The sequence below is a fragment of the Indicator indicator genome, chromosome 2 (genome assembly GCF_027791375.1).
Source record: "Indicator indicator isolate 239-I01 chromosome 2, UM_Iind_1.1, whole genome shotgun sequence".
In the NCBI taxonomy this organism is placed as follows: domain Eukaryota; kingdom Metazoa; phylum Chordata; class Aves; order Piciformes; family Indicatoridae; genus Indicator; species Indicator indicator.
Window position 1 is genome coordinate 51,620,234 of NC_072011.1, and position 103,806 is coordinate 51,724,039.

Consider the following 103,806-nt stretch of genomic DNA (forward strand, 5'->3'; position numbering starts at 1 on the left):
AATGTGTGGAATGAAAATGCAACATCAAGACTCCCAGATAACCTTCTGGTTTATGGCAGTAAAATGCCATATTTTAAAGATAATTTCCCTGTGTTTTCATGTCTTGAATAAGCATTTAAAAATCTTATAACTCAATATATTCATTCTAGATTTAAAAACTTTGGGTTTTGGGATAATCCAACATTCCTGTAACATATTTTATTGCTAATTGCTAATATGAAGGTGCGGATGGAGAACATAATTTTGTCTATAAATTTCATCATGAAAAATATAATTTATGGATAAATTACATGTCTAATGCCTTGAAAACATAAAGATTTGAGCTGTCCTTTGTTAAAATTGAATCTAGCTTTCTAGTCTCAAGATCGGTATTTCATTAAGCCATAGGCTGACACTAAAAAAACAGTGTGGGCAGAAGTCCAAGAAGGTGTCTGGTCTTTGGCCTGGCTAACTGCAGACAGTCCCAATAGTCATTTTAATCTTGAGGAGAATTATATTCTAGAGCATTTGTGCTTACAATGTTGGCATCAACAGGAAGGTCATAGGTAAATTAATTTTTTTTTTCTGAGTATGCTTTTATCTAAGCTAAGAGGGAGACCCAGCAAGGCCTTCAGCTGTATGTAGGCCAAAAGGGAGTAGTGTTACTGTGAAAGTGCCATAGCAATAGAAATGTTTGTTACCTCAACTAACGTCAGTCAAACAGATATTGTTTATGGAGATTAAGTGACAGGTTAGTGTGTCCGGTTGAATGTGACCAATGACTCATCTCAAAAACAAAGGATGAAAAATACAATTTAAATCAAAGCATCAGACAATGGCAGAACTTGGAAGGGACCTCTGGGGATCATCTAGTCCAACTTTCCTGCTAAAGCAGGCTTGCCTAGTTCAGGTTATGCAGAAACACATCCAGGCGGGTTTTGCTTCTCCGGTGGAGACTCTACAACCTCTCTGGGTAGCCTGTTCCAGCCTGCTAATGGACATTAGATTTTTATTGTGAACTTTTGGAGGTACAAACTACTATAATTTCTTATTCCTTTTACTTTAATATGTCTATTAGAAACTGTGTTTCCATCATTTCCTTCCATTCAGCTTAGACACACCCTGCAGCAGTCTTCCTGGAAGCTCCTGGAAGCTTCATGCTTGCTTTGCTGCTATACACTGTGTCAAAGAATCTTTGTATTCTTAGCTTTCTATAGGCTGTTGAAACTACATGGATATGACTCTTTAGAGCAGGGTAGATTTAGGTCAGACATTAGGAGGAAGTTCTTCACAAGGAGGGTAGTGAAATACTACAACAGATTGTCCAGATTTGTGGTGAAGAGATCATCCCTACATCTGTTCAAGGTCAAACTTGATGGGCCCCTGAACCACCTGATCTAGTTAAAGATGTCCCTTGTTCCCTGCAAGGGAGTGGACAAGATAACCTTCAAGAGTCCCCTCCAGCCCAATGCACTCTATGATTTTACGATTCTATGACTCAGGCCAGATTGCAGCAAGAGACAGTACCTTTTATTATTCAACCTAGTAATATACATTTATTGTCCCAATAGGCCTTTCCTAATGTCTCAATGGAAAACCATAACATATAGTTATTATGTGACTCCAAATTCTCTTGTGTAAGCTGTGCTGGCCTCCACTGCTTTAAACTGGCAGCTTTAACTCAGTAACTTCAGTAACACTGTGACCATTTACCCTGTGCTTCTCAGTGGTACAGATCAGTGAATTCTTCACAGTCCCAGTGAAATCAATCAGTTCTGTCACCTGTTGGCTCATGCAGACAGCTTAGTCAGCTCCATGAAGAGTTTCATTTCTTAAATGAGAAATTCAGATGAAGATTGCTGCTTTAGCTGTCTGTGACTCAGCTTCTTGTAAAAAATAGCAATGTACTCTAATATTAATTGATTGTGTAGTACTGTGATAATAAAAGTATGATAACTTATCATTTTGAATGAAAATACAGTTATCAGTATCAGAATATCTGAGACCACAGTTTGTGGCTGAATAGGACATGCAACAAGGAAAAAAGTGAGCCTAGATGACCTACCACAAGGTGCAGGAACATAGTTTAAATCTCACTTAAAATGGAGCTGTTAGTCCTGTGTTTTCCGAGTTGAAAGTCATACTGATCACATCCAGTACCAAACACTGACCTATTACCTGGTCTCTGTAGTTTCACTTTAGACAAAATCACAGGATATGGTGTTTGTATGATCCCTCCACAAGCTAATTCAGCATATTATTCTGGTAGAAAATAGCTAGTTTTGGTTTGGGTGGGCATAATGTTTTCATCAGTGATATTCAAGTGCAGAACACTGAAACATAGGGAGAGAGTCACTTTGGTAGGCCAGAGGGGCACGGCTTCCAAGTCTCTTCCAATGCCAGTCCAGTGGACTGACCACAAGGCTTCATGTGTTGTTTAAGATATTGAAATGGCCTCCAGCATTTCAGTGTCAAAATTAATAGTACTCTGATTAATTTGCCCCTTCATTTTCTTCTCCCTCCTCCATTTCCACATTTTTTATCTCTTTCTCTTCGCTGGTATACTAAATACGTTTTGAGGTTTCAGACAAATTTGGAACATTTTCATTTTTAATTTTAATTAGTAGACATCAGAGGACCTGACCCCTTTTATAATAACCAGAGAGGTTGTATAATTGAGATCTAAGTAGTCAAGGTCAAAATATTGTTTCATGTGCATCTTACAGTTATCTAATACTGACTTTATAACACCACAGATGTTAAACTACAAAATCTTGAGAACCCAAAGATCTAATTTTTCTCTACAAACAAATGAAAGAATGTATGTTTTTTTCAGTTGGAAATTATTAATGGAATAGTGGCATAACATTGGATGTAGCAGCAGTGCATCTGCTCACTGATCCGTTCACATCAGTAATAATACTCTGGATAAAGCTGCTTCTGTCTTTAATACAGGGTCTGTTATGTCATGGGAGGTTCAATGTCTGCAACACAAGCACAATTACGTAACAATGCTTCACAGTATCTATTAGTGTGCATTAGTCAACAAGGATGAGAGACATGCTTACAGAGATCAATGTTCCTGCTAACACATTGCAGCAGAGATATCAACAGACTCTCATAAAAATGGCTCCAAGGAGCAGGTGACTTGGCTTTCTTAAAACATAGAATCATAGAATTGTTAGGGTTGGAAGGGACCTCAAGGATCATCTAGTTCCAAACCCCCTGCCATGGGCAGGAACCTCTCACTCAAGATCAGGTTGCTCAGAGCCTCAACCAGCCTGGCCTTAAAAACCTGCAGGGATGGAGCTTCCACCACCTCCCTGGGCAACCTGTTCCAGTGTCTCACCACCCTCATGGTGAAGAACTTCTTGCTAACATCCAATCTGAATCTACCCATTTCTACTTTTGTTCCATTCTCCCTAGTCCTATCATTACCTGACACACTAAAAAGTCACTCACCAGCTTTCTCGTAGGCCCCCTTGTTTTATAAAGCTGAAGAAAAGTCTTTCCAGTACAGTGCAAAAATGTAATGCAGCTCTCACATTTATGTATCACTTTAAGCAGCTGTAAATGCAGCTCTTTAATTTTGACACACTGACTTTTCTTTCTGCATTCATGCAAGTTTTAAAGCAAATTGCACTCTCTAAATGCCCCTCTTTCTTGCAGGTATTTGACATGGCTGAATAGAAGTACCTTCTCACCTCTTTACTTTCTGAGTTTTATGGTGCAGTTCAGAGATAACTCATGTGAAACTTAAGAGCCATTACTTACGTAAAAGTCCAAAGAGAATGTAATCAGCAGAGTTCTTCCCCAGTTCTGGGATGGCATGTGGGCAGAGAGAAAGTTGGGCTAACAGGAGAGCAGCTTCTTGTTGGCTATTTAGCTGAGACCTTTGTTGTAAAATCTCTGTCACTGCTTTTTGAGCACGAGATCAAGATCTCACTGCTATGGGTATGAGAAATTCCTATTTGCTGTGCTGTGTGGGTCAGCACAGCAAGCAGTATAGGTGCTAAGGCAATGCCACAGGTACCCAGACCTTCCTGGTAAATCTGGCTGATGATCAGTTTAGCAAATACTGATACCTACACATGAATGTAACATAATCAGTAACCTGCTGCATCCCCAGAGAAAATAATGACAGCTGCTCATTTGAAAGATCTTTTTAAAAACAAACATGTCCAATCTAGAAGACTCAGCACAGATGTAATAATCTTCCTATTCATACACCTCCTTTGGGAGAGGATGAAAGACTGACATTTCAGCACTGGAAACTTCAACTGCTGATACAAGTTGGAGGAAAGATACTCAGAGTCCTGAAGGAATGAGGTAGCAGAACCTTTGCAGAACCACAGCAGGTGAGGCAATACTGCCATTCTGCGGGATTCAGATAGCAAGGGATTGAGCAATCCAGGTGCAGCTGGTGGCTACAAGCTCCTCTTTTAGAAATGTTCTCCAACCTTCAAATGAAAATTAGATAGATATAGCACAGGTCTCTTTAGCTGCAGCATATAATTTCTGGGAGGACTTTACATTTGGGAAGCACTTAGCAAAGACTTACCATCTTAAAGGTACACTGGACTTCACCAGAAGTCAAGACTCCCCTACAGGCAGGCCAGAAAGCAGCCCACAGCCTTGTGCACAACTGAAACCATCATTTTATCCTTCATGCTAAACTTGAGTTTCTCCATGTGCTCTTAAGCTTCTTGTTTTCAACCTAAGCCAGGATCCTGGGCATGAAATAGCAATTCAAATATTAAATGGCCCAGGTTTTGATACTATGGGGATTTGCTTCATTAAGGAAAGAGCAGCACAATTCAAATCAGGCATAGTTTAACTTTTGCTGACATTAATGCCACATTCTGATATAGGAAAAATCCTGTTCTATGTCTTATCTGAAAAAGTATTATCTAAGGGAGACTGAATTATCAACTATTAGGACAAATCCCTATAGGATACCAAGATTCACCCTCCTTTCCCAAAATTAATCACCAGAAAATATTTTGTCCATGCCAGTGCTTACATTGATGCTATGATTCTTACAATTCCATGATTCATTTGCAAATGATTCAACCAGCTCATGTAGCATAGTGGAGGTTCACTTCCTCATCTTTTCAACTCCCTGGAAAAATGTACCAGAACACAGGGACCTACCAGAGCAGATAATTTTTTTAAATCAAATATCCAAGGAGATGGTGCCCTTATAAGATCCAGTCATCCTAAAAACACACGTAATTTTGGTCAGGTAGGGATAAAAGCAAATTGAGATTGAAAAGTTTTATAAAGGTTTGTAAGGACAGAAGAAAGAGTCACAGTTTACTTTTCTGAACCTAATCCTGAAGACATTCAAGGGCAAGTATTAAGATGACAAGCTGTAGATGCTGGACCTACTGATTTAACCTACCATGTATTTTCCAGGCTGTGTTTGCAGAGAGACTCCAGGTGATAGAAGCAAACTAGCTGTCTCCATCCTTTTCTGAATGAGATTTAATAACCCTGTAAAAGCTACAAGTCTCCTTTCCTGACTCTCAAGATGCAGAAAGTTGTTTTGACTTTCCCACTGATTCAGTTTTGCCTCCAGCTTTTCAGAAATGCAAAAAGGAGATAGTACCTTTGATGTTTAATTGCTAGCAGTCAGTGCACAAGGCAGGAAAGGGGTAAGCAAATCTCAGTGCAGACTCTTTTCATACAGGGAAAATATATTTTGCACAAGCATGTAAGTCAACTCCTGCTGTTTATGAAAACACACAAGACTCTTGCATGCACCTTATTGCTTCCTCATTATTTTAGACTGAAGTAACAGGAAACAGTAATAGGTCTGGAGCAAGTAACACCCAAATTTATCTTTGAGGCGTATATTGGCAGCAATGACCTGAGAACACAGGCTTCCATGTCAAAGAAATGTAGGGTGAGTGAGGTCTTGTTTGTTTTCCTTGTGTAAAAAATGAAATACCATGGTATTTCTAGGAAGAAAGTCTGTGTACTCTCTTGCATTCTGGCAGAGATGGGTATAAAGCATTTTGGATTAATAACATCGAGTCCTTTCAGAAAGGCACAATACTTTAAAATTATAGAATAATTAAATTATTTGTGTTTAAATTAAATTAATTGTTTTAATAAGAATTGTAACTAAAAACTCGATGCAACCCCAAGCCCAGTAGGACACATTACAAAGAGCCAGAACTGGATTCTAGGTTGTAGGTGACTCAGGTTTAGGCATGGAAGTCTTATGGGTTGAGTTTGATCTGTTTTACTTTCAGCCTGTAGCCAGTGACACTGCTGTGTGGTGCTGCCTTGGGGCATTCTGTACTTGAGGACCACACAGAGCAATGGCAGCGTAATTACCCAGTGTACAGATTGGGTACCTCTTATTCCTTACAACCATCAGCTGTCTTTTAAAGAATCCCTGATGAAGTTAAAACATGAAGCTTATACTGCTTTTGTCACATTACAACAAAGACAGACTGATAGCTGAAAAGCTGCAGTTTTCTACAACTTTTTGTTGTTGCCTTTTTTTTTTTTTTACTTTTTAACATTTTTAGCCTTAACCTTCAATAGCAGATGAAGCAGCAATTAAAATAAATAAGTATAATTAACTGTTAGCAAAATATACTTTCTTTTCCTCCTAACTTGCGTATATGGGAAAAAAACCCCAACAAACTCTTGTCATACTGAATTTCCTAGGTGGGTGCCACACTTGTACATTGTCACTGTAACACATACTTTCAATATCAAATAAGGGTTATGGTCACAACCTGCAGACTTCCATGCAATGCTGTGAAGTGAGAAACTTTTTGTTCCAGAGGTTTTTGTTCATTTAACTATGGCTCTGTCCTGTCTTACTATGCAGCTTATTCCTGACTCATCTTCTGAGCTTACAAAGTACGAGATAAAAATAGATTATTGTTCTACCTAAATTCCCATAATCCTTGTGCTCATTAAAAATAAAGTCATGTAACTGCTCTTAGCCAGGATTGTACTAATTAGTGCAACTGGCACTTCTGACCTTGTGATATCTACCCTTAATACACTCAGGTTTGCTGTGCTGCTTGCATTACCATACACATCATATGTAATACCTCCATACACAAAAAAGTGCTGAAGAGATGAATGCAAACCGGAAAATAAAGGTCAGAAGCTTTTTCTGTGGTGGCACGTAGTTTTTCCACATCCCTGCCCTTCAGCTTAATGGAATATTTTGGATTTATTTTCATATAACATAAGTTAAAGGGCCACAAATGAAAATCAAGAGGCTGATTTTTTTTTTTTAATAGATCCTTCAGGGAGACGAGCTGTGCCCCAAAGAGCTGTCGACCAGTGGCTCTGGTGCAGGGTAGCAGCATGTTTATTTCTGTAAACACCTGCGTGGGTCTCAACAATTTCAGGAAGATACCAGCAGAAGCTTATTAAACTTAACCTCATTTGAGTGTTGTCTGTTTTGTTCTTTTTTAAAGAAAGATACATGAGGATGAAGAAAGTAGACTCCCTGCTTGTTCACTTTATATTATGAAATAACTTCCCATTTTCAGTCTTCTTCACTAGGCAATAAAAATAAATGTGTCTTCTCAAGCAGGAAACCAAAACTATTGACAATAGATTTTTTTTTTCTGTAGGTGCTAACCTATTTACTATTTGATTTATATATGCTTCACTGGAGTCAGGAAATCACTTATTGTGAATCCATCCATAAATCTAATCCTCTCACCATCAAGCTGCATTTTAATAAATCATAATCCAAGGACAATCAATTATCTGAATGTTGTAATAAAAAGCAGAAGGAACTTTCCTATGCATGTGATGGATCTACCACAGTGAGAATACAAATGTAAATAGTTCACAGAAGTCCTCAGTCATGGTAGTCTGACACAGGTGTATAAAACCAGGAAAGGCAGAGGAAAAAAAGCTACATCAGGGACTTTTTTGTTTAAGTCTCTCATAACATGGCACAGAAGGAACCACCAGTGGAAAATCAGAACGTCTGTAATGAATAAAGGTTCTTATGAAAGTGGACTTTTGAAACATCTTGTAAGTGGCCTGCAGGGCACATAAAACTCCAGCTAAGCTTAAAAACATAACAGGACAACAAAATTAATTTGACACTGAGAAGGCAAACTCAAGAGAAAACAGAATAGGGATATAAATTTCAGGAGGCCAGGACATTAGCCAGCTTCTAATGGAAGGCTTAGGAAAAAAATTTTTATGTATATAGGAAGGTTATTGGATGCTTGTCAACTCCAGGGATCCTTACAATTTTCCCTGAGGCATTTGTCCTGACTTTTTCTGGTTGTGAGGATAAAGGCTCAGACATATCCAGGACCTGATTCTCTATGCAGTTCCTATCATCTGTGTTTACATAATAAAGAAAGGTATTTTAATAGTTACTCCAAATATGAGAATTAGTGAGCAATCTAAAAAACAGTATTGTATTTGAGCTATTTCTTGCAGAATCAGGGTCTTTGTAAGCCCAGAACAGAAAACACAAACATTGTGTCGAGAAGTTAAAAGTTAAAAAAAAAAAGAACTGGCCATCTAGATTCTAATAAAATTTTAAGTTTCATAGCCTTTTGGGCCAAAACCCAGCATGAAAATGATCTAATCTATTTATCTGGATAACACAGGTCGCAGCCTCCCACGGTAAGTAGGCTAAACAGTACCTGCTTCTATTTCAGATAATAATTCATATAATAAGATATTGACAACAGTTTTGATTTCAAGACCTGAGGGATGGAGAACTGAACACACACGCATGTAGGAGCTTTCCCCCACTTCCTCCTTCTGAACCTGGCTATATTGTGCACTGAACCGCTGCATCTTACATCTTTTCTTCCAGAATGAGTCCATGACTGACAGCACCTGCCAAGTACTTATACATAACAGTGTTTGACTTACCCTTGGATTAACTAAGCAGCCTAGACTTCATTCTTTCCCTTAAGCGAGTTTTTACAGATTGCCTTTGTAGTTTAATTGGCTCTCTCGAGAGTCTATTAGGGGTTGGTATAGCTTCGGTTTGTGTGTGTAGGAGCAGGGAAGGTTTATTCATTGACTGATGCTAAAAATTGATCTTGATCTAGATCCTTCTCTCAGCACAAGTGGGAGACTTGTGTAAAGTACCACAGTAGTAGGCATCACAGGCAACCTTTGGAGGCTGTGACATTCTTCTGTCTGGTTAGTAGCTACTTCTCTGCAGAATGTTCTGAACCTCAGGTAACAGCTATGGTGCACACATAAACACACAGCACAACTTACTAGCATTACTATAGGGCAATGGCTGGAGTAACAAAACTCCTAAGTGACAATAGAATCAATACTCAATATTGGAATAAGTAGAAGTGGGAAAAAATTTATTTACCAGAAATTAATCCAGCACTGGTTAACCAACATTGTTTCAGTAAATGTAACTGTAAACTTGTGGCCAATTAACAGAGCTTAGTTTTAAGACTCTACTGGCCTATTAAAAGAATATTTATATTTATTTTTGTCATCAGTTTTGGCAAAGAGACTTCCTGGAAAAACAACCCCACCCTATTTATAGCCCATGAGGTTCAGTTCTGAAGGCTCTTAAAATGGTGCTTGTCAAGTGTAGGCCCCAGAAGTCATCGGCTGTGGGATAACAGAGCAGAGCACTGCACATCAAATGTCTCACTAATACTAGCTGCAAAGGAGGAACTAAAGCTAAGGCAGTGGCAACCCCACCCCCAAGCCATCAGTTCTGTTCCACTGATTTTGCCATTCTCAGCGCAGAAAAATTACAATCTTGTCCAGCCGAAGGAGTTTTCTTTTTTTGGAAAGATGCATAAAGTGCATCTTGTGCACTTCGAGACACAGGTGCAGGACAGCCTCTATCTACCATGACTAGGTTTCATCCCTTCAAATACTTGCTGATGAGGAAGACCCACTGTGTCAGCAGATGAGACATGCAGAAATAAGAAAACACAAGAGTAACAACAAAACCACTTTCAGCATTTTCAGAAGTGTGGAGGGAGAATAAAACCCAACAGCTTCATCTTGGGAAAAGCCCTGGCAGGCTGGGCATTTCATAGTGCTGCTGTACTTACCACCCACCTCTTTGTCAGGCAAAGATGTGTGCAAGAAAAAGGAAACTGGCTTGTTGAATGGACTGCTGCTGGCAGATGAGGATGTGACCAAAGTAAATCAGCAAAGTGTTGATTATGTCATTGTGTATGAATCTGAAGTTTCAGCTTCCAACCTCGTGTGATAGAGTCTACTCCTTCTGAGGGGAGAGCCCGTGGATGAAGGGCAATCATTCTTCCCTAAAAACCAACTAAGATTGTGGGGCAAGGGAGAAAAAAGTCCAGGATGGAGCAAGCTCCTCATGAGCTAAAAGATCAGAGCTGGGAGTATGCATTTCCACCAAAGACAAGACAGCTGGAAGGAGCAGCCAGACACCCCTCAGAGGTGAAGAAAACATAAGGAACTAACTAACATTTATTTCAACTCAAAGTCAGCTAGCCAGCCATGCCTGGTCTAGAAACAAGACACTGGGGAGGGAAAGACTGCTTTAAAAGCTCTGCCATCTCCCCTAGCCATTTTGAGTTCAATATATGGTTTCACTAATGCTGCAGACAGGAATCCAATTGCTCTCTGCTACCACCTGGCAAATCTGTTCAAATCCCATGTAATAAACACAGGTGCAGCCATCAGCTGCCAAAATCTAACTTTTTTCAGGGTCACTTTTTTCTGGGACAGACATCTATTCCTTGTGGCTAGATGACTTTCCTTTTGCTTACTGCCAAACATACCCTTTCACAAAGTGATTTAGACTATTCAGTGATTTCCCCTCATAAATAGCAAATAGGTAGAACGAAAAAAAGGATTTTATTTCATATAATTTATGAAAATAGTACATAGTTGAACAGAGCTGCAGAATTATACTAGTTAACTGCAAATGGAAAATTATCTCTTCAAATGCAATGTAGCATAAATTAACCTTTTACAGTTCTTCTCCTTCAGATTCTCAAGTGAGGTTACAACCCCGTTATATTCTGTCATAATCAGCCACAGTTGCTATCTCATCAGGTTTACTCTTGCAGTTCTGTTTAGCAAAGCTATTGTTACTTTCTCCCAAAGCCATGCTGTCAGGCCCTTCTGAGGCTAGCCTGTTACTTACTCATTGCATAGATCTGGAACTTGATCTTATTGATCACTATCACAGCATCTGCTTTTTGGAATCTTCCCAAGACTACAAGGTAAACTTACAAATCTGAACATCACAACCCAGTAAGCTCCTTGCCATCTTTAATGCTCATAGACCAATTATCCATTCTTGTCAGCCTTTAAGACTTGATACTAAAATTTACAGCAAACAAATTCTAAGATTTTTTATTTAAAGTAAAAAAACAGACTGCCTTGATTCAGCTGCACTAGATGTTAGCACCAGCTGTTCCAATTTCCTGATGTATCACTTCTCTTCAGCCTTAAACCAACTGGTACAAAACCAGACTGATGTTAGAAAGGACAATGGAGAAGACCTTTTCCTTACTCCACAGAGAACCTAAAGGCACATGGGATATTTCAGTACTAACAGATTCTAGCTAAGCAAAGATACTAAAAAAGAAAGCCTGTTTTTTTTTTCAGGAGGAGGGGGTACTGTAATCTCCCAAGTAACTAACATACCATGCCTGATCATCTCAGGTGCCTGTTTTGCCCACATTTCAGATACCTTGTCCATTGTGAGCCCATTACAGCCCATTACTCTGAGACTTCTTTATAAGAAGCCATCCATTTGCAACCACCTGGAAAGTGACTGTACTCTTTCTGCTTGCCCCGTGGGCTAAGTGTGCTGTTTTATAATGCATTTGAAGCTCACAGCAGCTCTCAGAAAGGCAGGGAGAGGCGGAGAGAGAGAAACAGGTAGAAATGGAACCTACTTGCAGCAATTGTCCTGTGTCTGAGCTAACCTACAGCAAGCCTTGCAGTAGAGTTTATAGGACTAATTTATTTTTAAAATGAATAAGAGATATTTCTTTGCACCCCAGAGTGAGCACACACAATATTCACATATCTTTTTTAATCTGCTGCAATTGGTGATATTTAAAAATGCAGAACATCCCTTCAGAAAACCCGTGCCAGTCACTAGATGGTAAAAACACAAGGTAAGAGTCCTGAGAAATAAAAATTTATTTGTATCTGATCAGCATGTCATGATATGGTCACAATTCATACAGCTGACATTCTTGTAGCCAAAAGAGGGATGGTTTTTGTTTTTAAAAATACATTTTTTCTTTCCAGCAGGAAGGATTTTTAAAAACATTTCATAGTAGGCAGGAATTAAAAACAATGGCTTTTTCAATATGACAACACAGCTGGTAAGCACTGGATCTTCCACCAGTGTCTCAATATTCAGATTTCAAGTTTTCCCACCCACTTTCTCCCTCCCTACCCCCCATCACAGAAAAATACCACACAGGAAAACAAGACAAAACCCAGAAGGGAAGCAAAGAGGTAGACATAACTACAACCATGGCGCTGTTTTGGAAATTGTGCAAGATGTGTTACTATGCCCCAAGGAGCTCCTTTTTCCTCTATGACATGTTGCTGTGTTGCACATCAGCAATAAACGCAAAAGGTGACAGGGAGCTAAGAGCTATTGTTGGTGAGAGGTGCCAGGACCACAGAATGAACTGTTCCACTTGCTGTTGCTTTGCCTTGCACAGTTTGGTGAGCTGATTACAGCCTTGCTTGCAAAATGGTTGAATTCGTATCTTTCTAGGATGATGGCAATCCAGGCTCAGTGGGGTCCCAGGATCGGCTCCTGGTGTGCCCTCAAACTTTAAGAGGACTCATTGCTGTACAGTGACCTGTGGAGAAACTCTATGGGCTAAGTGCTGGCAGTTTCCAGCAGATGCTGGAGTGAGTAAGGGCTGCAGAAGCTGCTTTCCCACCTCCTCGCTACAGCTCCACTTCTCCCCTTACCACTTCTGGCATAGAAACACTTATCTTGGTGTCCTTTCTGATGAGAGCTGCAATAAGCAACACTATCTATCACAGATTAACACTGCTGCTGTATAGTGAACCAAAGTGTTATTTTGCTATTTGTTGTGTTTATGGCAAGCAAAACAGAGATTCTGTTCTCTACTAGATATAAACACAATAAATACAATCAAAGTATCTCATCTACTAAGGATCTGAAGCACACAAAATAATCTTGAAAAAAACCCAAACAAACAAAACCAACTTTATTTTTGACTCACATACACACACAAAAAAAGGAAAAAGATACCTAGAAATCTCTGTAGAGAAATGCTTCTTCTGGTATCTGTCTACATTTCTGAAAGACATCTTGGCTGCTGGAAAGATTTCATTAAAAATCCCATTAAATAAATTCAGTAAAATAATTCCAAACAGGACCAGCTCATTGCAAAATCCTTGAATCTCTACAGGCTTCTGCATCCGTTTCATCACACAAAACAAAAATGCTGGTAACACAGGAGGGAAGGAGAAAACTGGAGGTGAAAATAACTATCAAGAAAACTAATTTTCATCATATAAACTGGACACCGTTTTTGTAGGGTAATTTTAATAGGACAGTGGTTCAGTGACTAATTACTTCATTATCCAATGATACAATATGAAAAGTCTAACTTTAAATGCATAGAATCCTTTTAAAGACTTCTTTTGTATCACAGCCAAGTAGTCTACAGTTTTTGCAGAGGAAAAATAAAGCTGCCTGAAGTGTTCATAATGTATGCAGACTTTTTTATCTTGAGTACACTTCAATCTTGCTCTTCCAATCGTTGTCTTTAAAAAAACATGTAAAAACTAGCAAATATGCAATTTTGCAAAATAACCTTTTATTTTGTATGGCTCCATTATTTCCAAGCAATACAGTATTCCAGATGTGTAATTATTTTGTGTGACTGTATCAGTCTCCAGCTGACTATGAAGAGAAATGCACCCAATCCCAGCCTCAGGATCTAGAAATCCCAGTTTTAAGTACCTTTGGTCCCAAAAATTCTATGTCAAGGCAAGTGGAGCAGCTGAATCCTGTCACACAGAGTGATTGGTATCTGTATTAACTTGTACAAACAGGTGAAAAAAGTTAACAGCATTTTATGGCAGTGTCAGACAAAAAAAAAAGTTACATCATTTGTGAAACAAGTGAATAATGAATAGTATCACAGTGATCCTTGTATTTTTACTACAATTGGATACATACTGGTTTTGATGTATAGGGTGAAAAAGAGAGAAGGAAACAGGTCAGTTGAAATGTTGCTGTTCAAAATTTGGTGAGAGCAACTTAAGAAAAGTCCCTCCTGCAAGACACATTGCTGTTGTAACACCTGACAGAACCTGTGGGGAAGGTGGCTCACCACAGGGCGCTGAAGAAAACACCCGGTTGTGAATGGGCAGACACTCTTCACGTCATGGAATTCAGTAATGCTAAACTATTAGGACTTCAACTATTAACAACTTGTTTCTGAACAATTACACACAGGAAGGTACAGATGTTTTGTGTGCAACCCTGGCAGAGAACCATCTTGATTTGCAGTACACTTCAATTGCCACGTTCTCACTTCTGTCTGCACAAGCTTTCCATTACTGTGTTTTTTTCTGTGAATTTTTCACTCTATCACTTTTATAAATTCTTCTATTACATTTCCCCTAATACAAATTGGAAGTTATGTTAACTAACCATTTTGTGATCCACTGCACAGCTCGTTAACATAACTTTCTATCAAATGCATTTTCAAGTCTTCAGAGGAGGAAGCCCAGGGATGGGGCAGCAAAACGCCCACTATGTCTGTAGCACCGGCCAACTGCCAGAAGGTAAAACCAAACTGCAGCTGACATGCTAAGCTACAACCAGGCTTCACCAGCATGTTATTTTTAGCACAGGATTTCCTGCATATTGTATCCATTTTATGTTTGTGGTTTTTTTCTTTTCCTTACTAGAAAACCTTGTATCCACTTTATTCTCTTTCATGAAGCAGCATTGAAGTTCATGCTGGGAGGGTACTTTGGAGCTTCTCAACCACAGTTTCATTCCACTGTCATCTACTGCACCTCAGCCATAAGGAGACACAACATCAGGTGCTCTTCACATTTTTCCAGTGCAGGCAGGAAAGAAGCCCAAGACTAACACTATGTATTCACCTTACCAAAACAACAGTCAGTGCTTGAAAACAAATGTCTGTCGACAGTAAGGACTACTGAACAAACTGAAAATGACCAGGACCAGATAAATGATTATCTGAAACATTATTGTGCAGTACTAATTTCTTTAGGCAGTATGTGCACCCTCAGTATTGACTGCAATCCACTGGGAAAAAAGCAAAGAGAAAGAAAAAAGAAGAAAACAACAAACAAAACTGCGTTTGAAAAAGCAATATGCTCTTATGTGGAGTTCACAGGATCTGTAAAGAACAGTCTCCTGATGTGAGTTACTGCTGTGCAATCTGCTTATATAAACTTCCCTTTTTATATCATTCCAGTCTGTCCTAGATCAAAATAAAACCAGCTGTACTGTTGGCATCTCTGTTAATTGTGATCAAACCACCTGGTGGAGGACAGAAATAAGAAGCTTGCCATCTGCCTTTTGCAGTTTTGAGAGTCCATTTACACCCATGTGCAGCAGACAAAACCACTTACACGGTACTGGTTGCTGGGCTGACACAACCCTCTCCTGTAAAATGGCAGATTAAATACATTCATTCCATCAGCTGTACTGTAGCAAGAGCAACAGAAGGAAAAGAAAACAACTTTGAAGCCTGCCTCCTCATCAGGGCATACCTCTGTTAAAATGCATTTTATGTTGCACCAGAATTCAAGTGTGTGACTGTGGGTAAAGACATGGGATTTAGAAACAGTATCTTACCTAAACCATGAAGCTGTGGGCAAATACTGTCCCTTGCCTTCCAGCTGCAGTGTCTCTTCTAAGTCCATGAGGGAACTCAGTTCAGGGTGTGTTATTTTACAACCACCCCCACTGAGCTACCTTGAGAAAAATTCACTGCTTTTGGGGAGCCAAGGACGGCATATTTGCCTAGGTATTTTTCCATTAAGTCAGGGAAATTGGCATTGCCTCATATTTTGATATAATGCTTTTCACTACACCCCCCTAAAGGGAACACTGCCTAGGTTTTGTATTCCTCATGCTACCCACTGTGATTCATGTAGCAGGAGAGGGAGAGAGAAGGGAGATCAATATTGCTAACTCAGAGCCAAAACTACTGAGGGCTTACTTTGTTCTCAGTGAAATCACTCTGTAAAAGGCAGTATGCCAACATCTGAAGTTCTGGCTATCCTGCTTGTATTTAGAGAGATTAGTTGTATTTTAGGAACAGCTCTCTCAAATCTGTGTATAATCACATTGTGTTCAACGCCAGCTAGATCTGCCAGAAGTAAAACTACATCATCAACGGCCTTTCAAAAGTATCCTATGTCCACATTTGAAAGTGTCTTCTGTTCCAGTCTGCCTTTAAATTCAACTCATCCTTCCTCCAGTAAGATTTTAGCATGGTGGTGAGCTAATTAATGCTGCCCTCCAAGTAGTTATTGAGTATTTATCAGAGCTTGTTTGTTTGTTTGTTATAGTTATCTTGTCTTTGTAAGAAACTAGTTTTTCTTCTATTATTCCTTAGGAAAACATTAAGATGGTTGGCATTGAATTCTCCCACAAGTATATTTAGCACTGCTGCAACTAGCAGGGGAGATAAAGGCCTCTATAAACCACCCAAAGGTCACCTTGGTTGAATTGCAGTGTACAAAAGACGAAGGTGGCTAAAAATCACCAGCAGCACCAGCAGACCTTCAGAAACAGCTAGAATTGCTCTGACTTCCAATATGTGACAAATAAAGCTTTCCCCTATTCCCTAAGGTTTATGTCTTTCCTTCACTGTATTTTCACCTATAAAAGTGCATTTTGAAAACTGATAATGATCACTGAGATGCATTCTGAACAAAAAGGGGTAATAAACCAAGTGACTTCATATTTTCCAAGTTTCCTCATAATACGAGATACTGGTAGCACACAGAATTCAGAGAGCTGATGGTAAGACCACAGCAGGGATGGGCAGATTCATCAAATGTGGACAGCTTTTAATCACACTATGATGCTGCAAAGTTTTTTTGAGGACTGATTCCTCACAACATACACCCGATGCTGGATCTTATTTGGGTCTTGGTTTTAGAGCAATGTGTCTAACACAACAACTGCTGACTGTGTAGCCACAAAGATAACGCCACCAGCTCTGTCAAGTATCATTGACTCCAGCACAATGAGTTGCAGCAAAGTACAAGTTGTGCAAATGAGGAATCTCTACCACACCAATGCTTTACAGACTACTGGAGAGACAAGTAGCTGAATTTTCTGAGCTCTAACTACAATGCCAAGAAATACTTGTGGTGGCAGAATTTTCTTGTCACAGACATTCTTCTATGGTGGTTATACAATTGCACCTTTTGTCCAAATGCTGAATTTGCTTAAGTGTGGGTGACAGCATACATTTTTAAAAATACAGACAATTCTTAAAATAATACACCATCAGGTCACTATGTTACTGATCTTCACTTTCATTGGAGTTTTCCCAAAGAGAAGTAAGAGTCTGTCCAGTATTTTCCTTTACTCTTGAATATTCACATTTGCACATACAACATGATACTTGTTTGCAAGAGCCTGGATTCCCATTGTGTCCTCAGGTCCCAGTCCACTTTTAAAAGAGGCAATGATAAAAATACTGCAAGATGCAGTACCACATACCGCCTGACAAAAACGCAAGGGATTGGATGACGACAAGCCACAGGTTACTGAGGGTCATCTCCCGAGAAATGGCTTTTGTTTGACCCTGCAGCGGAGGAAAAGCTCCTGAAAGAGAAAACAAACCATATTTAATCCTTCTGCAGCAGTAACAATAGCCTTAATGCACAACTCTTGACCATCGATGATTGTCCCACAAACAATTAATAGGTTACTCTTGTATGATTCTGTTAAACTTTCAGAAGCTTCTCTAGCATTATCAGTTATCTTCAGGAAAACAAAAAACCCCAAACCCTGAAGAAACAATTTTCATTTCATTTGGATAAGCATAAGCTTCAAAGCATTCCTTAAAAGCAGCTATCCCTATTGTATTCAGCGTTTGCAGGGAGATCCAACAGTCAACTGTCTCCTGGGTCATTTTTCAAAGTTTTATTAACATCTGCACAATCAAATTTAATGGATTCCATATTAAACTTTGCAGTACGTTGGAAATGATTTTATATTCTGTGAAGAAGCAACACACACACATTCTGAAGGTTCCTCTTGAAAATATAAACGTGCACACTTTTATTTAAACAACAGTTGCACATGTTTGAACATTTACTGGCCAGGCACTCAGTCAAACAGACTAAGGGAGCACTGTAATTTGCCACTCAGTTCTCCAGAAAGATTTTACTGAAATGTCTCTTTGGAAAGACTGGCAAGAGATTCAGCTAGCACAACTTAAAAAAAAAAAATTAAAGAACACTAAATTATATGTGTCTGAATACATTAGAGCTTGATGATTGCAAGCAAATTATTTGCATATATTTCCATCAGCCTATTAAATAATATGAATTATATTTTCCTAGGATGCAAAAAGCCTAGATGGCATGAACCACTTTTGTTGTTGTTAATCCTTGAACAGTGAATAGAAAACCTCTAAATATACCAGAGAAGATGATGTACTTGCTGCAGCATTATGGAGTCAAAACTACTCGTAGAAGAAAAAGAAATGAATGATTCAAAGAATAAAGATACAGCAGCGTCAATTTTTAATCTTCAAAACCACACAATTTGGGCAATTAGATACCATCAGTGAATTCTCTCTCAGCTTCCCATTTGCAGTCACTGGAGGATCTGCAATCAAGCATTTAAAACAAAGCTTTTCTTCATGTATGAATGCTCTTAAATTTAAAAAAAAAAAGCCAAAAGTACAAAACACTAAAAACCACTCCCCCACAAAAACCCCTTGATGAGTCCATCCTCTCACTGATAGGTACTTCCACACATGGGCAGATTTGCCACACCATTTATTTCTTGGTAATTCTCACTGCTAAGCTTCCATTTATCCACTCTACCCTAAGCTTTGTTCTTCCTTAGTCCATTTGTTACACTGTACCAAGTCTGACCTTTGGTTTCAATCCTTCCTTTTTCCTTGGTACAGAAAGCCACTGTCTCCTCCCCCTCTCCCAAGCCAGCTTGTATCTTAGAAAACTAATCTTCACTTTCCTAGCTAAGTCAACCATTTTTAGTTGTCCTTCACAAACAACTCCACAGACACAACTCCTTCCTCTCCTCATACATCTCAGCACACATTATCTGTCCCTCTTCCAAGTTCAAATCATATTTCTTCAACAGGGATGATGGACCTATGCACGGAATTTCCAGATGAGGTTTCGGGTTTGAGATGATGAAAAGTGTATCCACAGCACCAATGAAACCTCTCTCCAGTGGGCCTGTTGGATGATACTGCTTGCTTTGTTATTTACACCATACCAGCTGGCTTATGATCAGAGGGAATGAAGAGCATGATTACTTCAGTATACAATTTCTCATTTCCAACTGATAAGCTCTTAATTTATAGGTTCTTAAAAATTAAGTCTCCAAGTGCTTTTGTCCTGCTAAATGTAACTTCATTTGTGTGCTCAAGGTTATTTTGCTGAAAACTTCAGAGGAATCACAGAACAGTTTCATATTCAGATTTTAAACAGATACTACTTTTGTTTAATTTTAAGATGTCTAATGTTTCAAGCTTTCCCAAGATCAATTTAAATTCTTAGGAATACAGCAGAAAGGAAAAAGGTGGTTTAGGCTTTGTTCCTTCCTGGAAGAAGGCTAAGGTCACCCCTATCTATAAAACAGGTTCCAAGGAGTACTCAGGTAATTACAGACCCATTAGCCTAACATAAATCCCTGGGAAAGTTACAGAGCAAATCCTCCTGGGGATTAATACAGATAAACTGAAGAAGGTAACAGGGAAAAGACAACATGGATTCATCAACGGTAGGTCGTGCTTGACAAACCTGATTGCCTTCTATGACAAGGTGACAGGCTCAGCTGATGCAGGACAAGTGGTGGACAGCATCTGCCTGGATCTCCTCAAGGCTTTTGACATGGTCTCCCACAGCTTCCTTGAGAAACTGTCATGCTATGACCTAGGCAAGTGGTCTGTGTGGTGGGTGGGGAACTGGCTGACAGGCAGTATGCAGAAGGTGGTAATAGCTCTTTCTCAGATTGGCAACCTGTCACTAGTGGGGTCCCCCAGGGATCAATGCTGAGCCCAACACTCTCTAATATTTTTATTAATTATTTAGATACTGGAATTAAGAGCACCCTGATTAAGTTTGCTGACAACACATAAATAAGTGGGGAAGCTGACACCTCAGAAGGGAGAGCCGCCCTCCAGAAAGATCTTGACAGGCTGGTTGAGTGGACAAGAAGGAACTGTATGAAGTTTAAAGAGGCCAAATGCAGGGTCTTGAACTTGGGAACACATAACCCAGGAATGCAGCTCAGACTGGGAGCCACCTGGCTTGAGAGCAGCACTGTGGAGAGGGACCTGGGGGTCTTGGTGGACAACAGGTTCAGCATGAGTGAACAGTGTGCTGTGGTGGCAAAGAAAGCCAACAGGATGCTGAGTTGCATTAATGAGGGCGTTACAAGCAAGGATAAAGATGTCATACTCCCAACTCTGGGCTGGTCAGGCCACACCTTGAGTACTGTGTACAGCTTTGGCCCCTACTATACAAGAAGGATGTGGACAGGCTGGAAAGCGTCCAGAGAAGGGCCACAAGTATGATCAGAGGACTGGAAGACCTGTCATATGAAGGAAGGCTGAGAGAACTGGGTTTGTTCAGCCTTGAGAAGAGAAGGCTTAGGGGAGACCTCATAACCATGTACAAGTACATAAAGGGTGGCTATCATGAGGAGAGAGACTCCCTTTTTACAAGGAATCACATGGTAAAGACTGGGGAGATTCACACTCAGTGCCAGAAAAAAAATTTTCACCATTTGAACTATTAGACATTGGAATAAACTCCCAAGGGAGGTGGTGGATTCCCCTACATTAGACAGTTTAAAAGCCCAAATTGACAGGGTGCTGGGCCATCTCTCCTTTAAACTATACTCTCACCCTGAAAGGCTGGACTAGATAACCCTTGAGGACCCTTCCAACCTAGTAATCTATGGATCATGAACCTCTTTTCAAATGAAAATATGCCAGAACAATGTATTCCTACCAATGATATTTTCAGTGCAAACTTTTAAGGTTTCACAGAGCATTAAATTTTACTACAGCTTTCTGAAGCAAGCTTTATGAACTCAGACAAATTCCTAAACAGTATGTATTAAAAACAAAACAAAACACTGAAACAGCCCCAAGTCTTAAAAACACACCAACTTGAGAATGTAATAAGTCAATGCAGAGCTGTCTCTTGAGCAGCTTCAGGGATTCCCCTCACAATAAGCCTCAGGACTTTTCCAGAGGGTTTCCAAAAACTCTTAACAGCACTTCTGCAGTAAGTATACAAAAGCAATGCAAGTAAATTCTCAACTAGCATAAATGGTAGTAACTTTAAATTATGTTAATTTATGCCTAATAAGGTCCTACACCATAGTATTTGCATTTAAAATATGTCTTATTAATTCATACTGATTACACTGGCAAATTATAACCAATTATCCCATTTTGGAAGTGAATTTCAGTGAATAAAACTGATTATATTCATTATACTCCCTGAAAATCTGGTCTAGTAAGGTTTTTTTAGGGTATGACATTTTAATAGCAATTTGAAATAATGTCTTGATAACAAGAACTCTTTACCTTCTACTGACTACACGTGTAGCTTAAAACAGATTCACAAAATCATGTGTCTAATGAAGTCCAGTACGTGCATTTGGATGTGTCGGTCTTTAACACAGCCACTCTGGAATATTAAACTCTGTTGATTTGAGAGACCAAATAGTTCCCCCCCTGCCCCCCAAGATTTGTGATACTTGCTAATGAAGAAATTAATTTTCTTCAGAGAAAAGCTGCATTATTTCACCTGGAGTCTTCCTACTCAGTCTATGTTTGACAAAAACTCCCTTTCAAACTGAAACTAGTTGTTTTCCTCACTGGATTTTCTTTTTCACTTTGGCAGATGACATACTTAAGTATCAACTAGATGCAAAAAAAACGTTGAGGAAACACTTCTCCAGCTATAATTTCAAAGTATTTACCTGGTATTTTAAGTCACATGTGCCAATATTCATTCAGCACTCTTATTAATGCTCTAAGTTTATTAACACTGAAAGTGTATTATGATAGAGGCGATCATCAGTACCTTGCAACAAGGAGGCCAGTACTGACAGTACAGGACTGCAGATTAAGACTCCAGACACTTTATGCCATGTAATTCTTACAGACCCTTCCAATCATATCACCTTTCTGTTTAGCTTAGGCAAAAACAGAAGATGGGTTTGGATTAGTCCTGCAGACTACAAGCGCCAAAGGAACAGACTAAATAGTCGCACTAAGCAGACAGAATAACCTGCCTCAGGTTAAGAGTCTTATTTAATCCTTTTCAGTCAAGACTTGTTCATTTCAAACCCCTAAGGTTTTACGTCCCCTGCAAACAACAAAGTCTGAATAGCATCTTTCTAAATTAATCCACTCAATGAAATCCCATGGGCAGCAAGTTTCACAGCTGAACTCTACGATATTGAAGAGCACATCCTTAGATCAGTTTTCACAGAATCACAGAATTTTCAGGGTTGGAAGGGACCTCAAGGATCATCTAGTTCCAATCCCACTGCCATGGGCAGGGACACCTTCACCCTCACCAGCTTTCTTGTAGGTCCCCTTCAGATATTGGAAGGCCAAAATAAGGTCTCCTCGGAGCCTTCTCTTCTCCAGACTGAACAGCCCCAACTCTCTCACAGCCTGTGCTCATAGGAGAGGTGCTCCAGCCCTCTGATCATCCTCATGGCCCTGCTCTGGACACATTCCAGCATGCCCATATCTTTCTTACAATAGGGATTTCAGAACTGGACACAGTACCCCAGGTGGGGTCTCATGAGAGCAGCGTAAGAGGGGGAGAATCACCTCCCTCAACCTGCTGGCTATGCTTCTGTCGATGTAGCCCAGGATCTGGTTGGCTTTCTGGGCTGCAAGTGCACACTGCTGGCTCATGTTGAGCTTCTCATCCACCAGCACCCACAAGTCCTTTTCTTCAGGGCTGCTCTCAAGCCAGTCCCTGCCCAGCCTATATCTGTGCTTGGGATTGCCCTGACCCAGATGCAGGACCTTGCACTTGGTCTTGTTGAACCTCATGAGGTTGGCTTGTGCCCACCTCTCCAGCCTGTCAAGGTCCCTCTGGATGGATCCCTTCCCTCCAGCGTGTCTGCTGCACCACACAGCTTGGTGTCATCAGCAAACTTGCTGAAGGTGCACTCAATGCCACTGTCCATGTCACCAACAAAGATATTGAACAAGACTGGTCCCAGGACTGATCCCTGAGGGACTCCACTTGTCACTGGCCTCCACTGGGACATGGAGCCATTGACAGCCACTCTTTGGGTGTGGCCATCAAGCCACACCTGAATGCTCCATCCAACCCATCTTTTACCAGTTTGGAGATCAGGATGTTGTGTGAGACAGCATCAAAGGCTTTGCTCAGGTCCAGATAAATGATGTTGGCTGCTCTCCCCTTGTCTATTGATGTTGTGACCTTGTCATATAAGGCCACCAGGTTTGTCAGGCAGGATTTGCCCTTGGTGAAGCCACGTTGGTTGTACCCAATCACCTCTTCATTATTCTTCTGACTCAGCAGTGCCTCCAGGAGGATCTGCTCCATGATCTTACTGAGCACAGAGGTGAGATTGACTGGCCTATAGTTCCCTGGATCATCCTTCTTTCCCTTATTGAAAACTGGGGTTATGTTTCCCCTTTTCCAGTCAGTGGGGACTTCCCCAGACTGCCATGACTTTTGGAATACAATAGACAGCAGTCTAGTGACCTCATCTGCCAGTTCCCTCAGCACCCGTGGGTGTATCTCATCAGGTCCCACGGACTTGAACACTTTCAGGTTCTTCAGAAGGTCACAAACCTGAGCTTCACTCACAATGGGCAGTTCCTTCTTCCAGTCCCTGCCATTATCCTCTGTGATTTCGAGGGTGTGGCTGAAGCCCTTGCCAATGAAAACTGAGGTAAAGAAGTCATTGAGAACCTCAGCCTTCTCCGCATCAGCTGCCACCAGTTCTCCCATTTTCTTTCTGAGGGGGCCCACACCTTCCCTAGTCTTCCTTTTACCATTAATTACTATAGAAACTTTTGCTATTCCTCTTGATCTCCCTGGCTAGATTTAATTATAACTGAGCTTCACCTTTCCTAACCAGGTCTCTTGCTGCTCAGAGAGCTTCCTTATATGCCCCCATTCTAGATCTCTTTTCTTCCACTCCTTGTACAGTTTTGAATGTGCCAGCTTCCAAACACTACCCTATGCCAGCTTTTTCTGGGTAATGTAACTTTCCTAGATATTTTTTTAATCATACTTTTCTGCCACACAGAATTAGTCTAAATAATTATATCTACTGTATTCATGTTAAGAACATGTATGCATTCTTACACCAATTTGAGATCCTTATGTTAAGAACATGTATGCATTCTTACACCAGTTTGAGATCCTTATGGTAAGAACATGTATGCATTCTTACACCAGTTTGAGATCCTTATGGTAAGAACATGTATGCATTCTTACACCAGTTTGAGATCCTTATGGTAAGAACATGTATGCATTCTTACACCAGTTTGAGATCCTTATGGTAAGAACATGTATGCATTCTTACACCAGTTTGAGATCCTTATGGTAAGAACATGTATGCATTCTTACACCAGTTTGAGATCCTTATGGTAAGAACATGTATGCATTCTTACACCAGTTTGAGATCCTTATGGTAAGAACATGTATGCATTCTTACACCAGTTTGAGATCCTTATGGTAAGAACATGTATGCATTCTTACACCAGTTTGAGATCCTTATGGTAAGAACATGTATGCATTCTTACACCAGTTTGAGATCCTTATGGTAAGAACATGTATGCATTCTTACACCAGTTTGAGATCCTTATGGTAAGAACATGTATGCATTCTTACACCAGTTTGAGATCCTTATGGTAAGAACATGTATGCATTCTTACACCAGTTTGAGATCCTTATGGTAAGAACATGTATGCATTCTTACACCAGTTTGAGATCCTTATGGTAAGAACATGTATGCATTCTTACACCAGTTTGAGATCCTTATGGTAAGAACATGTATGCATTCTTACACCAGTTTGAGATCCTTATGGTAAGAACATGTATGCATTCTTACACCAGTTTGAGATCCTTATGGTAAGAACATGTATGCATTCTTACACCAGTTTGAGATCCTTATGGTAAGAACATGTATGCATTCTTACACCAGTTTGAGATCCTTATGGTAAGAACATGTATGCATTCTTACACCAGTTTGAGATCCTTATGGTAAGAACATGTATGCATTCTTACACCAGTTTGAGATCCTTATGGTAAGAACATATCTGCATTCTTACACCAGTTTGAGATCCTTATGGTAAGAACATATCTGCATTCTTACACCAGTTTGAGATCCTTATGGTAAGAACATATCTGCATTCTTACACCAATTTGAGATCCTTATGGTAAGAACATATCTGCATTCTTACACCAATTTGAGATCCTTATGGTAAGAACATATCTGCATTCTTACACCAATTTGAGATCCTTATGGTAAGAACATATCTGCATTCTTACACCAATTTGAGATCCTTATGGTAAGAACATATCTGCATTCTTACACCAATTTGAGATCCTTATGGTAAGAACATATCTGCATTCTTACACCAATTTGAGATCCTTATGGTAAGAACATATCTGCATTCTTACACCAATTTGAGATCCTTATGGTAAGAACATATCTGCATTCTTACACCAATTTGAGATCCTTATGGTAAGAACATATCTGCATTCTTACACCAATTTGAGATCCTTATGGTAAGAACATATCTGCATTCTTACACCAATTTGAGATCCTTATGGTAAGAACATATCTGCATTCTTACACCAATTTGAGATCCTTATGGTAAGAACATATCTGCATTCTTACACCAATTTGAGATCCTTATGGTAAGAACATATCTGCATTCTTACACCAATTTGAGATCCTTATGTTAAGAACATATCTGCATTCTTACACCAAATTGAGATCCTTATATTAAGAACATGTATGCATTCTTACACCAATTTGAGATCCTTGTAAGAAAAGACATTAGCAAAGCACAGTACTCTCTGCTAGATACCATCCTACCTGTTTCATAGAAATGTGTCAAAAGATCCTCCTTCTCAATGAATCGTTGATATAGCCAGTGTGTAAGAGCTTCTGGCTCTGCAGGTACATCTTTAACAGGAAAAATCCTACCAAAGAAACAAATATCAATTAAACTTAGAAAACACATTCTGTATGTGAAGAATAAAGCTCTTGTTCTCTGTGTTTTGGGACAGAAGGGAAGAGTTCAGCATAAACCTAGTGCATTGTTGATTCTCTCTGATACATAGATGACAAATATTAAGGATACAGAAGGGGAATACTGCATGTTACCAGTGATGCACAGAGAAGACATTGGCTTCTATCCAATGTTGCACTGCAGCATCTGATAAAAACTACAAAGTTGCTGGGTTGGGATTTTTTTGTTTTGTGGGGGGTGTTTTGTGTGATTTTTTTGTTTTGTTTTAAGATAGAATCCCACCACACTATATTACTATCCTTTAAAAACTCACAAACCAAGAAGCAACAAAGTTCATGCACTGAAACAGAAAGAAATAAAAAGACTGGAAAGGTTCAGCCACAATTTTGAAGACACTGTTTTTCAACAGGCAGAAGCCACTTAATGACATCACTAAGTACCAATAGCTCTTCTGTATCCCAGAAAATGGGTCCTTTGTGCCCTTCAGAGGATACGAGCATCTTTGTCTGAAATTTTTCTAGGGCAGGTTTTACACTGAAAACTGACTGTGTAAGTAAGTGCACTCAAATAGTGCTGCCCTGTTTTTAAAACCCCAGTGGAAGAATGACCAACGCTTCGGTATTTCTACACAGAATGTCAGGCCTAGTTAGAAAATCAGGTGTCTGGGGTAGAATTCACAGAAACCCCCAAATAACTGATTGTATCTCACTGTTTGTTTGTTGTTGTTTGTTTTTTTTTTCAAAATCGAATTTCAAGTCTTACAGTAATTGTGAAATCTCCTTGGTAGATGCCAAGTGCCTTTGGATATATACAAAAACTTACATACCCACTATGTTTCACTGGGAGGCCACTGCAAAAGAGACTTTTGCATCAAGCTAGCCTGAAAAATTCATCCTCTGAGATGTACAACCTTTACTGTAGGGTTCTCTTTTCATGCTACCTCCCATTTACCCTGTCATTTACACCATGCTTCTATTTTCATTATTGGGCTTTTCAGTTCGTTTCCAACAGAGCCTTTATCGATTACACTGAAAACAATTTGAAATAATACCACAATCAAGTGGGCAATGTCTGAACAGATATGGGAATGTCAGACTACAGAAATAAGACACTTCTGAAGAATGCTTTTGTTGCTGTTAACTGCTTTCAACATCTTTGCTTTCTTTGTTGCCATTTGTGCCTCCCGTCCTTTCAGACTGATACACGAAAAAATAAACTGTGAGTGGAAGAAAAAAGCAGCAACGAATCGCTCACTGTAATGATCAAATTAAAAATAACATTTTTTCAGTATACAGAGATAACTTCAATATCACAGAACCATAGATCTTGAGTTGTAAGGCACCCACAAGCATCACTGAGTCCAGCTTCCAACTTACACTCTTGTATGAGCATCAGTATGGTCAACTTGAACACAACACATCCCCAGTCACTAGATACATCTGCCCAAAATCAGGACCAAGAGGTATGTGAAGATGATAAACAAGGAGATGGAACAACTTTATTTACCAACTATGGCATCAACATGAACTCAAGCTATTTCTGTAACCTTTGTAGCAATTCTACCTACATCACTCACACTGCAGAGCTCTCTGTGCTCCAGTAAAGGTAGTCTCAATAATCAGAAATTAGTAACTCTTAGGTCAAACACAATCTGAAGAAAAGTCTTTGGCCAAAGACAAATATCATGAAACAGTTGATGGTCCAGTCAAGTCCCCAGCATGTATATTAAGAGCAATGATGAAGACAATAAAGAAATATTTTATCTTGAAGCCCAGACGTTTTACGGCAGATTAAAATTAAACTATGTAGAAGCAACTTGTTATGAGCCTTGCTCTCTGTCCCCAAACACAACTGAGACACCAAGCACTATTTTTACTCTCTTCTGTCTATCTGCTGTGAATAGATAAAAAAGACTCAGCAACTGAATATTGTGTTTCAGAGTACATTTTTGAAGGACAGATGCTTGCTTACGCAAGTTGAAGATGGTTCAGAACTAACAGAACGTGTGTGTGGGCTCAGACCAGAAGTCTAAGATCACCTGGCTTCACATTCAGTTTACATTGTAAGGGCCAGAAATTCTTCAGCTCCACCTTCATGTCTCAGTTACCTAATGGTAACAACTCTACAGCTCAATAACCTAGTTAAGCCTGGTATGTTTCCAAGAACATGCCTTCTATTCTGAAAACACCATTGCAAGATCTTACAAGATATTCATTAAAAACAATTCATGAGTTCAATGGAGTAGTGTGATGGTTTTGAAGACTGTCTTTTTAATTTTTCTTCACAAAGTTCAAGCAGAGAAAAGCAAAAGAACGTAAATAAATCACTACTGGGTGTAAGAAAGCAAAATAATGATTATTCTAAACACTTCCATTGGAGAGCTAGAAATGTTTAAGAATCTCTACTCAAAACAGAGTTGGGGCAGTCTGAGCCTGAGTCTGACTCGGCTTGCTTGCTGGGCTTCTGGCTGGCTGGCTGCTGCTGCTGCTTCTTTTCTGGCTGAAGATAACACACTGACCTTGACAAGCTAAGTCTAACAGCCTCTCTGCTTCTTGACTCTCTGCCTTCTGCCAGGGGCGTCTGGGCGGATTCCTTCTGGCTGGCGGGGAGGCAACTTGGGGGAAGCAAAGGGAGCTTGGTTGTACTTTTCTCTTGATTGTACATATTTGTAAATGTTGTAAATAGTGTATATTTGTACATATTCATTGCATTTCATCATAGATTGTAGCTTTGCTTGTAAATACAGCTTTCATTTGCTTCCAGACTGAGCTAGCCTGGTTATCATCGGTGTGGGAGGGGGATTTCAGCTCTCACACTGTTACAAGTAGCAAGTAGCATAAGTGATAGCAATATTGTGAGAGACTAATGGAACACAGAACACCACTTTCCTGCCTGAATCCATCCAGGCTCTTGTATGAATCAATACAGCACCAGAACATCTGAATCTCTGGCTCTCAACTCTGCTTCTTGGAACTTGAAGCAGCAATCAGCGTTACACTAGGCTTGAATGAATGTATTAATGCAGAGTGGAAATCAACTGATTTTCCAATAATGCTATGCTAGCTGTCACAACTTAGCAATAGTAAGTACTAGTTTATTTAGAAGCATAGACTACCCAGAAAAACCTTTACAAGGAGAACATTCTTATTAATTAATGACTGAGCTAAATCAGATATGAAAAGTTTAAAAGAAACCCTTTGAACTCTGGAAACAAGCCCTTCCTATACTAGATAAGATGAAGATAATCCCCCCTGTATTTATACTAAACATACTGCCAACATCATTGTTCCCTGCCTAGCAAATGGCTCAGCTGGCATCTCTGTTTTAAAAGAACACCCTCACTGAAGAGACTGGGTTCAGGAAAGGTAACTGAGGAAGTCTACTGTTGTACTCTCTAGAGATAATCCAAAACAATGGCATATAGCCATTGCTCTGCCTGGAGCAGGATCACCCCCAACCATCAGCTGCAAGGTCTACCAGGTCTAGTGTTGAAGGATGCAGGAAGTAGTTTCTTCTTTCCAATGAGATATGTAAACAGGTGTCAGTGTGGTCACAGAACAAGCATCACCCTGGCTCTGCCCCACCTTTGGGTATCCAGCATCAGGAAAGCCACTAAAAGCAAAGTCTGCTGGCCTCCTCAGGAAAATAGAGTGTTATCACCACAGAGAACTGTCCTGACAAGGAACAAAGTCAACACGTAATATTTCAAGTTTCTGTATTATCCTGAGCACTAGCTTTTGGACAAAACTAACCCCACACTGCACGAAAATAAGTGTCTTTGCTCCTGGTATGGCAAACAAGGAACTTAGTAACGCTGGATACGATAACTTGACCAGAAAATTCAAGTGGAATGGAAATATTTCCTTTCATTTCTCATCAAGTAAACGAGGGGAAGTAGGGAAAGGGCTAAACTTCAGTAAAAGCAGTCCTGCCAGAGGCTGTACCCTGAGAAGTTAAAAGTGCTAGTGGAAGTAACAATGCACTCTGCTGGATGTCTGCAAAGCTGTCTGCTGTAACCTCTGCTTCTAGCTAGAGGTTATCTACCTGCAGCTAGGAGGTGACAGTGGCTGCAGGACGCTCCTTGTAGCTGACTCAGGGATGGCAACTCTCTTAAACTGCTACATAAATGTGTATCTGTGTCCCAAACTAGAACATATTAGCATAAATGACAGCCCAGAAAAGAGAAAAGGATTTTTGAAAAGACATTTAATTGCCAAAGATATGTTGGCATACATAAGAAATCATGGAGACTTGCCTACTGATGGCCATTTCTTAAAAGATACCCAATAATATTCAGAAATACAGCATTTTCAGAAACATTTAACGTTTTAATGGTCTTTTTTGAGAAATGATCTCCGATTCTGCAGTGAAGTTTTAAAGTCCATAAATACCACCTTTAAGTACAAATTGCGCTTCACCATCTGTCCTACTCTGAATTAAAGTCCTTTATAGACCTCTACTCTTTCTGAATCAAAATATTATTTACTGTTTTAATGGCCTTTTAAATAGATTCCATGTGATGGAGGTTGTTGGTACTTCTCAGGCACGGCCAGAAATAAGTTGCTTGTGTTAAAAGATAGCATACTAAAATACATGTGATTGTGCCCCTGTACTCGGCCCTGGTGAGGCTGGCACCTCAAATACTGTGTTCAGTTTGAGGCAAGAAGGACACTGACTAGATGGAGCATGCCAGAGAAGAGCAATGAAGCAGGTGAAGAGTCTGGTCTTATGAAGAACAATTAGGAGAACTGGGATTAAGTTTGGAGAAAAGGAGGGTGAGGGGAGACTTTCTTGCTCTCTACAGCTACCTGAAAGAGAACTACATGTTGGTCTCTTCTCACTCTTAACAAGTGATAGAACAAGATAAAATGGCCTCAAATTGTGTTAGGGGAGGTTTAGATTGGATATTAGGGACAATTTCTTTATTGAAAAAGTGGTCAGATATTGGAATAGGCTGCCCAGGGAGTTCAGGGAGGTATTCAAAAATGTGTAGACATGGCACTTTGGGACATGGTTTAATGACCATGGTCATGTTAGGTCAATGGGTGGACTTGATGATCTTAGAGGTGATTTCCAACCAAAATAATTCTATGGTTCTATATTGCCAAACTGGATTCCCTTCATAGATATTTCCACAAAACTGGTTCAGCAACCAGCATCTTATTTACAGCCAGGGGTCTAGTTTATTTCAATAAATCTGTATCAACGTAGACACACAAAAAAGGAATTTCCTCAGTAGCTTGAAAGCTTTTTTCACCGGCAGCACACTACAAATACTGTTGTGAGAAAGAAAGGTGACATCAAATTCATCTGCATTATGGCACCAAGACAGCTGAGTTAGCTGGAAATAGTGTGGCACTGTCACGCAGCACAAAGGCAACCAAGCTCTGCCAAGGGGGTGACTACGGCTGGCTCCGACATCAGGGCCTCTGCACAATCACTATCACATAGTTCAGATGCGTGGGCCAGAGGGCATGGTCACACAAGGGCATGGCCCAGTGGGAACTTAATGTGAAAAAGAAACCAAACACCCAAGCTCACGTCATTCTTGATTAAGGGGAAGCTAAGCATTGAATAAACTGCATTCCCAGGGCTCAAGTTTTAGCTCTTGAGTTTTGACAGCGGAACAGCAGCACGTGGGAACTCTTACTTCTAGAGAAACTTGAAGACCAGCTGAGAAACACCAAGTCGTTTAGACTAAAGAAGTAACTGGTGTAAGAAGAAAATAAATAATCCTAAAACTCAGCTTGCTGTGGGAGAATGGTGGAAGCTGAGGTTAGCAGCCAGTATGCAGTTTTACTACATAGACACTGAACCACTCAATTTATTTCTCTTGAGCACAACTGCTGTGAGTTTGGATTTATGGTCAATACACATCACAAATTAATCCAAGCATAAACCTAAACCATTCTGAGAAGAAAAAACAAACCTTTCCAATGGATTCATTATAAGCCAGGCCTCATAGTGATGCCTCTAGTTAGAGGTGCCTTGCACCTTCCAGTCCTGGTTTTTAGGTGCTTACTGCTTTAACAGGGAGGCTGACTGTTGAAATTGCCCCCCAAAATCCCAGTGCTATTTGACCTAGAAGTAGTTTCCTTAAGTGTTTTCTGAAACACAGTTTTCACAGCACTTTCAAGTAAGTTTTGAAACAAGTTGTCAGGGTCAAAAACCTATTTGACTGCTAGAAGGGTAAGTCCTCACATTTCTGTGTCTCGAAAAATCGGAAACTTGACATTTGTCCTTTTTTTCCTAGGGAAGTTTCTTTTGACACCCTGAGGAAAATCAGGCCACAGCTTAGCCTAATCGTGAACTTCTGAAAAGCATGTCATCTGTAATGAAAATTGTTGTTTGTAAAGCAAGATTAAAATCATCGTCAAAATTGAGAAGCTCAACATGAGCTGTCAATGTGCACTTGCAGCCCAGAAAGCCAACCAGAGCCTGGGCTGCAGCAAGAGAAGTGTGGCCAGCAGGTCAAGGGAGGTGATTCTCCCCCTCTGCTCCGCTCTGGTGAGACCCCACCTGGAGTACTGCGTCCAGTTCTGGAGCCACTATTACAAGAGGGATATGGACATGCTGGAAGGTGTCCAGAGAAGGGCCACCAGGATGATCAGAGGGATGGAGCACCTCTCCTATGAGGACAGACTGAAAGAGTTGGGGCTGTTCAGTCTGGAGAAGAGAAGGCTCCGAGGTGACCTTCTTGTGGCCTTCCAGTATCTGAAGGGGGCCTACAAGAAAGCTGGGGAGGGACTTTTTAGGCTATCAGGTAGTGATAGGACTAGGGGGAATGGAATAAAGCTGGAAGTGGGGAGATTCAGGCTGGACGTGAGGAAGAAGTTCTTCACCATGAGAGTGGTGAGACCCTGCAATGAGTTGTCCAGGGAGGTGGTTGAGGCCCCGTCCCTGGAGGTGTTTAAGGCCAGGCTGGATGAGGCTCTGGCCAGCCTGATCTAGTGTGAGGTGTCCCTGCCCATGGCAGGGGGGTTGGAACTAGATGATCCTTGTGGTCCCTTCCTACCCTGACTGATTCTATGATTCTATGATTCTAAGTTTCCACTGACCTTACCCATAATTTAAAAAGTAAGCTCTAAGAATTTGATTTCAGCTGACTGGGAGTCTATTATTTGGATTCCCAATCTTGGAAAGGGTTCCACAAAGTTAGAGTAGGGCCATAAACTTTTCTTTTAACAACAGAAATTCTCTGGGAGAGAATGGTTGCTCCCTCCTCTTCCCTGTCTGCCACCCTTACTTTCCCAAGCATACATTCAACCTTCACAGGTTTTCAGTGGTACCAAAAGCTCTGTTCAAGTCATCAATACATGACTTAAACTTATCCAAACCTAGAAGGTGCCCATCACAGCACAGCATTTTGGCTAAAAAAAAAAACAAACAAACCACCTAATGAGCAGAGTTAGGTGATCTGGGGGGAAAAAAAAAAAAAAAAAAATCAGGTGCTGTAAAGCCCTGAAGAGAATCCAACAGGAAAATTTCTGTATAAGCAATAGAAAAGGATGATGCAACACGGGCAAATTCATGTATACACATTGCTCAGTCGCTCTCTGACTATCCTGCCACGGATAGATACTTCATGGAAAATCGGAAAGTATTTTTAAAGCTACACAGAAGTATCTAAAAATAAATTTTCTCAAAAACACTGAAGGTGAAAACTACCAAACTACAACTCTAATTCCAGATACATTAAAAGGTTTTAGCATACTGTATCCGGATGATATGCTAAATCTGGAAATATGATACAAAAGCAGTATGACTACTTCTGTATGGAATTATTCCCGGTAGTCACAGAGAAGATCACAGAAGGACCTGACAACAGTTGGAGATGAAATCAAATACCAGTATATGCAAGGCAGTGAACACTGGGAAAGGAAAAAGGACCAGCAGCTACATGTACACTAGCACAGCCTCCAAGGTTAGCTATTATTACGCCGGTAAGCGATCCTGAAATCTCTGTGGGGAATCCAGAATGTCAGTCAACTCATACCCTAGTTAGAGCAGAGCCAGAAAAGGCACAGACAGAAGTAACAAGATACCAGGGTAAGGCTTTTGAGTAAGGAGACACCAAGTAGATGAAGACTCATCAGGCTGGAAGGGCAACAGGAGCAGCTAAGGCAGGATATGAGAAAGCTGTCTGTAAAAATCACAGGTCACGGAGAGCGTCACTGAGGAATGATTCATCCACTGCTGGCAGGACATGGGAAACAGGGTGAAGGCATAAGGTGGAGAACTTAATGCAAGCAAAAAAGGAAATGATCCTGGCCGACACCCTCAAGAAGTCACACACTGTGTCATCATGGCAAACAGTGAAACTAAGTATCAGCAGGTTAAAAATGGTATTTAACAAGTTCATGAAGGCCAGGTCCATCAGCATCAAAAGAGCTATCCAGATGCAACACCTGCTCGGAACCTGCTACAGGATGGCGTGCAGGCTGCCTCCCTGTGCCTGCTGTCAGAGTCAAGGCACTTTGTTAAACACATCTTTAAGAGCTGCTACTCTGCATTCAATTCAAGCCCTCAAATCGGAAGGTAAATGCCAATTTAAGAACTACCAGGACTGGAACGTTAGCCAAAGCTCCAGTTAAAATCTAAACACTCAGTTCTCATTTCAGAGGTGTTACACCCAGCTCTCTGCCTTCAGAGACATGCCACTGCATTAGTTTCCATTGGGGGTGTACTTCAAATGTTTTTACAAGGTCAGTCATAACCACTGGAGGTTATTTAAAAAAAAAAACACCCCAAAATGAAAAAAAAAACCAACAAAACATTTTATGATTTAGACCCTCCATAAGAACACACATCTACACTCAACAATAAACAATTACTGTTTTTTTTTCTTAGAATTTTAGTATTTCAGGAACTAACATTAAGTTAAATGCAAGGAAGGTGACATCACCTTTATGTTTGTGCTTAAAAATAGGTTTTGAATATACACATATAGAAGGAGGAAGTTAATTCAACTCACACTAACTTTCCCTCTTTTTTAAAAGGATGTATTTCTGGAAATACTCGAGTCAAATTCTAAATACATCCAACTTGCAACTATCCCAGAGATCTGAGAGTGCTAAGGTGACCTGAATAAAGCACAATAAATACTACACTATCTTACATAATTGAGAGTGTGAGTATGTTCACCTTCAGAAAAACTTGAAGTAGATTTCTATAAAAAGCAGGGAGAGATTTAAACACAGCTGTGGAATGCAGCTCCAGTGAGCAGCCTGTACTCTGCATCACACAACACCGACACAGCAAGGATGATGGAGAAGGTCATTCCCAATTAAACTGACACCCAGGGAATTCACACAAAGGTATTTGAAATCTTACTGTAAAAGCCTTAAAAGGTCTCTACATCAGCAAAAGGCAATTAAGACAAAATAACGCAACTTGGGGATGAAATGTGATCAACTTATTTGGTACAGGAAGAGTGTTAAAATATTTCTGGAGATTTCAGACTTGTAATTAACTGAAATCAAAAAGCAACATGAAACTTCTCTCTCCATTAGTTTAGGTCCTGAGACCTAAGAAAGACCTAAAGAACTGCTGAGGAGAAAAGCTTAAATAATATCCCACCCTAGGTGCTGTAGCAGGTTAAGGCACTGTAACGGGTTAACCTGACTGCTTCCCCACAACACAGAGTTGAGGGAAAGTAAAACACAAGAAAACCTCTGGGTTGAGATACAGAGTTGAGACAAAAAGAGTTTAATATAAGATAACATAATGCACAATTACCTTAGTCAATAATACAATGCACCTTAGCTTAGCCTATTTACAGACACAGTACAGCAAAATGCAGAACCAAAACCTGGAACCCAAAAGCAACAACCAGGACAGGAAGCCTCCCATGTCATAACCTGAGCTTCAAGCCCCATAATACTTTGTTCCAGCCAGCACTTTCATTTTGAAGCTGGCATGAGGCAGGATGATTCTGAGTAACAGTAGCAAATATTCAATTAAACCCATGACAGGTGCTAATGACATTTGCTACTATTTCTAGAGTGTTGCTCTACTCAGCTATTAACAGTATGCCCTGAGCAAAAAAAGAGATATTTCAGAGAATTAAATACAATATATAATAATCTCCTAGAAAACCTGTTACTTAAAGACACTGATTTTTCATTTGATGCCATTATTTAAAAAAACAAAGCAGAACTAAAAAAGCAAAACAAACACCAACACCCAAACCAACCAACCAACAAAACCCACACAAGCTGGTTTTACCATCACCTTAATATTAAAGTGGAAAAGATAACCTGGCCATCAAATCTATTCCCTATAAATAGATTCAGTCACAGGACATCAGTCAAAAACATCAATATACCAAGATATGGAACGGTCACTGAACTTTTGAAAAGAAAACTGTTGTGTTTGGATAATATGAGCTACGCAACTGTGTGAGAAAAAAAACCAAACAACTTAGTGACTCATTTCTCGTATCCTGAGACATGATATCACTAATTTCTGAAGACTTGGGTTTTAATATTTTAGTTCAATGTAAGAGTAGAAGGTTTGTTTCCTACCTGTAGTGTACATGAGTAACTGTTGGTTGTCGGTAGCCGAGAATCCAAGTTTGGATGTCTATGGGTTCACCTTTGGGATAAGCAATGGTGGTATCTATCACCCACTGAAGGCCTTTTGATTTATTCTCTAGGAACAAAAAGAGATTTGCTTTTAAAAATAATCAGAAAGCGCATGTCACTCGACAGCTTTTCCACTTTTATATTACTTCATGGAGCATAAGACACAGATAAGGTAAGACAGACAAAAATCAAACCCAGATTTCACTATAGAGCACAGAAATACCTTCACAAACTTCAGGTAGATCAAGATTTTACTTTCACAGTTATTTCTGCTGTTCTTATATATTGTAATACACAGAACAGAACAAGTTCATTCATGGGGTATGAGTAGAGTCACATAACATGTTGGCCAAGCGTTAGGTGCTCCTCCCCAATCAAAAGGGAAATTTCAAAATTAAAAATCCACATTTTCTTGATCTGTGCTCAAGGCACATTTATAACTGGGCCTTCGTAAGAGCTTGCAGTTGCAGAGCACTGATAAAGCAAGAGATCCCTTTGGACAGCTAGCCTGACTACTGAGTTGGGACAAGCGGATAAAGGTGATTTAATTCATGTAACTTAGTTAAAAACTCAAAGAAGGTTTTTTTAAAAAAGAAAAATCTCTCAAAGGTTCTTAAAAATCTGAGTTATGGAATAAAGAAGTTATATACCACTTTGTGTATTAAACACAAGAAAGCAATTAAAAGAAGTTTTCACAATGGAGATTGCTTCCACAAGGTCCCAGAATAATTATCAGTGTATCTTTATATGCTTCTAAAGATACTTCATATGCAGAAACTGAAAAAAAAAAAAAAAAAGGATCAAAGGAGTTGAAAATATTTGCTGTGAAGATTAAGGAGAGTTAAATTTAAATATGAACATAGGTAACTGCCAGCAATATTCAAGGTCAGATATCAGCCTAGCCATGACCTCTCTCTGGCATGTCTTCAATTCACAGGTTTGCAAAGAGGAAGAGCAGCAAACATGGAAAGCAAAGCAGGAAGGAGGGGCACATTACCAATATAGCACTTTGAGTTTAGCTTGTCCATTTTATGTCTGTTCTGTGGAAACTGGAGCTGCCTTATATCTGAGGTCATATTATGTTTGGGCTTGTATAGTAACATGCTTACTTAATGCTTAATACAGTAGTATAGTAATATGCTTACATCACATCCAGCAATATCTTAAAGTTGGCTATCAAAAACCTGTTGGCAGAAGCATGTAAGTCTTAGTATAAAGTACAAGACTCTTCAAGCCTGAAGCTGAGGTAACTATGAAAGTAATGTGGTAGAAGCTGACAAGAACACTGTCAGCATGAAGAACGTGCTCAGGGACAGATTGTCCATCATCTTTCTCAATACAAGAATAGACACATTCAAAATGAAGCCAAGAGGCAAAGCTTTCAAAAGCTAACAGAGAGAAATCATTCTTTGTGCAGAGAGAAAGAAACTGCCTGGAACCCCTTGCTGAAGAATGTCAGGGATCTTGAGAGTTACATTCAAGAGGGAACTGGACAAGTATCCAGAATAAATTCATTGAAGGTTAACTGAACAAGGAGAAACTCCTATCTGACTTGGGAAACCTACCACACTGGAAACAGAAGCCACGAGAATATGCGGGAGAAGTACAATCCATGTTTGATGTGTTCATGCTTGTGCTCTCATATCCACTTGAAGCCGTGGACAAGATGTTGGGCTAGACAGATGTTTGGTCTTGCCCAAAATCGCCACTCAAATTTTACAGAAGAGCTACCACACACATGAAGAAATCTGCAAAACAATCTGAGGCTCACTCTACCAGTCACACTTATTAATGCCAACTAGTACATACGTGCAAGGACTGACTCATGAGTTTCTACCTGCATTTCATTTATGTTGCATTTCATTTAATGTGCATCCAATTTAATAAAGTGTGAGAAGGTGAGTAGAGCCACACTATCACAAATACCTATCAATTATTTTAAGAAGCAGCTAATGTTTTCATCACGTCTACTCAACAATGGACTTGCACTGCTTCATTACAAATGCACATACGCTGCCTGAATTAGGCCAGACAGCATTTCCTAATAGTAGTAGCAGTGTTCTTCCAATTTGACCAAGGGCAAACTACATAGGTCAAGCTGAAACATTGTGTCACCTTCTGGAAGTAGTCTTTAAAAACCCTGAGGAACAGGTGAAATGAAAACACAAGGTCCCATTAGATGCTCCAGGGTTGCCAGCATGATGACAGAATAATTGTCAAGTCTTTCCTAAGAAAAGCAGTAACTACAGAGATCTTAATGTCAGAGGTAGCAATGTATTAGAGAACAACCAATAGGAAATTAATAGTAAATCCACAGAAGTATTCATTTAGAAATGGATTTCAAAACAAGCCCATTCAATTATTTTTTTCCCCTAAATGTAAAGTAAAAATGGATAAAGACAAGTAAATTGTGTAAGCAATTGCAATTAAAAAAATGCCAGATGAATGTGGGCACATTATCCTATTATTTATTGTAAAATGCTTCAAAATATTTTATTAAATATTTAGCTAATATTTCCAACTGTTCTTTCAGCAGATAATGGTTCAAACTTCATCACAGTAAGACTCCTGCAGTCCTCTTCTATGCTAATTTTCTACCTTCTGCTTTTGTGGAGTAGAGCTGCTGCATGGACTCGTCACCCAGCCCTAAAATCACCTCCATCCCCCTCTAGGGCAGGGTGAAAAGAAAAACCTGCATGTGACAGCCTACCAGGAACCCCAGGTTAGAAAAAATAGAAGAATTCTTAAAATAGCATCCTCCATAGACCCTTCTTTAGAGAAAGCAGATCTTAGCACAGCTACCTCCATGTGCAATTACCAAGACATGCTATCAAATCAGTCACAGGCATATTTCTGCATGCTCTGCTTTAAAATAAGCCTTACATAATTATCCAAGATCTCACACTGCCAAAAAAAGCCTAAGTCACCAAGAATTTAAGAAAATAAAATTTGAAATAAATCTTGTTGTTAAGTTTTTGGGGGCTGGAGGGGGTGGGGGGGTTTACTCTGTTGTCCCCTGCTCATGAGCATATTTAAAGTCAATTAAAAAAGAAAGAGACAACTGCACACAAGCCAAGAAGGCAGGACCTCAATATGCCCAAGGACATCGCTTTCAAGCTTCAGTAAACTTTTGAGCAAAAATAAACCTTGCTATTTTTCAAATGGAGCACACTAACAGGAACTCAGAAGAGAAAGACTTTCCCATGAATTTATAATCAGGTGTGAATCTCAAATATAGCATTTGTAGCTGAAAGAAAGGGAATTGTGTATACCTGTTCAAGAACTCCTCTTGCCAAATTTGTCTTGGCCAAGACAGCCATAGGTGTTTCTGACAGCCAAACTCTTTTGAGCTTTCTACCTATCATTAAAAAACACTCTCATCCTTCATTTCTAGCACCTGCTGAGAAATGGAGCAGCGTGGCTGCCAGAGACATCATCAGAAGACAGCGCTGCAGAGGCCAAATTTAAGCTGATCTCTCCAGGAACTAGTTTTACTTCTGTGGTGTCAGTGTGCTTGCCACTGAGATCTTTCAAATTACCTCAAAATGTTAGCAGTCTGATTCTTTTTAAATAGTATATAAATGTTCAAAACAGGCCTGCAGGTATTTGTTCTACACAGTTGTACACAAATCACATAGCAATAGTGTACCTTAGTATGAATGGCACACTCTTGCCTAGATTAAAAAAAAAAAAAAATAATTAAGCAGTCTCCTAAATCTGTTGGGTTTGCTTTTTAAATCACCAGCAGAGGTATTTTTTCCTTCTTTATGTTTTATCTGTGGATTCAGTGATAGTAAGTTGCTTCACATTTAGTTATGAAGCAAGTTACCATCAGGGTCCTCAAGACACTGAGTACACCATCATCCTCTATGGTCCTCTCAGAGCAGATACTTAACTGCCTACAACCACAAATTCAGTGGGTTTAGAGCTTCTCTTGTCCTCTGTCCCTGAGATTATTCTCAACCAGTGCTAAAAGCTGCATTTGACCATGCAAACTCATGGTCAAACTCACTAGCAGATCATCAGTGTTTACCACTAAGAAAGAGTAGGTTGTAAAGACAGGTTTCAGCAGGAAATCTCATCTCCAACTGAGCTCTGGAAGGTGTGATACTGCTGGATTGCATCTGGAGTTCTAAAAAAATGCACCAGCCAGGTGTGAACCTGAGGACTGTAGCTTCCACTTGAACATACTGTAGCTTCCACTTGAACATAGCACTCCCTCGTGTTCAGGTATGGTTTCCTGAACACTTACATCACTCTAAATGCAGCCAAAAGAGGCTGTTGTCTCCCCAACATACAGCAATGTGCTCTTCCAACTTGCTGCTTGTTCTCTACCTTCCTCATGTGATGGACAGCTGACCTTCAAATTGACTCTTTTCCCAAAGATTAGTTCTCAGACATACTCATTATCCGAAGATCTCTCCGTAACAAATTATCTGGAATAAAACAAAAAGCCTCTTTTCTCAGGATAAAAAAGAAAACCTCCCCACGTTATTCAAGTCACATTCCTTACAGAACAGTGAATCAAAAAATTTGATTAAAAAGAGGGGGGGCAGGGGGAAAGGGGAGGGGGGGGGGGGAATCAATTATGAAGTCCAGTGCCCAGCTCTGCAAAGGGAAAATTTAATTTCTCAGAGAAAAAGCATCAGAACTAAATGTACTGTGCTGCATTTAAAAACAGCAAGGTAAGATTTCAATATGGCTCTGAACAAGCTCATAGCATCCTCTTATCAGACAAAAAAAATTGCTGCATGGTAAAATCCAGCAGTATTAAAAAAAAAAACCCAATATACTAGAGAAAAGTTGATCCAAAATAAGCTCTGGAACACATATCTTCAGTGAACAATTGCTCCCAACTCCTTTGAATTGCAGCCGTTTAACACTTAGAACACTTTGCAAGTTTTAAAACTCACAAGAAGATTGATTCTTAGCTGAAAAAAACATTGCACTTCCAGCTATGTCAGAGACTAAGCATTCTGTTAAAAAATCAAACAAATGAACAAAACCAAACCATAAAATAACCCCCTCCACACACATTAGTACCTGCAGGGTTAAGGTGATGATGGTTATGCATCAAGTATTTTTATGCTGCCCATATTTCTATTCTGCTCTAAAACCTTTTCCTGGAACACAGGTGCTGGTAGCAGTGCTCTATTTGGGGTGCACAGCACATCTGCCTAGAGGGACACTTTCATCAGACACCAGAATCAACTTACACCAGGCACAGACACCACTTAACTACACTGTCCATACTTTCTGGCTTCACAGTCACTTGAGCCATCAATTGATAGTACTGTCTCTCCTATATGTTTCTCTATCCTCGTATATTTAGGAATATTTGTTCTATTTCATTAAAGCTAAACAAATGTTTAACAACCCAGGAAGAGCAACAACTGTTTTAATAATTTAATTCAGTATTTGCCAGCAAGAAATTAAATTTCACCCTGATGAAAGCTTTTATTTGGGTCTTCAAATATGAAAGGCGGCCTGGAAAACTGTTAGGAGGAAATTAAGAAAATAGAAGCTTCTTGTCTTGGGAAAGCAACTGATAAAAGTCAAAGTGAACCTTGACCTTAGCAAGGCCTTTGACACCATCACCCATCACATCCCAGTGAGCAAGCTCAGGAAGTGTGGGATGGAAGAGCAGATGGTGAGGTGGATTAGGAACTGGTTACAAGATAGAGTTCAAAGAGTGGTGATCAATGGTGCCAGGTGCAGCTGGAGAGCTATAACTAGTAGAGTCCCCCAGGGATCAGTGCTGGGTCCAGTGCTGTTCAACATCTTCATCAATGACACTGATGAGGGGACAAGTTTGCTAATGACACCAAGCTGGGAGGCTTGGCTGATACAGCTGAAGGCTGTGTGGCCATCCAGAGAGACTCAGACAGACTGGAGAGCTGGGCACAGAGGAACCTAATGAGGTTCAACAAGGACAAGTGCAGAGTCCTGTATATGGGGAGGAATAATAAACTGCACCAGTACAGGTTGGGAGGTGATCTGCTGGAGAGCAGCCCTGTGGAGAAGGACCTGGGAGTCCTAGTGGATAACAAGTTATCCATGGGACAGCAATGTGCCTTTGTAGCCAAGAAGGCCAATGGGATTCTGGGGTGTATTAGGAAGAGTGTGTCCAGCAGATCAAGGGAGGTTCTCCTCCCCCTCTACTCGGCCCTGGTAAGACCTCATCTTGAGTACTGCGTTCAGTTTTGGGCTCCCCAGTTTAGGAGGGACAGGGATCTGCTGGAGAAGGTCCAGCAGAGGGCTATGAGGATGATTAGGGGACTGGAGCACTGCCTTATGAGGAGAGGCTGAGGGACCTGGGGCTTTTTAGTCTGGAAAAGAGAAGACTTAGAGGGGATTTAATAAATGTTTATAAATATCTGAGGGCTGGGTGTCAGGAGGGAGGGGACAGGCTCTTCTCACTTGCTCCCTGCAAGAGGACAAGGAGCAATGGATGTATGCTGCAGCACAGGAGGTTCCATCTCAACACAAGGCGGAGTTTCTTTACTGTAAGGACCACAGACCACTGGAACAGGCTCCCCAGAGAGGTTGTGGAGTCTCCTTCCCTGGAAACTTTTCAAGGCCCATCTGGATGTGTTCCTCTATGAGCTGAGCTAGATTGTTTGGTCCTGCTCTGGCAGGGGGGTTGGACTCGATGATCTCTTTGGGTCCCTTCCAACCCCTGACATGCTGTGATCCTGTGTGATCCATTTGACTACAAGAATAATCAATTAATACTTATTATCTAGCTCAGGGACATTTGTTCTTCCCATCACTTTACAGAGGAAGAATCAGGTAATAAAATGTGAGAAATTCCTAATTAAAAGAAAAATTAAATGAGAAAGGGATTGGACATTAAGAATAGTAATATCATAATTAAGACATTTTTGGGAGGCCTCTGAACTTCGCACTTCACTGCATAAGCAGATCTCTACCAAAGCAATGACAGAAATCGAATTAGAGACCTTATCAAGGCAGGACAGGTGATGTAGCATCTAAACACTTGCACAATTCTTGAACTATTGTTTGAAGGCTGTAACTTCAGTGACATTCAACATACAAAAGCAAGCTGGGGAGAGGGATGGGTAACATGGTGAAACCACTTTATGCAACCTGGTTCGTCCAAAAACATCTTTTGTTTTTGTCATTTTTTCTTCTTTCACCCAGTACCACACCAGCTGAGAAGGTAGAACAGTATAAAAACTGCAAGGGTAATATGAACTTATCCCATACTAATGAACAACAGTACTGAAGAACATTGCAACTGTGCATCATGACCCAGCTACCCAGGAAACTCAACAAGAAAAGGACATAATTTTTGATGAGGAGTTAATACATAAATCAATTAAACTAAAACTGGATTAAGGAGGGAAGTGAACTCCCATCATTACCAGTAAAGCTTGTCAATAACAAAAACATTGGAAGAATGACAAGTTATGGAGAAGAAAGCTTATTATAGTAAGACCAACTACTTGGCAACCCAAGTCACCAGGAACTTTGTTAAATAAGAGAACACAGAGTACAAGAAGTGGTGCACAGGAAAATTGTTTTCAGTGAATCGTGAAGTTCAAGTGTGATGCTAATGAAAAATAAGCCACTTCTCAAACAAAAGAGTACAGTAATAATGTGCAAAGAGTTTGCACACAATCTCTATGCAAGACAGTGGCAAAACCCTGTATGTACTACATCTAGTTCTTGCACCAACAAGCCAGCAATGGCAACCCAAAGACACAACAAAGCTTGATTTCACTGAGCCACTTTTTTCATGTTAAAAAAAGGAAAAGATAAAAGAGATAAAAAAATAAAGATGATCACTAACTTGTTCAGTTGCTAACTTTATAATATAACCGAGAGTACAGCAGAATCATTTGGAAGGCAGACAATTAAATGAAGAGTCTTTTATACAAGACATAGATCAAGAATTAACCTTTTGTATTTCCCTGAAAGGGAAGTTTTACCATGCTAGAAACATTTTAGTGAGCTTAAGAGTATCTCAGCTTGAAGTACCTCATCTTCCTATCTACAAAATATTAGTCTCTCCTGGCATAGAAAAAATTTACTTTTACTTCTCTCTTTCATCCCTTTTATTACATTTTCCTGTCCATTAACATGAAAGAACGATAGCTAAACCCAAACATTTCTTTCCCATTTTTGCCTACTTATGTTTCCTTCTATACTTCGAGTACAATGGACAGGGTGTGGTTCCACTGCACTCCAAGACAATTCCTGTATTTCAGTGCCCAGTTAGGTCAACTACAATCGAATGCTCATTTCCCCAGAGTCTGAATCAAGCCACTAAAAACCAACCAACCAACCCTCACCCCTCAAAACCCAAAAAAAAAAAACACCCAAAGCCCCCCAAAACAACCCCAAATCAACAAAAGCAAAAAAAAAAAACAAAAACCCAATCCCAAACCCCCCACCAAGCTAAGCTGATAGCATTCCATGTATGAAAACATGAAATCAGTATTTAACAAGTGCTTTTGGTCCCCTTCCAGAAGTACAAGGCCTGCAATTCACATTTGGGGAACTTCTTACTTTTCATACCTTTTTCCCATTAAGACAAGAATAAATAGAACAGGAACAGGGCAAACTTTTCTCCTTAAAAAAAATAACAAGGACTACAGTATTCTGTTTCTCTTTTAAACCTAAAATACTCTAAGACAACAAGGGCTCTTCTCAGCCTTTCTTTTCTGAATGTAGTGTGAAAGGAAACATTCTTGTGCATTCAACAGCTTGATTTTCATTTCATTTAAAATCTTCCCTCCACTCCTGAAAGAATATAATTTCCATTAATTTCTTATGATGACAAGATTAACTTCAAAACTAAAAATCTGGAAGCAATTTCTATGTGAGTTATCCTGCTAACCCTGGAATTTCAACTTTGGCACTGAACAAACCCAAAGTCATCTGCACATGTTGCTTCATAAGGATTGATTTTTGGCTCAAACTGCTAAATGATTATAATACTTTGGCTATGAAAATATCAGCACCACCCATCAATATGAAACCACCACTAACCCCTATCCCATTGCAGAAATCTACAAGTAGGTTAAATAAGATCTAACCCAACTCTCTTAGCATACAAAGTGGTTAATTTTAAAAACTGAGAAACTAAAAGCATCAAGTCCCATAACTACAGGTATGATTTATATCTCTACTATACTCTCTCTTACAGCCCAGACATCCAAGAACAATGCTGCAGGAATATTCTTATTCCCTCATAACTCTTCTAACATAAGGCAGCCAAAATGACCCTTCAAATTTAGTTATCAGTGACAGTTAACTCCACCAACAAAGGGGAGAATCATCACAAGGAGAAAAGGAGAAATTGAACTTAGTAGAAAATAGTTCAAGAGAAGGAACGAAGTGTACAATGCTGGATACAAAGAAACTAAATTTTTAAACTAGGAATAAAAATATGAGCAGTTTGCATATCCCAGAAATACTTTTACTGTATTTCCATGCTATTGTAAGCCAGTGCAAAACAATTGTGCTGAAACATGCAGCCCACTTTCTTGCCCACTCAGGCTGCTCATCTCAACATAAAAAATAAACTTAGTGGAACTAAAAGCAAGTAAGAAAATGTTTATACAAATATGATGACGCATTATGGATGCATTTAAGATTTAAAGACATCAATCCAACATGTAATGTTTTGCTTAATTCAAACCTGAGACATTCAGCTTGCTTTTTATCCAAGAGAGTGAAGTGGTCTTTACCTTTTATCACAGTGTCTCTACCTGCTGGAGTTCCATTTTCTTGAGGCACTACAAGCGTTTTCATAATTACTTGTGTTGCCCCAGTTCTCGGCAGGGTGACGTGTTTAAGAAATGGCAAATTGTTTTTCTTGGCAAATTCCTGGCTTGTTTCTCTCCTTTTCCTAAGAAAACCACCCTCTGGAAATAAAACAATCCATTTCCGGTTACGGCTCCTGTAATATTTTTCTAGATGCTCCTTCAGTAATACAAGCTGCTGTTCACGGTGTGCTTTTCCCTACAAGGATAAAACATGGCCTAAATAAATGCTCAAAAGAGATAACATTAAGACAATTATTACATTTTTATGATTGTTTTTCTCTCTTTTCAAACATACAAATAATATTCTGTGACAACAAACACAATGTTCCCAAACTACCTGAATTAATGTCACTTTGTAGAAAGGCTGAAAAAAAAAAAAAAAGCAGCCCTTGAATTTGAGGATGAAGCTCCCAATTTCATGATTTGTCTACAAGAGCAGAATTGTGGTGCTTAGTGACATGATTTAGTGGAAATGGCTTAGCAGTAGTGCTGAGATTGTGAGCTCTAGGCAAGTCATTGGACATGATGATCGCTCTTCCAACCTCAACAGTTCTATGATCCAGAGTTTCATCAGAAATCCATGTAGCAGGAGGATGGATTAACAGAATTCCCTCTAGTTGTTACTGTGTCCCAGGCTGAATTTGCTAAGCCAAATTCACAAAGACAGTCTAGAGGTGAAGCTATGATTTGGATGTGTATGTATCATCAGTAATCTCTCCGAGCCAAACAGTATCTTTGCTTGCCTATCTTCTGCACACCTCTCCCCACATCCTGTATTAGAGCAGCAGAAGTACCAGAAGACACAGCTGCACCTCAAGATGAGGCCTGCGTTCGGTAACCACAGCAGAACTACACATTTCTTCCAAACCTGTGTGGCATGAATGCTTAGTCTCAATTGAAATCAGCACACTAATGGAAACACTTAGTGTTTGAGAGGGGGGAAAAAAACCACACACGCATGCACAAAAAAACAACCCCCCCAAAAAACCCAACCCCACAACAAAACCAAACAAAAACCCATCCAAAAAAACCCACAAAGTGCTGAGCTGTGGTGTTTGCAGATTTTTTTCCTTTAGGAGAAATTGTTGAGTAGGAAGTGATTCTGCTTGTGTGAACTTACAGAAATGTTGTGTGAACAACAAAAATGTGACGCCCTGGCCAACAAGATTCCAGGTTAATAATTACCTGCATATAGGATATAGACAAGTGATAATTAAACCTGAAGGACCAATGTGAAGAGAAAAAAACAAACAAACAAACAAAACCCAAGCCAATCTGCGTTCATTTCATTAGCACAACTTTTTCACTTAAGACAGTACAATTTGTCCTTAATTACTGTCAAAGTATCTTCAATATCTTCAACAACCTTTTCTCTTTCCACTTCCACAAACAGCAAGAGCAAGCTACACAAATTTTCACAGGAATTTCCATCAATTATAATTTTTGAGTGCTCCAAAGTAACTTGACTTTGCCGAACCACTCAAAAGACAGCAGAGTCCAAAATGTAAGCTTCCTGCAGCAGAGGTAATTTTAGTTCTTTGAAATGTCAACAAAACTGTCACAAACCTTCCACCCTTTGGTGGTTTTTGTTTCGTCTTCATTTTTTTTTGGTGTGGAAGATGAAGAAGTGGCATAGAGTGAAAGAAAGCAAAAAAAGCAATAGTCTTCTGAAAACAAGTTCTGTGAAAGTGTTAACCCTAAAATCTTGCAATCTGATGATTATAATTACTTCCAATTTACCTCATTAAAGAAAAAAAGTCTGCTGTTGTATCAGCACCTTTTAAAGAGCAGTATAAAAGCTCCTCAGTTATAACAGTCCTTTCCCACCAGACCACGGAACTCCAGGATAGGACAGTGGTTAAAAAAGAACCCAGCAGTGCACAGTAAAGTTTTCCCACATTAGACATTAAAACGCTCTAAAACCTAACAAACACAACTGGTGTATCAACTGATGTTTAGCAAACACTGTGATAGCAAACATCAGCTGCTGTCATACAGAAAGATCTACTGGACTAAGGGGAAAGAGAGGAGTGTTTACAGGTAACACCGACCAGCAGCGGATTGAGGAGTGCTGGAATGTAAGATGCAATTAACACACAGTCCAGACAGAAGAGAAAGCAAGACATACAGTAGCAGAAGCAGCTCCTTAATGTAACCAATTCTTAAGACCATGGCTAGTTGCCACTCTCACAGAGAATGGGGTCAGCCTTCTTTTCTTTAGAGGAAAGAAAGCAAGCAGCAGCAGACTGCTGACAAAAATATCACTGATAAGGCAAGTTACTGACAGTCTTGATTTCCAGGAAGTTTTTCAATGGAGAAAACACTGATCAACTTCTAGTAAGTCTCTGAAGCATTCTTAAAATTGCCATTGGTGCCGCTCATGAAAATGAGTCTAATGTAAACTTTAATAAATAAGATGCATTGTACCACAATCAAATTACATTATTTTACAGGGGGGGGAAAAAGAACTATTTGGTCATCCAAATATTACTAGGTCCTTACTGTAGATCACCACAGTATCATTACTCACTCACACCTTAAGTATTTTTGCTACATCTAAGAGCTCATTAACAGTCATGAAACATTTTATTTTCAGTTAGTTTGTACTTTGACTCAGGATAACATAATTTTATTTATGATGTTTGGTATCTCAGCCACTTTACAAAAATGAGGAAAAGCTTTAGGTTTGCTTTTGTAATTGAAATGGCAAAGCCACATTCGGAAATCACAATTAACAAGCTGAAAGTAAAGTATACCTCAAAATGTCTATCTTGTGAATTTTAACTACTGAAGCAGAAATTTATTTTACGAAGTGTCAAACTCTGTTCCTTTCCATAGTCTCACAGTACACAGTTGTATATTTCTAAAGATGCTTATTATTTCATTCTGCCTGAAGGTTTCTAACCCTGCCTCTAGTCGTAGTGAGAAATCTCACTTATGGCTGTGTACTGTACAGCTGTGATTAAGTATTTCTTTATTTCGTTCTGAGTAATTAGTTACTCCTCCTCTGCCCATTCATTGTAAGTCCAGACAAACAAAAACAAGGAAAGAAACCTATATGCTGGATGCTGCAGTTCATTTAACTGGCTGCAGGTTCATACATATCAATTTACTTCTAAGTTTCTGCTTTAGAGTGCAGTTTGATCAAGAGCTAACAAACAAAAACAAACACAAAAAATGAAACGGAAGAAAATTGTAAGAAATAATCTAAGGTTTTCACTCCTTAACATTTGCAATGCTGAGCTCCACACCTTCAAGAATCAATTAATTACTATGTATGCAGGTCCACCACCACCCTAAACTAGTCTGCTACCACACCACCATCAAAAGGGATGGTCCTGCCTTTCCTTATCTGAAACTTTAATAGTCAAAGACCTAGCCAGACTCCTTGATCAGCTTCAAGGTCAGTAACGAAAGAAGAGAGGCCTTAACAATGAGCAGTCAGAAGCAGAGAGAGGAAAAGAACTGCCTGTGTCCTTTGCTTGCACACCTTGCTCATAAAAGGCTCCTATCTTAATTGAATCCCATGAACATTTTTATCTAGACAAACAATAAAATAAGCTTGGGGAAAAAAAGCTCTATCCAAATATACACATTACAGCACAGTTATTTCATCCTGCAAAGCACCTAGGAGGCAATGAGTAAGTCCCACAACACCGCAATGTTCCAGATATAAGGATAAATCAAAGCACTGTTTCCATTTACCTGTCTTATAAAGAAGTCTCCATGGATTAGAGACACGATGCCAAAGTTTGTATACTTAAAAATATGATCCATCAGCCACATCATCTGACGGACAACCTGAAAAGTTAAAAAAATAAATAAAAAGTTTACTGAATATCAAGTGCAAAGAATTATGTATATGCTGGTCACATTCTCATCACCCCCAGAACAGCAACAGAACTAGAAAATATATGGAACAAAGTATTTTATGCCCCAAAGTATAAAGCAGCAGAGGTGCTGCTCTTCTCCTTTAACTCTTAGCCATATGCTAGACTAATTTCTGCTTCATCTTTTCACAGAAATAGTGTAAGGCTTCTTATTGACATACCTCCGTAACTTCAAGCCAGTCACAAACTAAAACCATTTTCAGTGTATTAAAGTACACAAAACAACATAGATCTGTATTTCAAATCTCTAACTGTTTTATGCCTACCACAAAAACATGTTTCCTTATTTTTTTTTGTATTTGGTGATTTTGGGGATGAGATCATGTTCTTGTGCTTCTGATGTGCACATGCTTCATATGTGCTCACTTGTTCTTTGAAGAGCAGTATTCACCGAGACCTATCCGCAGCCCACATGCCATTCCTGCTTTCTCACATGGCAGAGCAGCCACCTGCATTCGTAAGAATTTCATCAAGTGGTGATAAGCAAAACCAGAGGCTGAGCCATTAGAGTCACTCTGACCATCACTGCTTAAACAGTGAAGGCGGATGTTGCACTTGTTCAGTCCTTTGAGATTTAAAATAGAATTACTGCCAAAGAGGTGAATAACTGAAAGGAAAACCATCTTATTTTAAAACATCTCTATAGCTCCTACATGTAGGTTTTTGAGAAGGGTAAGAAAGTCCAGTGTCTCTTACATGCTCTCAGTTATACACGAGACTAGCTTTTACTCCATCCTATGTTACAAGGCCACACCAAGACTGATCGAAGTTTAGTGAAACTTAATCATATAACATAGCACTCTTCCACTTATTAATCACTATCAAACATACAGAGGAACTGTGACATTTCTCTGGTTGTCAGAAGTTCAAAAGGCACCTTCCGCTTGGCATCTTTCAGTTATCCAAGATACATAATTGGAGGCAAAGACAGAAAGAGAACAGCCTAAGAAATAAAGATTTCCTCTAGAAAACACAATGTATTGTTCATGTATTAGGTTTATTACATCTACTGCTAAAGTGTACTCCATGCTACTCTCCAAACACCAGAAGCTTGCATAGTAACTGAAATACTCAGACTCCACATCCATGTTTCAATGATACTTCTAACAAAGTAGTTTGATGCAGTGAAAGATGGTGGCTTTTACCTCTTTTCTCATCTTCATGTCTATGTGGAATTTGTAGAAAGAAGCAGATCATATTTCCTGCAGGAACTGTGTTTTGCAAAAGCAGGTCAGTAATTTCCAACTGGCATCTCAAATTGCATGTACCAGTAAGTCTTTCTTCCAAAGAAATCTAATTATTTCTCAAAGTGCTTTGATTACCTCTATTATCCCTTTTGACCACAGAAGCTATGAATGGATCCTAGGTTCTATATCGATATCCTCAAACTGTGGCCTGTGGCCAAATGCTCAAAGTGAAGTTTTTACACTCTTACAAGAACATGTCTGCCAAAGAACATTTAAAATACTTAACTGCTGATCTCCCAGCAAAGTCTGAACGTCATGTTTCAAAGCTATCTATCTTTGCATATGAGCACATTAAGAACACCTCAACTTTTTTTTTTTTTTTTAATACTAGCAAACCTATTTTAATATCTCAGATAATGCAAAAACACCCAATTCTGGACCCTCTAGCATGACTGGAAGTGGAAAAGAAAACCACGTCTAAGGGAAACGAACAGCTCTCAAAGATATGAAAGGTTTTGCTTTGAAAACAAACATCCATTTATTCTCTGTAACATGCTAGAATTCTGTTGTGTCTGCCAGTGGTACTTACTAGATGCTACACATCCAAGAGAACAAAGATATACACTATTTATCTACAAGTCATAAAAGAAAAAATTAGTTCTTAGATATAGCTCCTCACTTAAGACTAATATCGGTGACATGTTTTCTCATACAGCTATCCCCAGGCCTATGTTAAATAAAATATCTTAAAACAAAAATTATTCTCTGCAGAGATTCACATTCTTTCTGTTCAAGTGAGTTAAAAAGACTTAGGGAGGAAAAAAAACAAAAAAAGAAAAAAACTGAAAGGTGCACCCTAAGGACAAGAGTTTAAAAAAAACATCATTGAGAGGTCTTATTGTCTTCAGGGCACTACGATATCACAAGTTCATGCCTGCACACCAGCCCAAAGGTGATAGGCTGGTGCAGGGAACCATATCCTTTGATAAAATCAACACCAAAATTCCACTGAAAACAATTTAGCCTGCAGCAGGACTAGTATGACTGTTAGTGTTCATCTGCTACTTGGCATTTTGACAATTATTGTTCTATTCTATCAAGCAGAAGTTAACCCAACATAATTGATTTTAATGGAGGAGACAAGAAAACATAATCATCTGCTTCCCTGAAAAGGTCTTTGGAGGAGTCATCATTGGTCACCGGATGTTCTGTGGCAATCCTGAAGGAGTAACTCATTCCCAGCAATGCTAATGGTTCTCTCCTTCTATATAACTTTTTATTGTCCTTTTATTTAGCTGTTGTTAGGTTTATCCTGAAAGGTTATCATTGCTTTTCAGAATCTAAAGTCTGTCTGACCAGGTTTTAGGTGACACAGGGCTTCTAACTAACACCCCTGGACTTCCTCCCTCTCTTTGAGGAGTGAGGTGATCGTATCAAAGCTCCCTGTGACACACACATACAGCCTGTTTGCCTCAAGCAGGCTACAAAGAGGCAGACTCCAGAGCTCAGCAATTACAAACCTGCCTGTAACCCTAGGCAATGGTAAGAAACACCAGGAGGAAGTATTTTTGTGTATGAATTAATGATTATATATACACACTCAAATCCATACAGTAAAAAAGGAGTTAAAAGAATAGGACACAATTATCTTGTTTGCAATTAAAAACAACTAGATTAATGGATATTCATTCTGTTCTTCTACCAAGGGCAGAATAGAAGACACTGCTAGACATTGATGATGGCTTTTCCATTTAATATCCTCAGGAACCAAAGAATGCTTATCAGATGAATCTCTTATCACGTGCATTTCAAGAAGACTGAGCAAAGACGTTCAGAAATGTTTTGAGCACACATTCATAGTTGTTTGTGGATTTAAAGAATTTTTGGATGCTGTTTCAGGTCTTTTTTGCGTCATCGTTCCGTAAGTTCAGAATGCAGAAAAAGCTTCTACCAATTGTACAAAATATCTAGGTGCCTCCTATCGATGAGCTCACTTTCATTTCACTGTACATAGATTTTGTAAGAAAGTAACCTGAATAAACTGACTTTCATCTTTCAAGCACCTCTAACTTAACAATGAAACCTGGGAATACACATCTTGAAACTTTGCAAACAGCTACAAGTTCTACTTTTTTTTTCTGCTTTAAACCAGAAAAAAAAATAGTCACATTTATAACTTGCAATCTAGTCAGAAGGCACTGATAACAGCATTTTAAACTGTTTCTCTGACCTTAATATTTAGGAGGCCTCAATTAATTTACTAAGCTCGTTTTAACACCCACTTTCACAAAAAAAATTGAACTATATAAAAAGTGTAATTAGGTCACTTCTGATTCAGCTGAAATCTTACTTTATATGGCTTGTCCTATAGTAACATCTATTAGACAAACAATGTTAGTGCAGCCCTACCACTAAAATTTTAACTTTTATGTAAATTTCACACCTCTATTGAGAGAGCATGTTTTCCTTAGTCACGGAAGTGAACGTGAAAGGGAAGAAACATCTTAACACATGTATTTTAGCTTACTGCTTAGTGAGATGAAATTTGCTTAGTATAGATAAGATAGACTAACACTTTATTTATTTACACCTTATTTATTTAATTTATAAAAGACTAGAATAAACATACCTTCATAGTTCCTGACACGGCCCTTAGGAAATAGTGTCAAGTTGCATGAATGTTTCAGTGTTCTACCTCACTACACAGAAAACCATGGAACTTAAAAATCATAAAATTCTGATGTCTCTATATTTTTTTTTAAAGCAGCATTAAACAGTAACTGCTTGCAGATTACATCTGGTTTCAGTCAGTATTGGTTGGCAAAAGCAAGCAAAAGAAATTTCGGACTGGCACTGCAGTAAGGTCTTCCTAGTTCTGCCACTGCACCATCAATGGTGAGAGAACACCTTTGGTAAGCTGATTACTTCTTGTTATGCCCTTCTGTATTAAATGGAAGTGAATCTTTCATCCTCACAAAACACTGAGAGGTTTTGAGCGGTAAAGTGCTTAGGAATTACTGGAGCTTAAATATCCTAAATAAAATAAAAACCATCCTGGGAAATGACTATCTTGTTACTAACAATGAGTATCAAGGTTGTGAAGGATTCCATGTTTAAGTTTAAACTGCATTTAAAGGGAAATGCCTAATTTAAATAATTGCCTGTTGTATCAGGATTTCTTTTCAACAGGTACAATTGGGTTTCTTTTATTCCTCCAGTGGTTTCATAGTAACTCAAAGTAAAGACAATTCTCTTCAGAAATATGAGGAATACTATTTAAAAATACCTGATTCAGCAAGTTCTGTCAAGGATAAACTGTCATGATCTCATTATTTTTAGCCACTTGCACTACTCATGCTATATTTTCAGCATATGTTGAAGATTATGCTTTATAATTTCTTTATTAGATAAAAATATTATAGCCATACTAGACTCTGGGCATGTATATTCCAAGAACAAGGACAGCAATTATTTCAGTGAAAAAAATAATGATTTTAAGGATGTTTTGCCTTTCTGAAAAGCTGCAAGCCTAACAGTTTCCATGGTGAAGATTATTTGACATCCTAGCACCTTCCTCCATTTTTAAGATCTACATTAACTGAAATTTCCTATTTTCTTAACTGAAGCTTTTTAGCTATGGAGTCAAACAGGATAATTACGGCTTAGACATATAAGTATACATACATGAGTCAGTGAAGCTCTATGATACTTAAAACACCTGGGATATCAATGTCAAGATTATATGCAATACATAACCACAGGACTATACTCTCACAGACTATCTTTATCACAAAATTGTCCTATACATAATTTTGAGGGAGGGAATTAAAGAGTATTTATTCTGTCCTTCTGCTCCTTGCGGTACAGTACAGAATACCATATATACCTAATTTCTTCAATTTCAGGACAAATTAAAGCAATTAAAAGTACTTTTAAAACACTCTTCTCTAGGCTACAGTAGAAAGAAATAAATTAGTGTATGCTCAGTCTTGAGCAGCATTTTATTCTTTGATTTTGGTTTGAGTTTGGTTTTTTTTGGGGGGGGGAGGGGAGAGCGTGTTTCTTTTTTTTTTTTATCAGCTCTGTTGTCATAGGTAAGATCTGGGAAAACATCTAAAAAAATGTGACATCACTGGTAGAGAGACAGAGTGGATAAGCAATCTCTGTTAATATGCACAAAGAAAAACAGTGTCAGTTCCGAGCTGCACAGATGCAACAAAAAGCTGTTGTGGTTTTCCTTGTTTATTCACAAGAAACTCACAAGAAAGATGGCAACATTAAGACACAGGTGATCCACACCTTCACCTTGCCAGGTATGTCTTCCACCCTTTGTAGCCTAATCATACATATCCCCTTTCCTTATGATTTGCATACAAATTTCCCGTTTAGTCGTCATACTCTTGTTATCAGCACTACACTCCCTAGACCTCAATTTTCTGAATAGCAATGAATGAAACAATTGATATCAGTTGCACTTCTCACCAAGAAATGCTTAGCAGTTTGTGAAATTAGAGTTCAAGCAATACTGACCTTGGCTAGCTAATTTAACTTGGACATGCCCTCATAGGGAAGTCATGTTCAGTTTTTGAACTCTTGCTAAAATCCCACACACAACTTTCTTCTAACTTTGAGAAAAATTCCATGCTTTGTCAAAGCCATAACCAAGAAACTAGACCTGTGTTGGTTTGAACAAAGCTGGCATGGGTTGCACAAGGGCAGAAGGTGAGAGGAAAAAGTCAAGTACATGATTACCTGCAAGACTTGTTTCCATCTGTGTTGGCCTAGAGTAGATGCTCTCTGACTCAGATTTAATTTGACCTTCTTCAAAGGCAATGTTTCTGGTGTAAAACCTGCTCCAGGCTACTGGCTGTCACATTAAACCAAATCTAAACAAAAAGCTTCCTATTCAGGGCCTTGAGATTATTTGGTGGATTAATACATAAAGTCAGTCATCAGTGTTGCATACAGAAGCAAGCATACCCAAGTTAACAAGTCACATATACAGAAACTATTCCACTCCCCAGTTGTTGCCTACCGTGCCTTTATCTTGAAGGCACATCATCAGAGTGCAGACATCACCCGTTGCTTGATGGTTCACCAGCACCATGGCTTCATCTTCTGATACTGCTTTAACATCATCACCCCATTCCACTACTATAAAAGAAAAATACATAGGTAAATTTTACAGTGACCACATGGAAATTTTATTATCAACAAAACCTCAAAGCTTCCACATCTTGATAATTTTAACAAAGAAACCTACATGTCAATTTAAACTGGCACATAGCATAAGATAGGAATATCAGCCAGACCATTTTTCCAAGCACAGGGTATCCAGCTTAGTGTTAAATTGCATGCGCAGAATAAGAACAAAACAAAAATACTCTGCCAGAACATATGCACAGAGATTGATCTTTCTGTGTCATTATACCATTCTATATTTAGGGTCTAAAAATTGCATAAGCTTTTGACCCAGCTTTCAAATTCAACTGTCTCACCTCATTAGATTTAAAAAAAAATAATAATGTTGTCAAAAAAGGGTATTTTGTAGTTGGGTTGTTTGTTGTTGTTTTTTTTTTTTTTTAACTTAGCACAGTTTGTGTCATTTATACACCTACTATTATTAAACTCCAGTGAAAGTGAAACAAACAAAAAGTAGTAGAAGCATGAGGTTTAAGAATGCTACATTAAACAAACTCAGTGATTCAATTCTAAACAAGTTAGCTATAGTCAAGAAAATGGGTTCAGAAAATGCTGCTCAGATGACAGAAACAGTCAGTCGCTATTTTGCGGACCAGAGAACAGATACTCCACTGGCAAGAACAATGTTTGGAGGAAGCTACAGCTGTTGATCACCCATCATTTACACTGACTAGCAAAAATACGCTGAGGTAAGGAAAAGGGGTTAAAATTGCTAGCTCAATCATCACAAAGTAACTAGAGAAAGAAGGCTGCCTCCCAAAGAAGACTGCAGGATGGAAAACTAGAAAAAAGTCTGTTGTAAATTACAGATCAGAATATGTCTAATGCTCTTATTGGGGCAAAGAGACAAGTGAGTAGAGTCTGACCGTCTTCAGTAAAAGAGACAGTTACTGCAGCACAAGTTAAAGGATGGGCAGATAGAGCTGCTGTATGAAGTTCAACAGGACAAGTAAGATGCATTACCTATGCATGTAGGACATGACTATTTCATTGTGTTCACTCAGTATCTTAAGTGGTTCTTCCTGACTGTTTTCATTTCTGATGAAGGAAACATTTTGCCTCCACTATATTAGCCATGTTTACTGCCAGAAGACCTGTTAATAACAAGTCTCATCACAGGACAATTGATCATTTTACTATTATCTGTCTTTTAAGCAGTGGTTTAACTGATGCAAAAGCAATAGACTACATGCTGAAGACAAGACGAAATAATCCATGCATAGATTCTCTGTCCTTCCAGAAACTCAAGTTTTAAAATTTCCACTTCTACTACTTTCTAGCAGCTCCTAAATTAGTATTGAATTGACACTTGAAACAAAAACAATAAAATGCTGTATTTGATCACAACAGATAGAAAAAGACTGGAGATATGAAGGTAGGGAGTACTATTCCTCTCCCTGGGCAAGCTAAGCATAGATCCTTTCTTACTTTTGTCAGCATGAACTTTGAATATCTCCTTTATTCCTCTCCTCCTCCAATACATGCAAATTCCCTCCGATGTTCCCCCTAACTCCAGGGAAATTGGAAAATACCTGGACATAGCAGTCAGTTAACCATGCACCTTTCTTAAGTACTTCACACATCTACCTATGGCAATACTCCACACGGCAAGAAATGAAGATGAAATGAGAGTGGTTTTAAAGGAGCACAACTGACAACCAAAGAGAACTTATGAAGATTAATTTGGTAGAAAAAAAGTAAATTTTTAACATACTAGGTGAAGCCCAGTGTCTAACTTTGCAACTTTTAGATAGGCCTCAGCCAAAGAAAAGCAGGACAAATAAGCTTCTGCTGTTACTTAAGAGTATTTTATCTACTCTTGCTAAATACCATAGAAGGTAAAAACAAATAGCATGCGCTAACAAGTTTCAGATGGCAAGTAATAAAAAAGTGGGCTCTGTTATCTCACTCCAAATGCAAGGTTAAAAAAAAAGAGTTTGATTTAATTCTTTAATTGATTTACTCAATTCATTCTATCAAATGGCCAGACTAATAGCTCAGCTTCTGCAGCTCAGCTATTAAATCACAGTGATTCAACTGGACATCCCTTAGATTCTTTACCCTCTCTAATTTCTCCTGAGGCACTCCAGCTGTCTCTTATATGTAGTAACAGTTATGGTCAAGGAGACAAGAATCAGTTTGTGCAAGTCCTTCACAGAGCATTTCTGGATTGGAAGCAGAATAATAAACACAAAAGCGTGCAGAGAAACCACTGCCATTGCTACAATTTTTAAAAGAGGGGAAGATCCCCTGAAATATCTAGAGTTCTAAGCTCATAGTGTCCCTTTTAAACTCAGTGGGGGGGAAAATGCTCATCTTTAGTTTTCTCATATTGAAATTTTCCAAAAGAGCAACTTTTGCTTCAAGAAACTCTTGTGCTATTACATTCCTCCACTGCAGTTAGAAAAATTCAAGTCAAAGCCTCAACTGCATGGCAGATCCACTGCCACATCTTGCTCCACTGCAGCAAGACAAAAAACAGCTAAAAGGGAGGGGATTAGTCTGAAATCATGGTAAAATCAATGCCAAGAAAATCTGGTAATCCTGACTAGTAATAGCATCTTTTACCCACAAGACTGAGACAAAAGGATTTAGCTGTAATAGATGTTTATTTGTGACTTAATGTTGTAAGCAAGAGACTTCTCCTGGAAAGGATGAAGAGAAATTTACTTGCAATTGCATGAGCCATAAAACAAAGATTTTTCTTTTTCTGATATCAAAAAGTTCTCAGAACAATTCACTGCTTTGTAATCACATCCTTAGCATAAATGTGAGCATATAAGCAACGCTATGAATATTCAAGCACTGTAATTGTTGTACATCATTAGGCTGAGCTAACTGAAAATTCAGTAAATTTATTTTCTGCTTTAGAATATACCGGGCAAGAATGGTAGTCTAGTATTCTGCACAATTGCCTAGCAGTTAATATGAACTAATTTATTTTGCATACTGCATTATAAAACTTAAAAAATGTTCTGAAACTTTTTACCATCTCTTCTTCCTTATAGTAGTAGTTGCACTGCAGTGTGGGCTGTAAGAACCAGCACAAATTTTGTTGGCATCTTAACAACTTAACTTATAACAAATACCTGAGTTTATTATTTCAAAATGTATTGAGTGTTAAAAAAAAAAAAAAAGCCTCCTGATAGAAATTTCAACAGCTGTCAGGAAATGAGCAGTGAATGAACCAGATGCAATTCTCATACTAGCATCATCAAAATCTAAAAGCTACCATATTAATCCAGTAAATAAAAAACATTGAAAGACCGATGCTTTATGGCAAGGTCATGGGAACTCTAAGTATTCTAATCACAATTATTTAAAACCTCAAACCCATAAAACAGCTAGATAAGTCATCTGAAAGTTATGTGTAAATGAACAATTGATTTAGATACCCATTTGCTTTTTTGATTAGAGTCTACACAAAATATTCATAACTCTATCTAGAAAGTAGAAAAGGCAACAACTTGTACCCCAGAAGTAAAAGTTCCCTTAGACCCCTTAGCTGTTCTGATCACTTGTAATCACTTCCACCCATGAGGAAAGACTTCGAGAAAGCTATCACAAGAAGTTATATCTGAACAACACTGTCAGCACATCACTTTATGCCAGTTACTTGGTAACCTTCAGTAACAAACAAATGGCTGTATTAAGGGACATCCTCCTTTGCTTCCTCAAAAGCCACTCTGCTTTCTAAAAGGAGGAAGGTTATTGTTAGGCATTCAGCAGTGACTAACTTGTGAAAAGCAGGTTTCTATGTTTTAAACTTTCTTCCTTGCTCAGGCACTTGTGTCTGGCAAATTGCAACCTTGCTTTACTGTTATTCACAATGGCTCACCAAAGCATGTTACAGCTAGAGTACAATTGTTAAACTCATTTGTCTCTCCTTTATAGATGGGATTCTTTGATAACTGGCATTAAGAAATCCCCTCAAGAATCAAACCCAGAAGGATAAATATGTACTTGAAGTGTTTTTTCCCCATTAAGAAATAGGTTAAAGCTATTTGCACACTGCTTGCCTGCAGTGAAAAAAACAAAACAAAACAAACAATGCAGTATGCAAAGCAGCATAGAGGTAGATTTCCGCATTTATTAAGCACGTAATTTTAAGCTTAGAAGGTATTTAAAAATACCTATATAAAAATTAGACACAATATCATGAAGAGAAAAATACATCTTTCTATCCTGCCCATTCCTTCCAGAATCTGTATTGCAAACAAAACTTTCATTTATTGTCTCAAGTACACACAAGTCATAGAAGTGATCAATGAAATTACAAACCAGAAAAGGAGGGAAAGAACATGCATACAACACCACATCTTGTTAAACATGGCTTGCTTCACTTAACATGTTATCTTTTCCTATTAAAAAATGTAAACTTACTAACCGAAGTATTGTCAGGTTCAATGTTATTACAACGTACACAACTTAAGGTTGTAACAAGATTTTGCTACTACAAAATAAGCATCTTTTAGAGATAACTTGATATAGACTTTTATGATGATAATAAACCAACCTGCACTGACATTTTTTTCCTTTTCTTTCCATCAAGAAAAATGCTTATCATAGAGAAGTCAGAGAAGCAGCAGCAACTAGGGAAGAGAAGCCTGCAAATAAAGGGTGATTGTTCCCACAGTACATGTTAATAAACCAAGGCTAGGTTTAAAGCCACTGGTCACCCTCTTCCTTTTTCTTTGGCAAACCATTTTGCACACCTCTATACCTCATTGTGGGAAACAAAGCACGTTTTCTTTTGCTTTCAGTTCTATTCTTTTTGGCTTCCACTCTCTCATTCTGCCGTTTACAGACAGATCTTTGCAAAGAAGAGGACTTTAGCAGGTACAACACTTATGCCTTAAGTCAACCCCCGCTCTTCTTTCAGTTGATTGACAGCAAGAGGTGTTAAAAAGAGGAGACCATTACAACAGAGACACCCTGGCTCTTTCACCTTCCTAACCAACCCAATAACCACATTTTTCTTAAAGCACAGCCATTCCTCTTGGAAGCAGGCCCTAGCAATGACTACTTCTGAAGATCGACTTAATTTTCCTGGAGCGCATATTCAAGACCTCAGGGATACAGTTTGCTTGAGCTCCATAATTCACTGGCACAAGAAATGATGCTTGTGGCTGAAGAGAGGGCTCCTTTCACCCATATGTGACTGAGAATCAATAAACACAAAACCTTAGCTCACCTTCAGTGAAGCAAACTTCTTCCACTGCCTTCAGTATAGAAAATATCATTTCAAGAGCTTCACTTCCTTGCAATGATGCTAGACAAGGAAATCTTTAAAGTTCACAAATTCTGTCAGGGTACACAAGCTATGCTCACTACAGATATTTCAGGAATAGTTTTAATGTATCTTACGTCTTACAAGAACGCATTTTTCACCAGACATACCCTCTACATTTTGCTGGACATCTCCAAGAGCTGTCATATGCCACTCCCATGACACCGCTTGAATTGTAAAGGCACCAAAGTCTCCCAGCTCATAGTTATGATCATCCAAAGTGGAACCCCAGTTGTATGCAGTGATTATTGATTCCAAGGAACAGTACAAGAGACGTAGTGTTTGTAGCCACACAGGTAAATGTTAACTGTGAACGTGAAGACTGTGCCTGATTTTAGCTTTCATGACCATACTGGTAATAAACGGTAGCAGTTGAGAAGTAATTCCACTGTCTGACTTGCTGATACTATTATTAGAAAAGCAACTTCAAGACTGAAGAATGGGATGGAGTGCTGAAATCCTTTTGAAATACCTTGTGCTCATGAGTCAGACCACTTAGAGAAGGAGTAAGCTGTACAGTACATTCCTCCCCAGTGACAGATAAAATACATTAAGTATTAACTACCCAGAGGAACACCAATGTGTTCATAACCCAATATCCTAATGCTCTAATACCTTACATACTGCAGATGTTATAATGGCCAGAACAAAAATAAATCCATTCTTGAAGCCTAGAAGAAGCAAAACAATGCAGCCGCCTCACAATTTTTTCTCACCATGGAAGAATAGCTCTGTACATTTTAAACACATACAGAAAATGAAACATCAAAACAAGTAAAAGCTACCATAGGATAATGAAAATCAAATAGTCAGACTTGAAAGTTAAAAATAATTCTAAGAAGTTTCAAACTACACACAAAAAATTATCTAGTTAGAATGGCACTGTAACCAAAGTCCTAAAAAGAGAGTAGAATTTGAACTAACAGTAAATACACTTCAGACTAACTGCTATCACTTCAGTTCACATTTAAAGGTGATACTCGGTAACATTTTGGCCATTCTGGATACATTGTGGGAAGAAAAACTGTGGTTTATGGTCAACAATATTTATTTCCAACAGGAAATAAAGATGAAATTTGCAGGACTGTCTTCAGGATGATCATAAACCAAAAAGAGGTATATATATTGAAGATGATCTTTTTGCATTTTGCTGGTTAAAAGCTTCCAAACACTCTGGAGATGACCAAAAATCTGTTAACATCACAAGTGAGAGAAGCAAAGAAACACATGTCCATTAAAAAAGCACTGAAGAGACTGAATAGAAGAGTATCAGCTAAGTCATTACACACAGCAAAGGCAAGACTGGCAGCTTACAAAACCTGCAGTTTTATACGGGGAGAAACCTCCTTCGATGATCCCACGGCCAAAAGACCGCTTATATTAAAAAGATCCCGAGAAAATTTGGTCCACAGATGTTATATTTCTCAGACACTATAGATTCGAAAATTTTAAGGAGAAGAACCAACACATATAAGCTTTTTAACCAGTTTGCACTTCGTTGTTCAACCCCAAGGTCAACAATGGAAATGCCAGTCAATCTGTCAACATAAAGATGTCCAGCACTTGTCCTTTTTGTCAGACAAGGCTGTGGGTCCTATATTTCAGACTCTCCATCTACAAGCTGATACCACAGTCTTAAAAGTTCTATTGAGTGTGCTACATATTGAAACTACAATATTCTATGGTTACAGTCCAAAATACATCTATGAAAAACATACTAGCTTTTCTAGAATTAAAAAGAAAAGTTCCTTTGAAAACGGAAATTTCAGAATACAACACTACTGCAACACTTCAGAAACATTTCTCTTTGTAAAAGGTTAAGAATGGCAAAAGAGCCATGACAACAGGAATGAGTGTTTCTTTTCTCTGATCAAAACACATACCAGGGCATCTGGGTAGCTAACAAAATGCTACAAATACTGAGCTTGCTATTATTGTTACTCTTATCAGCCTTGCAAGCAAAGAACAGATGGCAGCAGCTCTGTATTTTTAATAAGCTGAACCCAGCAGGTTAGTACAGGACTTCATCCACAGTCCCATCACCACTGCTGCGCAGGAACTGAGCTGACAAGCAGGGTCTGACACATGAAACACTGACAGACAGGAATCATTCAATACAGGTGCTACAGTGTTTTTAATTCTCCCTTTAAAAATTACAGGTATCTTAAAAAAAAAAAAATCCCATTTGCTGCATGAGCTAAAGAACTTACTGCCTCCTGGATTCAAGTCAGAAAAAGTCAGAAGCAGACCTTCCCTCTAGACAGACCTGAAAAGAATGAGAAAGATAACAAAAGGGAAATATTCATTTAAAGAAAGAGAAAAAAGGGGGTGTGTAAGTCAGAAATTCAGTATGCCAACCCTGGGACTTCAGCTTTAAGAGGAAAGGTGTATGACAGAAAATCATCACTCCCAGCTGCAGGCCAGCTGCAGGCCAGTCACTAGGGTTGTACCCTGGGGTTGATACTGGAACCAGCACAGTCTAACATCCTCATTTGCAGCTTGAATAATAGGACAGAGAGCATCCTCTAACAGTTTGTAACAATCTTACAGAAGCAGGAGTGGAGGCTGACGTGCCAGATGGTCGTGCTGCCATACAGATGGGTAGGGACAGGCTGGAAAAATGAGCCAACAGGAAATTCAGGGAGTTCAACAAGATGTGCAGAGTCTCACATGTGGGGAGAGGCTTTGCAGAAAAAGCCTGGTGGACAAGCTATGAGCCAGAAATGCATCCTCATAGCAAGGCAAACATTAGGAAAAGCATTGCCAAGATGTGGAGGGAAGTACTCCTTTTCTTCTGCTCAGCACTGTGGAGACCACATCTGGAGCACCGGGTCCAGTTCTGGGGTCCCCAGTACAATACAAGAATTCAAACCTACTGGAGTAAGTCCCACAAAGGACTGCTAAGATGATTAAGGGGCCAGAGCATCTTCCATGTGAGGAAAGGCTGAGGGAGCTGGAGCTGTTCAGCCTGGAGAAGAAAGGACCTCAGAGGTGAACCTTACCCATACGTAAGTAACTAATGAGAGTGCAGAAGAGAACTAAAGAAAACTTTGCCAGACTTTTCTGCAGTATCCAGTGACAGGCTGAGAGGCAACTGACACAAACTGAAATACAGAAGATCGCACTTCAACGCAAGTGAAAAAAACAAAACAAAAACAACAAAGCTGCCAAATAATAAAAATCATTTTTGCTATAACAGTGGTCAAACACTGGCACAGGTTGCACAGTGAAGTTATCAAGTGTCCATCCCAACTGGATGAGGACCAGAGGAACCTGCTCTAACTGACTCTGCTTTGAGCAGTGGGTTCAACTATATGATCCTTAGGTCTCTTTCAGCCTAAGCAACTCTGTGATTTACAGCCTGACACCAGGAGGAAAAACATTGCTAAAAGAATTCTTTCTTACTGAATACCTTCAACAACATCAAAATGTACAATTTCATCCTCTGGCATGAAAAGGAGCAGCCTTTACAGTCAAAAAGCATGTACTGCAAATACAAACTGGCAAATTTTTTCCATTTTACTGTCACAGAACTGCAGCAAAGACAACACTGAAGGACAGTTCAAATCTTAGTACAAAAGAGGCAGAATATGACTCACCTAGGACTAGACAACTCAGGCAAAAATGTGGAACCAGTAGCCAACACCACAAACTTGAGGTAACAATACATTTTAAAGATATTCAGACACTTATCTGTATCTTTAGCTTTATTATGAAATATTATGGTAAACTAACCTATTGAGACTGCCTTTGTCTGCGTTTCAAACACAAAGCACGCAAGGAGCTACATTTAAATGGAGCTACTTTTAATTACTCAAACATCAAATGCCTACTTAACACTGATATAGCAGCTGACACCTACTTAAACATGACTTGAAGATTAGAGTAGTAACAAGTAAACAAAAAATCCCCAACATGTGAAGTGGAAAGGCCTCAATTACTTATACTACTATCTTTATCTAAGATATTTCTTATTTTTCCTATTTTAAGCAAGCTGTTCTAATATTTGAGAAGCCACTGGAGCATCACATGAGCATCTGCACTGGTAAAAAAAACCAAAAAAAACCCCAAACAAACAAACAAAAACCCACCAAAAAAAACAAAAACAAAAACAAAAAAACAAACACACAAAACAGCCCAACAACACAACGAAGAAGGAGGAAGCACAATCAGAGCCATCAGAAGATGGGATGATGGGGCAGCAAGCACCAGTTGAACCAGAATGAATCCTTACAGAACTTCGGTCTGCTATCCTGGAAGACCTGCTGGGCTAGTCTGATTGGCCCAACGTGCAAAGCATAAGCAGCACAAGCCACCTAAGTCACCTTTAAAATTGCTAAGACTTTGTTTTTAAAACAAACTTTTTAGGCATGTTGTGGTTGTTAGAGCATAGTAAGCAGAATTTTGCTCTTTTAAAGAACGTTAGAACACATTAAAAATGTCTGAATATGTTAAAAACATGTGACCCCCCCACTGTTCTCCTTTTCCTTGTAAGCTGAAGTACAAAAGAGAAAGATGCACATTCTTGTTACGAAGTTTGTAGCCAAGTGCCACATGCATTACAGAACAGGGACAAAGTGATAGCTGTTTGAATTTTAGTGAGCTTTGGATCTGTTTAGGGAAAACAAATTTAAGAAAATATTTTCTCTAGGAGAGCACTCTAAGAGCACAGCCTCTGTCACAGTGAAAGTACTGCACTGCAACAACAACCTGAGCTGTCTTCGCCGTCATCTAGGCAGCAGAATCTACCCATGGGCAGTATCACAAACTACGACACTACTACTACGATTTCCTTCTGAGTCACTGGCACTGGTATGCATTACTAACTCAGTCCTGTTGCTTGTCTTTCCAGATATGATATTCTTGTGATGCCAAAGAGTCATTCAGCAGGTACTTCACTTCCCTCAACTGTTAAGGCAGCTCAAGAAGTACAGCTATCATATCACACAGTCTTAAAAAGGTAACAGTTAAAGGACAAAACCAGATCTTCCTAGTCAAGTTCCAGAGGAGACAATGCCCAAGAATACACTCAGGTTTACAGCCCTAAGTAAAGGGGAACTTTTCAGACTGTGCAATCAACACCAAAACCCAGTATATCCACACCAACAGTGTGAAAAATCCCATTAGGCTAACGGCCTATGCAAAGCAAATGACTTATGAAATAGCAGTCTACTTTCCTCCAAAGGACTACATCTCTTGAAGCACAGGAACAGCTGGAACCTGCTTTGCAGATGTTAACTGAGGATCTTGATCAAAAGACAGACAGAAGAAATGCAAGATGCCAACTAGCTGCTCTAGTGCAAGCTGGCTAAAACAAACAATCAACAAGCCACCACAGAGGACCACAGCACTCCCAGAGTTTCCATTCAACTGTGTGGCTGCTTGCTCAGAGCTGTGCACTGCAACACCTTTCTTCTCTATGTGACAGAAATAAAAGTCTACACAGCATAATCCAGAATAACATGAACACTGAGAAAACTGGACAAAGACTCCACTGGAAAAAAATTAATCCACAAGACAGAAGCAACCCTTCAAATAAATAATTGGGGGGAAACTGTAATTATGTTTCAAGAAGAAAAGAAGACACTAGCAGACTCTGATGGCAATAAATAAATACAAGATAATCTGTTAGCATAAATAGGTAGATGTAACCCACAATAGATTTTTGGCTTTTGCTTTCAAAGGGTACAGATTTTGAGTCCTTACTGCTTCCGGACAGTGATACTTAACACTTGAAGGAACTTGTTACAGAAAGTTGAAGTATATTCTGTGGTAACTGCCCAAAATGAACTCCTGATGAAGACTGCGCAAATTTTCACTGTTGTTTGAGAAGCAGAAAGCTCCATAACAAAGCTCTGAAAAAACTGCTGTTTAGCTCTTTTAAAAATAAAAGTGAGGTATTTGGAAAGTCACAGTTCTAGCCATATGGAAGATTCTGCTCCTATTTAGTCTACGCTTCCAAGTCGGTTAGGTTGAAAATACAGCTTTAGAGAGCAAGTAACTAGTGACATACAGCAATGAACCAACCCAGGAAGTGATGGCTGTTTCCTCTCCTTTTAAGATTCAAAGATTGCAAGTTTCCTTGAAGCACCGAGAAGCTTTTTAAATGTTCTTCCCCCCCAAAAAAACAGCCGCAGAAATAACATGACAATTTTGGCAATCTTACAACAAATATCCCAAGGCCACGGCATATCAAGTTTTTCTAGGGACAGCAGAAGAACTCAACAGAATTTAGTTATTACCTACTGCATAATGTACTGGAGAGGCTAGCTAGCAATAAAAAAACATTAGTTGGAAGTCTCACTTCCATTTTTAACTTCAAGTTTTAAGTTATTTTATATTTTGAGACCATAAATTTTTCAACGACATGCAAAATGCAGAGAACTGGTACTGGACTGCAGAAAGCAGGAGAGCAATTTCTCACAGTAAGCTGAAAAAGTACATTATTTCAGTGCACTTATAGTTACATCACTAACTGTAATAATCAAGGGTTTTCTGGTACCCACAAAATCCTCTGAAGTGCCTTAAGGTTTATCAAATACAGAAACCAGCAAACCGTAATGGGACTGGAAGTGAGCAAACATTACTTTTCTTTAAACAAGATGTGGATCTTGCCTAAAACTACAAGTGAGAGTTTGCAGTCATCTCTCCCTACACACAAAGCCTTATTAGATAATACAGTGGAAAGGTATGATCAGTCCTTAAGCACTCAACTAGCTCTAAACTATACCACCAGGACTAGGCACAGGCAGGGGTTACAACCAAAAGGGTATGTACTAAGAAAAGCTGCCAGAGTGAGAAATAAGGCTATGCTTTTCAGAAGATGGGCTATGTTAAAAAATATCATAATTACACTAGAGAGCAAGGAAACTGTTTTCCCAGCGTTCAAATCTGACTGAGATTAGAACAACAGAATTTTCTACATATCCCTTAAATAAGTCAAATTGATTAAAAATAAAATATAATTTTAAAATCAGATCACCATTTCCCCCACCTAAAGAAATGAAACTGCATTACTTTAATCACTGATTGAAGGTTCAAGTCAAGAGAACCACCAATACTATTACTGGAAACCAAGATTCTGAATGTGCCAAGACGACTCTTTATCCCAGCTCTGGTCACTCACTACCTTCTGCCATCTCCCTACAGCAACCACCGAACTGAGAAGCTTGTCCACCTGAAGGACTCTGGCCATTTAAATCTCTTAACTGGTTCAAACTGGACAGAAAAACAAACAGAGCTACTGAGCACCTGAATGATCCTAAGAACAGAAACAGATGTTCAAACAGTGTATTTTGAGATTGCACTAATAGCGTAAGCTAAAAATCAATATCCTCAAGCAATAAAACTGGCTGCTAATCAAACAGCTAGGGCATTATTCTTACCTCCAGTCACAGACTTCTGTGCCATCCTCCAGTTAGAGTGGGTTAACAGAATCAAGTCAGCAGACATTTCCACCTTGCCTCCCTCATTAGATGATTCTAGCTGATATACCTCAAAGCAGCAGCAAAAAGTTTACTGTTCCTAAATAAAAAAAGTTTAGCTCTCTAGTGTCTGTTACTATTATAAAACAAATAATCCTCTTACACCTGCTGACAACTGCAAAAAATACCTTGGATTTGTGGCTGTCAGTCTTGCTGAGAGTAAGACATAAAATGGTCAGACTTGATACAAACATTTTCAAACATACTGAAGGGCTGATTCCAACACCTACCCTTCACCCTCAGTGCACATACTAATATTCAATGCATTTTTCAATGAGATACACAGGTCCCAATTTTGAAATATGTTGCTGCAATGACAGTAATTGAAGCTTTTTCTCGTTTTCCCCTTCCTCAAATTGAAAAAAAAAAAAAAAAGAAAAGAAAATCCACATCTCAGATCAAAAAGTTTTTCCACATTTTGGGAACAAATGGCAAAAATGGCAGCAAATAAATGTTGGGGCAACAAACCAAACAAAATGAACAAAAAAAAAGAACAGACTTCAGAATACTTCAATTAAAACCAGCACTTCAGTGCAGAGCAGTTCCTCTGGATAACACCCATAAGGGGGCTGAACAACAGAGTTGTGAAAGTCTGTGGAAATAGCCTTCTATATTTTATGTACAGAAACTGCCACAAATGCAAGAAGATATTACAGATCTCAAAATTTCACTTTACAATAAAACTACTGTGAACACTCCTCGGTCTGTGGGCACCAATACACACTGTAAGCACTTCACATGCAACTTGTCATGATCTGTGGCTACAAGTGCCTTGGCTTACTCATGAAGCACTTACCAGAGCTTACAAATTACTCTTTAGTCATACAAAAGAAAACTAGAAAAAAATAAATTTATTCAGGCCACCAAAGTCTAGCACTCTCAGAGTTAAGAGCTTTGGTCAACATACTTCAAACATGCAATTTTCCCTATCTAGTGAAACCCTCCATACTTTGCTCCAAGAAATCCTGCATCAAAACAAACCCAATGAGTGACAAGATACTCAGATTTAATGCCCTGGTTTTGCAAAGTATTGGGCAAGGGTGGTAATGGATCTGGAAAAGTACAGAGCAGGCTACATGCTATAGGTCTTTCTTCACCACAGCAGCCACCCAATTAACCCTTAGCTTTCCTACAACGACAATACATGGTGACACCCCTTGTGCTTATATGAACTCAGCTCTGCATTTTAGCTTTCAAGGTTTAGTCAGCTGTTAAAACATTCATAGGGAATGTAAGCAACAAAAGGGGAGGAAAAACATTTCAGTATTTTCTCCCACTGAAACAGATGAAGCACAAAAGTGCTTGTCCAGCCTGCAAAAATCTTGTCAAACTCCAGAAGCCCAAGATAGGCATCAAACAATCTTTAAATATATCCAAAACAATAGAATTACCTGAGCAAAGGCCTTGCTGTTGTCATATTCCTCACCTACATCACTATGTTAAAAGACCAAAGTATAAGGTTTGATGACACAAGACTATCAAATAAAAAAGAGTCATCTGTTTTCATATAATCCACTGCATGTAAGAAATTTAACAGATATTTTTTATTAATTCTACCTCCATCTGAAAGTATTTTTTAAAATCCAAACTGAACTTAACAGCTCCTTCATCTCACGTTAGTATATACAGTGTCCAACTAGATTTATTTCCCAGTAAAGCTGTTGCTAGGAGGAACAAAAGTTGAATTTTATTACAGAGACAAGAACCAGAAAACAAAATGAATATGAAAGAATAATGCATTTGGAAAGGAATCTGGCAATTACCAGAGTTGGCAGTTTGCCAGACCATCTATATTTATGGATACCAAGAGACCAGGTGCAGAAACAAAACTCAAGAGGTCACCTTTCTAATGCAATGCCTTCATGCGTGCTTCTTGACCCTCCTCATGCTGCTCACACCCACATTGTTGCTCTCTCTTAGGTCTCACCAAATACATGCAAATACAACTCAAGCGTCGTATTTCTACATATCCCTGGGTCAGATCCATAACTGACTTTCTATTTGGTTATGCACTGCCTACAGTAATCTGAGCATCACCATTCTTGAAAGCTTCAGTCAGGTTGATGCCCTTTCAGTCCTACTTTTAGGAGCCTACACCAAATTCTGTTTTATATACAGAATATAAAGTCTTAAAAACACAATACTTTAAAGTTCTTTTACCACCTTATATTTTTTATTAATATTAAGACTATCTGATTATCTTTTGATCCAAAAGGCTATGATAAGCAAGGTGGATTAAACACCACTTGAAGGAAAGAAACATGCTTCATACACTATCTGCCACTGCCAGATTAACACATTGCTTCAGAAGCAGCAAAAGTAACAACGCCTGCTTTCCCAATAACTTGTTTAACCTCCTCTTCCTCAATGGGCTGGACAAAATATACTGGTGCTGTGGCAAACCCAAAGCTACTGACACAGCAACTGTCAAACAACATAAAATGGTCAAATCTGCCTGTGCTACCCCCAGCTAAGGCACTAATTTCTGTCTCTCTCTCCCCTCTGCTCAGCCAATTTTCACAAAACTCATGAGAACACCATTATGTCTGAAATCTGAACCATCTGGTCAATCACAGAGAGATTTGCAAGGAAGCAAATAAGAAATGTGGGAGAAGAGAGAGAAAGAATAACTGTAAACCAAGTACCTTAATCCACATCAGGAAACTATGCTTAAAACAGTCACATTTATCTACATAGATAATAAAACACCCAAGACACTAAATTACATTAAAAGGGTGTTGAATGGTCCACTCTAGGCACCACACTGATAAGCTTTCATCAAAATGAACATTTGTCTTTTTATTCCTTTATCAGTTTTCAGGCTTTGATAAACCCACTGTTCCCAGCCTATGCTTAGATTTCTTCTCTAAAAGAAACTTTGCAGAAGGCCCTTCTCCAGTCTAAAGAACACTAACCACTTAGCAAAATAGTCAAAAAAGGTGAAGAAGTCTACTTCAGTGACATTCACACACCAGAGAATCAATAGGACTGCTCTTTGGAACTGAGGTCATAAGCAGTATTTCAACAAATACGTTAAAGCTGGCATCATCTCCAAAAGATACATTTCCTTTCTGTTTCCCTTTGCTACTTGTACCCACCTTCTTCTTTCACTACACCCACAAAATAAACTGTTTTGTAAGACACCCAGCAAAAAAAAAAAAGAGGGTGGGTAGTTTTAGTGTAGATCAGGGCCATGATCCAAACCACCACACAATCTTCAAAATATTTGGGCAGTAAGACTAAAGCAGCAGTGATAGGAAGAGTCTGAAAGGCTGGAACCAGCTTTCTTCAGTAGTACTCCCTGTTTGAAATGCTTGTGGGGAAGAAAGGGGGAAAAATATCCTACCTCCAAACACCATGTCTACCCCTAAAAACCACACCCACCCACCCCAAACCTCATATGCACAATCTCTCACTGGTGTCACAGACCTTTTTTAGGAATGCAAACATATTAGCCTTATTTATTTTAGTAACTCCATACACAAATGACTGGACTACCATCTCAACTGGTGGCTACAACAGCAGCACAGTTACATGCCTACAGCATCCCACATTTGACATCTCATTTTAAGCATTAAAGTTCCTATTCCACTATAATAAACATAAGCAGATTACATATCTTGGAGCTGTATTTTGGCTCAGTTCACACTAGAAAGTTACACCACTTAGCTTATATTCCATAAAGGATTTACTAACTACCCTGCCTAATTAAGGTTGTACAACTCTTCCATTTTTAAGATCCTGTCTTCAGTGCTTAAAACCTTGCCAAACTAACCTTTGGCAAGATTTCTCTGTCCCTCACACACACCCAAAGTGATACACTCTGTTCATCTGTTGCAGTGTCAGTCTAAAAACCTAATTTCCCAGGAAAAAAAAAAGAGCAAATAGGTTTTATCCACATTAAACACACAATTTTTTTGTCTCCAGTTTTCTTGAAAAGCTCTAAAATTTCTATGCTTTAGAATAGTTACATTGAATGAGAAACTGACAAAGACATCATCTCTGGCATATTCCAATACAGATGTGATCATGCTGCTGAAGTGGAAAAAATTCCTCCCTCATACACTCTGCAAAGAATTATGGGCAAAGAATTTAACCCTTATATTTTGCTTCTGCAAATCAGAGTTGGCAAAAGTTGTCCTGTAAGTATTTCATATGGCTTCTAGAAGCCTACCATCAAGAAAAAGAAGAAAGGATATAGAGAACAGAGACACATCTCTCAGGTATTCTTAGTCACATCCTTTCAGGCACTCAACTAGCAACAAAGGGAGAAGTAAGATGACTAGTCTGAATTTATACACTAAAAAAAAAAAAAAAAAGACCCAGAAGAACAGAAGAACTAGGAGGGATGTAAACCTTTCTGCATAGGTATTCCTCAATAATTTCATCCTTAGGCAAACATGACAGATTTGATATGCTTGAAATAGTTTTTGTATTATCCAGAGCACGTGAAACAAGAGCAGAGACTAATCCACTCTAAAAACAAACAAAACACCAAAAAAAACCTTAAATAGTGACAAGCAACAAAAATATTACTAGCACATAAATCAAGCAAAACCAACCAACCAAACTGAAACAAAAAAACTCCAAACAAAAAACCCCAAACTCAAAACACCAAAACCTGTGTGGCTTTACTCTTATGTTTTGTGCCAGAAGGCAGCAGATTTCTAAAAACAAAATTCAGAGAGCACTTCAATACCTAATTTTTTGAAATGATCCTTTAAAGTTAAATATTGCAATATGAAAATTAAATGTAAGCTTTACTGCTTCTGACATACTGCTGACACTAGATGAACTACGAAGAAGTATGGTAAAGGCTGCAACTTGTGTTCCAAAAAGGAGAGGAATTTCCTGGTGTGATTTTACGTATCATTAAAATAGGAAAAGCACTGTACAGCACTCTTTACAGGCACATCACTTGCACAAAGAAGCTGACACTAACTTCACAGTACTGCTTACCTCCTCTTACACAAAGGCACAATGAGCCTTTGCTCGGAGACTATGGCAACAAAACAGTTCCAATGTCCCCAACTCATTGGACACTGACCTTTTCTTATCAAGACAGCTCACAAATTATGCTCAAACTTTCTCTTACAAACAGCAAAATAAATTCCAAGATCCCTGCTTGATCTCAGTTTAACCTACACATAAATCTATACATCAGAGATCTCAATACACAGCCCTAGCACAAACTAGAAGTTCATGTGGTATGTTGCTATCCAAATCTACTAAGTCACATCAGGTAGTTTTGTACCTTAAAAAAAAAAAAACAAACAAAACACAAAACAAGGGAAATTTTGTTGCTCCATTTCACACACTACCTGGTCACGTTTCCCCCATGTCCCTCCCTGTCTGGTCCTCAGAGTAGTGACCAGTTCAAACCCAAAATACTGTTAGTTTAAAAAAAAAAAAAAAAAGTCACACTGTAAGAATAGAGGAAGTTAAAAAACAATAGTAGGGTTACAGGCATAGATATGTATCCTGAAAAAACATCTCCTCCCTTATCAGGGACAAAAAAAATTTACTTTATCTCATCTGTGGATCTCCAGCTTCTGCGGCACCTCCTGCCTGAGGAGAATGACCAACTTGTCATAAGGAGCACAGAGCATGCTGTTCTCACACGCTGTCACAGCAACTCCACCTGTACCTTCTGCAGTTCTAGAAGATAAAAATGCTGACATTCTTAGAAGACTTGAGGCTGTTGACTGAGGAAATGGAAACAAAGAAAATTTTGAGTTAAGGAAATGAGATGAAGAAAGGGAAATTTTCCTCACCTGACAAAACCAGAACATTCTTACATGCACTACTTAAATGTCACCTTCCTAGTGCACGGAGAACAGTAACAGACAATACCATAGGATTGGTTCACTTTTTACTAAAGACTGCATTGTTCTAACAGTAAGACTTTTGTGTGTGTGGTAACAGAGGTGTACTACTCTTCCTTTCACCATCCCACATTCCACCAACCTGTTCAACATTATTGCAAGACTCTGTGTGTTGGCTAGAGGCTGAAAACAGAAGGTTTGGTCGAGCTGCCCTCTTCAGTGCTGGAGTATGAAATACTTCCCAAGCACAACTCTCAATGAAACCCCTTCCCAAGAGGCACACAATCCTGCTGACCACATGCAACACCCCTCCCCTCAGGTGGTCTGACAAGCAGAAGGGACCCAAATGAGGTTCAACAAGGACAAGTGCAGAGTCCTGTATATGGGGAGGAATAATAAACTGCACCAGTACAGATTAGGAGATGATCTGCTGGAGAGCAGCCCCACGGAGAGGGACCTGGGATTCCTGGGGGATAACAAGTTATCCATGGGACAGCAATGTGCCCTTGTAGCTAAGAAGGCCAATGGGATCCTGGGGTGTATTAGGAAGAGTGTGTCCAGCAGATCAAGGGAGGTTCTCCTTCCTCTCTACTCGGCCCTGGTAAGACCTCATCTTGAGTACTGCGTTCAGTTTTGGGCTCCCCAGTTTAAGAAGGACAGGGATCTGCTGGAGAAGATCCAGCAGAGGGCTATGAGGATGATTAGGGGACTGGAGCACTGCCTTATGAGGAGAGGCTGAGGGACCTGGGGCTTTTTAATCTGGAAAAGAGAAGACTTAGAGGGGATTTAATAAATGTTTATAAATATCTGAGGGCTGGGTGTCAGGAGGGAGGGGACAGGCTCTTCTCACTTGCTCCCTGCAAGAGGACAAGGAGCAATGGATGTATGCTGCAGCACAGGAGGTTCCATCTCAACACAAGGGGGAATTTCTTTACTGTAAGGGTCACAGACCACTGGAATAGGCTTCCCAGAGAGGTTGTGGAGTCTCCTTCTCTAGAGACTTTCAAGGCCTGTCTGGATGCATTCCTCTGTGAGCTGAGCTAGATTGTTTGGTCCTGCTCTGGCAGGGGGGTTGGACTCGATGATCTCTTTGGGTCCCTTCCAACCCCTGACATCCTGTGATCCTGTGAAGAGCACTGACTGTTGCTGTGGACTGAGGGACTCATTCTCCACCAGCTCCTCCTTGTCCCCAGCCAGAGGTAGAGGCTGGGCACACATCACCACTCTCTACAGTTAGACCAAGCTGTGTGGAATAGAGTGAAACACAAGATGAGCATCAGGAGTGTTGAGATTGCATTGCTAACCAACTACTCTACTGTCCAATAGACTTGTGATTGCAATATTGCAACAGCACTACCATAGGCTAATGTCAACTTCTGCACTTAGACAGCAGGAAAAGACAGCAGAACAGTTTGCCTAAGTGCATTTAAGCAAAGCAAGTTTTTCTCTAGCAGCCCTATTTTTAGCTATTTGATTAGATACAGGGATATAAAACTTCAGTCTGCAATAGTTACTTGCTCAAAGAAGTCTGAATATAGAAGACTGTTGCTTTAAAGCTAGCTTTGTAGGTGAGCAGATCAGAAACTGACCATCACAGACAAGCTCTGTCTCTTTCCCATTATATTTACTGGATTACTTATATTAAATGACAAATTAGAGTGTAGGGAGGAAAAGGTACTTGCCAACAAAGTATCAAGCACTCTTGCCTTCGGTTTTTTTAGAACACATCTTCCAACAAATGCAGGAAAATATTCAGAAGTGCTGTTCAAAGGTGCCTTTCAGATCACACTAACATGCAGATTCTGAGTGTCCTAACTGAACAGCTCCTACGACAAGAGCAATACATTTACACAAAAAGCCTTAGAAAAGCAAAAAGGCTTAGAAGTTATAAAAAGGCATTTCAGAAAGTATATAGAAATAAAATAATATTGCCAGCCTATATGCATGTTCTTCACAAAAAGACACTCAGTTTTCCTTTTCATAAGAAACACCACAGAGTTCAAGAGAACAACACAGATACTTATCATACTCTGCCCTTTAAAAATCAAAGGCAGCCAATTATACCCACACTCTCTCTCATACTTACATCTTAAGAAGAAAAAGATTAGAGAAAAGAAGAGTAACCTTTAGAATTTCTTTTCCTGTTCCTGCCTTTATTTTCCTTGTCCAGTTATATGCTATCTCTTTGGGTAACATCAAGTGCATCTGCAAACAGAACGCCTACGTTTATCAAACAGCACAGATCAGAACTGCTGACAGAGGCACAAATCATGTAATTTTTGTGACAAATCCTCTAGGATTCTAGCATGAAAACACAGGTTTATGTGGGGGTGTGGAGGAGAAGGGCAGACCTAGTTCCGTTTTCCTCTGTTCTTCCAGCTTTATTCAATAAAATACACCAACAATTATGCAACAGCAGCCAAGCCCAGAAGGAAAATCTAGCACTCACTGTATTTCCTTCATTTGATGTTGAGCTCTCTCCTACATAGTACATACAAACTTACAGGGCAAAAAAAAGCCTGCCCTGAATCTACTTTGCAGGCTGAGTTTAAGTCCCTAATTACAAATGGCTTATGTTACTTCTCAACCAATGAGTGACCCAAGTTCGGAAGGGGAAAAGACAGTATGTTAAAAAAACCAAAATACATCATCAACAGACCCGAAGCAGAACACCACCTCCAATTAAGAGACAAGTAGACTTATTTACCTGCTTACTTTCTCAATCAAGGAAAAAACAACAACAACAAAACAAAACCAACTTCACCAGCTACTCTGCTATTCAAAAGAAAAGGAAAAATGCTTCATCTTCTCAATGAGCCCATACCTACGCATTATCTTGCATTTACTTTTGCAAAGTCTCTATTTGACTTAGTTTTTGGAACTGAAAACAGAAGAATTCAAGAGCAATGTCTCTTTCAGATGCACCACTGCAAGTCTTAGACCCCAACTCTAATAAAGTAGTATTGCTGATCTGATTTAGTTACCTTGTACTCTATAAAGAAAGGGGACCTAGCAACGGTATTTTATGAATTTATCCATCTGGAAACACACATAAATTACTCTATGCACACTGAAGCTAGACAAATAGATGTTTTCCAGGTTTGTTCTGCAATGATAAGAGTAAAAAAAGACTGGGCAAAGAAACAAGCTATTCTTGCTACTTAGACCTTTCAGTATAAAACATGCATATGTTTTCATATATAAAGAAAATACTTCTAAGTGGAAATAAGAACAAGTGTTTGCTTAAAATTCTCCCCGAAACAAATTCCGTGCTTTATGGCGAAAAGCAAAAAGAAGGGCCTCCTTACCCATACACCATCCCAGAAAATACTTCTGTGTAGCTGTTTGCAAGTGATACTTCAAACATACATACTAAGACGTTTTGAGACTGTAAAACAAAGGATTTCAAATTGCCAAGATACATCAGGAACACCAATCAGCAGATGCTTCAGGAAGACTCCAGCATATGCAGATCATGCTCAGACCACTTTCCAAGCAATGGGCAAAAGAAACCACACAGTTCTGCAGTCAGCAGTCAAACTATCTCAAGGAAATTACTTTCAAAAATTGGCAACCTATTGTCATGGGACAGTGGCTTGAATTTTAACTAGCATATTCAATATACACAGCAAAACCCCAGGGTCGTATGTTTTATGATTTTAACATTACCATTACACCCATAAACTTTCCCATTTCCAATTAACAATATACATGACACCTTGAAAGTCAGTTCATCCTTCTGAAAGGCTTTTCTGCTTTAAGGCATAAAACAGACTTCCAAAAATACACCTGCCACTGCAAATACTATGTGGACTTCTTTTAAGCAGATATAAAAATTTTTAGAACAGCATATCTGGAAAAGCTTGAGCTGTACCAGGCAAAGCAATTTTTAAGCAGTGCAATGTTGCAACAGTTCTAACCCAACAGACCACAACCTAGCTTGCTGCACTATCTCCTTAAGAAGTACTGGAAGCTCCCCTATAGTATCCACAGAAAGTTTCTGGGTCTTGGAAAGGCACACGACAGGGTACCAAAATGTACATTATCAAAGAGGCTCTTGTAGCCTAACCAAAAGAGTACTCCATCTGGGATAACACTGACTTTTTGACTAACCAGGAGCCTGATCAGACTCCAGAGCTGTGTACTGCCATCCCTTTTTTGCCTTGTTTACGTGGGTAAGACCTGCCAATGCAGCCTGGGCAGAAGAGAGGGAAAGAATTTTAGGAGGACTGTTTGTATTTTGTACAGAATAACTTCAATTACGCCCCTTTTCAAGGTCTAAGCACATACAAAGAATTGATGGCTGTTCTCTTGCACAAATCAGTGCATTTGAAGACAAGACCAGGGTCTTTCTTAGTATTTGAGTTCAGTCCATCACCTTGATGAACCTATGAATACCTATGAAGCAAAAATAAGTTCAGTCATAACTGCAAAGCATGCATGCAGAGGGGAAAAGCCCTATAGATTCTGTAATTAGCTCTGCTAACAATTAATGAAAAGACATACAGTCAAGAAATACTGTGCATCACTATTTGTGTGGAAGAGGTTCTCTCTGTTTCCCTCCATTCTGAAGCAGCAGAAAAGACAGTTGCTGTTGCAAGGAATAGAAGACCTACTCTTCTGATACGGCTTTATGTCAAACTTCACAGTCTTGTGTCCTGAGAATTTTAAGCGGAGATGACTTAGAGATGCAAGATTTTATAAAGAAAAGCTTGGCTCTATCATCTACAAACACAGTACAAACTAATTCTCTCTTGAGCAATGTACCTTTTCCATATAACACTAAAACAAAGTGATGGTAGCATCTGGGAAAAACTGTATTTACAATTATACTAAGATGAAATACTGACTGAAAATTCTTGCTTAACACATAAATCTGTATGCACAATTTGGAAAAATGTTTCAGTACACCCAGCATCTCCATCCAGAAATACAATGCATCTGTATAAGTAACCTGGAAAAAAAACATCCCATACATCCACTATATTAAGATATTCCCCTAGACCCTCCCATACCAAAACATGCATGTTTTAACACTTATTTACATCTTTAGTTTCATATATTTTAGATTAATAAGACATTCTTACCTGTATATCCTGCCCACCAGCCCCAGGAAGACACCATAGCTAATAGCCACTTAAATAATACTCCTTCGATATACCAGAAGCTTTTACTATCCAATACTCGTAGAGGCTGCAGCATAATTAAATACAAGACGTAGGATGGAATAGCAACCAGGTTATTGGCGACCATAAAAGCGAACCTGAGGAGTGCTTTCAAGCAGGTATAGCCCACCCGCCGGGCCTGCTCTAGAGTCACGGCCATTCTTTTCAGAGCGGAGAACGCGGGACCGTCCTAAAGGGAAGAAGAAACACAAGGCACAGGTAGCGCTTTCCGAGCGAGGTAAGGCGAGGCGAAGATACCCGCCCCAGACCCAACCCGCTCATACAAGCTGCCCGCACCTGCCTCCTCCGTTAGCTGCTACCCCCGCTGCAGGGGACACGAAGGCAGGGGCACTACCCTCCACCCGCCGTCGCAGTGAGGGGCCGCTCCCTTCACCTTAGCTCACCGGGCTCCAGAAGACCCCATCCCGCAGCTCTCCTCAGGAGGGCACACGCGCGGTCCCAGCCGGCCTTCAGCTTCCGCCCCCAAAAACGTCGCGGGCGCTATCGTAGCTGCCAGCGGCCTCTCCCCCCACCGCAGAGCGGCTGACAGGACCCGGGGACCGCGGGCGGCGCTGAGGGGCGCAGGCAGCAGCGGCCCCGGCCGCGGAACTCACCTACGGCAGGGTGGCAGAGCAGCGGCGGAAGCAACAGCAAGGCTAGGGGAGCTGGGCCCGGAGATGGAGGCAGCAGTCTCCGCTGGCGGCGGCAGCTGCCGGTGGCTCATGAACTCGGAGGTGGCTGGACCGTCCGCAGCAGCGCTACTCGCCCTGCGGCTCCCTGTGGAGAAAGGGGGGGCGGGCGGCGTGAGCGCGGGGGCCGGCAGCCGAGGAGGCGGGAGCGCTGGGCCGGGCGGGCAAGCGCAGACCGCGGGTTCACCTCGGTTCCACCGCCCCGGCGGCGGCGCCGGGCCTGGCGCCCCTTCCCTTCTCCGCCCCTTCCTTTACCCTCCCTGCCTGCTTGGGATCCCACCGAGCCCCTGCCCCGCAAAGACAGGCTGGTGTCGCGGGTTGAAGGAATGACCCTGCACCTGTTGGGAGCGGGGGCCGAATCTGCGCAGGGTCCGTACCTCGGCCCCACCGCGGGCAGCACGGGCTGCCCGGGGTTCATGCCGGCCGCTGGGGCCACGCTCCCCGCCCCCGCCGGCTGCGTGTCCGCCGTGACCGCCCGCCCGCTCGCTCGCAGCCGAGAAGCGGGGCTGGCGCAGCAGCGAGCGCCGCCCCCGCCGGAGAGCGTGGGCGACGGCGCCCCCCGCCCCTCGGACCCACACACGCACGTTCGGCAGCGCGGAAGGCGGTGGGCCCTGCCGCCCGGTTCACGGCTTTGCCTGCGCTGGGAGCGCCTCCTGGAGCGGACCGCAAGCTAGCCTCAGCTCTGCCGAGTGGGCATAGCTAGGGGCTGCTGTTCTGTCCAGGGACGAGCGGGAAGCTGCAGGATCTGGCCTCACACTCCCCTCTTCGTGACCTTCATCCTAGTTTGCTGCCGTTTTGCCTAATTCGAGTAATCGGGACAAGTGGAAGACAGGACACAACACAGGTCCCATCAGCACCATCAGAAAGACTTTTCGGGCCTGGGCAGCAACAAGATGTTTTCTTTGCTCCTGGAGTCCCTTTTATAGATAATATGTTCCAGTGTTTTTCTTCCCTGCAGGCACAAACACCATCATCTGCTTTCAGAAAACCTCCGCAGAGATCTGTGATCTACAGAGACACTTGACCTCGGCCCAGCAGCAGCTGAGGCAGGGCCATCAGCCTCCTCCACACAAGCTGAACGCCTACAAAACCACTCTGGGGTGAAAATTTTTTGCCTTGTTGGTAACTGCATCATCCTTTGTGGCACCAGAGTTCATCACTGTGCTTGTCAGACAAGTTTGCTTCTGTTTTCCTGGTAACCCCTGTACAGGCCCTGGAAGAGCACTGTCAGACTTCCTTCAATCCTCCAGACTGACAACTAGTTCAACTACTATAATGGGTACACTGAGTGGAATGGCTTGTGCAAGTGATTTTGACACCTTAAGAACATATGAAAGACTTCTGTGATGAAAAACGCTGTTTCTAATTGTTCGACTGGAAAAGATACTGCTTTCGCATACAGATCATGACATGCATAAAGCTAGTCCACTGTTTCCAGGACAATGAGGCTTCAGCAATGACTGTACCATAACAAAATTAAACCTCATCCTCCATTCCAGGAAGAAAACAAAGTTGTTACTGCAGATGAATTTCACTTGAGGATTTTAAAATATAAACAACCAAATGCCGTCATGTTCACTTTGAGCAAAACAAAACTAATGACCTGCTCGACAAAAAGGATGCATCTTACATAAGTGTTTCCAAGTCTGGGTGTTTTTCTGTCCATGTTATTTTTATTACTAGGTTAAATTTAACAGTTGCACTCTGTAATCATTATGGAATCAGCTTCAGCTGTTCTGAAGTGTTACCAGATTTGGTAAGACTTGGGGTTTGGTCATTTGTGTGTGGTAGGGTTTTTTCTTTTATATCTCATGCAGACATCTCTGGGCATACACTTGGACATTTTTCAGGAGAGTTTTGCTCCAAAAGCCTCAAGTAGAAAAAGAACATTTTTAGGCCATAAGTGGAGTTACATTTTTGCATCCCAATAGCAAAATGAAGGCTTGTTTACATGTTACTCCAAGATGGAAAAACATTAAAATCGTTTTTCATAACATTTGGTACATCTGAAAAATTTTATTCCAAATATTAGTGTGTGAATAATACTCTCAAATCTGATGCATCAAAATGAGGGACTGCAGAAATTGTTAGATGGCTAATGAATAAGGCAATTTATATTGCAGGAATTGCGCATGGGGAAGCAGGCATACAAAGCATTCTTTGTCAGAGTGCCTGCCTTAAAGCTTAGGAAGCTGTGGTTTAGCACTTTGCTGAATGATCTAATAGCAAAGACCCACCCCTATTCTTCATTTCCTGGCCTTCACATGGACAACCCAAGTCAGAAGAAGCATGCACAGTAAAATACCCCTTATGGATCTTGAGATGCTTGCTGTCTGTCATTCTGTCTGGGCCGCTGAAGAATCATTTCTAGAATAAAGTAACACTTACATATATATGTGAGCCATTAATGCAAACAAAACCAACCAACCAAGCAGTAAGCTGGAGGTTGGTTGTCGTGTTTTTGCTTATTTGTTTTTTCATTTGGTCAGTAACCGTTAATGTTGAAGCTCAGAAGTTTCACAAATTAGTTTTTGCTTTGATAACTCTTTTTTTAAAATTCCAATTTCTAGTTGCAATTCCTCAATCTCAGAGCTTCATGAGCTTTCGATTATATATTGTTTGTCATTTTACTATTACAAATGCAAGAAAAGCAAAAGACTAAAATAGGTAACTCTGAATTTGTTGCCTGTTTAACCATTTCTCTAAAGTTCACATATGTTTTGATTTAATTCCCCTTTGTAATTGTCTTTTCAGCTTCATGGAAATACTGATAGGGATGTCACTACTGATCGGTGTAAAAATAAATTTTAAAAAGTGATTATTAACTGGTAGATACAAATACTATCACTGGTAGTGTTAAGTGACTAACTGATATCTAGGATTGCTGGAGGAGATAATTAGTACTGGAGCCATCTCCCACTCACCTCCAAAAGAAGCTACAGGCCAAAACCACAAAAAAATAAATGTTAGATTTATTCCTGCCTGCAAGAAGGGAAAACACATTATTACTGAGGTGGGAATGTTACCCAGCAATACACAAACACATCTATTACACTCACTTATTTAAGTTACCATAGGTGATATACAGGTTACTGCAAGGGAGCTGCACAGTCTGGAAGACTGGATTTATCACTGTTACTTGCTGCAGGATTCAAGTTTTAGTGATAAAATCTTTGAGAGACTTATGGAAAAAGGTAACTTTTTTTTGTCTCTAAGTACACTTCAAGAAGTGATTGACCACCGTCATTCAGTGGCACATATTTGCATTCTAATTTTGCTGTAGCATTAGAGCTGCCTGCAAGCACAGCTGCGAGGAGAGAATACATTGCAGACCTTCAAATAATCCACAAGTCACAGAGGCATAATGAAATCCAGGTTCAAAGCTGTGAACACCAAGCCAGCTAAAGGATTTGGTTCTTAGTCCAGAAACAGCAAGTCTCAGAATGCTTTTGAAACAGTGTCAACGATTGGGAAACAAAAAGCTGCTCATTTGACCCAACCAGAGTCAATCAGTTCTTCCTGTTTGCTCTTCTTCTAGAGAACTGAAGTCAGACATCATGCGGTTGGAGGGGGGAAAAAAAAAAAAAACCAAACCAAAAACAAACCCACCAGAACAAAACAAGCAACAACCTGGTTAGGAGGACACACTTGTGTGCTGATGATACTAAAACCAAAATTCCCTTTAAAAATCATAAAGGCCTGTCATACAGAGAGCAAAGACAAGAATATAATCTGAGAAGTCTCAGATTCTACAGAGCAGAAAACAACTACCCTTTCCAACCTCTCAAAGCAGCTTGCTACTTGGGGAATTGTATAAAATCTTGTTTAAAAAACCAGTATGATAGAAAGGATGAAAGTAGACAAAACCACCACAAGGAACTACAAAGATGGGAGCATGTGAGACTGCTGGAAGATGCATAACATGAAACAGGGGGTCATGAATACTCAAGGAAATATAAATCCAGAAAGCATCTCAAGTGAATTCAGTAGTTAGCATTAGATTTGGGGGGGAAAAAAAAAAAAGTTTAAGGAAGCACCAAGTAAAACTTAACCATGCTTTCTATAGGCTGTAATGAATAACATAGGGGAAGAATGTTAAGAAAAAAAAGGCAGAAAAAAAACCCAAAAAAAACCCTAGAAGTTATGGAACTTGTGTCTTTACAATATGCCTTTTTTTAAATTTCCTTATTCTAAGCTGCTATATACAGAATGTCAGATATCCTGGTGTGGAAGAGTTTTGCATTGCTGTCTTCAAGAACATCAAGGCATATCATTCATTTTCACAGTAACCGTTAAACCTTCCAGTAGCTTTGATTACATCCTCTGTATCAGAGGCAAAAATCACCTCCATTCTCCAAGTCTTACATGTAAAGGACAGCATCAGTCACTCCATCTCTACCAGCTGTACCTCAGGAGGAAGACAGGAAACATCCTTGTTAAAGTCCCTTGATCTCCAGTGGCAAGCTCTTCTCACATCCTTTCTCTTCATCACTCAAAAGTAGATCATGCTTTTCAAAAGCTCTACTTTCAGTAATCTTTTAGATACACAAAGCTCCTTTCAAAGACTTACATCCATTTATCATATACAAAATGCAAAATCCAGGCCACTTTCCTTTTCTCATTTTTCTTCAGAAGGAAATGTTACCAGGCTATTTGACCTTTCAGTCAAAGATGCTTTTATATGCATCTTAATTCTTCTTAAGGACTTCAGGGTAAAACGATTAAACTGGAAGCAAATTGTAGCACTGAATTCAACGGTTGTTACATTCCTGTACTTACGTAAAAAGGTTTTAATTGACCTGACACATGGCTCAGCCCCTAACAAGCCCCTCCCTCCAGATCCCACATCCAGTTTCCCTCCCCACTATCAGTCTGCTGCAGAAAAGCTAGCCTTGACAGTTCATATGATTCTAGCACACAGGTGTCATTTTTGCTCATTTTCTCTAATATTTTAAGCTCTTGGGTGAGAGCCTAAGTTTTTTCACACTAAAAAATTATAGGCCTCAGAGAAAATACATCGTAAGCATGCCCCAAAACTCCAGGCTCATAATAAACATTTCCACATACCCCTCCTAGCTTGAACTGATATCAGACCTCAGTATTAGTTCTAACAAGACTGCAGGATAAGTTAAGGCATTGAGTTGTTTTACTGTAATTTCTTTTCCTGGAAGAAAGTAGCAAAGGAAATTTCCTGGTTTAAAACAACCTATATAAAAACACAGCAAATAAACCAAAGAAATAAAGAACTTGCTAGGATTAGAGAGACTAAACAAACAAAAGGTGTTTCTTCCAAGTTAATAAAATTAGCATTGAAATACCAGTGCCATGCTGTGTGCCTCCAAAATGTTTTGGTTTTCTTTAATCAGGAATCATTAAATATTATGCAATTTGGATTGTTACATAGCTTTTTGAGCTAATGTTTCATTCCAAAGTTTTTGCAAGTCTAACCACATATTATTGTATTTGTAATTTTGCTCAAGGGAATTTTATATAACTAGACAGACAGAAGAACAAACTCTGGCTCCAGTGAGGAAACATCTCATCGCATTCTACTCCAGTGCAATGCTTGAGAATCCATCCAATGTAAAGTAAAAATTAAAGTTTGACACACAGCTTCTGGGAAGGGCAAGCTGAGGCATAGCCAAAGAGGCCATATGGCATGGAAGACACCAGCTACACTAAATCTATGTAGTATGGGCAAATTTTCAAGTGTGCTTCTGGGGAAGAGAGAAGACCACTCACATGTAATGCTGGGTCTGGCTACAGCCTTATCACTGAAAGTCCTGTGACAAACTGTATTGTTATAGAGTAAGAAGTATCAAGAACATGTGTGCTGCACTCTCCCTCCTCTGCACTTCAGATCAAGCCCATCTGCTGGCTTACTACTCCTCAGTTTAATTGGCCAACATATTTGGGGCTCTCTGTGGGAATGTGGTTTTGTGCCATTTGATAGCTAATTCTTACTTATCATGTGTTCCCAACAGTTTTGTGACGCCAAGGCAGCGTCAAAATAGATTTGCTCTGTATGGACACATATAAAGTGATGGCATATAAACTTTTCCAGGTGTAGAGTGTCTTTTAAATTTAGAAGCACTCTGATTCATCAAGGGCTTGCTTTTAACTATTTTTTGACACATTTATTTCCTTTGTGACAAAAGTGGTGTGATAACCACTGTTTGTACTACTTTCACCATGAAGAATCTAAAGAGATTTTAAGTATAAGATGCAGAGCAGGGCAAGACATATGATGCTTCTGTCAAGGCTATCCTCTTCTCCCACAACAATCTGAGCAGATTTATGTCTCAATGTACTTACTCTTTCTACAGCATAGCAAGTCCAAATCAAGGAACTTTGCAGCTAGATAACAAGAGGACACATCTTTGTTCATGACCTTCACCATTTGCAAGGGAGGTGAAAAAGCAAGATACATCACATTGGAGCAAAATTTCCAGTTAGTCAAGACTAGCAGGTGAGGCAGATGTGACTATCCCTCCCCATGTTCTACCAGCTACATGCAAATCTCATCATTTTCCACTCGGGAAAAGCTTGTTAGCCTTTACAACAATACCCCTCTTGGATTTTCTATCTTCACCTGTTCTATATAAAAGGTACACTTTTTTTTGTTGTTGTTGCATTTGGCCTAGCATCTCGGGAATAGAAACCCTCTTGTTGCACCTACATGTTCTCTAACTCATAAGCAGATCCAATAAGATTACTTGTAAGATATTTCACAATTGTCAAATATCAGCATTACCTTCAATAACTGAAAGGCTGATTCTAAAAAAAAAAAGTTAGGTTTTAAAAAAACAAATCTAAAACCTTAAAAAAAGACATTTCAGTATTCTGAAAGAAGCAGAAGTTAACTTGAGGTTCCCTTTTCTGACTACCAATTTTCATAAGGGTATGGAAATAAGCAGGAACTTGGTATTAACCATAGATAGAGAACACTTTGTCTCATATTTGTGACTTTGTTTCAACAAAATACATGTTTTGATGTGACTCTTAACAATGGCAATAACCTAATATATACATCACCCAAGAAGAAAACCCTGTTGTTCCTGATATTACAATGCCATGTTACACTAAGCTAAATTTTCCCATACCAATGCCTGTAACCATGAGCTGAGTAATTAATGTGTTTTCAGGTGTTTAGTTTCTCATTAAAACTAAACCAAAGACTTTGACAGAGACCACTTATTAAAGATAGATAACAGATACACCAGAATGCAACCAGATGGTTGGCAAGCAAGACTTTAATTTCTTAGTACACAATGTGCTTCTGCTGTCCTGTGTGTGTCAATCAATGGGTGGCTTAAGTAGAGCACAAAGCTGGGTTTCATCTCAGTTACAGGGCTATTGACAAGTTGGTAAGTTCCAGGTGAGTGTTTGCTTGTATGGGATTTTTTTATTGAAAAAGAACAACAATAAAAAATTCAACCATTCAACAGTTACTCTTTAGCTTCTGTGCTAGCTTGGATATGAAATCTTTCATCCATTAGATCAATTTAGTTGAATCATATCTACAGAATTATACTGCTTCAAGCAATTATGATATATAAAAGCTTGCACTCTGCAAGACTTTTGCAAGGTCAGACACTTTGCATATGGAAGCATTTGGTACAAACACAAAGATGAAGCCAACCTGCTTTAGGTGGGTGGGACTTCTAAGATTTTCTAGCTATCACGCTGTTTCATGATTAGTCATTTTAAGAAACGAACGTAGTAAAAACGGGAACCTGACTGCACTGAATTAACCCCTCATTTTTCTCCATCTGTATTGGCAAATTAAGTACTACATTGCATGGACCTCATTATAAAGATCATATGATTGCTGACTTAACAAGATACTATTTCCTTCAAACTCATTCAAGTTCATTTCAAGTCCACATTTATCAGACTGACTTGGGATCTGATGAACTCTTGTCAACATCCGGTCAATGTTTGTAGATCAAACAGCAAATACAAGAGAACTAAGCAAATACTTATTACTGTTATTAAAAGGATTCTCACAATTATTCCCTAGTGAGCAGCTTGTTATAAAACTGAAGGAGTATTCAACACTACTTCATTCTTATTATGTTTGTTGGATTCTATATCAAATTAATATTGATGTTTCTGAATAGTGGTGGTTTTTCTAGTTGAAAAAGAAAGTAAAGGGTCCATGCAACTACAACAGCCGCCTGCCTGGGGGAGTCTATTTGTCTCTGTGCCAAATTCCAGCAACTTCAAACAGCACTGTGCAAAGTGCAAAGATCCACCCCCTTTGAACTGACTGAAGAACTGGAAACAAACTTATCAGGTCTCACCCAAGGTCCACTGAGCATTTCTAGGAATTAACTATTGTAAAATAAACAGTGTCACTGACATTTGATCAGGCCGAAGGTCTATTTTAAAGAAAAATAAAACAAAACCAAAACAGCTTCGTCTTCCATCCCCCCAAGTTAGCACAGCATGCAACCTCCTGGTCTTATGATGCCATAAACAGCTTTGCAACTCCCTTGTTTAGCTTCCTCAAGACTGTGGTTAACTTGGTTACCAAAAGGTAATGACAAATATGTCGATGCTGCAAGCAAGTTACATGGGTTTTGCGTAAGCTGAAGCTGACTGAAGAAACAGCACAACACTGGGAAATGCAAAACCAGAAGTCACATCATTACTTGCATTTCAGCTACACTCACCCACATCCTCTACAGTCTGACTACCTGCTTGTTTCATCGCTGAAAACCAATATGGCTAATTATTTACTGAATATAGTAGTATATTGCTGTCTGTTGTTAACAATTCATCATTTCCTTGGGAAAAGTTCAGTTAAAACTACTGCTGACATCAGCCCATGCCACAGCACAAATATATTTGTAAGGGACAAATACTCTGTAATTTCGTGCCACAGAGTAAAGTGCTGCCCAAAAGCTCTGCAGGTTGGCATGTTCTGTAAGTGTTGGAAAGTGTTCTTCCTAAAATACCACAATTGTTTATCAGTAGTACTATCAATGCATTTCAACTTAATAAAATGTTATAAAAGCATTACACTATTGTTAACTGTAGCTAAGAAAAACAACTCTAATGGCATGGATGAATCCAACCAGACCACAAGGGATTACATAGCTTGATTTGCCCAGCCTATGTCTCACAACAAAAAGGCAGAGGGAAACAGAACCAAGGTTTCAAAATTATCAAGACATAACTATAGTGCTGCTTTTCCTTAGATTTATTAATCTACAGTATATTCAAGAGAAAAATAATACTAAAGAACATAAAACCACAACAGAAACTCCCATTACTACACAGAAGTGATGCAAGGGGAAAAGAAAAAACCTTTTCAAACATCTGCTAAACTATCATCCCTTTTTCCTCCATGTACAAATAATTTGCTCTCTGCTCCTTTGGATACACACACACTCATGCTGATCCCACTTGGTCCAGGCTGTGGCTGATGCAACCAAGCAGTGCCTTATGCCTAGTGCCTCACACTGTCTCAAATGCAACAGTGTCAATAAGGTCCCAGCTTTCATCTCTTGTTCACCTCCTGGCGCTCTAGAGCTCTCCCAGAGTTCAAATGGAAGTTGGGGCTAAAAGACCAGAGCAGGAAGAGACAGAGAATACACAGGTCTGACAGTGTATTTAAGGAGGATACACTACATGCAGCATACTTACTCCAGGACACTCACCACATTGTTCAGATGGGGATGCATCCCTACCTTTGAAGAATACAAAATGGTACTTAAAGTTGCGAGATTGATAAATGAAGTCTGGTTACTAGTGTAAGTCAGGTCTTTCCACTTGATTCCACTAATAACAGTCAAGACTGACAGACAGCAATTAAGGTCACTACAATTAAATTTTGAGGCAAGTGAGGGAAGAGGAAACAGGCTGATGTGTTGAGGTTCTGAAAAAGTAACAAACAAGATGTGCCTTGTGTTAATGCTGAGTGACAAAATGATACATCATAACAAATTCAGTATCATAGAGCTATAACTGCTTATCACACAGAGCTGGGAGAACTTTGTATTGACTTAATTGAGGTCAAGATTCAATTAAATGTTTTTTTCAGACAACATTTTTAAATGCCTAAAGAGAAGATATTAATTCAAACCTTTTAGACCAAAAATTTACAGAAAAGCAGAAAGTTTGCATCAGAGCAAGAACAGTAACTTAAAAAGTAAGTTATCTTGTCATGAAAAGCATTGTTTGGCAAACTAAGTAAGGATGTAGACCAGTAATATGCTGGAGAAATAGCTAGATATAGCAGAGGGTAGGCTTGTAGGCTTAGATATTTAGCCTGCTATTCAATGTTCTTTTTTCTGTACTTCTGTATTCCATGGGATTCTTGCCTCCTGAAATCAGCCCAGCATCCTCTTTGCCATTGATGACTGGCAGTGATGACTGGAGCTAGACCCTTACTAAAACAAAGATACTAAAGAAAAAACTCTAGCAGCTGAAAAACAAATTGTATTGGTTACAGCTTGCAAATAAAGTGTCTCAAGCTTGAGTGGTGAAGAAACAGGACACACTATAGGGTAGTACTTGAATTCCAGACTATTTTGGTGCTCAAGATGACCAGCTGACAGCCTAGTAGGAAGCAACCCTAGCTAGAGCAACGTCTTACAAGCAGGAATCTGCAGGAGGATCTACCATGTCCAGCTATAAACTGCTGCTTTTCCTGAAGGCAGGGAGGAGTGGAAAGAGAGGCTTGACACCTTCCAGTCCCACATCAGCTATGGCTGTCTCAGGCTGGGGTGGAGGCCGGTAATTTGGAACACACAAATTATATTGCACATTCCACTCCATACAACACACACTCTTATTGTGGTAATTTCTGTCTCCAAGTGGAGGTAGTATAGGAGTTGCTACATACCTTAAATATTTATCATCTCTCCCCTAAGGATGGGGTACACATTAAAAACAAAAACCCACCCAAAACAACCAACCCAAAAAAACAATAATTAGATGAGGCCACAAAACATTTCTTAGGCTCCAGTCTCATAGATGGCAGAGGCAGTATCTAGAACTGCAAGAAAGAATAAGTTATGCATGTTCCAATCCATAGCAGAAGGCTCACATTCCAGGTTAGGAAATGTACTTGGGTGTCTGCTACTCATTATCCTGCAGAACCATCTTAACACTTGCTCCTGGCCACTAAATTTTCAAAGAAGCAGAGAAGCAGATTATAGGGGGAAAAGTTAATCAAGTGTCTATGTAAGATTGCTCAAATACACTACACGATCCACTCTGAGAATCCTATGCCATTGCAAAAAGGCAGGAAGATCTGCAAATCACTACTCTACAACACACTCAGTAGCAGCCATTCTTCCCCACTACTTATCCAAGGCCTTGAAAACACCACTACTTGAATTCACAATCAAAACAAAAAGATAAAAGAAGGGACTTGCAATTTGAGTCTTGCAATCCTCTAGCTCAGAGATCAGCAGCTTCCAAAACCTTACAAAGTCTCTGGGTACTATCTTTAAAAGCAGACAACAAATTAAACATCCTTACAAAATAGAACAGATTCATGTTCTGTTCTGGTGAGAAAGTGTTGAGTGTCATAAGAAAAAAAATGCTATTTTAGTTGAAAGTCTGTATTTTTCAAATACTACAACCACTTTCAGTAAAATCTCTACTTAATTTTTTTTTTTTTTTTTTTTAATATATAGGTCTCAGAGTTCAGAGTTCTTCCTCCTGGGAATCCTACCAAGCCTGCAAGAGCTGATCTGGTTCATGCTGAATTTCAGTTGAACTGTTATAAAAATCATGCTGGGTTTCAACAAAGGTCGTAACAGTGCACACAAATGTTGATACATTTATATTCTTTCATCATGCAAGATAAATAATATGAAATACTGATTAGAAACAGTTCGTAAGAACTTTCCTATTATGTACACACCAGAGAAGACTTTTGTATTAATCAAGGACTTTATTATGCAGGGAAATACGAGCTGGAATGCTCAGATTTTTCAGTCCAGCCTAGTTTCACATATGGATCCATTTGCATGCATTCAGTTCCAGGCTAAGTCCACTCATAAGTACATTTGTTGTCTGCAAAAAGTTTAACAGAATTGCCTGCACAAATGCAAACAAAAAATTAAATTTTGAACTTCTGATCCAATGCTATTGGATTGATCATTTAAAAATAAAACAAGACTCTCAAGCACAGTATGTCAATTCCAGCCATTGGCACCAGCTAGATTGAAAAGGACACTTATGAACAAGATTCTGGATTTAGCAGTTCAGAAGTACTTTAAGAAAAGCCAAACTTCATCCCTTCAGTGAAGCTGTACTACCAAAGTGGATCCTCTCCACAGCCACTGCTCTTTGCAAGCTGCATTATGAGTATTCTATCATAAGCCTGATCTTTGCCTTGTATTAACTGAACATCACTGTTTCTAAGAGCTAAAGCAGGGAACTACTTCAATAGTGCCAGTTTTTATTCCTTCTTCTAGACTCTGTAACATTAGACTTGATCAAGTACACTTAAATTAGTCTTTAATCAATAGAGTTTCATTACTTAGCATACACTATTTGAGTGTAATTATTAAATGCAGTTAAAATCTCTTCCATCCCAGAAATTCAACTACCTCAATATTCTTTTCTAATTTTTCAAGAATCCATCTTTCATCTTTGTTGTTATGGAAGTATACATTTGTCCAATTTCTCTTTTATCTTCCACTCCCCTTCAGAGCAGCAGTTGCTTCCACATGCAGTGATATACTCTTGAAGAAAAGGTACATGCTTTCCTGCTTCTCCAACATACTTTAGTTGTATGCTGTAACTCCTTCTGCCACTCAACAGTCAAGTTAATTCAGTATTTTGAACAATGACATCATCGATCACAAGTAGCACTCTTGGCAAGGACTGGATTCTTAGCCATTGCCTGAATAACACGGGCAAACATTTCACTGTATCAGGCTGTATGCCCTGCAGGGCTTGTAACTGAAGTGGCCTGGATGTTTTAATATTTTAGAGTGGCACAAATGAGTCATGGTCTCGACTGTCTCTGCTGAGCATGAATTATGTACCTTGTTTTAACAGAAGTTACAGAACCACAGCAGAGATGCTGTGCTCTGTGTCAACCCTACTACAACAATAAAAGGATTTGTCCTACACTAAAGGAAACTTTTGTCTGCATTTTGTTTCAAAACTTGATTCCTGTGAATGGCTTGTGAATCTATCTAGATTGTTGAATAACCAAATCACTGGTGAGCAATTTATGTCTCTGGCAGCACAGCTGTAGAATGCTGCTCTCTGGTTGGAAAAGGCCTTTTCCAGATCTGTTCTGCAATTTCAGCCATCAATTAGTACTGAGAACATGTACAAATGAATCACTGCTCAAAGCACTAAACTGCTGTGACTAACCCAGGCTCCACATTTTCTGTAGAAAACTGGCCAGAGTCTTTCCCTGAGGGTGACAGACAAAATAAGTTATAGTTTATTTCCCATGATCTCAAAATTTCAAAACTCTCTAGTTTACTGAATGTGTAACTGTACTAACTGTCATCATTCATACAAGCACAATCTGAGGGTGTTGAGTTTCTCTTCTGAAAGGTTGAGATAAGGAAATACAGCAAGTGATAACTGCAGGAATACATTTTTTAATTGTTAACTTGCAATCAATTTTTGTCAACTTGCAAGTTTCACACAAGTGTTCCCCACCTCCTGCCCACACTTCCTTTTCTACAGGTTTGAGAAGATGACACTTCTCTTGTAAAACTTCTCTCAAGTTTTTGTTCTCCTGCTCCTTTACACCTTTGAATGAGCAAGACTGGGCATTTGAAGGCCAAATCAAAGCTAATTGCATCATATAACAATATCATCAAAAGAACAGATTTTTATTGAATGTTTGGTTCTCTGTATTTTGTAATAGATTTTTTTAAGCTGCAGTTCCTAGAGTCAAGTACTAAAAATAAAAACGAGAAATGAGATTATGCAAAACATGATTTATGGCTATCATGATTGTGGAGAAGCAGCTAAAAGTAAGAACTCAGGTGATTAGACAGGCATCACAGAGGGCTCTCCCATCTGTCTTGTCACAGCAAAAGCTCACTATGTTTATACTACTGACTGGGCTTCACTGAAAACAAATTAAGTTACCATAGCCCTCCTGATAACTTGTTTCCTGCTGAAGTAGTGTTTACATAAATACACAAATATATTCAGTGAATCACCAGCATTCCCATCTGCCATTTAGCACATTCATATTAAAAGGCAGACCTGAACATGAGTATCTGATCTGAAACACTGATTTCTGTTGAAAGAAGTTTGAATAAAAAAAGGGGGGGAGGGGGGGAGGAGAGAAAGATTGATTCATCAGCATGGCACTCAAACATAGTTTTTCTCAAAAGCATTATTACCATGCAAGTTCTGCAATGGTTTTGTTATCTTGCCAAGTTGAACTACTACAGACACTGCAATACACTTCACACTCATGGGTTGGGATCTCCTTTTTCCTATAAAAAAAATAAAATTCTCCCACAAAACAACACCACAGTATTTTGTACTTCCATAGAACCAATGAATTTCTAAAACTTTGAACAGCAATGCATAATGAATTAGGGGTTTGTTCAGTTTTTTTGTTTGAATGGGAAAACCAACACACACTAACTAGGTACTTTTCTTAGGGTCAGGCCAAAAAGTGTCTGGAAGAAAACTAAACTTACAGTCTTCAAGGTACGCTTATGTTTCCCCAGTACTGTCTCACTCCTCACTCACAATCAGACTGTATTTTTATTCTTAACCTAGTGTACCCATGTGGACAGAAGTACTACTCTCTCTAGAGGATTCATCATGTGGGTTTACTACCCAGACACACTCATATAATTAATTCTCTCAAATTCCTACCCAACTCAAAGACTTTGTCCAAGCTAACGGGCAAACCTTTAGAACAGGGACAACAAGGAAAGGTTCCACATCTCTCACAAGATACAAAAGATACCCAGCTTAATCTTTTCCTCTGCAAGGATGAAAATGCACATCAGTTCTTCATTGGTGACATATAAAGAGAAACAAAGGAAATAAACTATCAGAATTTGTATGTTGCAGACAGGACCAAGTTCACACTGCTTAGGAAAACAGTCAGTAATGGCTTTGTTAAATGAGTTACAACTATTAGCATAATTAATTGCAATAGCTTTTGCTCCTTCCTCATGAAATGAGACAAAGAAACCTTCTGAAAACATGACACAATTTCCTGTCTCAAGTGGATGACTACCTCTGAGATGCCTCCATGTATGTTTACTTAGGAGCAGTAATCTATTTTGAATATTGTCATTTGCACAGACCAGTTTCTGCAAATATGTGCCTATAAAACTAGTGCCAATGGATTTCAGGTTAAGTGATAAAAGCCTGGCTTCAGGCAAAATTTCAAAGAGTTCATGTAAGAATATCAGTATAGCTAAAAAACTATGTGAAATCAGAACCTTGACATCTGTACACTTTAGGACTTTAAAACAAGGCGAGTCAGGCAGCTGGCATTGCTCACAATTGTTAGCTACTGCCCATATGCAATGGCTGACAAATCAGGGCACATTCAATCACACCTCACTGCAAAGCAAACACTGTCAACTCACTACAGACTTGGCCTCATCCACTGCTCCACAAGGCATTTCTTCCCCTTCTGCTGCCTCACTTGTGGGTGGTGACTCACAGCAGATGGGAAGGTCAGACAGCTGGCTGGTAACTACTGCAGTGATCTCTGCCCTCTCAAAACTGGCCATGCAGAAATGCCACAGTTCAGATATCCATGAACAGATTTTTCCCTCCAGACTTGTGTTAACTACAGAAATACACCACAGATCCACGTTCACTCAAACAGTTGATTACCTCTAGGATACACCATACACCTCCCCCAGCACTTCCCTTGTACTGGCTCTATTGAGCAAGCTGCTGCTCAGTCATCCAAGACAAACCTGCTAATTCAGTCATAAAAACAAACAAAACAAACATCACACTGCAGCAAAACGCAACTGTTTTAACTGGTTGAAGTTGAGAGCTGATGTAATGAGCACAGACTGAGCAGAAATAAGCAGCTGAGAGAGCCCCTTTCAGCAACACCTCACACCTAGACTGTTAAGTGAAGCATGAAACTGTACCCTGAAGATTCACCCATCACCTTTGACATCTACATACCAGTTTATATTTATTACAGTCTCTTTTTGTTCAACTGCTACTTTTTTTAACTCTATAGTTAAAAGCTTTGTGTGAAGCACAGACAACTATTAATTTTAAAATAACCTGCATCCCTAAACTTATTACTTCTAGTACAGAAGGATCCATAAGATGGACTGCCAGCATACTTAAACCTTGCTGAGCCAAGGTATTTTAAATAAGTCAACTCACTGAAACCTGTATTTTATCTTCTTTGGAGCTTTGTAGTCACCACTGATAGCCATAACCTCCATACCTTTGCTTTTATCAATCAGAATTTGCAAGGACTTCTTGAAGACTGGAGGAATAGGAATCTGTGTCTCACTATCCAGTGGGAAAGAAAAGAACACAAACCAAAAAAAGAAGTCATTAAGACTGTGAAGAGGCTGTGGTCCAAGTTTTATTTCTACACGACAGAATTGCAATACCTACTGGGTCACTGGTTCAGCACTGATAAAAACAAAAATCAGTTTTTCATTAGTTAGGTGTCCAGTAGACTAAGACATGGCCACAGGCTCTTTCTAGCCCGAGAAAGATTTTTCTCAAACACTTCTTACCCTGACCAAGGTCCTTGGATCAGGAGGTTGAGGCTAACTGGAAACTTCATTAACACAAAGCCAAGCTGCCCTGGATTTCAATTGCATTGGTTTGAGGTGGGCAAGTGGTAGATAAAGACTTTATACTAAAACCAAGTGAGAAAACCGAGAAGATGATATTTCTCATCACCATGCTCACAATTAGCAGAGCATCTCTTAAGTGCACCAAGCAACTGGGATGACTACTGTTGTAGGTTAAGGGAAATCAAGAATGAATTGGTATAATCAGAAAGAAAAGTCCTCCAGAGGCTGAAGAGTCCCAGGGCGATGGGCAGTTTGTCCCAGGATATTGTAATCTGTTATTTTATTTCATTTTCTGGTATTTCTCTATTTAAGGGAGTGTACAGCCACAAATCTCTCTCTCTCCTCTCTGGTTGGGATGCGTGCACTGTTATCTTATGGTTTGTGGATGAGAGCTCTTCTCTTATCCTTGTCTGGCAGTGAATTTCCAGCTATGCTGGAATGCTCCAGTGTGGAGCATTTATTATTTTACTCCTTGCAAGGGGTAAAATGTCTTCTCTGTCCTTTTGCCCTGGGCAGCTCATGGCTCAAAACTGGCACAACTGCTCACTGAAATAGCGTATACTGTAATTTTGATAGCAAGTTTGAGCAGCTGCTGTTTGTCAGAGAGATGTTCCTTGGACTACAAAGAACTCAGGAGCTATCTAGGGTCACCACTAATAGAGGCTTGTTTCCCAGTAACACAAAACAGCACCTGGCTTAAAAATTCACATGGGGAGGAGGTAACTGCAACACTGCATAGGTTATCCTGTAAGAAAAGTAATGTAACACTTCATCTTCCTTTATTGTCAAAAAAAATGCCTTTGTCTCCATCTTTCTGCTTCAGAGTTTAACAGGCCAAGGTTCTGGATAAGTCTCCTTCTGCTTAGCATCTAAGGTTGTGTCCTTGAAGACATCTGTGGGTGAAGCAAGAGCAACTCAACAATGCTGGACTCTGCATTACAGCAGTCAAGCAGAGAGAACTACCAGTTCCTGGGTGCTACTGAACTCAGAACTGCTTTGTGAACTGCCAGGGCTTTCAAATAACTGCCTCTACCATCCTTCACTGTTTCTCCCTCTTGCTTTGAGCAATACAGATACCAGACTACACATGCTCTGCCACAACAGGAACAGATTGTTTTGAGATGATGCTGCTAAGATCTGAAAGGGCAAATATACTGACCAAAGCGACAGAAAATCACTGTAGGCCAGCAGAAAGATGACAGAATGGCAACAGCTACTTCAAAGACAAGACGCTTCCATACTGCATTGTATGAGAGCTCTCTCTATATGCACACACGCCGACATCAAATGTCATTCAGCAGAGATTTTAGGAATGCAATACAGTTAATTCAGATCCTAACAATTCTTTCAATAAGTTTGGGTCTTCTGTTGTTGTTGGGTTTTAAAACTGAAGTTGTGACATCACTGAAGAAAATTTAAGTTGATGTGTATGTTGAAAAGACCACTGGATTTTCTTCTAGACATGTCCGATTCCTGTACCTTTTCAGAGGATTAAAATCAAAGATATATATATACCCATTACCAAAATACAAAAATCTTAGCTGAATTAAGGCATTTCAGTCCTCAGGTAAAACGAGTGCATATGCAAGGAAACAAAAAGAGGAAGAAAGGGAAGTCTAAGATGACATTAATACCCACGGTAAGTGCAACTTCAGGGGATCACTTATGAAACACTTAAATGACCTTAGCAGCTTATACTCAAAATTCCAAAGGAGGGCAGAATGTGACAGGGTAAAGTCCTTCTCTACCCCTTGTCAAGTTCCACATTGCCTCAAGCAAGAGATCAGCCAGGAATTTCAAAATGACACTTTCTGATACATCCATGCACAGATTCACAAGAACGCAAATACCTAAGTGCATCCGAGAGAAAGTGGCTACATCATACATGAAGTCAGGTTACATTCTAGTGCCTGAGCACTAATTACTATTGATTTAATGCAGAACTACATGTATTATGAATACTTCAAGTCATCTTAATTTGATCACCTCCACCTTTCCCCAGCACAAGAATTTATCAAAGCTAGATGAAAGCTCATTTTAATCATTAAGACTAGATAATGAGGTAGCTGCTTGCATAAGCCTCTTCATTTGAATTTGTAGCAGCAGCCTCAAGACCAATGTCTAGTCATTGAGTGTTTTCTTTCTTTTGCCAGTAAGTGAAAGAGATCACAGAATCACAGAATTAACCAGGTTGGAAAAGACCTTTGAGATCATCAAGTCCAACCTATAACCCAAAACCATCTAAATAATTAAACCATGGCACTAAGTTCCTCATCCAGTCTTTTTAAACACTTCCAGGGACAGTGACTCCACCACCTCCCTGGGCAGCCCATTCCAATGGCCAATCACTCTTTCTGTGAAGAATTTCTTCCTAACATCCAGCCTAAACCTCCCTTGGTGCAGCTTGATACTATGTCCTTTCGTTCTGTCACTGGTTGCCTGGGAGGAGACCAACCCCCACTTGGCTACAGCTTTCCTTCAGGCAGTAAGATCTCCCCTGAGCCTCCTCTTCTCCAGGCTAAACAACCCCAGCTCCCTCAGCTGCTCTTCACAGGGCTTGTGCTCCAGACCCCTCACCAGCTTTGTTGCCATTCTCTGGACACATTTGAGCAACTCAACATCTTTCTTAAATTGAGGAGCTCAGAGCTGGACACAGTACTCAAGGTGTGGCCTAACCAGCGCTAAGTACAGGGGCAGAATGACTTCCCTGCTCCTGCTGGCCACAATATTCCTGATCCAGAGCCCTCCTACCCTCTAACAGATCAACACCTGCTCCCACCTTGGTGTCATCTGCCAATTTACTGATGGACTCAATCCCCTAGTCCAGATCATCAGAAAAGATATTGAACATGGGGCCCAACACTGATCCCTGGGGGACAGCAGCCCTTCTCTATTTGTAAAAAGAAGGTCAAGAAAAGCCTTACCCCTAGTAGGCTCACATAGCAGCTGTGATAAGAAGCTATCCTCCATACACTCCAGGAATCTTCTAGACTGCCTTCTCTCTGCTAAGTTCCCAGCAGGTATCTGGCAGGTTAAAGTTGCCCATAAGAACAAGGTCTGGTGATCTTGAGACAGCCTCTAGCTGCTTATAGAATAGTTCATGAACCTCTTCATCCTGGTTGGGTGGTCTATAACAGAATCCCACCAGGATGTCAGCCTTGTTGGTCTTCCTTCTAATTCTCACCCACAGGCACTCGACCCGATCATCCTTAATCTCTAGTTCAATGGCATCTAGAACCTCCCTAATGTACAGGGTCACCCCTCCATCCCTTCTCCCTTGCCTGTCTCTCCTGAAGTGCCTGGATCTATCAATTACTGCACTCCAGTCACGTGACTCATCCCACCACGTTTCTTTGATGGTGACTACATCAGTTTTCCTGCTGTACCAAGGCTTCCAGCTCCTCTTGTCTGAACATTCTTCCATTGTCAGTCTGCAGTTATGCACTGTGAGCAAAGTTACTGCTATGTTCAGTGAGAAACATGCAGGGGACTTACAGATTCACGGACTGCAACAGGTTGGAAGGGATCCTCAAAGGCGAGCAGAAGCACCTCCAACGTAATCAGGCTACCCAGGGCCACACTTAGTCTGATATCAAATGTCTTCAGGGGTGGGGCCTCAACCACATCCCCAGGAAACCTAAGCCAGTATTTTACTGCTCTCGTTGTAAAGAACTTGCTTATGTCCACCCTAAGTCTACCATATTCCGGTTTAAAACCATTGCCCCTCGTCCTATTGCTACAAGCCCTTCTAAGCAACCCCTCCCCAGCCTTCCTGTAGGTCCCCCTCAGCTATTGAAACAGTTTTAAGGTCTCCCCAGAGCCTTCTTCAGGCTGAACAACCCCAATTCTTTCAGCCTGTCTTTGCAGGAGGGGTGCTCCAGCCCTCTGATCACCTTTGTGGTCCTCCTCTGGACCTGCTCCAGCAGGTTATGTCCCTTTTGTGTTGGGGTCCCATATTGTGGACACAGTACTCCTCATGGGGTCTCACCAGAGCAGAGCACAGTGGCAGAATCACCTCACTCGATGGGCCCATATCGTAGAACTATTTTCTAGGTTCTTCGTTGTACATCTTCAACGATATGCACCAGAACCAGAACACAGGATTCAAGCAATGATCTCTCTGCTTCTATTAATAATCAGGGATCACATCCATTACTGACAGCTCCAACAGCAGCTTTCTGCAAATTGCTGTCACTGTGAAATGCCTCCTCACTTCTGTTTAGATATTTAGGTATTTAGATATTTTGTGAAAATCTTCATTCCTGTTGGCCAAGTATTATTTCACAGTGTAACAGGAATAAAACTACACTGTGTTTTTTAAAACAAAAAAAATGAACACCAAGAGAATAACCTCACCCTGATTATGTAAAGGGACAATTTAGTAACAGAACCAGGGTCTTTCTTGATCAGCACACACATAACTAACCTGCCAATGAGCCATCATGAAAACCCTTTAGAACTTGTTAGAAGTTCAGGTACTTCCGTATCAAGCTACCTTCCTACACAAGCTAATTTCCAATAAATACAGTTTGCCATTTTCCATCATTCATTTACCCTCACCCCACTCCCATACCTAGCATCCAGATTTTCAGACGACAATTATTTACCTGGCTCCAAAAACTGATGCAAGCTCCTGCAGTTCGAGAGGCCTCTCAGATCAGGCAGACAAACTTGTGCCTGGAGAAGGAACAAACTTTTTTTCAGCTGCAGCACAGAGAATTAAGACTCAGGCCAAGTCAGGGCTTCCCCTGGCTAAGTTTCTTTTCTACTATGCTTCTCAATTTTATCTACACACTGTGAACATCATATGACTTACAAGAAAAGCCTGCTCTGCAATGCAGAACTATTTCGGTTTTCAGTTGTTTTGCAGCGCCATCATAACAGGCTTCCAGCAATATATTTGTCATTAACAAACATATTCCTTATGCAGGATAAAAAAAAAGGAGAAATTTTTTGACCTCTTAGTCTTGGTTTTGACATTAAAACAAGGAGGAGTTTGTGGTTAGGATGCTGTTCTACAATGAAAACAGACAACCAACCACAAACAGTTCAGATCTCCAGTCTGACAGACTTTAAGCACAACACTAGGTGAATCATTTCTTTCTGGACCATAACACTGTATGTAGCTATAGGTACATGTATATATGAATACATAGCTGTATGCATACACATACACACAACACCAAGAATATAATCGTGGAAGTGGGGACAGAAACCACTTTTCTCAGCCAGCTTGCAGGGCAGTGGCAGTTACCATGTCCAACACAAAATAAAAATCAGATTTAAGAAAGATGGTGTTGAATTTTGCACCTCTATTTTGTGAGTCTTATTTCAACACTGCATTTCAATTGTCTTATCAAGATATTATGAAATCTACCATGATCACTTCAATATTTTTGTTTGTTTGTTTTATTAGTCTCAAGCCAAGAAGAAGAAAGTTGGTTTCTTAAGCAACTATTATGGGAAAAC

The 103,806-nt window shown here is 39.6% G+C and overlaps 1 protein-coding gene across 2 annotated transcripts; it reads right to left on the minus strand.

Moving 5' to 3' along the window:
* Nucleotides 1-17,497: 17,497 nt before the first annotated feature.
* LPGAT1 (lysophosphatidylglycerol acyltransferase 1) lies at nt 17,498-81,539 on the minus strand. Of its 2 annotated transcripts, XM_054398073.1 has the most exons (8): nt 81,503-81,539; nt 80,811-81,078; nt 56,958-57,076; nt 50,551-50,646; nt 46,768-47,041; nt 36,989-37,115; nt 26,306-26,412; nt 17,498-17,803 (listed from the first exon to the last, which is right to left on the minus strand). In XM_054398073.1, the coding sequence occupies exons 2-8, from the start codon at nt 81,046-81,048 to the stop codon at nt 17,652-17,654; spliced, it is 1,113 nt and encodes a 370-aa protein (XP_054254048.1). In that variant the 5' UTR covers nt 81,049-81,078; nt 81,503-81,539; the 3' UTR covers nt 17,498-17,651. The 2 variants fall into 2 exon arrangements, with proteins under 2 accessions (XP_054254048.1, XP_054254056.1); XM_054398081.1 differs by lacking the exons at nt 80,811-81,078; nt 81,503-81,539 and adding an exon at nt 64,625-64,635.
* Between the last annotated feature and the right edge of the window lie 22,267 nt (nt 81,540-103,806).

What these genes read in the sequence shown, in the direction of transcription:
- LPGAT1 (XM_054398073.1), bottom strand. Translation starts at nt 81,048, where the DNA reads ATGGCCGTGACTCTAGAGCAGGCCCGGCGGGTGGGCTATACCTGCTTG. An exon ending in GAGACTTCTTTATAAGACAG is followed by an intron (nt 47,042 to 50,550) that starts GTAAATGGAAAC and finishes TTATCCTTGTAG; the next exon opens with GGAAAAGCACACCGTGAACA. An exon ending in TAGAGACACTGTGATAAAAG is followed by an intron (nt 37,116 to 46,767) that starts GTAAAGACCACT and finishes TTTTGTTCCTAG; the next exon opens with AGAATAAATCAAAAGGCCTT.